The sequence below is a fragment of the Ictidomys tridecemlineatus genome, assembly GCF_052094955.1.
Source record: "Ictidomys tridecemlineatus isolate mIctTri1 chromosome 12 unlocalized genomic scaffold, mIctTri1.hap1 SUPER_12_unloc_4, whole genome shotgun sequence".
Lineage (NCBI taxonomy): Eukaryota > Metazoa > Chordata > Mammalia > Rodentia > Sciuridae > Ictidomys > Ictidomys tridecemlineatus.
Genome location: NW_027520962.1, coordinates 330,251 through 445,406, shown reverse-complemented (window position 1 = coordinate 445,406; position 115,156 = coordinate 330,251). Strand labels below are relative to the sequence as shown.

General features: G+C 43.4%; 1 protein-coding gene, 3 long non-coding RNA genes and 1 pseudogene across 6 annotated transcripts; 3 read left to right on the top strand and 2 right to left on the bottom strand.

Annotated features, from left to right (window-relative positions):
- Positions 1-10,360: 10,360 nt before the first annotated feature.
- LOC144372320 (uncharacterized) lies at positions 10,361-16,282 on the bottom strand. The gene is made up of 2 exons (XR_013432332.1): positions 15,591-16,282; positions 10,361-10,562 (listed from the first exon to the last, which is right to left on the bottom strand). It is a non-coding gene; the product is annotated as an uncharacterized LOC144372320 (long non-coding RNA).
- A 61-nt stretch (positions 16,283-16,343) lies between these two features.
- LOC144372319 (uncharacterized) lies at positions 16,344-21,342 on the top strand. Its single transcript, XR_013432331.1, has 4 exons — positions 16,344-16,502; positions 20,004-20,063; positions 20,167-20,305; positions 21,241-21,342. It is a non-coding gene; the product is annotated as an uncharacterized LOC144372319 (long non-coding RNA).
- A 656-nt stretch (positions 21,343-21,998) lies between these two features.
- On the top strand, positions 21,999-63,740 carry LOC144372318 (mitotic checkpoint serine/threonine-protein kinase BUB1-like; annotated as a pseudogene). Its single transcript, XR_013432330.1, has 19 exons — positions 21,999-22,049; positions 22,140-22,324; positions 23,512-23,663; positions 31,729-31,883; positions 33,281-33,354; positions 34,603-34,731; positions 34,825-34,935; positions 35,691-35,787; positions 36,690-36,771; positions 40,754-40,928; positions 42,014-42,101; positions 44,749-44,987; positions 45,924-46,067; positions 54,945-55,060; positions 55,307-55,468; positions 55,644-55,801; positions 55,897-56,071; positions 61,987-62,081; positions 63,421-63,740. The product of XR_013432330.1 is annotated as a mitotic checkpoint serine/threonine-protein kinase BUB1-like (transcript).
- A 10,861-nt stretch (positions 63,741-74,601) lies between these two features.
- LOC144372317 (ral guanine nucleotide dissociation stimulator-like) lies at positions 74,602-86,623 on the top strand. The gene is made up of 9 exons (XM_078035697.1): positions 74,602-77,134; positions 78,102-78,310; positions 78,547-79,939; positions 81,237-81,352; positions 81,519-81,749; positions 82,558-82,672; positions 82,867-82,964; positions 83,129-84,334; positions 86,256-86,623. The coding sequence occupies exons 5-8, from the start codon at positions 81,630-81,632 to the stop codon at positions 83,354-83,356; spliced, it is 561 nt and encodes a 186-aa protein (XP_077891823.1). The 5' UTR covers positions 74,602-77,134; positions 78,102-78,310; positions 78,547-79,939; positions 81,237-81,352; positions 81,519-81,629; the 3' UTR covers positions 83,357-84,334; positions 86,256-86,623.
- An 8,881-nt stretch (positions 86,624-95,504) lies between these two features.
- On the bottom strand, positions 95,505-104,956 carry LOC144372316 (uncharacterized). 2 transcript variants are annotated; one of them, XR_013432329.1, is made up of 3 exons: positions 104,293-104,956; positions 96,817-96,898; positions 95,505-95,666 (listed from the first exon to the last, which is right to left on the bottom strand). It is a non-coding gene; the product is annotated as an uncharacterized LOC144372316 (long non-coding RNA). The 2 variants fall into 2 exon arrangements; XR_013432328.1 differs by having other exon boundaries at positions 104,341-104,949.
- Positions 104,957-115,156: the final 10,200 nt, after the last annotated feature.

The following is a 115,156-nucleotide window of genomic DNA, read 5'->3' as shown; positions in this document are numbered from 1 at the left end:
GTGGATGGGAGAACAGTCACAGCAGCACTGCCCCTGAAGAATAGAGAGGGGCTTTCCCCTGAGTGAGGCATGTGGCCCAGGCATGAGGGCAGTGTTGTTGACAGGGAGGCAGAGATGGCATGTGCCTGGCATGTGCAGCTGTGCTTGTCTTGAGCCAGCTGCACCTGGTTCAAGCTAGAGATGCAGGAAAGTGCCAAAGGAGCTTCAGAGTGGACCTGTCCTGTACCACTGCCATCACTGTCCTGTACCACTCAACCTCAGGAGATTCCTTTGGAGTCTGGGTTCTTCTTTGCCTTTCCACTCATTTAACTCTCCCCAAAAGGCAAGCAGTGGGTAGAAAGCTCAGCTTTGCTACCACGAAGGAATCTGTAATATTGGTAATGAACAGCTGGCGTAAGTTGTTTGATGCCTGGGAAATTCAATGGCTAAACCTACGCATGTGCATAGATGACTCCATTTCAGTGTTCTTGGTCTTGAGGAATATTTGTTTAGTCATATTTGTACACTCTTCCTCTACGGCACTCATAAATTCTGCACAATCGTGAACTTACTTAAAGCAAGCACCCAACCTTCTATTTGTATGGTAACATCTCATAAGGAAAATGCTAATACAGTAAGGCCCCTTTCACGCACTCCTAGTTTTTCTCTGAGGATGTCTGGAGTCAAGATCTAAGAGGTAACCCTTGGAATATTCACAAGCTACATTATCCTGTGTGCCCAGAGCACTAAGGCAAGGTGTAGTAGATAATCAGGATCATTTTTAGTTAACATGGCCTTTATTTTATGCACCCACTGCCTGGTTTGAGGTCTATGGCATGGGTCACAGAGCAGATATGTACCAGGGATATGTCCAGGTGATCAGCTTTGTTTAAGAACTCAAGTAAGCTTCCCTGGGAAGAGACATTTTTAATGTGTCTTTGTCATTTCAAATCTGGAAAAAAAAAAAGTATGTCTGTATAACCTGTGCAGAGGGAAGAAAGCCTTTGCCTGAGTTCTTCAGTCTTCACCCATGACTATGTTTTATCTACCATTCTGGCACTGAATCCTTTGCAATACACTTTGCTGTAAGTATAATTTTATAATTATATAATTTTATAAGTGAGTCATGTGACTTCTTCTAATGAATTACTAAACCAGTGAATAGATATGGAACCCCGGAACACACCTAATTTTAACAATAAAATTTCTAATTACTTGGAGTTGAGCAAAATCCTAGATATGAGCTATTGAATAGCTTGAATACCTCACTCTAGCTTTGCTGATCTGAGAAAACCATCATAGAAACCTTTAACTCTCTGAGTCTATTAATTCTCTTTCCAATTCTTTGCCTCTTAATAACAATGACATATATGCTGATGCTGATCACTGATGTTTTGGAGACATCCAAAAAGGAAAACAACCTAATTACACTTCCTCCCAGAGAAGTAAAATAAGAGGAGACAGAAATACATAGGAGCAATATTTTTGGTATATTATTGAGAATAAGTTGGCATTGGTTTGAGCTAAATTGTTCTAAATGATGCTAACTAGCTGGGAGTGGTGGAGCACATCTGCTACTCAGGAGGCTGAAGTTGGAGGATCATTTGAGCCTCTGAGTTCAAGACCAGCTTGGGCAACATAGAAAGTCCTTGTCTCAAAAAGAAATTAATGAGTAAAATTAAATTCAAAATTTTTGATTATGTTAATTATAATCATCAGAGGAAAAGAGAAGGCAATCAAAATGGTGTCCAAGAAAACAACTAACACAAAAGAAGGGAGTAATGGAGGAATTGAGGAATAAAATGATACAAGACACTTATAAAAAATGCAGAATTATTAGTAACTGCATTAAATGTAAATAGATTAAACTCTCCAATTAAAGACAGATATTGGCAGAATAGATAAACATCCCCCAGTCAGGTACTATCTATAAAAGACTCACTTTAGTTTTAAAGTCACAAATAAATTGAAATTAGAGAGATGGAAAAAGATATTCCCTGAAACATTTACCCAAAGAGAATGAGTGGCTACTAACGTCAGACAAAACAGACTATAAGACAAAAATCGTTACAACGCATAGGGAGGACATTATACATTCACAACAGGATCAATTCATGAAGAATATATGATGTATGTACCTGGTAACAGAGATCCAAAATATATGAAGGAATACTAACAGATTGAGGCTTCTGCCATGCTCTTTTGGATCCCTCACTCTGGGGAAAGCTACCTGCCATGAGGATATGCAAGAGTCCTGGGGCAGTGGTCCATGTGGGGAGGAACTGAGGCCTCCAGCCCACAGCCGGGACAGCTCAACAAGAATAGTTGGGAAATTCAATGCTCTGCTGTCAATAATGGATGGCACAACTCAATAAAAGACAAACAAGGGGGCTGGGGTTATGGCTCAGCGGTAGAGCGCTCACCTAACATGTGCAAGGCCCTGGGTTCGATTCTCAGTACCACATAAAAATAAGTAAACAAAATAAAGGTATTGTATCCAACTACAACTAAAAAATAAATATTTTTTTTAAAAAGACAAACAAGGATGTAGAAACTTGAAGAACCCTTGAAACTAGACTTAATAGACATATGTAGAACATTATACCAAACAGCAGCCAAATCAATGTTGTTTTTAAGTGGCTCATGAAAAATTCTCCAGGATAGACCACACAGGTGGTCCACAAAATGAGCCTCAGTGGGGCTGGGGATGTGGCTCAGTGGTAGAGCACTCACCTAACATGCATGAGGCACTGGGTTAGATCCTCAGCACCACATAAAAATAAAATAAAGATACTGTGTCCACCTAAAGATAAAAAATAAATATTTAAAAAATAAGCCTCAGTAAAGTAAAACAAATGAAATTATGCCAGGTGTATTCTCCAAAACAATGTAATAAAGTTAGAAATCAGTAACACAGGAATTTTAGAAAATTCACAAGTATGTAGAAATTAAAAAGCACACTCTTAAACAACTAATGGGTAAAAAAGAAATAATAAGAAAAATTAGATGATACTTTGAGAAATAAAACAACACACCAAAAACCGTGAACTGCAGCGAAAACATCGGGCGGAGGAAAATGCACTGTAACTGCCTACGTAAAAGAAAGATCTCACATCAGTGACCAGCCTCCAATTTCAAGGGACTAGAAAAAGAAAGCAACTAAACCCAAAGCAGGCAGAAGGGCAAACAGACTAGAGCAGAGGACAGAAAAACAGTAGAGAGAATCAGTAAAATCAAAAGGTAAATCTTTGAAAAGCTCAAAAAAAGAGACAAACTTTTAACAAGTCTGAAAAAGTGGGTGCAGGGAATCAGGAATGAAAGTGGAGGTGTTACTACCATCTCTAGTGAAATTAGAAGGATCATAAGAGAGCTCTCTGAACAACTATACACCAACACGATCGGTCACATGGATAAAATGGACAAATGCCTAGAAACCAACTAGCAAGGCTGACTCAAGAAAAAAAATAAACAATCTGAATAAACTTACAAGTAAAAGGATTCAATCAATAATTTTTAAAAACTTTTCAACAAAGAAATACCCAAGACTAGATTGCTTCACAGCAGAATTCTACCAAACATTTAAAGAAGAATTATGCCAATCCTTAAACTCTCCGACATTCAGAAAAGAGTACTTCCCAACTCATTCTATGATGCCAGTATTCCCTGATACCAAAGCCAGATAAACACATCACAAAAATAAAAACTACCAACCAATAGCTCTAGAGAATATACAGACAAAAATCTTCAACAAAATACCAGAAAACTGAACTGAGCCTCATAGTAAAAGGACTATACACCATCACTAACTGAAATTATCCCATGAATGCAAGAGAGAGTGAATGAATACACAACAGCAGCTCATGCAATACATTGTTTTAATAGAATGCGGAAGAAACACATGATTATCCCAATCCATACAGAAAGAGAACTTACCTTTCATGATAAAAACCAAAACAAAATACTAAGCAAACTAGGAAATTTTCTCAATCCAATAAAGGGATATCTATCATCACACTTAATAATGAAAGACTGAAAGCTTTTCTCCTAAAATTAGGAACAAGACAAAGAGTCTGCTCTCACTACTGCTATTTAAAACTGCACTGGAATTTCTATTCAGAGCAATTAGACAAGAAAAAGAAATGAAAGGCACCCAACTTGGAACAGAAGTAGTAAAACTTACTATTTTTAGATGACATGACCTCACATATAGGAAACATTGACGAGTCAACCACAAAACTATTAAGAGCTGATAAATTCAGTCAAGTTTCAGGTTACATGATCAATATATAAAAATCAATTGTATTTCTACACACTAGCAATGACTGATCAAGAAATGAAATTAAGAATGCAATTCCATTTACAATAGCATCAAAAAGAATATGATCCTTAGAAATAAATATAGCTAAGTAACAAGACTTGTTTACTGAAAACTATAAAATATTATTGAAAGAAATTAAAGACCTGAATATAGATACTCTGTGTTCTTGTTTGGAGACCAGTATTGATAAGATGGGAATATTCCTCAACTTGTTGTATATATTCAATGCAGTCACCATCAAAACAATTACTTTGTTTGTTTGTTTGGAGAAGTGGACAAGCTGATCCAAAATTCATGTGGTATTAGAGGAGAAGCAAAATAGCCAAAGCAACCTTGAAAAAGAACAAAGTTGGAGGACTCACACCCTGATCTCAAAATCTACTCCAAAGCTACAGTAACTAAAACAGTGTGGTATTGGCATAAAGATAGACATGTAGATCATGGAATGAGAGTCCAGAAATAAGCCTACATATTTGTGGTTAACTGATTTTCAAAAGGGAAATTAAATTGAGAAAGATGAGTCTTTCAACAAATGGTGCTGGGGTTTGACTCTATTCCCTAGAAAATAACCCCATTTGTGGGACTGGTGTCAGAAGCTCAGACTAGCAGGTGCACCAAGGCCCAGCATGAGGAATCCAGGGAAGAGTACCTGTAAAGTGTGGCAGCTGCAAGTTCACCTGCAGGGACTAGAATAGAATCCTGGGCTCAGAAAGGTAGGCTTCTAAGAGCAAGAAAGGGTTCCATGCTTATGCTGAAATATGCCATGAAGACCAAAGCAGGAGTCCAGTGGGGAATTTCAAATTGCATATAGTACAGGTGGCTCCAGTTCAGATGAGCAACAGGAAACACTCACTCTGAGAGCAGAAGCACTTGGGAAATTATGTGCAGGAACCACTTAGGTTGCATGGAAATACATGTTTCTCCATGTGAGCTGTGCATCTCTAAGGTGACCTAACACACCCTCTGGCCAGGGCACCATTGAGCTGTGAGCCCTATTCTGTTAATGGGGCTCAGCAGGACCTTCTCATCTTGATTCCCAAATCACTTGCTTCAGGTCACGTTTTGCCTCTTTGCTGGCTCCTGGTTCCATCCTGTCTTGCACAATTGAAGCTTTGTCCCTTACTTCATAGTCTCAGCTCCTTGGCAAGTTCTTTGACTTGGACCCTCTCCTCCAGCTCAGCTTGTATCATGCATTTCCTGAAGTAAGTAAAGGCAGAGGCATGGGGGACATCAACAGGCCCAGACATAGGGGTGGGTGGGGAGGCAGAGGGTAGGAGTCTCTTCCATAACCCAGCCCCTCTTCTAGCTTAGGGGTTCCCAGCTGTATTTAGGAAGAGGGAAACACTGAAGGGAGGCAAGGTTTCAAAAACTATAACAGCGTAAAACCAGAGAAACATCCCACCATTTCTGAGTTTTCTTGATGATATGGGCTGCTCCACAAATTTCAGTGCAGCCAAGCATAATGAACACAATGAGTGGGCTCTGGTGCATCATTTCCACTTCTTCCCGGGGATGCTGATGCTAAGGTAGTTCAAGGAGTTATTCTGGGGGACCTTCTCTTGCTTGCTTTTGGGAACTTTATTACTGCTGCCTTTATTACTCTCCACCCCCACCCGTACTTGTTTTGCTCTTCCTCTGGCTTCTTTCTAATGCTGCACTTACTCAGAAAGTTTAGTAAGTGTTGAAAATTTCCATTTTCCCCTCCCTATTTCTATTTCCTTCTTTACACACCTCTGTCCTTTTTCTAGTAAACCAACTATTTATAAAACTAATAACAATATCCTTTCTTATCTGTACCTCTGTTATATAATCATGTGGAAATATGCATTTTTCACCTTTGTTTTACAATATTGGAATTATTTTCCTGCCTCTGCCTCTTGCTTTTTGGGCAGAACTGAGCATAAGATCATCGCTGCAAACCAGACTTGATCCTTCTAGTGTGTGTAAGATTCCAGGTTGACTGCTTTACAGCTCACACTGCCGTCCCGTGTCTGAGCACACGCCTCACTCCAGCTTTGGGCTGCTGGGCACTAGGCACTGGGTGTCCTATACACACCCCTTATCCCCAACTGTGCTTTACTCCATGGCTTCTCTTCCTGGGAGTGAGCTGGGTAGGCTTGTCATTGATAGATATTGATAGCACTTCCCAAAAGAACTGTAATCATTGTCAATTCCACTGGCAAGGGATGACTTGAGAGGGCCATTTTCCCCATGGGGGACCCTAGTTTTGCAGCACTCAGGCTGATGGGGCCTGATAAAAATGGATAAAAATGCTAGCCCATTAGGAGCTCACATAAAACCCTAAAAAGCATCAAGAATGATATTTAAACCAACACATACAAAAGTTACCTTGGGAATAAGGGTTATTTACAAGAGCTCATCCCTGACCTCTTATGTTTGTAGACAAGAGGATTATGTTTATTCTATTCTTGTAGGCAGCTGACTAAACTCAAAAACTTAAAAGTTAAAACGAAACTCTAATTATAAAGAGTTTTAAAAAAATTTATCACAATTATAAATCTAAAATGGATCCCTCCTCCTATACTACATTCTATATTAAGAAAATTCAACCTAGGACTGGGGTTGGGGCTCAGTGGCAGAGCGCTTGCCTGGCACACATCAGGCACTGGGTTCAATCCTCTGCACCATATAAAAATAAATAAAATAAAGGTATTGTGTCTGTCTACAACTAAATATTTAAAAAAAAATTCCACCTGAAACAAAGGGAAAAATTCAATAATAAAATCAGTACAAAAGTTATTAATTTAATGATAGTAAAAACATGTTAGTGTTGTATAATGGCATTAAACTGTATAAAATGACCTGGTTGGGTGGGGTAGAGTAGGGCGGAGGTACCCCAATGACTCAGGTGTATATAAAACAAAGTCAGAATGGTTCTGAAACTCTTGTCTATCAAAGACAACTAGAAAGCATGTTAGGTTTATTAGTTCATTGCCACAAGGGAGACAGTTTGCTAAGGGGAACATATCTCCTAAAGAAAGTGTCAGAAGAATTTACAAGATCTGGTCTTGTGTTTGGTGATTATGTGGGCAGGGATGTGGGGTTCAAGGATTGGGTGCTGCCAAGAGCAGGTACAATCCAGTGAGTGTTCTGCTGTGAACATTCAGTGCAGTTGCTCATGTTCAGCACAACAGCTCAGGTCAGCGGCTGGTGCCAGGCCAACTCTGGCTTGCCAGGAGCTGCTTTCTCTTCCTCCTGCTGAAGGTGATTTGACAGCTGTTAACTTCCATCAGATGTCCTACCTGTCAGACCTCACCCCCTACCTCTGCTGGTTCAACTGGCATTTAGAGGGAAGGGAAACAGGCCAGATTGGGACATACGCTGGAGGTCAGTATTAGTTTGCTGGAGCAAACTACCCTAACAAAGAACCCTAGCCTGGGTGGCTTAAACAATAGTAATTTATTTTCTTATAGCTCTGGAGGCTCGAAGTCCAAGACCAAGGTATTAGCAGGGTTGGTTCCTTCCAGGGACCACTAAGGATCTGTTCCAGGTCTCTGTCCCAGGCTGGCATATGACCACCTTCTCCCTGCTTCTCCATACTGTCCTCCCTTTCAGGTGTCCGTGTTCAAATTTTCCCTTCTTATAAGATAGCATATTAAAAGAGGTACATTTTGAGGTGCTAGGGCTAGAACTTCTATATTTCAGTTTCAGAGGAGGGACACAATTTTCTCTAAAAGAGGGTCTACAAGAAAAGCTAATCCAAATAGAACAGGGCATTGTGTTTTCTGAAATCTCTTTTTCTTTTCCAAATGCCATGGAAGTCCAGAGAACACGGGACAGGTGGACACCATCTTCCAGCCCCCCAGCTTGCCCTCTACTGGGCTTGTAAGCAGGCCCTGTGGTTTTTGGCACCTCATTAGCAATGTGACGGTCTCATAGCAATGTGATGGTCAAGGCTGTCTTCGGAAGAAAATGAAGAGCAGTCACCCACTAATGACCAAAGCAACTGTGGGTCAGTAGTTTGCAGTTAGCCAGAGTTACCCATTTATTTCCAGTGGTTTTAAAATTTCTTCTTCATCGTGACACAGTGTCAAGATCCATCTTTGGTCTATATGTGGACAATGGGCACCACAGCCAGTGAGGAGCATCACAGCCCAGTGAGGGGACAGGTCTGGAACTGGGAACTTCCCATGGCACCTCCACAGGTAGAGACCTCCTGATGCAGGTGAACTTCAGCTCTGCCCAAGGTCCCACTCAGCACCAGAGATGGGGTGCCCTGCTATAGCTGCACAGCCCTCTGAAATGGGTGGGACCTGCCAAGATGCCAATCAAGCTGCTGACTACAAGACATCACATCACAAGGCAAGACTCCATCCCTGAAACCTTATCCCTGCCTTTGATGTGCCCCTTAAATAAACCACAGGAGCCACCTTCTAGCTGTCTAGCTCCAGCTCCTGTGTGGACTGGACCTATCAAGGCTCCATCTTTTTGAAACTGTCTTTCCAACTTTGTCTTTTGTTCTTCAATAATTACTCTAGACTTCTATTTCTTAGATAGTGGATACCCTCCTTGGCAGGAAGAAGGGCACCCTAACAAGGCACGGGCCACCTCCCTATAAAGGAGAACTGTGATTATAAGGAGACTGCTGTATACCTGAAAGGGCCTCCCCAGCACAAGTTTCCCATTTCAGTTCCCAAAGCCCCAGATTTTCCGAGGGCATATAACTATTTCTGAGGAGGCTTCATGGGAAGGAAAGTAATCTAACTAGTTAGGAGTGACATTTGGGGCATTTGGGACTGTGCAGTAAGTAGTTTTTGTTTTGCTTCCACGAAGAAAGTCAGCCTGAGGACAAAACCAATACAGAGGAAATAGAACTGAGAAAACTAAAGAGAAAGGGAGTTAAGAGTCCTGATCAAACTACCTGAAGCCCACCCACCAGTCAGAATTATTGTGTTATTAAGTAAGTTTATTGTGTTATTAAGTAAGTTTACTTTATGGTGAATAAATTATCTCAAGCTAGGTTTCTTGTTCCTTGCAACTAAAATATCTGGAAAGATTTATCAGTCTTTGAAATGCCACTGGTGTTCTTCCAAATATGTACCAATTACTGTATCATGACATAAATTAATGAAAAAGTTGAGGGATACTGATAAAAATGCACCGTAGATTTTAGAAAAACCAAAGAGGCTAACAAAATGGGGAAAACTGATCTCTGTGGGTTCTCAGTGATTTCAAATTTTAATATCATCCAAACCTTCACCAAGCCAACTGGGTCCGAATAGGAAAATGTTTATTCAGTGATATACATGCAGCTAGACTGAGAAAATAATGATAAGAGCAGAACAGAATGAAAGCTTGAAGTTTTTAAGAGGATACCACAGGAAAACTTAATGCAAATACAAGAAATGATCATAAAGGGGGTCTACTACTTCTTGGAGAATTGATTTTTCCATCTCTTATTTCTTTTGGCCCTAGTCAGCTTTCCATTGCTATAATGAACTGCCTGAGATTATAAACTCATAAAGAGAAGAGGTTTATTTTGGCTCACAGATTTGAAGGTTCCAGTCCATGATCTATTGGCCCCATTGCTTTAGGCCTGTGGTGAAGCAGTACATCATAGTAGGAGCATCTTGTGGTGTAAAACTGAAGGGGAGGAAGGGACTGGGGTTTTACAGCCCCCCTAAGGATCTTCCACTCGACCCTGACTCTTAACAGTTCTAATGCCATCACTCTGAGGACCAAGAGTTTAATATGTGGACCTTTGGGGGATACCTACCCCAAACATAGCAGCCTCCAAGTGTCTCACATTTGGGTTCACCCAAATAAAAAGGCCAAATTATTATTTTCAATACTTACTCTGATTATGCTTCCAATGATCAGAAAGCCTCTCAGCAAGTCTCATCTCAAAGTTTCCTACCACCTCCCAATAACCCTGAGCTGGGGATACTTGAACCTTTGCAGACATTCCAGATCCAAACTATAGCAACTCAGTTTTAAGGGGCCTAGTTGAGGGGGGGGACTGAGTGATACGAATTCAGGAAAATGCCCTTACGGAGGGAAAGTTTCAAGTATGTGTTTTGTTTCTAAGAATGAACAGGACAGTTTGCCCCAGAAACTATATTAGTATAACATGTACAACAAGGGGAGGATCCAACCCAGTGTTCAGAAGCAGCCGCTAAAGGAGGAGCTCCATGCTGACAAGGGAGAGGCCTTCTGAAGAAGCAGAGTCAAGTAGCCAGTGTGGAGGGAAGATGAGCAGCCACGTGTCAGGGGTGCAAGAGAGCGCTTAGGAGGAACAAGCCACCTGCAACGAGAAAGAAGAGGGACTAAAAGGGAAACAACTTGGTATTCACTTGAGTACTTCACACAAATATGAGCATGAATGCTGGACTGCACATTCTACCAAAGATTCCTTTCAAGGTTGGTTGGGGACAGGAAGCTGGGATTCAGTCCCCTGCTCCTGCCGACTCTGTTCTTGTTCCCAGGCTGCTGTGACAGAGAAGATACTGGGCCTTAATCTCATAGACATCTTTCAAAGTCATAACACATCTCAGGTGGGAAAAAAATTCCAAGATGGAGCTATCTCTTTTTTTTTTTTTTTAATCTTAGTATTTGGTAGTCGCTTAAGTTACTCTTTAGCTTTCTATAACTACTCCAATCTTCTTATTTATTTATTTATTTTTAAAAATTATAGGTGGATACAGTATCTTTATTTTTATTTGGTGCTGAGGATTGAAACCAGTACCTCACACATGCTAGGCAAGTGCTCTATCTCTGAGTCACAACCCCAGCCCTACAACTACTCCAATCTTCTATAATGTTTCAAGCACAATGCACTCACCATACATCTAATGCTGCTACTCTAAATGGCTCTGTTTCTCAAGGAAAGAAAGGCATAGGTATATCTGTGGTTATTTGCTTAGGCCACATCCGCAGAACCTAGAGAAAAGTCATCATTATCCTTCTCTAAACACTGCACTTTGACATCATGTGACTTCCCAAGACAAATCAGGGATTAAGTGGAAAATCTTATGAGATTAAAGGACACAGAAAGTCGAAGAAACATGATGAAAAGGATATAGGTTTCATTTTTCACTTGCAGATGAGCAAACTGTCACACAGATTGTGAGTTTAGGTCATTTGCTTACTTGCTGTGTCTTGGGAAAATCAAGGGTGAGGCTTATTACCCTGTGACCTGAGTTTTCTTTTCCAAAAAGTTTGGAAATTATGTAGAATGCAAAGTCACCAAAAGTCCACATACAAATAAAAATGATTTCCTTATTGGCCTCCCTAAGAAAATTAGACAAATCTAAGAGATATTTTAGATGGACGGAATTTTAATATTAAAATCAGCTTGTAAGGTGAATAGAGTTTGAAAGGAAGAGCTAGCATTTCCACATCTGACTCAGGAAAGGCATGGATTAGACACAGCAGATCTGTGCTCTCACACAGTTCAAACAAAACCTCTCCTCTCCCCTCAAGGGTGGGTTTGGGGACATAAGGTGACAAACACTGAAGCAATGGCAATGCCAAAAATAACACAAAGGGTGGATTAATGAAATGAGGATTATTATTTAACAGACTCAATATACCACAAGAATTGTTGCACTCTCACCTCAGGCTTGAGAAAAAAGAGCAGAGGGAGATTAAAGACAATTGTTAGATGAGATGGATGTTGAAGTCCTGTCCATGACACAAGGTTCCAAGTAGAGATTTTTTTTTTTTTTAAAGTGAGCAGCACATTTACTAGTTCTTTGGTATTTTTTTCTTGCATTCATTTTTGTAAAATGTTAGTATTTAAGAGTATTTAAGATTTTTTTCGTTGAAGTATTAAAGCTATTCTTAGGTTCTTCATTTATTCCTGGTTTGTAGAGATAAGACTCTTAGGCAAAATATATATATATATATATATATATATATATATATATATATATATATATATTCTAGCTTCAGAAAGCAGCATGTGAAACTCCTTTCAATAAGCTCCAGAAGGCAGTGAACCATGTCTGTCTCTTTCTTCTACTGTATATTTTATAGAAGGAAAAATGCTTGGTGATCCTGTATCAACCAGCATTCTCCAGAAGAATGGAGAATGGAAGGTATATGTAATTACAAGGACATCTATCAGGCTGGATTACACAGTCAGAGGCTGGATAGGTCAGAGAGCCCCACAAAGGCTGTCTACAGTCTTGAGAGCTGGGAAGATCAGCAGTTGCTCAGTCCAGGAAGCTAGAAGCTGGGCAGGGTTGTAGCTCAGTGGCAGAGCACTTGCCTAGTCTATGTGAGGCAGAGTTCGATCCTCAGCACCACATACAAGTAAATAAATAAAACAAAGGTATTGTGTCCATCTACAACTTAAAAGAAGAAGAAGAAGAAGAAGAAGAAGAAGAAGAAGCAGCAGCTGCTGCTGCTACTAGAAGCCTTAGAACCAGAAGGACCAATAATGCAACCCCAGTCCAAGGCTGAAGACATGAAGTCCTCTGGAGATTCCAAGTCCACATTCAGAAGCTAAAGAATCTGGTCTAATATTTGCAGGTGATGGCAGTACCCATTCAAGAAGACTCAAATAGGTGCATGTGCAAACTTTCCACTTCTGCTTTTTGTTCCATGCGGATCCCCAGCATATTGGACAATATGGCCCACATTCAGGCAGGTCTTTCCCCTCTTGCAGATCCTTGTACCAACTGTCTCTGCAAACACCCTCACAGACACACTAGAGGTGTGCTTTACCAGTTCTTTAGGTATTGCTCAATCCAGTCAGGTCGACAACCAGGATTAACCTCACATCCATCCTATTCAACACATCTCCAATCAAAGTTACAGCTTTCTCTGGATCCAATAGACTGTTTCCGTCAATTCTTCTAGGCCCCCCAAATGACTTTTTATTCTTTTCTCTTTTTAGTTATCAAAACCATCATTGTGTTCTCAGAACTCTACTTTCATAAAATCTGATTCCCCTCTTTACATTCCATTAGTCTCAATACCAATTTAAAATCTGAAAATTAGCTGGTCACAATAGTACATGCCTATAATTCCTGTGGCTTGGGAGGCTGAGGCAGGAGGATCACAAGTTCAAAGCTAGTCTCAGCAATTTAGAAAAGCCCTACACAACTTGGTAAGACCCTGTCTTAAAATAAAAAATAAAAAGGGATGAGGATGTTAAGTGCCCCTGAGTTAATCCTTGGTACCAAAAAAAAAAAAAATCTGCAAACCACTCTCTTCTGCCTATACTTCCCATTCTTCCCATTATCCCCCCAAAATCCCAGACACCACAGGGTTAATTAACCTAGGGGGATATTGAGATGAACACACTGTGAGGAGAATAATTTTCATTCTTCCTCAGAATAATGGCAGAGGGCAACTTCCCTAGGTATGGACAAAAGGAAGAGACCAAGTAAGCCAAGATGTCACTCATAGAAAAAAAATGTCAGTTTCTAATCACCACTGACAACCCTCATATTTTATTACTATTACTTGTAGATACACTCATGAAAATTGGCATTATGGATGAACAGATAAAGAAAATGTGGTATATATACACAATAGAATATTACTCAGCATTAAGAGAAAAAAATCATGGCATTTGCAGGTAAATGGATGGAGTTGGAGAATATAATGCTAAGTGAAGGAAGCCAATCCCAAAACCAAATGCCGAATGTTTTCTCTGATATAAGGATGCTGATTCACAATGGGAAGGTGGGGGGGGGGTGGAGCATGGGAAGAATGGAGGAACTTTAGATAGGGCAAAAGGGAGGGAGAGGAAGACAGGGAGTTGGGGTTAGAAAAGACGGTGGAATGAGATGGACATCATTACCCTAAGTACATGTATGAAGACACAAATGGTGTGACTCTACTTTGTGTACAACCAGAGACATGAAAAATTGTGCTATATATGTGTACTATGAATTGAATTGCATTCTGCTGTTGTACATAACAAATTAGAATAAATAAAACACAAAAAGAGAGTCAATGTGCCTTCATAAAGGGTAGTGTGGAAGCATATGCAGAATACCTTACCCATGCACAAGCTTAGTGTAAGAGGAACTCCTGGTAGCAGAAGAAAAGGAGGGCAGACAATCTCCACGGTTTGCAGAAAACAGGTAGAGCTAACTATAACTAATCATAAGGCCCTTAACAACCACAACACATGTTGTTCCAGAAAGACCTGTTACTAATGTGATCAAATATGAACTCCTTATTCTAGCACTCGACTTGACATCAAAATATCAAACCAGTCCCCTGAGATAGGACTTCTTACTCATTAACATGAGTCCTCAAGGGTGATCTCCCTCTAATCCAGATTTACACCTGGAATTACCTCTCCTGGACTCTCTCCTACCTACCTATATCCAAGGCCCATTTAAGCCCTACCTCCCAGGTGAAGACTTACATGAATGAAGGTCTCATTACCTCCCCACTTCTCTGACCTCCCCGGGCAGATACGGTCTGAATTCTCACCTGGCTCTTAATATACACATACTCCACTTTTAGACATTTTCTTTGTATCTTCATGTCCCAGATAAAAATCACTAGTTCCTTAATTTCAAGTTCTAAGGTTGTAATTAGGTATAAGTCTAATGGCACCTACTTCACGACAGATGGTGAATATCAGCATTTCCTGATTACTGAGCCACTATCAGATGCTTGAGTTGGTAGAATGAAAAATGTCTCAGTTCTAGTGATGATTAGTAGAAACTAGCACTTGTTTAAAGACTTCAAAGTGAGCATTCTCTGAGTAATAAACTCCGTCAGTCAGACACTTTATAGCTCCAAAGTAATGGGTCTGCTGGAAGAAATTCCAGACTCAGTACCTGGATTTCCAGAAGCTGCCATATATATATTTTTTGTTTTTGGAATTTAACTTGAGAAGCCTAAGGGAGCTAGAACATTCACAAGACCTCTTTCTTAAAGAAAGGTAATCACATGAACAGTACTTTATATTCCACTTACATTGTCAAGTAGTCTTTGAACAACCTTGAGAGGTAGAGTGGTAAGTTATTAAAGACCAAGGGGCAGAGAAGATTAACTTTTTTCCACTCACTCTCAATTAAGGAACATCACATATTTTCTATTTCTTCTTGGATACCTGGACACTGATCATAGGATTTTATAATACCTGAGAACTCGGTCTCCAGAATGCCTAGACCTAACCAAAAAAAAAAAAAAAAAAAAAGCTGAAAACTTCCTCCCTGGCATTCTGTAACCTCTCCAAAGCCCTCGTTCTCTCCTGGGCACCCAGTCTTTTACATCAGCCAAGTCCAGAGGTCTCAAGGGTCCCAAACCACCACCTTCACATGCCATGCATAATTAACGCTGCCAACCAGAAAATTACCTAAAAGCATGCGTGCCTTTATGCTACAGTTAGTAAACCAAGACCACTCAGGTTTTTCCAGTGCACAGCACTTTAGGATCCGCGAGGAGGCCTTCATTGGCTGGGTCATTTGGTGCTTTCCTGACAGCCCGGGACGCGGGATGGAAAGTCGCCCCTACGAGGGGAGGCCTCCACCACGACGGCTTCCTTTCCTCCTTCCTAATCCTCAGGCGGGCGTTTCCCCGCGCAGCGGCCTGGAGCGGGTGGAACCGCTTTTCCTCGCTCCACGTACCGGGCACAAGGACTGCAGTTTAAGCAAAGGGGACAGGGAGGCGTGGCTCTCAGGACTCCAGGGCTGCGTAGTGTTTCCTCTCAGGGACCTGCAGTCCTGCGAGGTCTTCCTTCGAAAGATGTCTTCGTCGTGACATTACGTAAACCAGTTCCAACTTGGAAAGTTAGCAAGAAAGAAGAGAGGGAGAGAGGAGAGAGGAGAGAGGAGAGAGAGAGAGAGAGAAAAGAGAGAAAGAAAGAAGGAAAGAAAGAAGGAAGGAGGGAGGGAGGGATGGAGGAAGGAAAGAAGAAAAGAAAAGAAAAGAAAGAAAAGAAAAAAGAAAAAGAAATCCCTACACGGGAGCCACACCGGCTTTCCCTGGCCGCCCAGCGGCCGCACACTCTCTTCTCGCTTCAGCCGGCCGGAAGTGGGAAGGGGCCGCCGGCGCGCAGGGGGCGAAACTTGGTCTCCCGGCAACGGCCTCGGCGATTGGCCAGACCGTCTGCTGCCACAGCCAATGGCCAGGCGCTTTGCCAACGCTCGGCACCGCGACTGCGGCTGCGCGGGAGATTCAAATCGGCGGTGCTACTAGCTTTCGTTGTCTGTGGTCCTGCAGCCGGCCTGCGTCCTCTCGCCATGGATAACCCTGAAAATGTCTTTCAGTGAGTGTCCGGCTAGTGGGGTGTGGGCGCCGCGAGCTCATGATCCCCGACTCTGCGCCCCTGAGGGGGCTGGGACAGTTAGGGGTATGGCCCTCCGCCCCTGGGCCCTCGGCACGGACCTGCCTGTGTTCCTGGTCTGGGCCCCCCTCGCCTTAAGGCTGCGAGCCACTTCCGAGTCACCGAGTAGAGGGTGGTCCCACTGAGACCCTGGCGACTCGAGATCTGCGGCCATGCCGACCGTTTAGGGGCATTGCGGCAGCTTGGGAGGCCCTTGGAGGTCTTGCTGTTCCTTAAGGAAACCTATCCGTGGGCTTGGGGCGCCGCTGTGGGAGGAGAGTGTCCAGTCCACCAAAACCCCGCCCTGCGTGTCTTAAGTCACTCATTTAAAAATTATACGACAGAGGGAGAGAATATACAATAGCTCTCTTACTCATAATCCTACTGCTCTTTTAAAAAGTCTTTAGTACACAGCACTTAAACTGATCTATTCCGTCCCGCCAACGGTTGACAAGTTCCCATGGCCTGTGTGACTTGCCCAGCCGGTGATTAAAAAAAATTTTTTTGATACGGTTAAATCATATGTGGCAGAAGTAAAACGGGGTTAGTTTTACCAGATATTTGGGGATCACAAGACCGAGGTTGTCAATATACTCAAAACAAAAATCTTTTAAGACTTTTTCTTTGGAAGTCCTATTCCTCTACCCCCATTTTTAAAGGGAAATCTGTATTTCAGCCCTTATTTTGACTTTCTAAAGACTAATTTGCTCTAATGAACGGGTTGATTTATTATTAGTGTATTTAAGCCATTTTCCTGGAGAATGTGGTTGGTGTGAACATGAATTACTTTGGGCAAAGGTTATGTTTATTACACATTTTGGAGGAAGAGTCCTGGCATTATAGGGATTTGTTCCTCTGTTATGAGGCATGAGAAAGATTCAAATTTACAAATAATCATTTTTAAGGTTTAAAAATAGATAATATATTTGTATGGTTTTAGAAAGATTTGGAAAGTATTCACTGACAATTCCTGTACCTGTCTACTCTCACCCTATCATATGTATCCTTTGTTTATTTATTTATTAGTTTTTTTTCAAGCGATTCTTCTTAGACATATAAATACTTAACGTTATTAAAGTGTATATATATGTATGTATATGTATGTGTCTGTATGTGTACATTTCCTGCCTTCATCTCACATGAAATGTAGCAGAGCAATTCCATTCTTTTTTTGCCTAAGATATCCTTGGAGATTTCTATCAATACATAGCACTCGTTTTTTAAAAATTTTTTAGACAACTGTTTAATATTGCATATACCATAATTGATCCAAAAATCCTCAGTGACAGACACTTGGGTTGTTGACAATATCTTGCTGTTACAAACAGTGTTGTAGTTAAAAAAAAATGTACATATGGCAATGGTATTTTGCATATACCCAGATGTATCAGTTTTCTAGATTCCTGAAAGTGTTTTTCCTGGATGAAGAGCAAATCCATCTGAGATATTGGTAAGATACCTACAAGCAAGATTTGAGTGTGCCTGCTTCCATTTCTTACCTGTATACTTTTGTTGTGTTTAAAATTTTTGTTTTGCAAAATCTATTGATTAAGTTGTATCTTATTGACAGTGAATTTCTCTTATGAGAGAGGTTTAACATCTTTTCAAGTTTAAGAGCCATTTGTATTTCTTTGTGAAATGCTTTTTAATCCCTTTGCTCATTTAAAAAATTGGGTTTATAACTTTGCTTCTCAATTTTTAGAAGTCCTTTTGTTTTTCCAGTTTATCATTTCTCTTTTGACTTGGAAAGTTTTAAAAAATTTTGTTTATTTGAGATGTAGAAGCATTTCATTACTATATAGTTGAACTTTTCTGGCTTTTCCTATCATGGCTTCTGGATTTTTAGTCTTAAGACACAATGATTTCATTTGTCTGTGGAGGTGATAGCTAGAATAAAGTATAGTTTAAGATTCTCTACTTTCTGAGGGTCCTTAATTGAGTGTGTGGAATAAATTGACAATAAATAGATTAATAAGGGGAAAGGTATACAGATTTTATCCTGTGCAAGACCCTGGGAGCATCAAAATAAAAAACAGAAGGGAAATGAGGAGTTAAGGTGGACTTAGAGAAAATCAATCTGTTTACCTTGCTAATATGAATTCATGCAAGTTTTTCTTAGAATAGTTTTTCAGAGCCATTTCTGCCTGCAATTCTCTGAATATCCACCTTGAAATATGCCAAAGAAGTATTTTGAGGTGGGTGTTCTTGTCTCTTACCAAAGTATTGCTTTAAAATCCCTTTTTTTTAAAAAAATCTAATGATTTCTCAAATAGCAAACCTAGGAGACCTTCTCATCTTGACTCATACCCAGAACACAGCCCCATCAGGAAGTCCTTTCCTCGCCCTAAGAGAGGTGCCAGATTCCCCACATGTAGTCCAACTAACCACCAGTCACCAGGGTGTTTCAGTAGCTTCCTATCCCTACCATCTTCTCATGGAGGAAGGAAGACTTTTAAAATGCAAATTAGAACTTCCCCAGCTTATCACACTAAAGCCACACTGGCTCACTTTCTGTTCCTGGAAGAGGCTGGTTCCTGAAGTTCTCTCAGCCTTGACGGTTTTCTCCCAAGATAGCTCTGTGGCTTTCTGGTGGTATCCCGTCAGTGCCCTCAGAGGCAGGCCTTCCCCGTCCACCCTTCCTGAAAATAGTAACTCTTACCCCTTCTATTTGGTTTGTTTTTTCTTCTTGGTACTTAATGTAACCTGACACTATTTGATTTCTTTTTGCTTGTTTGCCCCACGAGCACCTGAACTGCCACAAGAGTTTTGCTTTGCTTGGTTGATTTTTTTTTTTTTTTAAAGATGTGTTTGGGTATTTGGAAGTCAGGGAAACAGTTCTATGGGAATTCTAGTGACTGATTCATGAAAACTGCCAATCACCTTTTCTTCCTCAGGAACTTTGTGTTACATTGGGGCCCAGGAAATGAACTCTATCTAGAGTGTCCAGTTGTGGAATCTTGTTTATCCACCTGCTGGCAAGCCCTTATTGGATCTTATTCCAACTCAGTCTCCGCTGTACTCCTGGAAAGCAAGAGAAGGGATCTGAGCAGGGTCTAGCTTATATCCCACTGTTAGGAGAAGGGGCAGCAAGTTTCCAGGCACTGACCCTCAGGGTGGTTAACACCCCTGAGGACCAGGGACAGAAGCAGGAGACCCTGGGATAGAGCTAGGGATAAACTTTCCTCTGGAAAAATACTGACTGTTTTGAGTTTTTTGGCCACCTCTGAGAGCTCTTTTAAATTTTATATAGCTTTTAGGTTGGTATTTAAGGTTTCTATTTTAAGGTATATAAATCACATATATATTATATTATATAATACAATATATAGATATATGATAAGTATTTAATATAAACATAATATATGATATAAATCATATATAATTAAATATTTTGCTCTTATAAATTATCCATAATTTTCATGTGCATTCTTTTATTTGTTCTAGAATGTTTGAAGCCCATATGCAGAGCTACAAAGGAAATGACCCACTTGGTGAATGGGAAAGGTTAGCATTTGGATTTGAGGGGTAGGGGCATTGTTTTTGTTTTTTCCTTTAAACCAACTATATGTTGTACTATGGAAAATTAACATTATCCATATTTTTCTAGCTATATGCAGTGGGTAGAAGAGAATTTTCCTGATAATAAAGACTACTTGATAATGCTACTAGAACATTTAATGAAGGAATTTTTAGTTACGAAGAGATACCACAATGACCCAAGATTCATCAATTATTGTTTAAAATTTGTGAGTATACTTTCATATCGATAATCAAATCTGTAATCATGTTGAGCTTTTGTTTTTTTGACCTATATTTTAAGATCTTTTAGACTGCCTTTTATTTTAATTTCTTGTTTCCAGTCATAACTTTTTAAAAGAGATGTGTATAGCCTTGGCTCTGTATAGTGAATCATTGATTCAGTTTTTAAATTCTCCTTTATTTCAAGTTTGTACATGTTCCAACATGGAATAGAAACCAAAAAAGTAAAAGAGGGTTTGTTGGGTAGAAAACGTGATGAGCAGGAAACTCCCAGGTGCCAGGAGAGCTCCAGGGAGTAAACAGTGGGGAGCATTCTGGCTCTCAGAAACTACACTTAGTACTAAGGGGAGAATGAAGGCTCAGGCCTGAAGATTGCATCTCTTCGACCTGGAAGAGTAAAAAGCAAATCCTTCTAGTATTTAATGAAAACCAAACTATACTGTCTCAGGTAATGGGGAAGACACTTTGGTAATAATGCACTTTAAAGGAGACAAATCTACTTGATGACTTCACTCTATTTTGGGGATTTAAAAAACAAAATCAAAAAGAGATACTCTGAACTCCATCTGTTCTGAATTGAATCAAATGTATTTGATGGCAATTTTAGGAAACATGGCAGGGCTTTATTTCCCTTAGAAATAAATACCACATTTCAGCAATTTGCATTGACTATCCTATCCTGATTAAATAACCAGTTTTACAGTTATTTGGGGTACTTCTTGAACATTTTGATTTGGTCAGAAATTATCTCTAAAATACTTACTTACAAAATATTTTAGTTCCATTTTCTGAGGCAGTGTGATTGAATTGATTTATTTCTTGTGCTGCTTACTGAAAGATCAAGGGGATGTATTGTGTGATAATTTTGGTTACTGTGATTTTTCTCTTATTTCTCCTTATTTTATCCTGTTTTCCCTTATAGCTAGGCCCTCAGAACCTCTGCATAATGCTTCAATTTTAAACCAAATGGTACCATCAAAATCAAGTCAAGGAAAGAACTCAGCCTCTATCTTTAAGAATCAGGTAATGATGACTATTATAGGTTGTACAGAAACTAGGAGTGGTATTGAACGGTCCTCCTGGCTCCTTTCTGTATCCACCTTGGCATCTCTTTTCTTTAACCTTGTTTCCTGTGACTTAACATCCATGTCAGCTGCCCGTTCCCATGTCAGCTTTCTGGGCCCGTGGCCATCTAACCTAAATTTATACTCAACTCACAAATATAACTTGTTATGGGACCTAAGGGCCCCCTCCATAAACCTCTCCTGTTCACTTCCTCCCCAGCAGTTTTTCTCCTACCAAGATCCTCTTCCTCCTTGTTCTGCTTCCCTCTTTCATAGGCCCAGGATCCCTACCTTGATTCATACCCAACTGGAGCCAGTTTAAAAACCCAGAGCTTCAGCTGTTGGCATCCACAACCTCAGTAATACCAGAAGAAATTTTTAATGGATTTTTTTTTAAAGGTTTATGGGCTCTTTTTGTTGCAAAAATTATACTACCAATGATGATGCAAACTAAAGCTTTAGCCATTAACTGAAATTTTACCAAGAACATGTAGAAATCTACTGGAGATTAAGAAGCCTTTCTACTCATATATTGTCATATTGATTTATGAGGTAATTTGTGTGAAGTTTTCTTTTCAGTAAGTTAATGCTTCTGTTTGTTTTCTGTATTTTAGGGTTCAGAAGTGTCTGGAGCAATACCTTCAGCTTGTGATAAAGAGTCAAATATGCAAGTACAATCATTGCATAGTTCTATTACTTAGTTTCTTTCCAGAATTATTTCCATACACTGTTGTAAGTGATGTGTTTTCCCCTGTAGGGAACAAAGGGTGATCGTGATTTCTAAATCAGAGTGCTCTGTGCCCTCATCTTCAGCAGCCAGAGCTGATGTTCAACAGGTCGTTATGTATTGGAAGGAAAAGCTTATTCATGGAGAATCAGAATTTTCCTTTGAAGAACTGAGAGCCCAGAAATACAATCAACGGAGGAAGCATGAACAATGGGGTATTTGGTCTTATAGTCTTATATTTTGAGTTGTTTTTATGTCAGTTAAAATAATGAGTAATTACATTTTTGGTCAAATAATTGACTATGCTGAAAGACTTCAAAAAATGTCTCTAGCTCGTCCTGTCAGAAGCCTAGCGGTCTCTGTTAAACACCAGCATAGCAGCTATGTTTGTTCAAGACTTGTATTCACGTATTGACAGCCGAGCCCATGGCTGAACCAGCCCTGAGCTAGATATTCATGCCAGTGTCACCTTAGCCTTAGTGAAATAGTATTTTAAATGTTTTCAATATTATCTGTATGGAGTTGAACTTCTGTATACAGTTATTCTAAAGCTGTAAGTCATTTGTACTGTGAAAGGAACTGAAGTTCAGAAGAGATTTTCCAAGTTCTGCACCTACTACAAACAAAACATGCTGAAGGAGACCCCTGATCAAAGTGTTGTCTTAGGGGTTAGGGTTAGGGTTTGTCATAGAGACTGCAGAGTAGACTGAGATTTGCTCCCTACAGGGAACAGGGTGTGCCTTAATACCAGCATTTGCACTTGGCTCTTGCTATAACCATGTGGAAGATGGACCCTTGCTCCACTTGGGACTTTTATACTGTCTATAGTGTTGGACCATATGCACTCCGTGAGCCTTTTTTTTTTTTGCTCATTATTTTTCATATTTGGTCAACAACAAAAAGTCAGTCAGTATTCTTGGAGGATCCATTTTGAGTTATGCCTGGATAATTTTTTCCTTCACATGCCACAGCCTGAAAGTGTCCAGCCAGAGTCTACTTTGTCTCATGAGCCAGTTTTGGGCTGTGTGACTGACAGCATGCTTGATGCCCCAGCTCTTTTACTTTTACTTCCTAGAGAATCGTATCTTTTTTAAAAACTGAAATGATCAATTATTTTCAAATGATTAGCACAACCCCAATTGTTTTATGAGAAGCATTTAATAAGATACTGTGCTAGACCAGGTAGACTTGATCATCATAAATTTTTGTAACTTATACTCTGAATTTAATAGTTACTGTGCTAAGGGCATATAAAGATTGTAAATATGGAAAAGACTAAAAAATGTTGCCATCTTAAAATAGGACTTGCCATCTTAAAATTGGACTTTATCCATTTGTTATGTATTCCTCTGATGAACTGAATTTAAGCTTTGCATATAAACCTTTTTTTTTTTCCCTTAAGTAAATGAAGACAGACATTATATGAAAAAGAAAGAAGCAAATGCTTTTGAAGAGCAGCTATTAAAGCAGAAAATGGATGAGCTTCATAAGAAGTTGCATCAAGTGGTGGAGCTGTCCCAGGAGGACCTGCCCAGTGTCCAGGAAAAGCCTAAGGTACAGACATGCTCTTACCTGGGCGTCCTGTGCCCAGCGGTGAGGATTGTTGGCTCTCTAGGCCCTGTTTTAGAGTTAATTCTAGCTAGTAACTTTCCAAAATTTAAAATTGTGTGATTCAGAAAGACATTCAAATGAAGAATGAACAAAGGAATTTAGAGAATAAAGGGCTGATGTTTCATGTATGTGTGTGTCCATGCTTATATATTCACACATTAGCACTTAGTGTCCTTTTTCTGGCTTTCATACAATGACTATAGACTTCCAATAATGTGTCATCTAGACATATTTCTGTTTGCCATTGTCTTGTGTGGGAAGAAGAAATAGGGATGAATATTACAGCCACATATTTTCTTGAAATTATTTATGAATGGGAGAGATTGGGAATAATTTAAGCTATATTACATTTGCTTAATCTTCCACATTGTATATGTCTGTCTATGACATAGGATACTTTAAAGGTATAGCTTATTTAAATGCATGTTTTTAAAATGATAGAAAATTCATGACTGCAATGATTTTTTTTTAATATTGAATGAAAGTTGGGTGTGTGTGTGTTTATATATATATATATATATATATATATATATATATATATATATATATATATATATATATATACAAAATCTATGCCAGAACATTCACTAGATATAAGTATGTATACCCAATTAATTATGGGGAGCCACTCTGAATGATTTGCACCTTCCATCCTGGAGCCGAGAGGCTTTGACCAGTCACTACATCTTATAGTGACGTGGACATTGCCCCTGTCCAGGAAGTTGAGGGCGTGCCTTCAGATGTAGGTGTGTTGCTCCATGGCCCCTTGGGTTGAATTACACTCATCTGTCCCTTGTAACCCTGCCCCTTCTGGCCTTTTTTGGATGGAACTTTCTAAGAATAAGGGTCCCCCCCAATAAAAGCCCACTTCCGAATGTGCTTGCTCTCTCTCGACAGCCTCTCATGACTTTCTCTTGCTCCCCCATTTGGGGAGCCTGAGGCCGAGAGCAGAAAAGCCGTGTCCTGAAGCTTGTTTAAAGGTAAAGTGTGTGTCTGTGTTTTATTTGATGTCCCTGGAAATTCACACAAGTGACCTTAATTTCAGCTGCCCACACGGGTCGGGGGAAGACTCAAACATACATGAATATCCACAAATGTTCTTATTCAATGCTAATTGCTGAAGTTTATCTTTTTTCCAGATATATGCTATGCATGAGCACACATAAAAATGAACACAGTTGAATTTTCCATATAAATAAGACTTATTTTCTGCTTTTTCTACAAACATATCTTATAGATCTTTCAATATTACTGCACAGAGACCCAGTTTACCCACTGCAGCATGGTCTTCTGTCATACTTACAGCAGGGCAGGTACCAACATCATACAGAGACTGTTACAAACATGATACAAGATTGTTTCTCTAGAAAAGATGGAAGTACAACTGTTGCCTTTGAAGTTTGTGCACCTAAAATACTGTCCTCTAAAAAATTTCATTTTACCTCATATCAATAGTATATAAAATTAGTTGTTTCTCACATACACTTTGATAATGTTAGTTATCCTAAGTATTTTCAACCACCTGTTTCTTTAATTACAAGTGGTACTGGACATTTTTAATTGATTTAGTGGCTTTTTGTCTTCTTTTTTCTTTAAATTGACCATAAAACCAGGTGTGGTGGTACACATCTAAAATCCCAGTGATTCCAGAGACAGAGACAGGAGGATCACAAGTTCAAGGCTGACCTCAGCAACTTAGGGAGACTCTGTCTCAAAATAAAAAGGGCCGGGGGTATGACTCAGTGGTTAAGCACCCATGGGTTCAATCCCTGGTACCAATCAAATAAATTGACTTTGATGGATTTGTCTATTTTTCTATTGGGTTTTTTCATTTTTAATGTTTATTTCAATTTTTATATAATTTGTGTTTTCCCTTGATAGATATAAGCAATTGTTAAAATAATTGTCACATTGTTTTGTTTTTATGTATTTTCTTGCTACTTATCAGTCATCTATCCCCCAAATTCTGAAGAAACTTAAAATATTCATCAATCACATCCAATACATCAGATGCACTCCCATTCCCTTTTCTTGGCCAGATGTCTCCCAGAGCCTCTGAGGAGTGGTTCTTCCTGCTTCTCTCTGGTGGTATATCCCTGATTCACATGCCATTGCTTTTCCTTAAGGTCCCCATTTTAAAGGTACACAATCTCTCATAGCTTTTTTAAAAAGCATGTATGAGGGGTTAAGTTTTTGAGATCTCTTGCTTGTCTAATGGTGTCTTTGTTCTACCCTCACACTGGTTGATGATTTGACTAGAACTGTTCTAGGAAGGAAATCATTTTCCCTCAAGTCATTTTGGATTTTATGCAGTACTAGAGATTGAACCCAGGGTTACTTTACCACTGAGCTATACTCTCAGTGCATTTTCTGTTGGTTTGCTTTTGATCTTGGAACAGGGTCTGTTAAGTTGTCCAGGCTGGCCTTGACCTGGCAATCCTCTTGCCTCAGCCTCCCTTAGAGTTTTCAAAGGCATTGCCCGTTGCCTTTTGGCTTCTACCATTGGTATTGGAAAGTCCTGGATCATTCTGACTCTGGGTTTTACAAATGTAATCCCTGTTGTTCTTGGGAAGCGTGTTGTAACAAAACAAATGTGATGCACAGCTCTGTCCCTCCATCATACTCAGTACTCTAAGGGTCTGGTCCTCCAGGTCCCTTTATAGGATTTTCCTGTGTAGAGGTGGCATGAAGATGTACTTTCCAAAATGAATTGCCAGTTGTCCATAAATCATTTATTGACTAGCTCGGCCCGTTTATTCGAAATATCTTTATCACATACTAAGTTTTTATATTACAAAATCCATTTCTAATATTTGTTTTAGTCACTATCTCTCTTCTTTATACATATGTATATATTTTTTTACTCTTTTATTGATTTTTTTTAAATACATGACTGCGGAATGCATTACAATTCTTATTACACATATAGAATACAATTTTTCTTATCTTTGTATATAGAGTATGTTCACGCCAATTCATGCCTTTATATATGTACCTTTTTTGCATTACAGTTCTTATTGCACATATATACCACAATTTTTCATAAATGTTTATATATAAAGTATGTTGACACCCAATTCGTGTCTTCATACATGTACTTTGGATAATGATGTCCATCATATTCCACCTCCCTTGCTAATCCCCTGCCCCCTCCCTTTCTCCAATTGCCAAAAAATCAAATGAGGAGGCTGACTTATAGTGGGGTAGGGAAGGGGAGCATGGGAGGATTAGGTGAATTCTGGATAGAGAAGAGGAGTGAGAGTATATCTCTTCTTGATCTTTCCATATTGTATATATGCTATAGCTTTCCTATTTTGCTATCTGGTAGAGAAAGTCTCTGATTATTCTTTTTAAAATATTTCCTTCAGAACTGAATATTGGTCAAGCATCTCTGGAATCTGGAAAGCTCCCAAATCTGAAACTTTTTTAGTGTCATGTCCCATTCTCAGAAAGTTGTGGATCTGAGAGCATTTCAGATTGCAAATTTTTGAATAAGGGATACATGCTTAACTAGTCTATGAAAATATTCCCAAAATCTGAAAAATTTTGAAACCTGACACACTTCTAATTCCAAGCATATTATATAAGCAATATGTATGTAAACCTGTATTACAATTATTTTTTTCTGTTCTTCTATTTATTTTTTATTTTTATTTTTTATTATTAGTTGTTCAAAACATTACATAGTTCGTGACATATCATATTTCGTACATTTGATTCAAGTGGGTTATGAACTCCCATTTTTACCCTGTATACAGATTGCAGAATCTCATTGGTTAGACGTCCACGTTTTTATATATTGCCATACTAGTGTCTGTTGTATTCTGTTGCCTTTCCTATCCTCTACTATCCTCCCTCCCCTCCCATCTTCTCTCTCTACCCCATCTACTGTAATTCATTTCTCTCCCTTGTTTTTTTTTACCCTTTCCCCTCACTTCCTCTTATATGTAATTTTGTATAACAATGAGGGTCTCCTTCCATTTCCATGCAATTTATCTTCTCTATCCCTTTCCCTCCTACCTCTCATCCCTGTTTAATGTTAATCTTCTTCTCATGCTCTTCCTCCCTGCTCTGTTCTTAGTTGCTCTCCTTTTATCAAAGAAGACATTTGGCATTTGTTTTTTAGGGATTGGCTAGCTTCACTTAGCATAATCTGCGCTAATGCCATCCATTTCCCTGCAAATGCCATGCTTTTATCATTTTTTAGTGCAGAGTAATACTCCATTGTGTATAAATGCCACATTTTTTTTAATCCATTCATCTATTGAAGGACATCTAGGTTGGTTCCACAGTCTAGCTATTGTGAATTGTGCTGCTATGAACATTGATGTAGCAGTATCCCTATAATGTGCTCTTTTAAGGTCTTTAGGGAATATGTAGATTGGAGCTTACTTTTTCTTCTATCAGACACAGAGTCTCTGATTTGATATCAAGCTCCTTGATCCCTTTTGAGTTAACTTTTGTGCATGGCGAGAGAAAAGGATTCAGTTTCATTTTGTTGCATATGGATTTCCAATTTTCCCAGCATTTGTTGAAGATGCTATCCTTCCTCCATTACATGCTTCTAGCCCCTTTGTCAAATATAAGATAGTTGTAATTTTGTGGATTGGTCTCTGTGTCCTCTATTCTGTACCATTGGTCCACCCGCCTGTTTTGGTACCAGTACCATGCTGTTTTTGTTACTATTGCTCTGTAGTATAGTTTGAAGTCTTGTATCGCTATACCGCCTGATTCACTCTTCCTGCTTAGAATTGCTTTTGCTGTTCTGGGTCTTTTATTTTTCCATATGAATTTCATGATTACTTTGTCTATTTCTACAAGAAATGCTGTTGGGATTTTGATTGGCATTGCATTAAACCTATAGAGAACTTTGGGTAATATCACCATTTTGATGATGTTATTTCTGCTTATCCATGAACAGGATATATTTTTTCATCTTCTAAGATCTTCTTCTGATTCTCTATTTAGGGTTCTGTAGTTTTCATTGTATAAATCTTTCACCTCTTTTGTTAGGTTGATTCCCAAGTATTTTATTTTTTTTTTGAGGATATTGTGAATGGGGTGGTTGTCCTCTTTTCCATTTCAGAAGATTTGTCGCTGATATACAGGAATACCTTTGATTTATGTGTGTTGATTTTATATCCTGCCAGTTTGCTGAATTCATTTATTAACTCTAGTAGTTTCTTTGTAGACCCTTTTGGGTCTGCTAGGTATAGAATCATGTCAACCGCAAATAGTGATAATTTAAGTTCTTCTTTTCCTATTTTTATGCCTTTAATTTCTTTCGTCTGTCTAATTGCTCTGGCCAGTATTTTGAGAACTATGTTGAACAGAAGTGGTGAGAGAGGGCATCCCTATCTTGTTCCAGATTTTAGAGAATGCCTTCAATTTTTCTCTGATCAGAATGATGCTAGCCTGAGGCTTAGCATACATAGATAGCTTTTATAATATTGAAGTATGTTCCTCTTATCCCTAGTTTTTCTAGTGTTTTGAACATAAAGGGATGCTGTACTTTATTGAATGCTTTTTCTGCATCTATTGAGATGATCATATGGTTTTTATCTTTAAGTCTGTTGATGTGGTGAAAAACATTTATTGATTTCCATATATTGAACCAGCCTTGCATCCCAGGGATCAATCTTACTTGATCATGATGCATGATCTTTTTGATATGTTTTTGCATCCGATTTGCCATAATTTTATTGAGGATTTTTGCATCTAGGTTCATTAGATATTGGTCTGTAGTTTTCTTTCTTTGAAGTGTCTTTATCTGGTTTAGGAATCAGGGTGATGTTGGCCTTGTAGAATGAATTTGGAAGTTCTCCCTCTTTTTCTATTTCCTGAAATAGCTTGAAAAGTATTGGTATTAGTTCTTCTTTAAAGGTTTTGTAAAACTCTGCTGTATATTCATCTGGTTCTGGGCTTTTCTTAGTTGGTAGTCTTTTGATGGCTTCTTGAACAGAAGTGGTGAGAGAGGGCATCCCTGTTTTCCTCAAATGATATTGGTCTGTTTAGGTTGTGTATATCCCCCGGACCCAATCTGGGCAGATCATATGACTTAAGAAATTTATCGATGCCTTCACTATCTTCTATTTTATTGGAGTATAAGGATTCAAAATAATTTCTAATTATCTTCTGTATTTCTGTAGTGTCTGTTATGATATTGCCTTTTTCATCCTGTATGCTAGTAATATGAGTTCTCTCTCTTCTTCTCTTCGTTAGCATGGCTAAGGGTCTGTCGATCTGATTTATTTTTTCAAAGAACCAACTTTTAGTTTTATCAATTTTTTCAATTGTTTCTTTTGTTTCAGTTTCATTGATTTCAGCTCTGATTTTAATTATTTCTTGCCTTCTACTACTTTTGCTGTTGTTTTGCTCTTCTTTTTCTAGGGTTTTGAGATGAAGTGCGAGATCATTTATTTGTTGTTTTTTTCTTTTTTTAAGGAATGAACTCCAAGCAATGAATTTTCCTCTTAGAACTGCTTTCATTGTGTCCCATAGATTATGTTGTGTCTGTTGGGATAGAGGGAGTAAGAAGGAGAGAAACAAATAACAAGGAAAGAAAGAGAAAAAAGAGAGAGGGAAAAAGAAAATAAGAGAAAAAAAATAAAAGGGGGGAGGGAGGTGGGGCATATGGAATTCCTCTATATTATATTATTCTGGTGACTCAGTTGTTAAAGACCTTTTTCATGCACAATTCTTGGTTTCACATATGTTGAGGTTTTGAGGACCAGAGTGGGAAGGGTAGAGGAGACTGGATGAATGGATGAAAAGAGAGAGAGAAGATAAAAAAAGAAAGAAAAAAAAATGCCTCTCAGAACTCTGTTTTCTTTTCTTTCAGTTGGTGGCATTGTCAGTTCCTAGCTGGAGTCTCTGGGTTCAGGGTGGTGGTGGTAGTCAGTATGAGAGGACTTGAACTTCCACCTGTGGCCTCTCTACTCTTATTCTCTGAGATGTAAACCAGGTGCCTGATCCGCTGAAGAACCAAACTGGTAGCCATGCCCACCGGTTGTTGGGTTTTAAGGGTTGGTGGGATTTTCCAAGATGAGTTCCATCAGTTTTTCTCATAAGGTGTTTGATGAGGTAGGGGGTGTTGGGGAGACCTATGTTTTTCCAGAGCTCGGTCAGGTGACTGTATGGGCAGGCTGCTGGGCCCCTCCTCCAGTTGGGGTGGTCTGTCTACCTCGCTGGTGGGCGGCTGGGCCCCCTCTCCGGGCCTCGTGGTCTGCCTACTGTGCGGGTGGGAGGCTGGGCTCCTCCTCCCGTTGGGGTGTACAATTATTTTTGATCTGTACTAATTTAGTAGGTAAGGAAATGGTGTAAGTCGTTTTAAGTTATATTCTTTGATAACTAGTGTTATTGTTTAAAACAATATTCTAGACATTTGATGTTTTTCCTAACAATTTGTAAGGATACTTTTTGGGCAAGGAATTAACCCTTCTGTCTTTTAAGTTGGTAACATTAGTTCTAATCTATGTACTTGTGAGTAGAAAAACAAAGACCTTTAGTCTAATCCTTCCCACCATGAACCCTGTTTCTGAGGCAGTTCATATATACAGGAAGAGGACGCTGCCTATCAAGGGTAGTTTAAGAGAACACCATTGTGAGCGTTTGGTAACATTGATTTATTGTTTTTTTTTCCCTCAGTTTAATAAAGAGAAACAAGACACTTCTTAAATACTGATATGACTGCAGAGGCTGGTTATTTTTCAATGGTTAGAAGTGTGAGTGGCACTCACAGCCAGGGTTGGAAGCAACAAAGCATTCGTTATGTTTTAGAGTGGTCTTTTTTCGTCACTGTTGAAAATTTCCAGGTGTTTTAAAGCACCTGGAAGGATAAGGGTCACATGCTTTGAAAGCTCTAATACTTGATAATAATATTCTGGTCTTTGTGGTTTATTTTTGTTCCTTTGTTTGTCTGGCATGAAAGGTGAATTCAGCATGTGTGGGGCTAGGCACAGGTGCTCAGTGGGAACTTGGTGCTCGATGTCTTCCGTCACTCAATCAGCAAACCCCAAAGAACTTGGGCGAGAAGCCCGGAGAGGTGCCTCCTGTTGTTCCTCCTGCGGCAGATGCTGTTCCTCCTGCTTTGGTGTCCCCAGCAGTGTGCCAGAGCATAGCTCCTCCTACTCCTCTGACAGCCCAGCCAGTGACAGAGTCCAGGTAAGTCAAAGCCAGACCTGGAGATGAGAGTGGTAAATGGCATCTGTCAGCTTCTTTTTTATGACCTGCAGTATCAAGAGCATTATGTAAGAGATGGGGTATCTCTATTAAAAAATGTTTTTCTTGCAGTACTGGAAATTGAACCTGAGGGTGCTTTATCGCTGAGCAACATCCTCATCTCTTTTTTGGTTTTGTTGTTCCTGAGAGTATGTACTAAGCTGCTGAGGCTGGCCTCAAACTTGGGCTTCTCTTGGCTCAGCCTCTTGAATAGCTGGGTTTACAGGTGTGTGCCACCATACCCAGCTAAAATGATTTACATGAATATGTTGTTGAAAAAAATTATCAAAACATTGAGCCCAAAATTTTCAAACATGTATATTTTATACTTCTTTAGAGGGATCTATCCTTCTTCTAGATTTTAGATTTGTTTGTCTTCATACTTTTCTTCTGAATTATAAATTAAAATTTCCTGAAACTCAAGTCGCTCTGTATTTGAAGAATAAACACCTATAGTTGGAATTGCCTTTTGCCTCCTGGCTGTGGCCAAGGCCTGCAGGGGACATTACTCCAGGCAGTGGCTGGCATGCCCTCTTACTCCTTTTGTCCTCCCACGGAGCAGTATGGGATTGACTTTTGTGACTCCATGTCACAAGCCACCTCCACACTATTGTGAAAGTTTTTTCCCCAATTTTGAGAGTTTTCTGGGCTTCAGATATTAGAATTAATGTCACATCACTTGTTGTGTTTGTTTTTATCTTCAGTCACTTTGACTGTCTTGCAACTTGTGATTTGATATGATATTGTTTAATTAAAAGTGCTTTGTGCTTTTTACTTCACATTTTAATGACATTCCTTAAGGGAATCCTGGGCCAATATGAGGCCAGGCCTCTGCCCCTAGTGTACTTAACCACAGCTTTAATGCAAGTGGTTTGCATAGCTTTCTTATCTTTGTTGGTAGCTATTGTTTTAAAATCTGGATGTTAGCCTGAGGCTGTGGGCTCATCAGAAAGGTATTCGCTCAGCTGAAGCACATTGGTGCCTCCACCTTGTTGGGCATCAGTGCCCAGTCAGCCCCTTATGCTGTACAGCAAATGAGCCCATTGGAACTAGGAAGCCATTGTCCTGTCCTGCCACAAGGAGGGCTGGTTGTTGTGGTGCCGAGACACAGAAGTGACACGACATACTAGTGTTCCATGCCTGGCCTTTATCTGTAAGAGTGTTTTCCTCAAAAAGAACTGAAGAGAAAAAACATTTCATTTATTTACACCGTGGATCTAAGCAGCTCCATCTGTGTTTCAGCAACAGGCTGTGATTGTTGACCAGCTTCTTTTACTATTATTTCTTGAGAGTTAATGAGAAACTCTCTTGTAAGACATGTTGATTCTTGTGTGTCTCAGGGTTTTCTCTTCCAGATGTATGAGTCAGAGTGCTCATGGATTCCAGCCACAGAGTGGAGCAGAGACCAAAGAAGGTGAGCTTCATGGGGGTTTCTTCATTCTGGCCTGCTGGGGCACATTCCTTGGGCTGTACTGGGGCTATGGGACAGGAAGCTTTCTGACCTTATTAAACCTAAGCATTAGGAATCCTCTTCTTAGAATCCAGGGGTTATTTCAGCCCCAGACTATTGAAAACAATGGTATTAATTGTAAATATCTTATCAGTTCAGAGTTCCTTGAAAGATTAATTTATGCAAGTATTTCTATTAACTGTCTCAGTACATTAATCTAAAATGAGTCATGTTAGTTGGGTCGAGTAAGAAAGGTGATTCAAAGTTTAACTACGAATACTGTTCTCCTGTCTGGCACCACACTGGAAGTGTGTGCATAGTTTATTAAATTACTTGGGACAGTGTGGGTGTTCCCTTCCCCCTGCAGGTGGATGTGGCATTCTTTCCATTGACTATTAATGAGGGTGGGCCCTCTGAAACAGCTGGAGACTCATTCTATTCAACTGAGACTTGGTGCCTGCTTGCTGGATGCTGGGCACCAACCATTCTACATCGTTAGAGATGGAATCTTGACAAAACAATGAAAATCCCCCCAGGAATGAAAGGGCTAATATTGAAGTAAGGGGTTAGATTTCAGAGAAGGTGAACAGGGAAGATGCTGGTGAGGTTAATGCCTGCATAGAGGAATAGGGAGGGAGCTACTCATGCACCCACCTCGGAGAACCAGTTTTCAAGCAGAGGAACTGCAGATGCAGAGCCCCCAGGCAGGACTATCCCTGGTGTTCTAAGCACAGTAAAGAGGCCAGAGCTTCAGGGCGAGCAGGGCAAAGAGGAATACACTGAAACCTGGGCAAGCAGGGCCCAGGCTGTGCAGGCCTTGTACACCACTGGCTCAAGCTGAGTGGGAAGGAAAGTGGTCTAGGACTGACAGTGGGGGGTGGGGGTTACACTCTGACCACAAGCAGACAGTACTTGAGACATGGTGGAGCTCAGGATGCTACCTGTGACAAAACTCTAATTGGTTTGATCTCAGGCCAAACATCCGGTGTCTTTGAGCCTTCGCTTTATTTTGTGTGAAACTATGATTCTTGCCTCACCTACTTTATGTATTCTTACAAAGATAAGTATGTGGGTCTGGAGTGATGATTATTGACAATTACGGTTACCACGGTAACCTGGTCTAAATGTAGTAAGTTATTGAAGCAGTTGTGTGCCTTCTAACACGTTTTAAATGACCTGATGATCCTGCTCTTGGTCCTGTTCCTTTGCTAGTGTATGAAACGCACATGGTGGCCAGCGCAAGTTCTTTCCATGCGACTCCAAACACGTCACTGGGAGTGGTTTAGGCAACACCCTCCAGAGCCCAGCCCTTGCCCACGGTGCACACCAAGGAAGCACTGGGTAAACCCTTTTGTTTGAATGTGTAGCACCTTAAACTATAAAAAATGTAAACTCTTTTGCAATCTGTTGATGGATATTCTTTCTGGTTTTTAGGTTTCATCATGAATATGTTCCAGGCTCCTATACTTCCTGATGTTTCTGATGACAAAGATGAATGGCCATCTCTAGACCAAAATGAAGACACATTTGAAGACCAGTTTCAAAGTAATAATTTATTTTAAAGCTAATTGGTGCATTGTACTGTGGGCGGAGCCCAGGCATTGTCAGGGATTACCTAAGATGTGGCCCTGCCTTGCTCATCACAGAAAGTGCATGAAATAGAAGTGTGGCAGAGTTGGACAAGGTTTCGATGTGTGTGGTAGAGTTGGGGTTTGCTGTTTGTTGGGTTGGGTTAGGTGGGTTGGGTTGCTATAACAGTGATATCTAAAGGAGGATAAAATCCCCATGGGGAGGTACATCAGGAAGAGCTGAGTAGTCCAGGAGTGATTTGAGGCCTTCTTGGTAGAAAAGTGGCCAGGTTGTGGTTGGAGGCCAGCAACTAGCCCTCTTACCTAGGGCCAGGGGATTCATGCTGGGAGCCAGAGATTGTAATAAAGATCAGTAGGATCCATTTGGAGTTGGGAGAAGAGATTTTTCTTAAAGCAAATGAAAACTAAAACCACTGAGAGCTTTTATTGAATGAGTCAGGTGATAATAGAAGTGTCATAGGAGAATGATGAGCTGTGTTCTTGATGTGTGGCAGTAATTTGGGACTTGAGGCTGCCCAGTGATTATAGTTAAATCACTTCATCCCACTACAAAGTGATTTGCCTTACCACCTAGTATTTAAAAACTGATGCCAGTTCTTTTCTATAAGCTTCTCCCCTCTACCTCCCACTTCATTTGTAGTTGAAGTTTTAGTGTAAAGGGTCATGTTTTTCCTAGAACAGTCATGAAATACATTTTTTATTCTCTTGCAGAAAATGCAAATTCTTCTGGGGCTTGGGGAGTCAATAAAGTTGTTGCTTTGACATCTGCTTTTCCTATTTTTGAAGATGGAAACAAAGAAAATTATGGGTAAAGAAACATCAAGTTAATATATCACTGGGGGGACGCATGTCATAGTGCCACAGGATGCCTGGAGGTGCCTGCAGGACTCAAGATGGTGAGGCAGCAGGGAGGGAATTTGGACTGTCTGCCAGGATGGTCTGGTTCTGGCCCAGCTCTGCACTGATAAGCCTTTCCACCAACAGCTGGGAGCTTGTTGCCAGTGTTCTGCAGAGCCACAGTGCTGTGCATGAGTTCCAGGAGGGCAGAGCTCCAAGTGAAAGCACAGTAGAAAAAGGAAAGCATTAGAATTTGTCAAAGAACAGGATTCTCTGGTTTGAAATTGTTTCAGAATGTAGAGGAATCAGTGCAGGTGTCCGTACTGTGCTGTTTACATTTGCAGGATTAATAAGTGGGAAAGGACCCGGCTTACACTGGGTAACGATGCAGAGAGAATGTTTTAAGGCAGAGTCACATGATACTAGAGAGTGGTTAATAGTTTACACTATGGAAAAAGAGATATCTGGGTGAATTACAAGTGTCTTGGTATGGAGGAAATTCACACCCAGGCAGAATGGAGAAAGCATGACCAGCATGCAGAGAGAAGTTCCCTATCTCAGCCAGGCACTGGGAAAAGAGCTAAGGTGTTTCAAGGCATCCAAGGTATTTTATTGGCCATGCTCCTAATTGTTCTTTTGTTCCTAAAAAAAATTGTAACAATTTAAAAACTAACAAAAATTGCATTTTCTACCCTCTCTTTGGTAACTGTTAGTCAACTTATATTTACATAGTCAATTCACTTTTTCTGGAAGTGCAATAGTAAGAAACCCCTTAATAAATGAGGGGAGAATCTTTCTAACATTAGATCAAGTGGTAGCATTTATTTCATCACCATATTTTACTGTTTTTAATTTCATAAATCTTTTCCTTAGGTTACCACAGCCTAAAAATAAGCCCACAGGAGCCAGGACCTTTGGAGAACGCTCTAGCAGCAGACGTCCTCCAAAACCAAATGTAAGCCACTCTCTATTTCATCTGACACAGATCTGCCAAGTGATTATGCCACTCAAATGGTGTGATGTATATAAAACCACAATATATTGTGCGAAGTAGAAGATTGTTATTCTACTTGTTAGAATACTTGTTATTGTTCTAATATTGCTAGAATATTGTTCAACATTTATTTGAATACCTGTGATGTGCCAGATATCTAATATGTATAGGAAATAAAAATGTATTTGATATGATCCTTGCCCTCAAAGAGCCTTCCCTCTAGTAAGAACAAGCCACCTGGGGATATTTGTTTTTCCTTGACGGAGGAAGTGAGGCCTACAGTGGAATATCAGTGAGAAACCCAGCAAATCTGAATCCAGCTGAGATGGACCATCCTCAGCACAGCTCAGCAGGCACCCTTCACTGCCCAGTAGCCCACTGCATTCCACTACGGTGGCCTTTGTGTCCGTCCTCATTGACTTCCACCCTGGCCCTAAGTGTACCCCACAGTGTGCTCGATCCCCATCCCCTGGCTGACCCCATGGCAGTGAGGCACCATTGAGAGCCACTGGCTCACCAAGCACCTCACTAAGACACCAAGCCCTGGCTCCTATTTGTAGTCCCTTGGGGGGTTGTTTGGACGAACTATTGCCTGGCTCCCTAATCCCTCTGATGATCTATTGAGCTTTAAATTTTCACAAATAATGAAGTAAATTGCAGACATAGTGCCATCACTTTAAAGGTACGTTTTGCTGAACTATTACTTTTACCAAACCCACAATGCATTTTCCATATATCCTGATGCTAAACATAAGCCAGTACTTTATCTTATATCATCTGAAGAAACAATCTGCCAGTTTCGCCTCCATTGGAAGAGATGGTGGATTTTATGAAGACAATGCAGAAGATATAAAAATTATGTGTGAGAACCAAACCCACATAAGTACAGTTATCTCATACTAGATAAAGGCACCATAAGCATACATTGAAGAAAAGATAGCCTCTTAACAAATGGTGCTGGGTAAACTGGAAATCCATCTATAGCAGAATGAAATTGAACTCATATCTACTAGAAGAAAATGTAGGCCCAACTCTTCATCATGTTCACTTAGGAACCAACTAAAATGCATGAAGCAAAATCAAGAATCAATAAATGAGATGGTGCCAAACTAAGAAGTTTAGCAAAGGAAACAATTGAAAACATGGAGAGAGGGAGAATTCTCTCTTCTACAGAATGAGAGAAAATATTCTTCACCTGCCACTCAGGTAGAGCATTTCTCCAGCATATGCAAAGAAACCCCCAAAAACATAACACCAAAAAATGAAATAACCCAATCAGTAAATAGGTAAAGGAACACAACAGGCACTTCACTGAAGAAGAAATACGAAAGGTCAAATCATATATGGAAAAACGCTCAACATCTGCAGCAATTAGAGAAATGCAAATTAAAACTACACTGAGATTCCATCTCACTTTAGTCAGAATAGCAATTATCAAGAATACAAGTAACAATAAATGTTGACAAGGATGTGAGGGAAAAGGTCTACATCCATTCCTTATGGGACTGCAAATTGGTGCAACCACTCTGGAAAGCAATGTGGAGATCCCTTAGAAAACTTTGAATTAAACTACCATTTGGCCCAGTTATCCCATTCCTTAGTTTATACCCAAAGGACTTAAAAACAGTACTACAGTGACACAGCCACATCAGTTCACAATAGCTAGGCTATGGAACCAACCTAAGTGCCCTTCAACGGGTGAATGGATAAAGAAAATGTGGTATATTTACACAATGGAACATTACTCAGGTATAAAGAAGAATGAAATTATGGCATTTGCTGGTAAATGGATGGAACTAGAAGCTATCATGTTAAGTGAAATAAGCCGATCCCAAAAAAACAAGGCCAAATATTCTCTCTGATATTGAAAGGTTAATAAAAAAGGTACTTGTCATTCCGTTTCTCTATATGCTTAACAAAACACTGTTGAAATTTTAAGGACTGTTTGCTAATCTTGTTCTCAGAATGTGCTGTCTCTAACTGTGGACTGTCTGCTAATCTTGTTCCCAGAATGGCTGTCCCCAACTGCCAAACTACAAAATGTAACTTCTCTCGCTGCCCTCTCCAAGGAAAGTATATAAGCTCTGCTCAAGCTGTTCTCAGGGCTCTATCTCTCTTTGCTATAGAGAGAGCCCTAGCATGCTGGTCTCCAAATAAACCCACCCTTCTGCTTTTGAATAAGACAGTCTCTTGCGGTCTCTTACTCCGACGTTTCGCCGGACCCTTACAATATGTGGATGCTAATACACAATAAAGGTGGGGTGCAAACAGAAGTTCATTGGATTGAAGGAAAGGGATGTAATGAAGGGAAGGGATGGAAGTAGAGAAGACAATAGAATGAATCCGATATAACTTTTCTGTGTTCATATATGAATACACAACCAGTATAACTCCACATCATGAACAACCACAGGAATAGAATCCTACGTTATACACCATGTATGTATAATATGTCAAAATACGGTCTACTGTCATGCGTATCTAAACAAATTAAAAAAATAAAAACCATGGGTGGCATTGTAAGGGCAACCAAAGGGGGTCATGAGCTATGGACCTGACTCAGCAATTTGTCTTTCCCTACAGACTCTAAAAAACTTGACCCGTAATTCTGTTCTTGGAGAAGTGCCTGATTCTAGGGGCTGGGGCAAGAAAAATACAAGATAAGTCTGGAGCATATTGTGCTAGAAAATTAAGGAAGGATTTGGGGTTTTGTTTTTTCCTATAAGAAAACCAAGAAAGATGTGGCATATCAAAAGAATATAGATGCCAACCTGAATGAGCCAATGGCTAAACCTAGAAAAATTTGAACAATAAGTAGAATAAAGTAATATTGAATTATCACCCAAGAAATAAAACAGATATTGATATAAATAAAAGGGAGCAAAGGATGATTCTTCCTTAGAGAAGAATTCCAAGTGATGTGGAAGGCATCATTAGAGTCCCAATAAAATAAATGCTATAGGCAAGATCCACTAAGGAATTGATGAGTAAAACTTCAGGAAGAAACAGGTACTTCTGGAGCCTCCAAATATCTCACCACTGTTGATTCTGCGGTGGTTTAACATTTGTCCACAAATGCTTTAATGACATTCTAGAAGGTGGAGTTTAATTTACCTCCCTTGAGTTTGGGTAAGACAAATAGAGAATGGGAAAAATGGTTTCCCGTGAGGAAACCTCACAAATGCCTTCTCAGTGATTGGGTTTAACCTCACCAGGAACAAGCCTTGTGGCTAGCTAGCATGCATCCCCACTGTATAATGAGAAGGTCCTTTACCCCAAGTTTTCCCCAAAACCTATAATTCTAGTCTACGTGTGAGAAAACGAGCCCAAATTAGGGGGACATTCTGCACAGTTCCTGACTAGTGTTCACAAATTTCAGTGCAAGGAAAGAGTAGGAAGGACTGATAGATAGTCATAAACTAGAGGAGACAAAGTCAACAGACAGTGGCACACACATGCCATCCTGGACTGGATCCAGGACAGCCAAGGGATATTGGAGGGGACTTGTGAAATCCAGATAAGGACTGATAGCTACAAGTGGTGTTTAACTTTTTGAAATGTGCCAGGATCTAGAAGAAATTGACACTAGTGGGAGCTTAATAAAGGTTATATGAGACTGTGCTACCTTTGTAATCTTTCTATAAACCTGGAATTTTTTTTTTCAAATTTAAAGAAAAATGTAGAATTAAAATAAAAAATGTGACCCTTGTGTTGTAGTTCCACTGAGATGTATTAAAGATGAGGGGTAAAATGTTTTTTGGGGACAAAATCTCGCTGTGGTGCTCAGACTGGTCTCAAACTTCACGTGATCCTCTCACTTCAGCCTCCTGAATGGCAGGCATACATTCTGTACCACCGCACCCAGCTTGAAGTCTTAATGTCTTAAATTTCACAGACAAAACAAGAAGATGGCGATTATTTTTCAGCTCCTCCTTTGTTGTAGGAAGTGCCTCATTCTGAAGAGTTTTTGGATGATTCAACCGTCTGGGGTATTCGCTGCAACAGAACCCTGGCACCCAGTCCTAAGAGCACAGGGGACTTCACCTCTGCTGCCCAGCTTGCATCTACCCCCTTCCACAAGCTTCCAGCAGACGCAGTGAACAATCTGGAAGATAAAGGTATGCGACATACTTTTTCAGTGTCTGTCTTCTATAAACATTAGTATTAGTCGGTTCATCAGTATTATAGTGTTCTTGAAAATTCTAAGGAGGACGTTCGAAAACCATAAAGGGGCTTGGAATCCATTAATTGTTTTTTTCTTTGGCATACTAACTTCATAAAGTCCACATATTTTGAAAATTTAATAACAGATCATAGGTAGAAATGGGGGAAACTTATAGAAGCATATAAAGGCAAATATACAAAGTCCAAACCATTTGTACAGGAGTATGATTATGTTTTTCAAAAGTCAAGAGGGGAGCACTGCAGATAATTATTTGAATGCTAAAAATACTAAACATGGTTTTTAATGAATAAAAAAATAGCCAATTTTGGTCCTTGATACATTTCTATAAATTTTTATTATTTCAGACATGCAGCCAAGGATACATTACACATAAAATAATTTTGTTTTTTAGTGTTTTGCTTCAAGGGAATAATGACAAAACTCACAAATAGTCTTTTATTTCTATTGCATCCCAAATATAGCACCCTATATAAAAGATATATATATCTCTGAATTGAACCCTGATATGTGGCATTACATTGAGCACAGATAATTATTAGTTTTTTATTACCAACCTACAGTATAAATACTATGAGATCTGGGACTTCGGTACCATTTCAGTGACTACCAATTTACCAGCCAAACTCTGTCACTGCTGGTACTTCTTAAAAGCAATAATGAAATAACTGCCAAGGAATTTCACTTCACTAATCTCCTGAACCTGGCTGTGACCTGTCACCCATGCCAGTGACCCACCTGTGTGGTCATCCTGTCTGGAGTGGACCTGCTGCTCTCTGGACTCTTTGTTCTTGAAGGATCATTATAGATCAGATGTCAAAACTGAAGTGCTCCCCTGTACGAGAGTGTTGAGTGATTTTGATTTTTCGCATCTTATCACACTTTGCCATGGAACACTATTTTGAAATTATAATGAAAGTCATCATATAAAGGAATTCTAGAATTGTAACCATGTCAAATTGTATGCGCGTGCATATACATGCATGTAATGTTTGTGTCTCTCGTTTTTGTGTATTTCAGAAAACATGATAGCAACGCAGTGTACCCATGTGCCGTTGAGTTCTTGTGTTGAGAATGTGGTGGAGCCCTTGAGAGACAGAAAGTTCAGGTAACTTGCAGTTGTGCCCTTCTCTGCATTTCCACTTGAGCTTTCCTTGAGCTTTCCTTTTCCAGATGTAAGAGAATGCCTAATCCCATCCTAAACAACTCATAAAGTGCTTAACAATTGGCAGCTTGTAGTCAGAAGGTCCTCTAAGCCCAGTAATGAGCCCCCCTCTTGGTATCAGGACAGTGAGAGAAGCAGCTAGGGTGACAGAGTCTGCAACTGACTTGTACTCATTTGGGGATTAGAACTGGAAAGCCTTTTACCAAAAAGAGACCCTGCCATGTGAAGACTGTTGCAGAACTGGGCAAACAGAACTGCTTTTCATATCCAGTAAAATTGAGAAAATTGATGACTTCCTTTTAAGAGAAGAGAGGGTACTTAAGCCTCCTAAGGAATAAGCAGTAAAGGCAGACTCGGCACCGTAAACCCCACCATGTCTGCGCAGGCTGTAAACCTCAGAGATCCTAACCAAGGCTGCCATCTTCTGGGTAACTATTTTATTCTAGACACAGTACTTACGCTTTTCCTGGACTCTGTCTTTCAGTTAGTCCTTATAATAACTGAGTTGTGGGGACTATTCTTTCTTTTTCCGTTATAGATAAGGAAATTGAGTCTCAGATAAATTATTGACTTAAAGTCATAAGGCTGCAAATTTACAGAATTGGAGTGTGAACCTGTATTTGTCTGAGTGCTGACCCCTTCTTCTCACTGCCTCTTATTAGAAACCCACAAGGCACAAGTTCAATTAAAAAGCAAAAATATATTGAATTTGCATTAATTTTATTATTGATGTTAATCACTTCTATATGTTTAGGTTCATTTATTTTTTTTTTCTTAAGTAATTTCTGTTCACATCTTTTATCTAATCATTTGTTTATTTGGGTCACAGTTGAATGAGGTTTTTGATAACAAGAGCCATCAGGAGTGGCTAAGCCCAGCCAGACCATTGACTCACAAGAATGCCATAAGCCATCCTTGATGTAAGATTAACTTAGAAGTACATAGGGCAGAAATCCCAGTTGCTGGCTGGGTGCATCCTACCCAAGGAACTGTTGTCTTTGGCCCCGTGTGACAGTTCAGTTGCAAGGAAGCAAGGCTCACATGAACCAAGTGCAGGATCCTCACTTAAGAGCCTTATGCAACACCTCCATCAGGTCCCAGGGTGCCCATGAGAAAACCCACTGGGCACAATTTCAATTAAAAACCAAAATTTATTGAATTTGCATTATTTTATTATTGGTGAGTTAACCATTTTCTACATGCTTATGCTAATTCATTTTTTTTCTGAAAAATGAATAACTGAAACTATGGGTTCCTAGCAGATATTTGTAATTCTACTCCAGATACAGTTAACCAGTGAGGGTTATTTTTAACCATAACCAATGGTGACAGAGTAAGTTTTTAAGGGAAAAGAGCTAACAGTTAACAGACTCAGATTCTTATGGACAAGAGAGAAAGATTTTGTTAATCATTTATGCATTGACAGTAATTTGGATACCCATGTTACTAGTATCGGTAGTATGAGGTATGGAAACAATTTTTCAATGTACAGGTAAGGTACCCCTAGTGTCTATTTGAGAAGCCAAATAGTGGCCAGTACTATTTGAACTATCATGGTCTTGGGAAACTAGGGAACACTAGGAAATATTTGCAGTTGAGAAAGGGACATATTTATTTGTGATGTATATGTATAGATGTAAGGGTTAAATGTGGGTGTAGAGATATACACGATTGATTCTCATTGTTCCTTGTAGTGTATACTGGACACTTGTCTAGGGGAAATACATGTTTATCCTGTGGGCCTCTGTTGCCATGTTTGTTTAAAGTCACCTTATTTAACACATATTACTCATGACTTACATTGCACTTGTGCCTGCATGAGGCTTACCTGTTTTCCCTGTAAGGCATCTCAGAGCCTTCTATGCTTAGGAACAATAGACACACTTCAGCAAAACACCTGAAATCCCAACAAAAAGCACAGAAATGCAAAAACCATGGCATTAGACTCCAAGCAGGGCAGTGAGGAGCATAAGCTGTAGGCTTCACCTTGCTCCACCTGGCCTGGGAACACGCACCCAGATTTTTCATTTCTCTAAAGTCTGCAAATGACTGAGAATTATATGAATGTTGATCTGGATGTTTAAGTAAATTTTAACACATAGGTGCATTCACAAATCTGAAATCTATGAATGGGAATCAGCTGTGTATGCATGTATATACACACACCCATATATATGGAAATGTGTAGGATTTTGTTAGATTGTGGTTGACATTTTTTTGTTGTCTGAATGTTATAAAAGAAGTCATTTTTAGAAAGAAGTTAGATATCCAGTCTTGATCATAGCAGTGCTGCTGAGATACCCTTTCTCCCGACATTCCCTGCTAAATAATAGCAAGTGTATCACCACCCCCATTTATCTAGTATATCATCATGTCTTTGATTTTTATTTCTATTAATATTGGACTAGCTTTGTATTTGCCTATAGTTGTGTAAGAAAATGATTTAATCAACTCAGGCTGTGCAGCATATTTGAAGTGACATTCCTAGAATGAAAAGGAAACTCTGTTGCAGAACTTTTGTGTGATCAAGTCCATTAGGCTTCTAATAATAGGGTGTTTTGATTTTCTCTGTAATTTTCTCCACATCCAGTTCAATTCAAGAGAAGAGCCCAGAAGGCACATGCCCCAGAGACCTCTCTTTGGCATCCTTGCACCATTTCAGCCAGCCTGCCCCGGGTGCTGCACTCACCCAGGAAGCTGTACGGGGCCTTGAAGCTTGTAAACTCACAGACACTGACCGAGCCGTTGTGGAGGACCCATCCGATGCCAGTGCCAGGCCCCAAGAAGACCGGATGCAGATGGGTCCCCATGGGGATGTCAGTGCTCCAGGTGTGCACAGAGGCTCAGGCTTAGTCATGCCATTAGGACCGCAGCATAGGAAGAGCTGTTCTGTGGAAGAACTCAGAGGGGGACCGGTGTGCCACTGAGTAGAACCTACAGTCAGACACTGTACTGAAGTGCAGTCCAGCAGGAATGTACTTGAAGGGCAAATCGATCCATTTTAATTTTAGATTTCAAGTTAAGTACTGTTGGAAGAGGGAATTGGAATTTGAGGGCCTACTGTGTGTCAGGCATTTAATCTAATGCTGTTTTCCCCACTTTACAGAAAAGTCAACAGAGGGTCAAGATTAAAGAGATCCCTCCTACCACCCCTTGTCACCCAGACAGTCTCACCTACTGGTAGAGAATATGGACCAGAGATGGAGTGGCTAGGGGACAAGGCTAGGTTCTACCCTAGCAGTCCTTTCATAATTGCCACTAATAAGAATACGTTATTATTCTAAGTTGGAGAGAAACCTTCATCTTCCCTTTAGAAATTGTTTTCTATCTTGGACCAAAGTACAACTCATGTGCAAATTGTGTTTTGTGGGTGTAAATGGGAAAGCAGTTAAAGACAGTGTATCTGTCTGAGCACATTTGAGGTCACTAACCAACTCCATGTGTGCCTTAAATGTGCAGCCATCACTGCTAAAGGCAGGACCTAGCATTTTAGGTGAGCGGAGTGAGATGCAGATGATATCCCTTTGTCACCCTGAATGTTGATTTAAACTTTCAAATCCAAAATGGCAGATGGTCAACTGCACAACTCCCAGTTCTGACTTTTGGAAACAATTCTCTATTACTTGAATCAATGCTCTATAAAGGATGAGACTTTTGAAAGCTTAATTAATGAATGAATGTCTCCACTTGCTTTATCTAAAATTTATTAAGTAAAATCTTTGAATACTGAACTCATGTTTCTTTTCTTATTCCTGTTCCCTTAAGACTTCACTATTGAGAATCCGTGGGATGATAAGTTGATTCTCAAACTTCTGTCTGGGCTTCCTAAACCAGTGAGTTCCTATCCAAATACTTTTGAGTGGCAGTGTAAACTTCCGTCCATCAAGCCCAAGACTGAATTTCAATTGGGTAAGAACTTTATGGGTGATATAGCTTTGAATTCTTGTTCATCCATGGAACGTTGATGGTGATTCATGTGTATGTGAGATTCTCCTCCTGTCCCCCAGCCCCAGTAAAGAGTTACAGCTACAGTATTGAGAAATTTTGTTAATCCATGGCTATAGAACCATGAGTGCTGTTGGACTGGAACACATTTAACTCAGAGATCTCTATCAAAGTAATGCACGTGCTTAGGCTGGGGAAGCTCAGCAGCAGAGCACTAACCTGGCATGTGTGAGGCTGCGGGTTTGATCTCCAGAACTGCAAAATTTTAAAAATGCAGTTAGACTATTTAAGAATTTTTTACAGATTTTATAGTCAAAAACAGGCATTGATAACAAAATAAGGATTTTTTTTCCCATTCTGACCACTTTTCAATATACTGAGGCACTAAGGACGTTGATAACAAGCACATGTGCAACTGTCACCACCATCTTATTATAAGTTTTTATCATCCAAATGGAAACTTGGTTATTTATTTATTTTTTTTTTAGTACTGGTGCTTGAACCCAGGACCTCACACGTGCTATGCAAGGACTACTACTGAGCTACATCTTTGGCCTTTTTTATTTTATCTTGAGACAACATCTCCCTACATTGCTCAATCCAGTGTCAAACTTGTGATCCCCCTGCCTCAGCCTCCTAAGTAGCTGGGATTACAACATGCACCACCACACCTGGCAGAATGGAAACTAATTCTGTATGGAGAGTGTGTGTTACATGTTTCTTAAGAAGAGGGATAGTATTATATACTCATTTGATAGTATTTCTGGAAAACTCTTGAAGAATACTCAAAACTAAAATGGTTGGCTCAGTGGGAGTGGGAAAGTGGGTGGTTGTGGATAAGGCGAGAGCAAGGCTTTTCACACATAGAGCCGCCGTAGGCCTTCAGAACAATTGAGGGGCCATCAGAGTTCCCCATGCCTACCTCCCTGCCCCTCACCCAGATCCTCTGTTAGCGTCTTGAATAAGTGTGCCTGCTGATTGTGACAGTGATGAGCCAGTACCGGTATGTGGCCAAAGTCCACGATTTCCTTCGAGGTTCCCTGTACTGTGCGTTCTGGGGTTTGGAACGCTTGGCAGATCTCCTCGCTGCAGGGCACTTCAGAATAATTGGCCTGCCTTGAGTCTCCTGTGCTTTCCCCTTCTCCCCTTCCTCTGCACCCCAGAAGCCCTGGCAGACACTGACTGGGCCCTTTATTCCACAGTTGGCCTTTTCTAGAATGTCATGTGTTTGAAATTACAGTTTGTAGCCCATCGGGCCATTTCCTGACACTTAGCAACAGAATTTAAGGCTCCTCTTTGCCTTTTCATGGCTTGCTACCTTTTTTTGAATCACTGAATAGTCCCCACCATCTGGATGGCCCTGTACCCCACAGCTCATCTACCTACTAAAGGCCACCTCGTTGCTTCCAACTTTTGGCAATGATGAATAAAGTTGCTTTAAACATTGTATGTAGGTTTTTCTATGGACGTATTTTTAACCCATTCAAGTAAATACCAAGGAGTGTGATTGTTGGATTTCGATGAATATACACTCATCCCTCAGGTCTGCACAGGCTAGCTCTAGGAACCCAGTGGGTGCCAAAGTCCATGATGCTCAAGTTTCTCATATAAAATGGGTAGCCGTGCATATAACTTAACATATACTTTAAATAATTTTGAGATTACTTACAATACTTTGTACAGAGTCAGTAGTTGGTATGCTCTATTATTTAAGGAATAATGATTTAAAAATATTTGTACATATTCAATCTATAGTTGGTTAAGTTTATAGATTTGGGGGCTGGGGATGTGGCTCAAGCGGTAGCGCGCTCGCCTGGCATGCCTGCGGCCTGGGTTCAATCCTCAGCACCGCATATAAACAAAGATGTTGTGTCTGCCGAAAACTAAAAAAATAAATATTAAAAAAATTCTCTCTCTCTCTCTCTTTAAAAAAAAAAAAGTTTATAGATTTGGATCCTCATATACAGAGGGCTGAGTGTTTGCTTATATGAGAAAGTGCCAAGCTCTGCTAGTGTGGCCATACCATCTGTGTCTTTATCAGCAGTGAGCAAGAACTCCCTGCTACACCCTCGCGGCTTTTGCTGTTGTTTTTACCCTTCTGGTAGGTGTGCAATAGTATCACTATTTCAGGGTGACAACAGTGATGTTCACTAGTGAGAGTGAACATTTTTTCATGTGTTTACTTGCTGTCTGCATACTTTTAATGAGCTATGTGTTCAGATCTTTTGCCCATTTTTTAATTGTCATATTGTTAAATATCAAGAATTTCTCAAATAGTTTAGATAGCAGTTCTTTATTAGATACTTGTTTTGCAAAGATTTTCTCCCAGTCTGGTTTGTCTTTCTATTTTTTTTTTTTAAATTGTGTCTTTTAAAGCACAGAAGTTTTAATATTAATGAAGTCCAGTTTATCAGGTTTTTTTTTTCCCTACAGGTCATGCTTTTGGTGTTACATCGAAAAACTCATTGCACCAGTAGTCTTCTGTATTCTTTTCTAGAAGTTTTATAGTTTTATTTTTTCCGTTTCGGTCTATGCTCCATTTTGAGTTAACCTTTGTGCAAGGTATAAGGTTTGTGTCTAGGTTCATTGTCACTTGTGCATGTCTGAATGCTTGGCACCACTTACTGAAGAGACTGTTTCTCATGTTTGATCCTTTGCCCAAGAGCAGTTCTAAGTCTGTGTGGTTCTGTTCTGGACTCAGCTCTTTCCCATGGGTTTGCTTGTCTCTTGCCAGCACCACAGGGTTATGGTCAGTCTCAGAGTGGGATGAAGTCAGCCCTTTTCTTCCTTCTTCCATCTCAATATTGTGTTGACTTTCTGGGTCTTTTGCCTTTCCATATAAACTTTAGAATCAGTTTGTTGGTGTTCACAAAATAACTTCTAGATTTTTATTGAGATTGCATTTAGTCAAGTTGGGAAGAGATGACATCTTGACAAAATTGAATCTTATCCCTGTACATGGAAATCTCTCCAATTAAATTTCCTTTGATCTTTCATCAGAGTTTAGGTTTTCTCATATAGATCTGTTACATAATATATATTATTACCTAAGTATTCTTTGTTTTTTAATTTCTCATTCTAATTGTGTATTTCAGGAACATAGGGAAGTAATTGTATTTTATATATATGCTTTGTGTCCTATAAGCTTTCTGTATCCACTAATAGTTCCAGGAGATTTTGTTACTGTTGATTCTTTAGATAGTCCTGTCATCTATAAAGAAAGATAGTTTTATTTCTTCCTTTTCCAATATGTATACTTATTTTTTTTAAATGTCTTATTGCTGGGCTGGGGATGTGGCTCAAGCGGTAGCGTGCTCACCTGGCATGCGTGCGACCCGGGTTCAATCCTCAACACCACATACAAACAAAGATGTTGTGTCCACCGAAAAACTAAAATAAATAAATAAATATTAAAAATTCTCTCTCTGTCTCTCACTTTCACACTCTTTCTTTTTAAAAAAAAAAAATTAAATAAATAAATGTCTTATTGCACTAGGTGGGAATTCTAGTACAGTGCTGAATAGAAATGATAAGAGACATCCTCACCTCATTCCTGACCTTGGGGCTGCATCTATGTAGTGTATCACCATCAGGTCTGATGCTGGCTATAGGTTTTGTACATGTTCTTTATCAAGTTGAAGTTTCTCTGTTGCTAGTTTGCTCAGAATTGTTATGAACGGATGTTGGATTTTATCAAATGTTTTTCCTGCATATGTTAATATGATCATGTGATTATATTATGTGATTATTCTTAGCCTGTTGGTATGATGGGTCAGGTTAACTGATTTTCAGATGTTAAACTATCCTTGTTTCTTGGATTATTGCTATGGTTTGAATGTCCCCTTCAGATGTCATGTTTAAATTTAATTGCCATTGTCACAGTTTAAGAGGTGGGATCTTTAAGAGTTGATTAAGCCATGAAGGCATACCCTTACGATTGAAGTGAGGCCATTGTTGCTGGGTGGGTTAGTTGTATTGGGGGTTCTGGCAGGCCATCTCCCGCCTCACCCTCACCATGTGATGCTCCTACCATCTTAGGATGGACCATGAAGATCCTCCCCAGTTCTAGCCCCTCAATCTTGGACTTGTCAGCTTTTGGAACTATGAGCCAAATAAATCTCTTTTTTTATAATTTATCCAGTTCATAATATTCTGTTATAGCAGCAGAAATCAGACTAAGACAGTCGTGGTATATAACTTACTGTATACATTGTTGGATTTTACTTGCTAATGTTTTGTTAAGATTTTTACATTCATGAGAAGTATTTGTCTTTAGTGTTTCTTATAATATCTCCATCTGGTTTTGGTAACCTGGAAATGCTGACCTTATAGAATGAATGAGGAAGTATACTCTACCATTATTTTCTGGTAGAGATTATAGAGAATTTCTATAATTTCTTCCTTACAGATTTGATAGAATCTGTCAGTGAGTGCATCTGAACCTGGTGCTTTTGGCTTTAGAAGGTTATTAGTTATTAATGCAATTTCCTTAATAGATGCAGAACTATTCCAATTATCTAGTTCTCTTTATGAGCTTTGATAGATTTTGTCTTTCAAGGAATTGGTTCATTTCATCTAAGTTTTTCTCATTTGTGAACATTATATTCTGAATACTCTCTTATTATGTCTTTAGCGTCCATGAGCCTTTCATTTCTCATTATTTGTGTCTTTTTTTTTTCTTAGCTTACCTGACTTGATGTTTATCAATTTTATTAATCTTCTCAAAAACACAATTTTGGGGGTTTTCTTATTTTTCTCTATTGATTTCTTTCATAATATTTTCTTTTGTTAACATTTAATTAGTTCTTTTTTCTTAAGTTCCTAAGGTGGAACCTTAAATCATTAATTTTATATCTTTTCTTTTTGTTATTTTTATTTTTACTTTTTTGTAAACAATTCTTTTTTAAAATGTGTTATTTTTAGTTATATACTCTTTCTTCTTTTCTAAGTCCTTCATGAGACTTCTTCAATCCATGTGTTATTCAGAAGTGTGTTTAATCTCCCAAGATGTAGGGGCTTTCCAGCTGTCTGCGTTAATGGATCCCCAGTTTAATTCCACTGTGGTCTGAGAGCAGACATTATATGATTTCTATTATTTTAAATTTGTGAGGGTGTATATTACAGCACACAATGTGGTCTGTCTTGGTGAATGTTCCAAGTCAGTGTGAGAATGTCATATATTCTGTAAATGTCATTCAGATCCAATTTTCTGTTTAATGGTCCATTTCTCTTTTTTTTAATGTTTATTTTTTAGTTTTAGGTGGACAATATATTTATATTTTACACAATATATTTATTTTTTAATTTTTATGTGGTGCTGAGGATTGAACCCAGTGCCTCACGCATGCCAGGCGAGCCCTCTACCAGTTGAGCCACATCCTGAGCCCCTTAATGGTCCATTTCTGATGGAAGGATATAGGAATCTCCAAGTGTAATAGTGAAGTCACCCATTTTGCTTGCATTTCTATCAATGCATGCCTCATATATTTTCACATTCTTTTCATTAGATGTATACACAGCATGTCCTGTTGTAGAATTAACCCCTTTTTCATTCTGTAATGCCCCTTTTATGCCTGTTAATTTTCCTTGATCTGAAATCTGCTGTATGGAATTAATACAGCTATTTCTGTTTTCTTGAGATAACTGTTAGCATCCTATATCTTATTAACTGTTAATCTGCATTTGTCATTATACTTTCAATGTGTGTGTTTTCATTGGTGGGTGAAGATCATTGGTGTTCTGAGTGATTATTGATATAGCTGGACTCATATTTCATTTGTTAGTTTTGTAGTCATTACACTTGTTCTTTGTGGGTTTTTTTCCCCCACTCTCTGCCTTCTTTGGCTTTGAATTATTTCATATTCTGTTGCGTCTCCTCTCTCAGCATATCAATAATATTATCTTTGTCACATTTGCAAGTGGATTCTGCAGAGTGTGCAGTATATATACACTCAGAGCCAGTCCAAGTCCACTTTCCGATAGCACGTCACCCCCTCACAGCAGGGCCCACACCATGCGACAGGAGTGTCATTCCCTCCCTCCTGCCCACCTCTTCTGTCATTGCTGCCATTGGTTTCACTTATCCACTGGTATGCCACCACTAGGTGGACACTATTGTTTTGAACAAATGGGTTTTTGTTAGATAATTTAGAATAAGAAACATCAAGTATTTTACTTAACACTCTTTGAGTCTAAGTTTCTGGCCTATATTATCTTCCTTCAGTGCACGTTTACCAGTGACAGATTCCCTCCATTTTTGTGTAAGAAAGTCTTTAACCTTCACTTTTGAAGGATAGTTTCATGAAGTAGAGCATTCTAGCTGTTGGTTTTTCTCTTTCAGCCCTTTAAATGTTGTACTGCACACTCTTGCTTGTGTGGTTTCTAAGGAGAAATCTGATGTACTTATCCTTGTTCTTCCGGAAGTAAGCTCTTTTTATAGCTATTTCTATTTTGTAGCATTTTTCAAATTTTTCTTTGTCTTTGATTTTCTGCATTTTCTTTGTGATGTGCCTAGGTGTAGGTTTTTCTATCTGTCCTGCCTGGTATTCTCTAAGATTCCAGGATCTGTGGTTTGGTGTTGGTCTTGAATTTTTGAAAACTCACACTTTTTTCTTTTCAATTTACATTTCAGTTTTCCTCTTAGGGTGTCCTGGAGCTCACTGATTCTTTCCCTGGCCGTGTACAGTCTACTAAAAGACATTCTTGGTTTCTGGCACAGAGTGGGTTTTTTATTTCTAGCATTTCTTTTTGCTTCTTTCTGCTTATTTGACCTATTTGTTCTTGAAAATTGTCTCCTTTTTCTGTTAGAATCCTTAGCACATTCATAACAATTTTAAAAACTATCCTGGTCTGATAATGCTGAAATCTCTGCCCATTTCCAGTGCTTGCTCTGCCTCCTCAAGCTGTGTTTTGTCTTTTAATATGCCTTGTCAATTTTGTTGCTGGCCAGACCTGATGGACTGTGTAAGTGGAACTGAGATAGTTAGGCTTTGGTGTAACCTTTATCTGGCTAGAAGTTAAGCTGTGTTGTCTTCCCTGTTGCCTTTAAGGTTCCCTAGAGACTTTCTTTTTATACTAAGGATTAAACTCAGGGGCATTTTATCACTGAGCACATCCCAGTCCTTTTAATTTTTTATTTTGAGACAGGGTCTCACTAAGTTGCCTCCTTAGTCGCTGAGATTGCAGGCGTGCACCAAACAACCGAGAGTCATCTTCTTAGATAATCTGAGGGGTACTGTCCTTCCCATTGCTAATTCCAGCGTGGTGTCTGCTGTGAATCTCTATGTCTTCCTCTCCATCTCCCCACTTTGGGTGCAGCAGTTTTCCCTCTGATCTCAGTTTTTTAATAGTTCAAGAAGAGCTGTTGAATTTCAGTTGTCCAGTTACTTTCTTGCCATAAAAGTGGAGTGACAGCTTTCAAGCTGCTTATGTGCTAGACTGGAAATCACAGATCTTTTTTTTTTTTTTTAAATATATATTTGATTTTGAATGGGAGGATTATTTTTAGAATTTTTAAGAATCAAATGCAACATCACCATGGTCTTTTTCTCCAAAATCAATAACCCCAGTGTAACCACAAGGAAAATATAAACAAGCCCAATTTGAAGGACATCTGACTAGTACTCTTTGGAACTATCAAGGTCAGTTAAAAAAAAAAAAAAGACAAGAAAAGTCTGAGACATGTCACAGGCTAGGAGTAGCCATGGAGATAGAATGACTAAATATAATGTATCCTGAAACACAGAAAAACTAGTGAGTCTGGGAGTGTGGATTTCAGTCAGCAGCAGCACTCCTCGGTTGGTTCCTTGTCTGTGACATAAGAGCCATGTGGGCTAGGGGATGCAGAAACTCTGCTTTCTTGGCCACTTTTCTATCAATCAAAAACTATGTAAAATTAAAAGTTGAATTAAGTTTTTTAAATTGTCTATTACAAATGTTGCTATAGTTTTATTTTGTCCTTTTTATTTTAATTTTTTTGTTTTGTTTTAATAAAGTTTTATTTTTCCAAATGCACAGTTGCTTGGACCTGCTAGTGCATCTGTACAGCAACAGGGGCATCTCCATCTCAGTATTTCTGGTGTAAATTACTTGAGCTCTGTGCTTTGACACCAGTTTGAAAAGTCCTTTACTGAGGAGCTCCTGAAGGGCTGCCCTGGCCAAGGAACCACAAGTCCTTATCCCTGGAAGACCCCAGCTGTGCTTAGAAGCTCGGAGTTGGGAACGTCCTTACAGAGTTTGTCATAAGTAGCTTTGTCAGACAAGACTAGATGTTGAGCTTGCCCTGATCTTTGCCTTCGGACCACTTCTTTTCAGCGTTGCCCCAGATTTGTTCACTGGGCCCTTGCCTTTCTTCACTGACCTTCCGGCATCTCTATTCTTCTTGTCACCCTTGAGCAGCGTTGCAAAGCCTGGAGAGCAGCACCAGCTATTGGAGCCTGGTCAAGATGTCTTTTTTATTTTTATCCTATTGTAAAACGTGTTTATTTCAAAAAGCTTTATGTATCACTTCAGGGAGGATTTCTCCTGTCATCTGCCTGCAAGATGGGCAGCACAGGTACTGCTCATTTTAAAATGCGAGAACCTTGATGGGGAGGCACTAAGTGCCCAAACCCACGCACCTTAGTGACCCCCACAGGCTGCCCTGAACTTGGTAAGGGGGCTCTTGTTGCAGGTATTTACTTCCTTTCATCTGAGCCTGTAAAACATTTCCCAAGCAACTGTGGCCATTTTTATTTATGAAAGCAATTCAAGTACAAAGAAAATTTTACAAATTCTTCATTTGGATAAAGTCCTTAATATTTTGAGCCCTTTTGTCATTTTGACACATTTATCTCTTCCCAGGTTCTTCACTGGTCTACGTCAATCACCTTGTTGGAGAAGGGGCCTTCGCCCAAGTCTATGAAGCTACCCAGGGAGATGTGAATGAGACCAAAAATAAACAGAAATGTGTCTTAAAGGTAAATGGTGCAAATACATTTTTGAACTGTAGAGAAATGATTTTCAGCCTCTTTTTTTTTTTTTTTTCTTTAAGACAGTGATGTTTTTATTGAGCAATTAAGAAATACAACAATACTATGAGGATCTGGAATTGCTTTCTGCAGAACAAATCATAATGTCATTGCTTTCTCATGTCCCTTATTAGGATACTATTTTCCAGAATGTGACTCTGGATATAAATAACACATACCTGGTTTTGCTTGTAGGTCCAGAAGTCTGCCAACCTCTGGGAATTCTACATTGCTACCCAGCTGATGGAGAGACTAAAGCCAGCTGTGCACCACATGTTTATCAAATTCTATTCTGCCCACTTATTCCAGAATGGGAGCATCTTGGTAGGAGATCTCTACAGCTATGGGACACTATTAGTAAGTGTTCTGTTTTTATAATATGGATATGAATTTAAGTGCATTTCTGGTTTTTGCCTTACCCATATATTTTCTGGTTAGAGCTTTAGTTGGGGTGCTAAACAGGGGCAAAGTCCTTGACTTGAAATTTCATTAATCCTCATCCAACTCAGGATACCATTTGCATTGTTTCTAGAATGCCATTAACCTCTACAAAAATACCCCCAAAAAAGTGATGCCCCAGGCTCTCGTCATCTCTTTCGCTATCAGGATGCTCTACATGATTGAACACGTCCACAGCTGTGAGATCATTCACGGAGACATTAAGCCAGACAATTTCATACTGGGAAACAGGCAAGTGTGGACCTCTGAACAGGGTTCTTTCCTGAACATCTAGCAGCCCTTTGTCATTTGTGCTCATTTTCTGTCCTGAATTGTATTTAATCTAGGTTTTTGGAACAGAACGATGAAGATGGCGATTTGTCTACTGGTTTGGCACTTGTTGACCTGGGTCAGAGTATAGATATAAAACTTTTTCCAAAAGGAACTGCCTTTACAGCAAAATGTCAAACATCTGGCTTCCAGTGTACTGAGATGCTCAGTAACAAACCATGGAACTACCAGGTACGGACCTAAAGTAAGAGGTTTGGAAAATTTTCCTCTGTTGTACCTACCATATTTTCCAATGAATTTGGAATCTCGTTAGTTTGAACTGGTCTCTTGGACACAGTTGAAGAAGAGATGGGGGCCAGGAACGTGGCTTAGAAGTAGGGCACTTGCCCAGTAAGCATGAGGTCCTGGGTTGACTCTGTAGCATTCAAAGAGAGAGAAGGTAGTAAAGGAGAGATGGGACTTAAGGCTCAGGGGAAGGGAGGGATGAAACTCTGTTCCTGAAGAGTACACTTTTCTTATTATTCACAAGAAGGAAAGCAGATATGTTCTGAGTTTGACCCTAGGAAAGGTATTTAATGATCTGTGAACCCTTCAGAACGAAAGTCTGCCACATGGAGCCAGCTTGGATTGGGAGATAAAAACAGAGCAAATGGTTTTCTTTATGGCCATGGTTAATAGAGAGACCCACCCCACTGCCCCCAGGGGAATCAGCCGCATGTCTTGCAAGTGGGCAGGTGGTTCTGACAGTGAGAGTGGCACAGAAACTCAGGTGCAGGACCTGATTCAAACAGTGTTAGAAATGGATCATTATTATCCTAAAAGGCTTCAGAAATTTCACCAAATTAGGATACAGATGACAAATATAAAGAATACTTAATAGGATAAATGTAAAGTTTTGAACCTGGATTAATAAAATCAGATACCTGGTTACCAAGTGAGGACTGTGGCTTCCAGAAGCCCATGATAGAGGGGAAAGGTCGGGAGTCAGGTCTAGTATATCAGACCACATGCTGTTCTGGCATCTCCTGGAGTGCAGGGGAAGGGGAGAGTTCAGTCTGTTCTTTTCAGCCATCCAAAGGTCTTACAGTATATTCAGAGAGTAGCCACGGACTCCCCATGGAAGGATTAGCACTTTTCTTTCCTTGATGTGTCTTTATCTGATTTTGGTATGAATGTGATACTGGCTTTATAGAATGAATTTGGAAACGTTCTGTCCCTTTCTGTTTCATAGAATAATTTGAGGAGCATTGGCATTAGTTCTTTAAAGGTCTGGTAGAATTGAGCTGAGAATCTGTCTGGTCCTGGACTTTTATTTGTTGAAAGACTTTATTACTGCTCTTTGTCATCACAAGTTATTGGCGGGTTTAGGTTTTCTATATTCTCTTGATTCAGTTTTAGCAGATCATATTTGTCTAGAAATGTATCCATTTCTTCTAGGTTTTACAATTTATTGGAGTAGAAGAAGTTTTCAAAATAGTCCCTAATGATCCACTGGATTTCTTGACATGTGTGGTGATTTCTCTTTTTTTATCTTTAATTTTGTGAATTTGTGTCCTCTCTCTTTTTTCTTTTGGTTCATTTGGCTAAGGGCTTATCAATTTTGTTTATCTTTTCAAAGGACCAAGTTTTTGTTTCATGGATCCTTTCTAATTTTTTTTTTTTTAATTCTCAAGTTAATTGATTTGGCTCTGATTTTAATTGTTTTCTCCTACACATTTTGGAATTGGTTCATTCTTATTTTTCAAGGGCTTTAAGATATATCATTAGGCTGGTTTTAAATTTTTCTCTTAGAACTGCCTTCATAGTATTCCACAGGTTGTTGTTTTATCACTATTCTTATTTAAGAATTTTTATTTTTTTTTTTTTGGTATTTTCTAAGAGGTGCTTTGTGACCTAAAATATGATCTACTTTGGAGGAGGTTCCATGAACCATGGTCAAAAATATTCATCTGATGTTGGATGAAATACTCTATAGATCTCTGTTCAGTCCATTTGATTTATAATCTTTCAGGTCCTAAGAGTCTATACTGAGTCTATGTCTTGATGACCTATCTAATGGTGAGAGAATTGTGTTGAGATCACCCAGTGTTACTGTACTGGGGTCTTACTAAGGCTTTGAGTAGTATCTCTTTATGTAATTAGTTGCACCCAATTTGGAGCATAAATATTTGTTACTGTTATATCTTCTTGATGAATTGTCCCTTTACCAATATGAACCTTCTTTGTCTCTTCTGATTAATTTTGGTTTGAAGTCTGCTTTGTCAGATATAGAGTAGCTACTCCTATTTATTTTCAGGCTCCATGCACATGGTATATCAATTTCGTTGTTTACTTTCAGCCTGTCTTTGCCTATAAGGTGTGTCTCTTCCAAACAACATATAATTGAGTCTTGCTTTTTAATTCATTCTGCCAGCTATGTCTTTTTTTTTTTTATTGGTTGTTTACAACATTACAAAGCTCTTGACATATCATACTTCGAACAATAGTTTCAAGTGAGTTATGAACTCCCATTTTTACCCCAAATACAGATTGCAGAATCACATAGGTTACACATTCACATTTTTACATAATGCCATACTAGTGACTGATGTATTCTGCTACCTTTCCTATCCTCTACCCTGAACGCGCCCGATCTCGTCTGATCTCGGAAGCTAAGCAGGGTCGGGCCTGGTTAGTACTTGGATGGGAGACCAGCTATGTCTTTTAATTGAAGAGTTAAAACCATTTACATTCAATATTATTATAAAGAGATGTTTATTAATTCCTGCCATTTTGATTTGTTTATAATGTTTAATTTGATCCTGTTTCTCATTTGCTTAGAGCTACCCTTCCAATGAGATTTGTTTAATTGTGAGCTCTGGGGTTTGGTTATTCTGTGGAGTATTTGTATTACCGGTTTAGTAGTATTGAATTCTTCTAGTTTCTGCTTATCTTGGAAGGTTTTCATTTCTCTTTCAATTTTGAGGGATAGTATTGCTGGTTCTAGCAATCTTGTTGACATTTAATTTCTTTCAGAACTTAGACCACATCATTCCAAGACCTTATGGCTTTTAGAGTTCGTTAAAAAATTAGAAGTGATTCTGATTGGCTTACCTCTAAATGTGACCTGATTTTTTTTTTTCTTGAGACTTTTACAATTTTATCCTTGTTCTCTGTGTTAGTCATTTTAATTATATTATGGCATGGATAGGTTCTTTTTCAGTCATGTCTATTTGGGTTCTGAATGCCTCCTATATCTGGATGTCCATCTCATTCTCAAGGTTTGGAAATTTTTCTGTTATAATAATTTCCAAATTATTATATTAATAATAATATAATGATTTCCCTGAAAAGATTATCCATCCTATTAGCCTGATTCTCACAACCCTCTTCAATTCCAGTGATTCTTAAATTTGGTCTCTTAATGTTGTCTATTCTGAATGTCAGTATGTATTTTCTTTAACACTATCTGAATGTTCAAGACTAGCCACTTTGTCTTCCAGCTCTAAGAGTCTATCCTTAGAATTTTCTACTCTGTTAGAGAGATTTTTAGCTGGACAGTTTATTTGATTTATTATGTCTTTATTTCTAAGATTTCTGTTTAATTCTTTTTTATTATCTCTCTTTGTTGAATTTCTCATTCATATCCTGTACTGATTTCCTTAATTCATTCTGTTTTTTCTGTGTTCTCTTGGAAGTCATTGGTCATTTTTATAATCATTCTTTTGAATTCTTTATCTGATATTTCATCCACTTCAGTATTTTTGGAGTAAGTTGCTGGTGAATTATGAACTTTAGGATGTATCATGTTATCTTGTTTTCTTCATTTTTCTTGTATTCCTAAGTTGGGTTTTTTACATCTGTTGGGGTGGATTTCTCTGCCACTCTTACATGTAGGCCTTTTTAGGGCTTAGTCTTTACTTGCCAAAGTGTCCTCAAGTTATCTAGACTGAGACACCCTTGTAGATGTGGTATCCACAGACTCTGTGTTAATTCTCTTTTTTGGTATAACAGTGGATGTCTGTAGTGGGACCTGAAGGACAACCCCTAGCCATTTCTATTCGGAGCCTGATCATTAGTTTGAGTTTTTATATCTTCTATTCTTTGTGTTAAAGTATAGCTGATGTTTGTCATGTGCATGGAGCAAGATGTGCTGTCTTGTCGCCGAGTTGAGTTCAGCAGCAGAATCTCCACCCTGTGAACTTGTAGTGCCTTGTAGATTCCCAGCATCTCTCAGAATAGGGTAAAACAAACAATAGTAACAACTGATGCAAACAACAGACAGCATTAAAGTAGATATCTGTTTCTGTTAAAATAAATATCTACTATGACATTTAATGTCAATTACCACAAAAAACAATGGTGTGGTCTATTGCCAAACAAATAAGTAGCCATGAACTATATCTGGCAATAAAGCAAACAACAGGTGCCAATTATGTCATCCACAGCAGTAATCATTACAACAGCATTAATGGTGGGAAAGGAGTTATATAACCAATTAGTGCTAAATTTGGTAAAATACAGTTAATTAAGAGAAAAGAAAACATGATAGGAAGGTCAAAGTGTTTATAATTCAAAAAAGTGAACATAGGAAGAAGATGAGATGTAGCAGGTGATGGTTTTAAGGAAGGAAGAGAAAGAAAACAAGAGAATTTGACTGTCAGCAGAAGAGAGAAAGAAACCAATGAAAAGAAAACAAAACCAAAATATACGAACCCCAAGCCCTAATCCTCAAAAGGCAAGGAAAAATAACATTAAAAACATGCTAAAAATGAGAAGAAAACAGAAAGAAAGAAATATGTGTGTATGTCCATGAACCAATCAGAACTCTCTCACATCAAGAACTCCCCAAAAAGAGAAAAGATTCTTAATTAAAAAAAAAAAAAGAAGAAGAAGAAGAAGGAATCATCTCCACTGAGGTGATCAAAATAGTCAACAAGAATGTGTGGTCACTGCTGTGCCCACCCGTGTTTGTTTCTTCTTGGGCTATGACACAGGGGGCCAGCAGCACCTGGGATTGTTAAATCCTTATACTTTTGGTGTTGCTCCTGAGTGGCTGGTTGGAGTGGCCTAGACTAAAGCTGGCTGAAGCCGTTCTCAGCTCCCTTCTCCCCAGCTGGAGTCTGTCTGCACAGGCCCGGCACTCCAGGGGTGCTGCCGCAGAGTTCTATGAGGGGCCCAGTGGCCTAGATCTAACAGGGCCTCGGGGACTTTGTTTGGTAGTATTTGCTAATGCATGGCAGTTGCCCAGCTCTGTCAAGGGATCTGAATCTCAGGAGCCTCACAAAAATCCTACTCTTGAGGAAGGGGAGCCACCCCTCCTTCACACACACACACCCCACATACAGACCCCCCCACACACACATTCTCTCTCTCTCTCTCTCTCTCTCTCTCTCTCTCTCTCTCTCTCTCTCTCTCTCTCTCGCCCGTGAACGTGCCTGCCCAGGCTTAATCCCTAGGCGTCTTCACATACATCCATTCTGAGTCCCGACCCTCCTCAGCTGGTCATGTGAGCACCAGATGCACAGAGAAGATGAGTTCAGCTCTCCTTCGCTTTTCTGATGTGGATCCCCCTGGGTACAATCCTGGTGTCCATTTCCCTCACGTTCTGCTAGGAAGACCCTAGGCCTAGACCCTAGGTGGGCGCTCACCTGAGAGCGTGGCAGTGTTGGCACTGCTCTCCCTGTTCAGCAGCGGGAACTGCCGCTGGAGGCTCAAGGCTCCCCGCCTCAGCTCCCCGTGGCTGTTTGAGAAACACAGAGCACTTTCCATCACCTCCGCATCAGCTCAGTGCAGGCTGCTTTTCTGATTTCAGGTTTTCTCACAGCACACCTCCCTGTTGTATTTCTCTGTGTTCTCCCTCCATCTGGTGAACCATCACCACTGCTGCAACCAGCTCAGCTCCAGTGCTGTCTCTGTTCGGTGTACCTGAATTTCTGAGTCTCTTAGTCACTAGGACTGTCTGGCATTGAATTTTAGTGAAATCCCTCTTGCTCACCTCACTGAGAAGCAACATTCCTGCTGCTTGAATCCTCATCCACCAGAAATCAACTTCCAGAATTCTTCAAAGATAAACTCCTGTGACTTAGCTTGCTGCCTATGTTAGCATATGGTGATGGGATCACGTGTGCATCGCCATGAGTCATGGGACCTCACTTTCTTGCCAGGTGGATTACTTTGGAGTGTACTGCATTCTGCTGGGGACCTACATGAGGGTGAAGAACGAGGGAGGAGTCTGGAAGCCTGAAGGTCTTTTCAGAAGGTAGGTATCGACATCGGGCTACAGCGGGAAGAGAATAACTAGGGCAGTAACAGGTTCCATCTGGCAGAAGGGGATCCTTTAGGCAGTGTGAGCACAGCACAAGGCTGGACCAGGGCAGGGAGTGGTCACAGGGCTTCCCACTTAGCCAGTAGCTCACAGAACCCCTGGGAGCTCCTGGGTGGTGACAGGCATCCCGCCCAGGCAGGTGTCCCAGAGCCTCAGGGCTGTGCTTGCTTGTTTTCTTGTGTGTGGAGATGCAAATAATACTCATCCTGCCTTCCTCAGATCTTTCCTGTAAGAAGCCAAGGAAATGCGTAGGAAGTATTGGTTACATGCTTGTTCCTTGTCCAGTTACACTTTCTTCTCTTAACTTTTTTGAGATATATTTAAAACATACAGAAAAGTGAACTCATTTTCTGTGCGCAGCCAAATGGAATCTTCTGTGCATATATACCTTCTGGGAATAATTTCAACTGCGATTCCCCTGGCCTTCCCTACTCACTTCCAAAGCAGAAAAAGAAAATTGGCAGTAATTTTATAAAATGCCTGTGCCATACATAGTGAAGCTTAGGTTCAGTCCCTGGAGAAAACTTGGTAACTGTTATGTCTTATTCTGCATAATGAGCCATTATATCTGACAAGTGTTTTATGCTTCCTCTTGCTCATAATGGAAGGACCAGATGGTCATCTAGAAGGTCTCCACCTCTGGCCGCTTGTGTAAAGGAAAGCCTGAAGCCAGCCCTCTGCATGGCCCTGCTGCCATCTTTCTGTGCTCTGTAGCTCCTCTAGATGACTTTAACCACTAGAGTAGCCGGAGCTCTTCAGTCAGCTCTCTCCTGAGTAGGACGGCCTGTCCACCTGGTCCTGGCACATGTGCAGTTGGGCTCCTTAGAACTACGTGTCCAGATCACAAGATGCTGACAGTATGGTAGACACAGGAGCCAAAAGCAAATGGATCTTTTTTTTAATGAGGAGAGGTAGCACTATGTTACCCAGACCACCCTCTAACTCATGATCCTCTTGCTTTAGGCTTCCCAGCCCCTGGGGTTCCATGCACTCACAACACCCAGCACAGATAGATTTCCTTTAAAAACTAAAATAGATTTTTTTTCACTGAAGAGTTATTGCTAAGACTGCTTATCTTAAATCCTGTTTTGGGAGCCAGGTGTGTTGAGACAATTAATTGGAACTTTAATTTCTCTAATGTGGGATAGATTGGATGTGTCCACTCCTGATGGCCAAGTGCTCTTAGGTGAGAGTTCTGTTTCACTACCCACCTGCGGCAGTCAGGGCCAGAGCAGGCTGCGTTGCATCCGTGGCCGGTACTTTCTCTCTGCAGGCTTCCTCATCTGGACGTGTGGGGTGAGTTTTTTCACACCATGTTGAATATCCCAGACTGCCATCACCTTCCACCTTTGGATTTGCTAAGGCAAAAGCTGAAGAGTCTGTTTCAACAGCACTATTCCAACAAAATCAAGACCCTGCGAAACAGGCTCATTGTGCTGCTCTTGGAATATAAGCGTTTGAGAAAATAAAATTAATTGTGGACACTTTCCCAGAAATCATTTTGTAAATACTATTCTCTTTCTTTGAACCTGATGTTCTTCCAGATGTATTGTTGATATAAGTGTTTGTTAAAAATAAAGTTCACAAAATGCATCCATGTGACTTAATTTTTATTAAATTATCCAGCAGAATAGACAAAGTGGCAAGCCCTATGGGGCAGACCTGCCGGCCCCCTTGGCAGACAGACATTCATGTCCTTTATGGTGCATTTTTGTTTGCTATCTATGAATTATGCATTCTAATCCTATTACTTCAAAGTACCATCAATGGAAAAAAATCTCAGATCTTGAAAAGAATTCTCATGAGCTGTATAGACCACTGGACCAACTTAGCCTTTCCTAGCCAGGACCTGGGAGGGCCTGTAACCCCGCTGGGCTTCCTCCACCCTCCCTTTGTGTCCTTAGCACCATGAAAAACAAATCTGAGGTGACACCATCCAGGAGCACAGGGGAATTGCTTCCTCCCACCCTTCTCAGCTCCCATGTCCCTGACTCCGGAGGCAACCATGGCCCATTTTTTGTATGTGTGAATCTCTAAAATTGGTTCTAAAAACTGCATTTTTTTAATAGAACTAGCATCATTTTGCTTTTTTTCACTTAATATCTGATCAGGAATGTAACTGTAGAATGGCCTCATACTTTTTAGTGGCTGTGTGATATTTGATTGTGGCATATCTGTAGTATGGATTCCTAGAAGCAAAATTGCTGGGTCAAAGGTGACTGCACTTAAAATTTTGAATCTGTGTTTGCTGGTAGCCCCCCAGGGTTTTCCCCAGACTGTGAATGTCCTTTTCCCACCTTCCCTGACAGCACAGATGGGGCTCTGGCCTTTGCCAGTTGGCAGACGAGAGACCATCCCTGCTGGCACTCTCCTTGGCATTTCTCTGATGGGTACACCAAGTGCATGTACATGTGTTATAGCACATGTGTGCTCTTCTGTGTTCTCTGTCCTCCACCCACTTTGCGTTCCACTTGTTCGTTTATCTGAGTCCTTTGTATATGAGGCACACATATTTGTCCCAATGTGTCATCTCTCTGGACTAGTAAATATTTCTCCTGCTGTGAAGAAGTTTTTAAAAAGTTTTGCTTTATACTCAGACTCATAGTCTTAAATGGCTTTTGACTTTGTCTTAAATGTTGTACTCAACTGAAAAACACAAAAATGCTCCTTTTTTTTTTTTTTTAATTAGTACTAATTTGAGCATTTGGGACTAAACTTTTGTGGTTACTATTTAAGTCATATCATTTTCCCCCTATTTTTTCCAATTGGTAATTTGAATATATGAAGCCTACTGATTTCTACAAACAGGATTTTCAATTAATTCTTTTGAAGTTTTCAAATAATCATCCTTATGAAAACAATTCTTATTTTATATTGTTCTAATTTTTGTTTGTGGTTTCCCTTGTCATTGATGATACCTTGAGAAAGAGGTCACTGGTGACACATACATCCTTGTCCCCTGTTCTAAAGGCAGCTTTTTCAGTGCATATCCATTCACTTCATGATACTGGCTTGAGGTAAGATGCTTTTGAGGTGCTGGGTATCTATCTGTTCTTTTTATAAGCAAATATGAAGTATATCATTACTTCACAGTTTTGCCCATTTCCATCTATATTGACCCAGCTATACCTCATTCCCCTGCTGGAACGGGTTGTTATGTATTTAACCAATCTCCAATTTAGAGACACTTAGTTGGTTTCACAGTTTTTTACTACAAAACAGTGAGTGTGAGTGCCACTATATCTGTAGGATAAATTGCTAGGTTAGGGATCCCAAAATGCAATTATATTTTGAAAATAAAGATTGTAACCTACATGACCAGTTACACACATACACATACCAAACTTGGAAACTGAAAATGATCCAGGGTCAGACCTCAGCAGGGAAACCAATACCAAACTTCCTCTTGAAGTGTCTAAACAACTGGGAATCCATAAAGCCATATTGACAGGATTTTGTTCCTTTTGAAAATGGCTGTTTTCAAAGTAAACCAAGACTGAACAGCTAGAAACTGCACGTGTTTATCTGTGGGAGACAGCTGCAGGGGCCTTAGGCCCTGGGTGGCATGGCCAGTGTCATTGCCAGCCCATATTCTATTCCTGGCTCTTTAACTTGGATCACACTCAGAAACATCCCCATGTGACACCAACAGCGTGTCTGCTGTTGCCTGTCTGGTCTGTGATCTAATCCAAGGGCTTCCTTTAAATTAAACTTCTCAATCTGATTTCCTAGCAACGGCTTGTCCCCAGGGTGGGACAAATCTCAACAGAGCTAGTTATTTTAATCATTTCAGTTAGTAGGTATTGTTTTGCTTTTTGTACATATGCCTGGTACAACAAAAAACCTTCCTTTAGTTGTAATCAGTGGTCTGGATTTTATGTAGCTAATCAGCACCAGGGAAGAAGCCCTGAGTCCAGAGGGCACCTGAGAGGAAAGTGACAGGTCCGTGCAGGGAGGGCACAGAGTTCTGGCTCACTCCACTGCAGGTATCCCTGCAGGACAGAGCTGGCTGGGGTGCGTTCACCTGAGTCTCAGCCCCAACTCCTCCTGAGTGTGCAAACCTTGGCTGGACCCAGCTCCTGGTCCAGAGTGAGACCTTTCTCGGGCCCAGGTATTTCCTAGTCATTCTTGAGCCCTGCTCCACATTCGAGTTCCAGCTAAGAAACTAGACTCTTTACTCAGGGGATACAGAGACTCCTGCTTGAGCACCTTCCTGGCTGGCTTTAATCTGATCTAAGGCAATGGTCCTAACATTCATTCTCCCTAAAGAAAAGCCCAAGGGTGGCCTGTGACTCTCGAAAGTAGAGCTGCTGGATAGCCAGGCATGGTTACTCGACACGGCAAACCTGGAAAGCCTCCGTGCAACCTTCTCTGCACTGATCCAAGGAGCCTGCGTCCTTGGTCCTCCTCTCCCGTCCTTCAAGTCCGTGTATCTCTCCCATTTGTTTCATTCTGGAATGTTCAGACTAACCCATCTCTGGGTTAGTTAGGCTATGGCAGGCTAAGCTGCTGTAACACAGGAAACCCTGTGGGGACACTCAACTTGATGATGAGGATGACCACCACGACATGGAACAGGATGCAGTACAGTTTCACCACCTGATGTGTCACCAGAGCAAAGCCGCCTGCAATGAGCGGGCAGCTAAGGAAGCAGCGCTCGAAAACTGCGGGTGCCCGAGCTCAGGGTGCCCTCCTGTACCCCAAGGTCACTAAGCAGGACACACCGCCCCGGGGTCAGGCGCCCAGACCACCAGCTCCCAAAAAAGGCAATCATGCCACTGGTTCACCACCATGAGCTCCTCCAGCAGCATGGAGGAAGCGGCCAGATCACTGAAGCTGTTCTTGCAGTGCCTGTCCCAGCCAATGCCACAAGGGCAGGTCGCCACACACCAATGCATCAGTGAAACTTGGGTCAAAGGACCGGATTCTGTCACAGAACAATTCCGTCCTGATGACAGCAAACGCATAGTAGACCACCTAGGGTGGGAGGCGCCGGACACCAGGGGTGACCCAAAGTCGCAGAAGCAAGGGGCATGGAGCGCTAGATGCACCCAAGTTCCCACAGAAGGGCAGCAGTGTTCACAAGGATTGTGGCCTCTCCAGCCCAGAGCCACGCAGCTTAGGGGAGTGAGTGGGAAGGGATCGCTGCTCGGCCGGTCCCTCAGAGAAGCTTGGGTAGTTGGTGGAGAGATTAAGGCACAGCTAGGTGGACCCCCCTGGACCTCCCAGGACATTTACCAAGTCAGAAACTAAGCTGCTGGCAAGGCAGCAGGGGGATAAATACCCACTAACAGAGGTTAGTCCCCTAGTGAAGGAGAACTGAAGTTGGATCTTTACCTGTTCTTTACGCCAAAATTAACTGCAAAGGTACCAAAACAAACAAAAACCAACCCATAAAGGTAACAGGGTGGAAAGTGGGGCAGGAAAAGGGCTTCCTAAGCATGCTGTGAAACCTAGAAACTATAAAAAGATCAACAAGTCTGACTATATAATCAATTTAAACTTGTGTATAGCCGCACACCGCCTCCCCCCAAAAAAAGACTGTGGAGAGAGGGGAAAGTGACAGATAAGGAAAAGTCATTGTCTTATGCATAGATTACCACAGACCTGTCTCCTTAATAGGCCAAAGAGTCCTACAAATCATATCAAAAGTAAAAGTACCAGCTGGGCCTGCGGGCACACGACTAAAATCCCAGAAGCTCAGGAGGCTGAAGCAGGAGGATTCCAAGTTCAAAGCCAGTCTCAGCAATTTAGCGAGGCCTGAGCAACTTAGCAAGACCCCGTCTCAAAATAAAATATGAAAAGGCTGAGGATGTGACTTCATTATTAAGCACCCCTGGGATCGCTGGTACCAAAAACAATAACGCTAATAATAAAAGTGAAGGTAATAGAGAAATAGAACCACTGATGTTACTGGAAATATGCATAAATGGCCAAAATCACATGGAAAAGATGCTCAGTCTCATGAGCAACTAAAGCAATGCATGTCAAGACCGCATGGTGCTATTTTCTCATCTATCAGATCTAGGGAGAATGGAAACAGTGAATAAATCCATCTCTGAGCAGAGAAACATACATCACACATGTCATTTGGAATCCATGCTAGAGCATGTTTGTGAAAGCAAGTTGTCACTATCAATCCAAATCATGAACCCATTTACCTTTGCTCATCTCTAAAAGAGCACCCAACACTCACACTCGTGTGAGGACACAAAGATGCATGCCCAAGGATGGCCTTACCACATGGTCTGTGAAGGCGAAAGGCAAGCCCACCCACTGGTCAGTGGTGTTCTAGAGTCTTCTATTTTGGGGACAATGAATTGGGGGTGTGCACCACACACCAGCACACGTGGAAGGGTTTAGGAAGAACGACAAGAGCTTTGACGGCTGCCTCTGGGAAGCGGCATCCCAGAGCTGGGAATGGGGGACCTACAGCTGACTTTCCATTCTCCTAGGCTAATAGACCTGCCGTTAGACAGAAAAAGAAAAGCAAATGCCCTTCTTCTGCAGTGTGCACCCCTTCAGGATCCCTCAACAGCTCTAAACAAGAGGCCCCCAGTCCCAAATGGCCTCTTATGACCTTGTTCTCACCAGCACCAAACAAGAGAAGTAGGATGGGGCTGGGGATGTGGCTCAAGCGGTAGCGTGCTCACCTGGCATGTGCGAGGCACTGGGTTCAATCCTCAGCACCACATAAAATTGAAATAAAAGATGTGTCTGCCGAAAACTAAAAAAATAAGTATTAAAAAATTCTCTCTCTCTCTCAAAAAAAAAAAAAAGAAAGAAAGAGAAGTACGGGGCTCCCTCCACAAGCAGAACACAGGGTCTCAGCCTGGGGCGGGGGCAGAGCCATGATCTGGAAGGACCCCATGTCCCTGTGAGCCCTCTGCTGGCTAAGAATATCCCCCTGGGCCTAAGAATATCCCCTGGGCCAGGGATGAGGAAGACATTGCCTGGGTCAGCCCGATGGACGGCTGGCATTCCACATAGCAGCCAGGAAGTGCGCCCAGTGCTTCTAGAAACTTGGTTTTCTGTAAGACTGGCCGCTGGAGACCCATACCACTCACTGACTTATTCTTCCTACTGGAGTCTAATACTCCTATGCCTTGAGGCTTAGAGTGATTTCACATCGAATAGCAAAGGAGGGCATGAAGGCAAGTCCACCAAATGTGATCATCGTGGGCCAGCGCTGATCAGAGTGGTCACCATCACCTGGAAACTAGGAGCAAACCGAGTTCCTGGCAGGAGGCAAAGGAGAAGGAGGAGAACAAAACTGATGCCAGGCCAGCCCGTTTTCTGTAAAGCCCCTCCCTAGTCCTGCAGCTGTCCACACGGTGGCCCTGGCCAGTAGCAGAAGCCAGCCTCACAGAATGGGTGTCATGAGCAGCTTCCCGCAGCAATAATAACCTAGAACTCCAGTGAGACTCAGGTGGACGAGGAATAGAGAGCTGCTTGGCCTCATCTGCTTTTCTCCACCAAAGTTGACCCCATTTAAAGCTGTCCTGGAGGAGCAGGCCAGTCCTGGACGGAGGTGGCTGCCAGGCATCCCTGGAAGGGCAGCTGCCCTAAATCAAAAAGTGTGGCTGGGCCAGGTGTGCTGGTGCAGGCCTGGAATCCCAGCTACTCAGGAGGCTGAGGCAGGAGGATCACAAGTTTGAGGCCAGCCTGGGCAATTTAGAAAGCCCCTTACTGAAATGTTATTAAAAATCGCATTTTAGGGCTGGGGTTGGGGCTCAGTGGTAGAGTGCTTGCCTAGCACACATGAGGCACTGGGTTCGTTCCCAGAACCTGATAAAAAATACTAAATACTAAATATTGTCCTTCTACAAGTAAGAAAAAGGTTTTAAAAATAGCATTTTTAAAAAGGGGGTGTGGATGTAACTCAGTCTAACATGTGTAGGGCTCTGGGTTCCACCCCCAGTATAAAAAATAATAATAATAACTGAGGTTGGGGTTTATCTAGGGCTTTGGGGTCCAACTCCTGGGTATGCACCTTGGTTGTGCATCACTGGAAGAGTGACTTAACTTCTCTATGCTTCAACTCACCACCTATAAAGTAGGGATAGAGAAAGTTCCTACATCAAGGATTGTGGGTGGGATTTAATAAGGAATGGTTAACACACTTGGGTTAGCATTAGCCACCAGCAGGACGACTCTCACGCTGTCACATGCAGGGCGAGGCTCAGGGATGAAAGTGGCTCACTCGTCCCCAGGGAGCTGACGGCCAAGTGCTCTTAACCCAGCCTCTGGCTCCTGCTGTGGGGAGGACCTGGGTGGGAGGCCAAGGCAGGCAGGAGATGGAAGGGTAGAGGGCAGCCCCGAGTCACGGCCCAGTGTTGGAGAGATGACCAGGTAAGAATCTGGTGTAATGGACTCCTACACGCGAAAACCCTAAAATACTGCATGGCTAGACACACACAAAGGCACCATCTCTCTCAAGAGCATTGGATATAAGTGTGTGTGTGTGTGTGTGTGTGTGTGTGTGTGTGTGTGTGTGTGTACACATAGAGACATATATTTCCTCCCAGTGTTGGGGATTGAACCCAGGGCTCCACACACCAGATTATTGCTCTATCAGTGAACCACATCTCCAACCTGAATACGGAACACTTTTAATAATTTTCTGGTGTCCCCCTTCCTGGCCCCCAAATCTCCACAGTGCAGGGTGGATTTTCAACAGAGAACTGAGTAAGCACCTGATCCTCTGTGAAGCCTAGAGCTGGAGGCACTGACCTGACTGAATGGTGGCATCAGCCACCGTGGCCATCAGGCTGCGATTATGATCAGCGTGTCAAACCTAATGGCAAAAGCAAAGTCCATTAAGAATCAAGTGAGAGGCATGTCAAACTCAGGCTCTGATGGATCCCCAGAAAACTGAACCAACAGCTTATGTGAGATAACTAGCCAGTGCTAAAATTCATTTCTGGAACTTTTAGGTCACTACATGGGAAGCAAGAAACACTAGGCTTGAACCATCCCATGATCATCCATTGGCTGCTCTGAGTCACCTGCAGAGATGCAGGAATCACTAACCCACATCACTTCGCCTTCCACAAAAATCTATACTCGTGAAGAACATTTTTATTTTTCTATTTTTGGGCACCAGAAATTGAACCAGGGGGTGCTTTACCACTGAGCCACATCCTCAGCCTCTTTTTTTTCTCCATATTTTCTTTAGAGACAGGGTCTCGCTGAGTTTCTTAGGGCCTTGCTAAGTTGCTGAAGTTGGCTTTGAATTCACCATCCTCCTGCCTCGGCTTCCCAAGACACTGGGACCACAGGCGTGCACCACTGTGCCCATCCGGTGAAGAATACTTGCAGAATGCACAGTAGGTCTTTCCTGGTATTAATTTTACTATGTGCATTACGACTTAATGGAAGTAGAATTCATCGTGCCATGACTTTCCTGTCAGTGGTGCTAAAGGAGAAGAAAACACCGACCAGGTCCCCCCCCCAGCCACGTGCACTTCGGGAGAAGTTTCCTGGCACTAAGAGCAGTGGTCACTGGAGTCAGACCCCGCCTAGCTGTGCACCACCAAAGTCAGCCTGCGGCTTGCATCTCTGTGCCCTGCAGAGCTCAACACACAGCAGCTCAAGACGCACCGGCTGGCACACAGCACCAGGGCCGAGGGTGGAGACCAGCGGCCTGGAGAAGGGAAGGCTCGTGGGAGACATGTCCACCGCTCAGGGGAGGGCTGGCCAACAGCCCGCTGGCCAGCCACACAGGCTGAGTTTCTGACAGTGAGGTTAGGGAGCGGGCCAAGGAAGCTGCCAAAGGAAATGCCTCCTTGGCCATGATGTTCTAGGATGCCTGGCCTTCATCCCTAGTCTCATGACCTGAACGCCTAAGAGCCCTGTCTCTCCAGTGATAAGTGACAGAGGTGGAAGGAGCATCCTTTGCTATTCATCACAAGCCCTTTTTCAACCCCACCTGAGCTTAATGAGGTCGCCCTGGGAAAGCCCCTCAGGATGGGGATGTGAATCCACAGGGGAACCTACCAGGGGATCAGAGAGCTAGAACTTCCAGCCCCACCCTCATCCTTGCCCCCTACCTCTGGGGAGGGCAGAGGGGCTGAAGATTTGGTCGATGACCAATGGCCAATGTGTAATCCGTCATGCACACATAACGAAGCCTCCACAATAAAAACAATAGTGTTGGGGGAGCTTCTGGGTTACTGAGGGGCATGGAAGGGCGCACCTGGAGAGGGTATGGGAGCTGCGCACCCCTTTTCCTGCACCCTGTACCTCTCAGTCTGGCTGACCTGAGCTGTACCCTTGTACAACAACCAGAAATCTAGTAACCGAAGTGTTTTTCTGGTCACCTCTGATTTATAGGCGATCAGTCAGCAGCACAGGTGTTAATGTGGACATGCAGTTGGTGTCTGGAGAGAGGACAGTCTTGGGGACTGTCCTCAGTCTTGGCTCAGCCCTCAACCTGTGGTATTTGATGCTAACTGTGGACAAATTGTGTCCAAATTTGATTGAATTGCAGGACACAAAATTGACGACCAGAGAGTTGGACAGTTGGTAGGTGTGAGAAAAAATAACACATACTTGTTGTCAGAAGTATTGTGAGTGACCATAGGTGGGATAGGGGTGGATCACCAGGTTGGACAGGGCAGAGTGGGGGGAAGGGAGGGGCTGGAAATGGGAAAGACAGTAGAAGGAATCGGACGTAACTTTCCTAAGTTCATATATGCATACATGACCAGTGGAACTCCATACCACCAAGTTCAACCACAAGAATGGGAGATTATACTCCATGTATGTATAGGTCCAAATACACTGTACTGTCATTTATAACTAAAAAGAACAAAATTTTTTTTAAAAAAAAGAAGTATTGTGAGAAAGTAGAGAAAAACATTGGGCTTCCTTCTTTTAAAGATCCTTCCCAACTCCAGGATGTCAAGGTCTGTGGTTCTCATTTTAATTAGACAGTTCAAATTGACTTTGGGAAGTTCGGCCTTTACCCACACAGAGGGTTCCCCTCCAAGAGCTCATTATAAGATGCCTCTACACAGGTGGAGCTTGGAGACCTGCAGCCATGTCTCTGAACTGTGACAGGAAGTCCCCTGTCCCCTCCCTAGGACACACACTCACCAGTTCCAGAACTGCTTCCTTTCAAAATAGGCTCTGGGCTCATGCGTGTAGAACTTCAGGAGGATCTCAAGAACTACAGAGAAAGGAAAAGCCACTCGGCTAGGAGATGAAGGGGTTCTTCTCATCCAGGGCAATTAACATGGCGTTGATTAGAATGACGACATCATAAACCCAGACAAAGATCCTGCCTTGGGGGGAGAGAGAGACCCTGTCACCCGCATTTCAGCGAAACGAGTACGATCCTCTTTAGGGCCCTACCGGAGAGACTTTATTTCTCAGCATCCCCAACACACACCACTCCTCACCCAGGAAGGTTCTAGCAGAGCTGAAATTCATCTGCCTCTGCTACCCTGATGCAGCCTTCCTTTCCCAAGAGGAACCAAGGAGGGAGAGAGGTGCAGCTTCCCCAGGCTCCCCTAGGGGGCAGCACCTGGGTCAGATGAAAGCTGAGGCAGAATCAGGGGGCAGGGAGGTGGTTAGGGTTCGGTCCAGGATGTCCCCAGGAAAAATCGCAGCCTTTAATAAGAGAGCTTCAGAAAACCTACTCCCCATGCACACCTTCCAGGTCTAGCTTCCTAAGTTTGGAGACAAAGTGGGTGAACAAGCCAGCCTGCCAGCCCCGCTTCAGCTCCCCCTCCCAGCTCCTGCACAGCTGCCCCAGGTGTTCAGGTGCCCCAGGGAGCCTGCCATACACACAGGTAGGGGACAGCATGGAGAGGCCACCCTAGTGTCCTCCCCTGTGAGGAGCACTTCTGTGATTCAAGATTGGAATTGACAGAAAAGGGTCTCCGTGTAAAGATCTTTGATAAATTCCAAATGCAGGCAGCTAACAGGGACATTCACCTGTCTCAGGGGCTTCGGAGCCATTTGCTTTTATGAAACATTAAATGTAAAGAAAACAAGAGGCCACTATGGCTGAGAATAGGCCGCACACGTTAAAAGGAAGGCCTTAAACCAGGATAAATGGCTCTTTCCAGAGGCCATCGGCTAGAAAATTAAGGGATACACAGTCCTCCTTTAGCAGTTATCCCAACAAAGCTGACTCATCAGTCCTGACCATAATTCACAGAATCAAAGTGCCAGGTTTGTGTCAACTTCGTGTTTATGCTGGTGGGGCCAGGACCTCCTGAATTCAGAGAGGGATCAGCTTCCCTGGCTCAGGGGAAGGTTGTGGTTGCATGTTGCCTAATGCAAGTTATTGAGTTGAAGTTGCATTTGATAATTCTAAAATATGGAAGGAAGTATGGTTTTTGGTCCACTTGAGGATTCACTCAATAGAGTATCAGACTTTGTTTCTTTTTTGTGGCACTGTGGAAATGTGAATGAGAACAAGTTGGTGACATCTTTCAGGTGGAAACATTGTCCGAGGACACATCTTGAGGACTCATCAAGTTGGCCAAGAAGCCATTTTGTGAAGCCCCTGTTGTCTCAAGGCTTTTGACGATGAATTCATGTGTGGAGACGGTAATTCTTCATGGACCTTTGAATTTGGTGAGTCACGGAACGTATCTGAGTAGATCATCATTTACCAACATGTCCACAATAATCTCACATATTATGCATAACAGGTCATGGCTGGGTAAATATTACCATTTCCTTATTTGCTTTTAAGAAAAGTAATAATGACATTATATTTTCTCCTTTTTTTGCCTTGAAGTATGTCAGTGTCTTAACCAAGCATGATTGTTGGTAGGTAGGCTAGCAAGAACTTGAACTCAGGGATTTTACTGTCATGTAAATCTATTGTTTTTCATTGATTTCTATTAATATATCCAGGTTGGCATCCATTACCTTTTAAGCATTTCACTTTCCCAATTGTGGGCACCCTGACAGCCCTCAACCTTCTGTAAGCACAGACAACTCTATAAGGAACCTGAGGATAAATTTCCCTGTGCATGTCCCCTTGTGAAACTGCTTAAGCACCACCTGGTTTACACACAGGTGGCATTTCTAGATCAAAGTGTGCATGTTTACTTCTTTGACTAAGCACTGCCAGGTGGCTCTTCTGAATAGCTCTACCTGTGGGCAGGATTGTATTATCTAGCTTTCTAACTTTTGCATGTGGAGTAGATACATAGTGGGAGCACACTGTTTTTGTTGGTATTTTTCTTGGTATCTATTCTGATGCTTTTCACTGGGGGATTTTCTCCTGTGAAAATGGGCTTCCTCTGGATGCCTCTGCCCGTTCCTCTACTTGACCTTATTTTCTTCTTCTTTTTAAAAATTTTTCAATGTGACTTTTTAATTTTAGTTTTATTAAAGACATTGTCCTTTGCTTGCATAGTCTATACCTAAACACTAATCCTTGCTCCAAGGCCCAGCTTGCTCTCAGCTGCCCTGGGAGGGGAACGGTCTTTGGTGATAGCCAAGAGACACCCCTGTAGAGGGCACAAGTGCTCTGGTTCTCTGGTGTCTTGTCAGCAGTGCTTCCCATGCTCACAGAGGGTTTCAGACATTATAAAATTGAATGAGTTCATTCAGAAATTAGAAGTTCTATTGAAAGATATTTGCATGAGCCAAATAAAACCTATTTCTAGGCATCCTGGTGAAGACAAGGTTTTATCTTTATGTCTATGTTTTTTTCTATGTTTTGTTGTTGTTGTTAGAATGAAATTCATATGTTGCCAGACCATTCTAGCAGATGTGTAACTAGATGCCATTTAAATTACCCACTTTTAAATGGTAGACATTTTTTTTAATGAACACTGCCCGTCTGCACCTTTTTTAAAAACAGGACTGGGCTGAGAAGCCCAAATACCAATGGTTAGCTGGAACATATTTTTCATTTGGCCTGTCAGTATTCCCTGAGGTCCTCTGTGCAATCAGCTTCGTTACTCCTGCTCCCTCACTGGATTTCATAGAAACCATATGCTATGTATGAATCAGAGACACCAATCCCTGATTAGATGCTACCCTACTTTCCAGAAAAGACTGGGCACACCATGAGTTGCACAATGATGGGACCAGGGTCCAAAGGCTGCTGAGAGGGAAGGACTGGTTATGAATGCATTTTTGAAGGCTCCAAGCTGGAACTCTAGAGGCACCAAGCAGGGCAGATGCTGGTGGGGGTATATGGGTACTTGTTGGTGAACACATGCACACCTGAGATGGGTAGGCATGGAGGAGAAATCAGCAGCCCATAGGGCTTTTGAAAGTGATCTTATGTGAAAAGAGGCTCAGGTATGGGCACAGGAAATGACATCATTGCCTTGACAATGGATCAAACAGAACATGGAACCCTGGTATCCAGGCACCCACTTAACTGACCGAGCTCATTTGGTTGGAGAAACTGGAGTGAGAAGGATGTTCCCCTGTCCTTGCAAACAATGCCGAGCCTCAGGCTCCCAGGAATCTCAGGGGGGCCAACTAGCCCTTTTGTGGATGCACTGGATGAGGCTTCAACTTAGACGCCAGATCCTCTGGCAATTGTCGCAGAGGAGCTCAAGAGTAACAGTGAGTAGCACAGGGCAGTTGAGCCCAGCAGGCCCTCTAGTCTGATCCCTGATGAATGGCCCAGGACTCCTATTCTGACTGTGTGTGTGTGTGTGTGTGTGTGTGTGTGTGTGTGTGTGTGTGGTGTGTGTGTTTGTACTGATGGGAACTGTCCCATTGTGCTTTGACTCTAGTGTATTGGCACAAGTCATTTTTCTGTTTGTCACCATTTCCATTTTGAACCCACCATTCTTGGTCCCAACCCAGGGTGAAAATGATGAGAACACGGAGGAGCCCTTCAGGGTACAGAGCCTTGAACCTTACAGGCAGGACCAGCTTAGGAATGAGCTCCTGCCTGTAATTTGTGGGAGGAACCTACATTTCAGCAGCAACATGGGGTTAATCTCCTGGGATTCCATCCCCACCCAGCAGGTGCTGGATCTTTTGTTCCCAAGGTAAGCACCAGACCACCAAGCCCAAGTGTGTAGCCCCCTCATGCCTGGGTCTTGGGGCTGCCATGTACCTCTCAGGGACCCAAAGGTTTGTGATACCTAATGAGATAGAGGACCACACTCATAGTGGAATTTCAGCCCTGAATGGGACGAGTCCTGGAGGTGCCTGCCACAGCCTTGCAAGGGGAGTGAACTTTCCCTCTTAGGCAGAGAAACCATCCTGACTCCAGCTGATCCACAGAGGTCTGTGGAGCAGTCCCCACACACCTGGCACCACAGCTCAATGGTGTGAACTGAGCTCATTCCCAGGTGGACTCAGCGAGGCCAGGTGGTCTTTCTGGTGTGATATTGGCTTCTTGAAGAACGTAGATCTGTGCCAGAGGCGTCTCAAAACTCGGGCCTTGGGAAAAGCACTTTTGGGTTAATAAAGACATGTTAGTATACATAGTGGGACAGAGCGTCCTAGCTGGGACATAGCTGGACAGGGGCTTTGGACATGGCAGCTCCCACACCCAGAGAGATGTGGGAATCAGCAGTTTGGGCTCATTCACTGATGAACATGGAGAAAGCACCCACTGTGTGAAAACATGTTTCCAGTCACATTTCATAATTCAGTGAAAAATGGAGTGCAAATGACCGCCATTGTGTCCCTTTTCATGGGGGTCAGCCTAAAACCACAGGTGCCATGAGTACATATCCTACATGTGACTGCATCCCTGACTCCATGAGGCATAACTGCACGTTGTCCTCTTCAGTGACTATGGTGGACCCCTGGACCAACTTCAACATAGAATGGGCTTGGGGTCAAGAGGGTGGGCTCCTGTTTCCAGAATAGGGACCTGCAAGGTGATTTGACTTGGGAAGGCTGAGGAAAGACTGCTCTCCCCAGTGTAGGGTCAGAGGTTTTCTCTGGAGGCCGTGGCAAAGGCAAAGCCAGGGTTTTGCTGACTCCACACCTTTCTCCCCACAGTGCCTCACCTTCCTTCCTGGGGACCTGGATTAACTTCTACACCGAGGCTTTCCATCAGCCTCCAGGCTCTCTGAGTCTGCAGCAGCTGCTGCCATATATGGGGCTCTTGCTGGTTGGTTTGTACCTGGAGCATCAAACATACCACCTCCTGGCCACAACTGAAGATGGCATATCAAGCCAGGCAGCGCCTGAGAGCCAGGCGGACCGGGGTGAGTACCTAAGGGTATATGAGGAGAGGTCCGACTCTTGTCCCACTGCAGGGAGTCTGTATGCCTGGTGTTGGGCTGGAAATTAGGATAAGCCTTTGTCCATTCAGGAAGTGACCCCAGTCTGCAAAGAGGTCCTGTGTGGGCTAAGGGCCTGAGTTCTTCCTGGCAGTAGGGGTATTGTCTGTCTGTGGGAAGGTCAGGGCAAGGCAGTCATGTTGGCATCTTTTCTCCTCTAGCTACAAGCTCAGTTCCTGTATCGGCTCCTCAGCCAACCCCAGAGCCAGAGCCTTCTCCCAGGGAAGGGGCAGAGCCGGAGTCCAGGACATCAGGGGTCTCCACTCGGTACTCCCCACGGCCCCAGTACAACAGGCGGGTGAGAGGCAGGTGCCTCATTCACGTGTACCTGGAAAATGAAATGGCAACACAGTATAGGAGCATCCTGGTGAGTCTTCGAGCAGGGGAGTCTCCTGGGAGCCCACAGTGGGGAAGACCGAGTCCACAGCAAACACCTTGGACTAGGCCTGTCTTCTTGAACTAGAGCTTCTGGAAGGTCAGGAAAAAGAGCATAAAATGAGGAAGAGGGAGGCGGGAGAGCAGCAGCATGCCAGGTCTGGGTGCGAGTGGGCCTGCGTGTTTTGGGGTGTGCAGGTTAGAAGTGCAGGAGTGAGTGCTGGGTTCAGAGGAGGTCAGAGAAATATCGAGGGTACAGGCCATCCTCTACTGACCTTGGTATTGAGGAGGAGTATATTGAACCATGGAGGTTGAAGCAGAGAAGTTGGCAGTCATTTTCTTGTGTGTGGGAGGGGATATGTTGCTGGTTGAAGGGAAGGGAGCCATTGTAGAATGATTAGGGTGGATAGGTGTGGGTCACAGACAACTGGGGGCCTTGGAGGGGCCTATTAGTGTCCTAGTTTGCATGTATGTGAATAGAGATTTAGCGGCTCTCTCTGCAGAATTTTTCTGGGTGTGGAGTATCCATCATGAGACTCTGGTGTCCACCTGCAGGGGAGCCATGTTGAACCACAGCACCTGCTGAGTCCAAACCTCCTGACACCCCAGCAAGCACTGACACTCTCGAGCCCAGCAGCTTCCATGCCTATCATTAAAGAGTCCTAGTGTGTGTTGTGCCCTGGCTGTCAGGACCAAAACACCTAGTGTTTGTGCCTGGTCCACACAAAAATGCAGCTGCATCCCAGACCAGAGCAGGGATATGGAAGTCCACTGGACCATTCCTCCCATCTTGATGGGAGTAGAGTGTGTCTGTACAAAGCCTTTTGGTTCTTATACCCTTGTCCCTGTAGGGCATAGCAGGTTGAAGCAAACTCTTGTACCAAGATTGGACTAGAGGCTCATAGGAAGACCCCACATGATCACATGAAGGCCTCAGGTAGCAGGGTAACAAGATGGTGCCCTTGTGTTGAGAGCTCTCTTGTCTCTGATTGTCCTTGAGCACTGTCCTCTGGGTAGCTACTCCCAAATTCCCTCTCTGATGAGCCTTCTCCAACCCTGCTCAGGTGACCTGCCAGGACAGCACTCAAGTCATCATCCGCAGGGCCTTAGATGCACACTTGCTCCAGCAGGAGGATCCAGAAAACTACGAACTTCTGCAAATTGTCTCGAACCATCAGAGTAAGTGGAACCATCAGAGGGTAGGGAGCAGTGAGTCACAGTGGGCTCACGATAACTGGGAGCCAAAACACAGTGTGCATTGACCCAATGCCCAGGAAGAGTATGGTGGGACTTGTGCACAAAACAAAGTGTAATGATGGGGCATAAATCTGCAGGTTCTTCATGTTCTCCAGGGGCTGTGGACCTGCCTATCATGTGTTCTTTCCTTGGCCTGAGGAGGCATTGCAAAGCTATTATCCACAAGGGGCCAAGAACACAGGCTTCTTTGTCTTGTGTTAAAGAAGACAGACAACCACAGGATGCCTACTTTGGCAGCCTTTCCTGACCTAGACGAGTACATGAGAAAAGCAGTTCAATGAACAATCATTTCTGGCTTCCAATCTTTCTATTCCTTGCAAACTGAGTCCACTTAGGACCAGAGGCCATTTCTAGAGAGAAGTGTGTGGTAGAATAGAACCCTTCACAGCTTGTAAACCCTTCTTGGAGAGAGAGAGGGGGGGGAGGGAGGGAGGAAAGAAGAAGGAGGAGGAGGAGGATGAGGAGGGGGAGGAAGAAGAGGACGAGGAGGAGGAGAAGGAGGAATAGTAAAATGAAAATAAGTTTAAGGAAGAGACCATGAATAAGAAGGTCAAGATGACTATTAGAAGAAGCATAAGGAGAAGATGAAGAAGAACAAGAACAAGAAGGAGAAACACAAGCCGAACAAGAAGTATAACAATAAATTGATTAAAAATGTGAATGAGAATTATACTCATGAGGAGGAAATGCAGAAGTGGGGAACTCAAGAGAAATATATTGCTCTGGATGGCACAGCCCTGCTGTGGACATCCTCCACCCACGCTCAACACACCTGCAAACCACACCCTCAAATTAGTGTAGCTTTGTATGAATGGATGAATCCACTGGCAAGGTGGAGGCACCCACCATCAAGTGCTTTTCCCCAAACCCACCTGTGATCATTGCTGCAGTGGGGAGAAAACCTTGAACACATGAGTCTTTGGGGACCAATCCAGATACAAAGTGTAGCTGTTTGTCTTTAGTGGGTCCAACATGAACTAAGAGGGTCTGGGGTACAAGGGGCTATTTCCTTGAAAGGTGTTCCTGTACTGGACCTCCTGTGCATAGAGGGTCCTCAGGGAGGAATCAGTGGGGAGTCTTTGGTGGAACAGTAGCTGGATTCGGGGGCTCTCAGGTCTGTGTGTGAGACGTGAGCTGGCAGAGGTTCTCAGTTGTGGGAAAGGTTGGGTAGTATATTCCTTGATTGTCACCTACCACGCCTCTGCCCCTGCCTCTCCAGAGCTGAGGATCCCTGCTGATGGGAAAGTATATTACGACCTGGATGGAGGAGTGGATTATAACTTTATTCTTCGGGAAACAGCTGCCAGCAAGTCGTTGACGGTCAAGCCAAATGAGGTAAACAGCCACCTTCTTCAGTCTTTATTCCTGGTGCCACTCCACATCCTCCAAGGGGACAAGAACCTCAGGTTCTGGATGGATGTTGTAGAATGCCCACAGAACCAACTGCCAGGCTGGGTGGGGTGCAGTTGCTGGGCTTTGCTGATGTTGTCATCCCCCACAGTTCTTGGAGCCTTCTGTGGCAGTGGCATCCAGGACCCCAGCAGCTGTGAGCAGCAGCTCTACAGTGGCTGCAGGACCATTGCCCCAGGCCACCCAAAGCAATGAGTGCTGCATGAGAAAAGTCACCAGTAGCAGCTCCTCACTGCTTCACTCCAGCGAGCAGGTGGAAGACAGCCACTTTGTTCACGTCCTCCTAGAGGGACAGAGCCTGAGGGAGACAAAGTGCATCCTGGTAAGCGCGACAGCAGGGCTGCCTCTGGGTGTCCACACAGCGGAAGGCAGGAGACACAGCCAACCCTGGGGCTATGGTGGGAAATAAAGAAGAGAGAGGTCTGTCTTAAGGGCTTGACCTGAGGAGGGAGAGCCTCAGCATGCCCAGCTCCAGTGGTGAGTGGGCCTGTGTATTGTGGGTTTTGCATTTGCAGGCCAGAAGTGCAGACGGAAGTGCTGTGGACAGATGAAGGCAGAGATATGTCTAGGGTGTAGGCTGCAGTTCCTAGAACTTGGTATTCTCAATGAGTGAGGTTGGAGCAGAGGAGGTGGCAGTGATTTGTCACATGTGTAGGAGGGGATGTGTTCCTGGTGGCAGGGAAGAGAACCTCCTTAGCATGACTAGGTGTAGGAATTTGGGGTCGGGATCACCTGGGGGGTCATGCCAAAGCTTCGGAATGTTAGCCTTTGCATGTATGTAAATTCGGAGCTAAAGGGGTTCTTGGCAGAATTTCTATGGATGTGCAGTAGACACACTAATGCTGTAGGTGTCCAGCTGCAGAGGAGACATGTTCAGTGACTGCCAGTGCTGAGTCCAGTACATCATTACAACCAGACCCGCACCGAGCTTCCAGAGGCCAGGGCCTCTCAAAGCTGTCATGAAGCACTCAAGTGCACACTCTTGTATCTGAGTCTGTTTTGTGTAGTGGCAGTCAGGACCAAAATTTTCAAAGCATCTGCCTCTTTTTCTCCTGAATGTTTGACCACAGTCTTCTGGGTAGCTCCTCTAAAAGCCATTCTCTGATGACATTTGTCCCACCCTGATCCAGGTGACCTGTCAGGAGACGGTGACAAGCCTCATCCACAGGGCCTTGGACCAAAATTTGTTGCAGCATGAGGATGTGAACAACTTTGAGCTGCTGAGTATGATGTCTGAGGATGAGAGTAAGTAGGACAATCAGACAGTGGGGAGACATGATCCACAGTGGGCTCAGGATAACTCACAGCCAAGAGAAAGTGGGCCTTGTCCCCAAAATACCAAAGTGTGGTGGGCCTGGCAGAGACTCTCAGGGGTTGTGGGTGTTTTGTGGTATAATCCTTGAGTGCCACCTAACAATTCTCTCCACTTCGCTCTGCAGAAATCAAGGTCTCTGACCACTCACTGGTGTGTCTGTCCATGAATCCGGGAATAAAATATTTTATCGTGAGGAAATGCCCCCAGGTCAAGGGAAAGGAGGTACACCTACCTTATTCAAGCTGTACTTGTGCTGCCATTCCACTCCCACCTGGGGAAATAAGAAGCCTGAGCACCTGGACATATGTGCTAGAAGCCCATAGAGCCAACTGACAGGCTGGGGTGGCTTTCTGTTTCTGGGTTTGCTGATGTTCCATCCCCCACAGTTCTCAGAATCAACCTGCAAGTCCTCCAGGCCGCTTTCCCACAAGCAGGTGGGAGACACCTGCTTAATTCGTGTCCACTTAGAAACACAAAGTCCAAAGATGGCCAAGACTGTTTTGGTAAGCCTGGGAGCAGGGGTGTCCCCTGGTGCTTACACCTGGGTGGGGAACAGACACTGGTCCAATACCATGGACTACTCATGCCCTCTTGAATTTGGAGCTTCTGGATGATCAGGAGGATAGAGGGGAATCAAGAAGGGAGAGGTCAGTGTGAAGGGCTGGAGCTGAGATGAGGGAGAGCAGCAGCTTGTCCACTGCCATATCTGAGGGAGTCTGTGTGTCAGGTGGCAGCATGCAGTCCAGAAGGGCAGGGGCAGGTATGGGTGACAGATGAGAATAGGATAGGACCTAGGTTGCAGGTTCCCTTGTATGGGATGCTGACATCTATGGAGGAGGACAGCAGTGTGAGGTTCTGCATGTTCCTTGAACAAGGAGCTGAGAGAGTCTCTCTGCAGAGTCGATATGGATGTGGAGCAAGCACACTAAATGTCCAGGTAACCCAATGACCACCCTTGCCGGATGAGGTGCCCTCCTACATCCCAGCCAGCACTGAGCCTCTGGAGGCCAGGAGCTCTTGTGGCTATGTTTCAGCACTCCTGTGTGTGGTCATGTTCCTGGGTCTGTTTTTGGCCCTGGCAATCCAGACCAAAGCCTCTAGGTTTTGTGCCTAGGCCATTCCCAATGCCGCCTGCATCCTCGGGCAGACCTGAGATCTTGGAGGCTATTGTCCCATTCCTCCCAACTTGTGGGATGAGATTGCATCTGTATGCAAGTAGTTGAGTCCTTTCACTTCAAGAGGAGTGCAGCTCCACAAAGAGCAATGGCAAGCCCAGGAAGTCCTATGTACAAGGATTGGGCTAGTAGCCTATGGGAAGAGCCTACACGATGCGCAGGAGGTCACCCTCAGGTAGTAGGGTCATGGATGTTGCCCTTGTATTTAGAGTGGAGGTGCCTCCAGAATGCCCCTGCCCACTGCCCCTGAGTAGTCACTTCAAGGCCCATTTCCTGAAGGCCTGTCTCCCATGCTGCTCCAGGTGACCTGCCAGGATAGGGCTCCTGTCGTCATCCGCAGCGCCCTCGACCTACACTTGCTTACTCAGGAGAAACCGGAGGATTATGAGCTGGGCCAAATCATCTCTCACCGTCAGAGTAAGTGAGACAATCAGATGGCAGAGAGCAAGGGTCAGGATGTGGAATCAGGTCAACTCTTAGCACCAAAGAGTAGTCTCTGACCCCCAAGAACACTCCAACAGGGTGTGTGGGGTTCTTGCACAAAGACAACTGCACTTCTGCTGGTGGAAGTTCTTGAGGTCTAATAGTGTACCCCAGTGGATATTGCGGCTCCCCACCAGGTGACCTGCCCAGGACATGAACAGGCATACAAAGCTGACATCATTGAGGAGTGAGGAGGAAAGCCTCTTTCCAGGAGCAGTATGCTTTCATGGTCTGGGATAGGAGAGGTTTCAAAGAAACGTGGGAATGCATGGGCTAACGATGGAACTGGCATTTGGTGGACTGAAGCAGTACTATTGAAAGCCTTCTGTGTGACCAGAAATCCACTGCCTGGGCAGAGCATTGCCAGGATTCTAGCAAGCAGTAACAGGATAAAATTGGGAAGAAAACACAGCCTGGGAGACAGCCTGAATCATTTGTTTTTGCATAAATTCCATGGTCTTCCGCACCTGAGTCCACTTGCCAAGGAGTGATCACAATAGCCGGGTTGTGATCCCTAACTAAAGTCAGATGAGGGCTTCCTGAGCACGTAGCCACAGAGCTCATCTGATAATAATGCCAGTGCTTTTTCGTTGGTTGGTTGGTTGGTTTTTGTGAGCCAAACACCACAGCATCCATTATCCCAGCCTATGTACACTGAAGACCACCATCCCAATGAGTTCTAGGATCACTTGTCTCCTATCTTAACCTTCTGTTAGGTTAGTAGAGTCTATGGAAGAGGAAGTCTGTGTGGGGCCTTGGTAGCCTAAGAAATTCATGGCAGAGATCCCCACATCCAACCCAGAAGGGATGGAGAACAGGCTATAGGTTAGAGGAGGGTGACAGGAAACAGGTGTTCAGAGAAAGGAGAAGCGGGCTGTTGTATTCCCCCACTCGGGGTCATGGCACCACTGGGCCATACACCATGTTGGAGGGAAGCAGTCCCTTTGCTGGTCTTTGGAACCATTGTTCTCAGTAGGGCAGCATTTGGAATGTGGCCTCCATTCTCAGAAGCCTGGTTCACATGGAGGCAGGCTCCACCAACACAGAAGCATGGCTCTAATGTGGTATCCGTGCTGGTCAGCCTGTCCTCACTGTGGCCATACTTGAGGAAAATAACTCAGAGGAGGAATCCTAGGCCTTTTCTCTGGGTTTCATAGCTTTCTCTTTGGGTGTGCACTGAGGCTGTCCATAAAGCTCTAGTGTGTGGCAGTGGAGAGCTCCTCAGCCCTTGCCACACAGGCATAGACTGGGAGAGAGAAAACGAGGGTGGCAGAGAGGGAGAGAGAGAAAGATGGAGAGGAGGAGGAGGACCTATACTTGGAGAATGAGGATTCAGTGGAGCCAACAGGAACAAGGTACTGTTGCCCAGGGCGCAACCCTGTTTAGGTCTTCCTCCAACCATGCTCAACCTTTCTTCCAGTCCCTCCCACCTCCCAGTAATGTATTCATCTTGAATGAGAATTTCATGTTGACATCAGAGCACTCACCATCCAATGCTTCCCTCCAAACCCACCTATGAAGATGGCTCATGTGGGGACTGAATCTTTGGCACAGGAGCCTTTTGTGGGAGATTTCAGATGTAAATCTAGTGGTGTGCTTTGGCAGATGCAAGAGGACCTGAGATGTTCTGGATTCCAAAGCCTTTGGTATGACAGACATTAGGAGTGTTGAAGTGCTCTGCCTAGTTATTCCTCAGGGAGGACTGTGGAGGCTGTCTTGTTGGTATTGGTGCTGAATTGGAGAGCTCTCAGGTGTGTGGCTCTGGCCTTTTCTGGGACAGGCTCTCAGATGTTGGGGTGTCCTAGGGAGCACCTCCTGAGTGCCACCTTCTTTTTGTACACCCCTCTCTCCCCAGAGCTGAGGATTCCAGCGCAGGCCAACGTATTTTATGCCAAAAATCCTCACAAAAAATCCAACTTCGTGCTGAGGAAAAGGAGCCTCTCCCAAAAGAATGATGAGTGGATCCAGCCTCAACCTCCCTCTCGTCCTGCAAAGAAGGCTCCAGCCCTCCTGAGGATGCTTGCAAAAATCTGCTGCTGTGTGCCTGGGCGGGGCTGAGGCAGCCCAGGAATATTTACATTGATTACTATTTGCTTCAAAGTTTGAATCTATAGTTTGCCATTGTCTTTGACCTTGTTAGTAACACAGTTGTTACTCTATCCTGTATTTTTTGTTTCCATTAATATATTATTATTTTAAAATATATATGTTTTTGTTACCTGATCTACTCTGATGATTTGAGTATACTAAATGTAGCAGTGTTTCCTAACGGACACATCCAAACCAACAGGAAGGAATGTTTCATTCTATCAGCAAGAACTTCGGTATTTAGGAGTTTGGCAGATGGCATTATCTGAGTCAGTTTTCCAATGGGGGCAATGAAGTATCAGCTATCATGGTACAAACACAAACAAAGACACACAAACACACACAAGAGCGCACACACTCACTGAGAGATAGATAGACAGATGGAGTTGGTCCCTGCTGAAATACTTTGGAGACGTGGTTCTGATTTCTCCCATTTTGGGGTATTTTCAATTGCACAAGGTATCTTGCAAATGAACCCATGTCTGAGGAAGACATACATGTGTACTTCACATGCCACTTTTCACATAGCAGGAAGGTCATGTCATGTAATATTTTTCATGCAGCTGTGTTTTGACTGTGAACCATCCCATGAGGTCAGCTGTGGAATTTTCCAGTGGTAGCATCACAATGGGGATCCACTCTTTGGATTTGGGGATATTTCCGATTTTCTTGATTCAGATTGGGATGATATATATATAGTTTTTGATGAAAATTCTGCATTTGATGGTAATGAATGCCATGCATCTAGGAATCTGTAGACTGCAGACAATGAATGGATGCCTACTATTGCCTGGACTGGTCTGAAAAGTCCTGTAGCATCTGAGCATGTGTGAGGGCTGTACAGGTCTTGCAAAATGTCCAGGTCAGATGATCCTGCACAAAGCTGAACTCCTAGTGGTCTCCACAACAGTGTAAGGGCCAAGGAGAAACACACTTCCACACAGAAGATGGGAAGCTACCTTATGAAGGTGATCATAGGTAAGGGATCCTCTTGGTAGGACCCATTTTCTATGGGGCCAGAACTGTGCTCTGAATGTTGTTGCTGAGAACTTGGAATTTTCTAACTGAAGCAGTTCGTGCAAGCTGCTTCCACTTGCAGGAACAAAGTGTGTTCTCGTTGAGCACTTTAGGCTGTCCCTGGTTGAACTAGAGTGTCAGAAGCACTTGTAATGATTGGCATTCACAGTTTCACATTGAATCCTCTGTGCCATCTGTCAACCACTGATGGCTGCAAGTGGGGAATGGAAGCCATTTGCTGCAAGCAGTTTCAACTTGCAGGACTAACTTTGTTGTAAGTGGGCACATGGTGTTTTTCCTGTGTGAGCTAGAAAAAAGCAAAACTGCTTCTTACAGGTGACAGGCATGCTTTCACATTGAAGCTTTTGTGCCATTGATCCAAAACAGTTCACTCATGTGGGCACCTGAACTTCAACTGTATGTGGTAAACAAGTGTGACAAATGGATGTTAGTGAGACTTTGGAGAACGGACCTTCTCAGCTGGTCCTCTTTCCTCCTGCAAGTTGGTGATCTCTTTCTGTCACACTTTGTGTTTCATGCCTGAACTGTGCCCTGAATGTGCTTGATGAGAACAGTTTAGAAGTGCAGAAGTGAAGCTGTTTGCAGAAGCAGCTTCAAGTAGCACAAGCTAACTTGTTCTCAGTGAGCACATGGAGATTTTTCCCTGGTTGAAGCAGTGTGAATGAGAATGGCATCTCAGAGCTGGTAGGCATGTTTGCATTTGGCAAACATTGCCATCTATCACCAAGAGTTCCTTGCATGCAGAAACCTTTTTTTTAAGTGTTCTCAGAAAGGTCTGATGAGTGGATTTCCATGGAATTCCGTGGAATTGATCTTTTCAGCAGTCCTCATTGGCTTCTCAAAATTGGTGATCCTGGGCGCAAGGACTCTCTTGCTAGCCAACATTGTATTTTGGGCCTGATCTCCACTCTGAATGTGCTTGCTGAGAGTAGTTTGGGAGTGCAAAAGTAAAGCAGTCTCTCAGCAGCTTCAACATTCAGGAGCTCATTTTGTTCTCAGTGAGCACATTGGGGTTTGTCACTACTTAAACTAGCATGAAGAACCACCGCTTCTCAGAGGTGGCAGTTTCCCTCTGAACCATCTGTACAGTTGGTCAATGCGAGTTCAATGCAGGCAGGCGCTTGGATTTCAAGTGAATTCTGTGACAAACAATTGAGCAATGGATTTCAATCAACCTTGGGCAATTGCTCTTCCCAGTGGGCCCACAGTTCTCCTCCAGTTGCTGAACCTAGGTCCAAGGGCTCTCTTGCTAGCACTCTTTGCATATGGGCTGAAACTGTGCTCTGAGTGTGCTTCCTGAAAATATTTTGTAAGTGCAAAACAGAAAAATTTTGGCAAGCAGCTTTCATATTAGGAAATGACTTTTTTCTCTTCGTGCCCATTGAGCTTTGTATCTGGCTGGAGTAGCCTTAAATCCAATGGCTTCTGAGAGCTGGCAGGCCCAGTTTCCATTGGAAGCAACTGTGCTCTTGGTCAATGGCAAGTTGGTTACTGTCAGGTACCTGCAGTTTCAATGAGTTTTTAGAAGAAGGAGACCAAGGGGATAAGATGAAACTTGTGCAATTCATTTCCTAATCAATGTTGGTGATGCTAGACCAGAGTGGACTTTTGCAATGATACTTTCTCATGTTTTTTGCAGGAAATGTGTTCTGAATGTGCATCCTGAGATGCATTTGTAGGGGGCAAACAGAAAAAGTTTGTGCACAAAGTAGATTTGTTCTCAGTAAACACGTGGCGGGTTTTCCTTGGTTGAACATGCAGGAAGCAGAACCTCTTGTCAGAGCTGATGGCACCATTTCACTTGGAACCATCTATGCACTCAATATTAAGCAGAGGTCATTGCAGACAGGCTCATGCAACTTCAAGATAGTTTTCAGAATCCGTTTGAGGAATGGATTCCAAAGAATCTTTGAGGTATTGACCCACCCATCAGTCCTATCACTTCCTCTCTGAGCAAGTGCTCCAAGGTACAAGGGCTCTCCTGCTAGCACACTTTGGATATTGAGCCTGAACTGTTCTCTGAATGTGCTCAATGAGAAGAGTGTGAAGTGCAGAAGAGAAGCAGGGTATACAAACAGCTTCAATTGCAGGATGTAAATGTGTTTCTAGAGAGCATATTGGGATTTGGGCTTGGTTGAACTAGTAGGAATTGGAATCCTTCTTAGAGCCAGCAGTTATGGGCTTTACTTAGAAGTTTCTGTGTCTTGTATAAAGCAGAGTTTGTTGCTCATGGGTACCTTCGTTTCCAGTGAGTTTTCAAAAAATTTGAGAAAAATATTTCAATGAAACTCTGGGCCATTAATCTTGTCAACCGTCCAATGTTCCACGTGAATATTGGTGATGTCCCAAGGGATCTCTGGGTAGCACAATTTGCACTTTCACGTTGTCTGAACGTTCTGGCTGAGAAAAGCTTGGAAGTGCAGAACAGAAGCATTTTGTGCAGGCAGCTTCCAATTGAAGGAACGGTCTTGTTCCCTGTAAGCACATTGAGGTTTGTTTCTGGTTGAAGCTGCATGAAGTGGAACCGCTTCTCAGAGCCAGCACTCTCAGTTTCTCTCTGAAGCATCTGTTCCATTGGAAATGTAGATTCCCTTCAATAGGGCCTCATCTAGGGAGCCTGCCCATGTGCTTCCCACTTGATTCAAATTTCTCCAGTGCACTTGTTGTCAAAGCAGGGACTCCAAGGAGAGAGGGGCTCTCCATTCTCCACACTGAAATCTCTCAGCAGGGAGGACTCCTCCATGCTTGGATGGCAGGGCTGTGATCACCTGGAAGGTGGAAATAGAAGGCTTCCAGGGGGCTGGTTGTGTGCCTAGCCAGGGTGCTGGTCACTGCAGTGCATTTAATCTATGGATCTCAAGGAGACTTATGCTGCAGATTTGTGTAATTCTGCATCTGTTTGCACACAGTTCTTCATGTGGGGAAAAAGCAGTGTTCTCAAAGTTTGCTTTACATTATACTCAACTGGTAATTTACAAACCCCAGTGTCCCATCTTAGCCCAGAGCCATTCCATCAGCCCAGGGTCAGTGGGTAGTCCAGCGATCAGTACTATGCACAGCTCCCAGGTGGCTCCAGTGTGTAGCTGAATTTGACAGCCAGTGTACTGTAGGATTTGCCCTTGAGGTTAGAATTCATTGACTTCCTCTTATGTCATTTGACTAGTCAGGATGTCTCATTAACTATCTGTGAAATCTTCAAGTTAGAAATCTCTGGTCATTTCTACCCTCTGAGGCACTGGTTCAACAGTTGGTCATGGTCATGGGTAGTCCTGGGTCACAATGAGGGAGAAGAAGACAATAATGTAGATTGGTGGTGTAGAGAGTCAGGGTGGGGCCAGAGCCCACACTGTGGTTAGGGTAGGGAAGGGATCTGAAGAGACTACCTTGAAAGTGAGCTCTGGCTGCAGTTAACCAGGAATCAGGGCCTGGAACTGGAAGCCATGACAGGGCTTCTGACTAGAAAGGACACATCCTTCTGGGCTGAGTTGGAGGTCCATCCAGGCAGAGGCAAACAGAGAGGATGCAGGAGAGGGGGATGGTCTAGATCACAGAGCAGCTCCATCATCATATAACACAGAGTGAATTTTTTTCTTCCAGTTGTTGGTAAATGCTGATTTATTCACGTGATACATTCACATCTACCTTGTCCATTGGAAAGGCCGCTCAACCACCACAGGCGATGATATCTTGCTGGATGTGTGCATTCTAAAAGGAGGTGAGGTTGGCGCCAATAGAGTGTGTGGGCGCTCAGGCATTGGCAAGATTGCTTTGGAGAGTGAATCCTCTAAATGTTATTGGGCTGGCTTTTGAGAGCTCCTGTGGTTTGGCTAGACGTAGAATTCTTTCACACAATTTAGCATGGTGTATATTTTAGAGAGCATGATCACTGAGGGGCAGCTTGCCGGTTTGAAGCCCTGAGCATTAACATCTATCAAGTTTCTCACCTGGAGTTGGCTACCTACAACTGGTGACAGTGTTTTACTACTGCTGAGCAATACTGAACAAGTCTCTGGGCCAGTAATCCATTGCTGAACTACATCACCAACAAAAAGACACTGAGTGAAGGTGAGGACCAGAAGAGCCCGGGAACCACCAGACAGCAGCCTTGAAGTCCTGAGCTCTGGCACATCATATGCCAACTCAACTGGGTATCAACCTCTTCCTGGGCTCATTAGAACTGTGTGCTTCAACTTTCAGAAGCAAATGCAGAATGATAGAATCTTCTCTGAGGACACTTTTCTAAGTCTTGTTTGCAGTACATCTTCTAAGTCTTATTTGCAGCATGTCTTCACTGGAATGAGTAGGAATTCGGCATTCTGTTGTACTTAAAATTCATTCTACCCCTACTTGATAGGTTGTGTGAAAGTGACTCGGCCTGAATGCATTTTACATGCCAAAATATGGCTTGTGTTTTCTCCTAAACTTATCAGGGCAGTCAGAGAAGCCAAGGAGTACTATAAATTCAGGCACAAAATGGCCAGATAGACTTGGATCACTGTACATCTTTCTAGAACCTTCTTTCATGCTCTGGCTTCCCTGAGTGTGGGGACTTTGTGATCCAGATTTTTTAGCAAGTAGTTTCTTGGAAGGCGATGCTAGAAAACTCCAGGTGAGAACAGGAAGTTATTAGGAACTGGAAGACAGGGTGTACCAGCCAGTTGTTGTCACTAAGTGAGTAAACACAGTTCTGATAAGGAGTGCTGGAGGTTCATGTAAATCATGTTATTAATAGAACCCTTCCTACAGGTGAGAGAGCTAGGGGTTCTCCAACCACTCCTGCCAGCCATGGCAGGATTCTGCTGCTGGCCTTCACTGTAGGCAAATGGGCCATGGTGCTGGGGGCTCTAGGTCAGCTGGGGTGTGAAGAAATGGCATAGTGATGGACAATGTCATCCAGCTTTGAATCCCCAGACTGGGATCTTCAGTAGGGCAAGGTCAGAGACTGTACTCAATGCAGCATCTACTTCTCAGCATAGTGCAAGGCACACAGCAGAACTTCATCAATACCCGTGGAATGCACTGGCTCGCCCCAGCCCTGCTCCAGGCCTCTCTCAGCTGAGCTATTTCTGCTGATCCTGTCTGTTCTAGTATATTCAGCTCTTGCTTCTTTGTATTTCACTTTCCTGAATTATGTCCTCTTTTTCCACACTCCTGTGGTCACTCTTTCTCCACACTCCTCTGGTTCCAAATGGCTGTCTGGCGGGGCTGTGGCAGAGAGATCTCATTACTACCAGAGATGGAGTTTTTAAACCAAATAAGACATGTGCTCTGCTGCTTAGGATTGTCTTCAGCATAACGTGAGGTAGAAGGTTTGAAATTAGGATTGTCCTCCCAATCTTAAGGCATGTCATCCCTGCGTGCACACCAGGAAGTACCCTGGGAAGAAAGGCAGGTGTGGGTTTGGAATCAGAGACCAGCATGAGAAGAACACTTTCACTGCTTACTAGACAATGAGCTTGGGCTTGTTCTGTAACCTCTTGGGACCTCAGTGTTTGCATATCTGAAATGGGGATAGTTGTATGCCTGACTTCAGGAGGTGGGTAGAGAGAATCCTAGAAGTAGAGGAAGAAAACACACAGCATCTGTGAAGCACCCCGCCCCCATCTTTAGTCTTTCCATGATTTTCTAAGCGTATGTTGATTGACTGTTGTTTACAACAGCCTGCAGATCTACCTGAGGTCCCATCTAATCCACATGGATGGAGAAGCTCACCTTTGCTCTGTTGCCACATTTGGAAGGACACCTTCTAATAGAATCGGATCTAGAAAGCTGGGGTCCCTTTCCAGAACATACAGGATCCACAGCAAAGTTCAAGCCCCTGAGACAGAGGGCTTCTGCTGGTGTCCTCATGTCCTCATGGGCACTGCAATGCCTTTCTCCACCGATGTTCATTGAGAGCCTGGTCCAGGCCAGGCAGGACTTCCTGCTGAGGATGTGGCAGAGAATGAAGCACATGCCTGGCTGGCTTGTAGGGGAACAGTCGGGGGCAAGACAGGCCAGTGATGGTGAAGACAAGACCAGTTAGTTTACTTGTCCGAAGGTCTTGGAGCCAAGCACTCTTCTAAGCACCTTATCATAAAAGCTTCCTCATCCCTCAATAGTTGCAAGAGGAACAGTGCTTTGGTTGTCCCCATTTTCCATAGGTGACAACTGAGGCACTGAAAGATCAGGTCACTTGGCCAAGGTCATGGAGATAGCACAGGGGGAAGTGTTGGCTGCAAACCCTCCCAGGTCGCTACTGCTTTGGGCTCTTTATCACCCGCAGCCTGCAACCTCTTGGTCATGCTGTGGCCCCTGTGACTGGTCTGTCACCAAATAGTGATTCACTGCAGGGCCTTTCCCGAGTCCTCTTCCATCTCAGAGTGCCTGTGTCTCACAGAGAGTTAACCAATTTCCTGGGCCCCACTGGAGTTCCTGGTTTTGCCAATCTGGTGCGGAGTCTGAGAATGTGTGTTTGTAACAAGGTCTCAGGTGACCCTGAAGATGATGGGTCTCAACACAGGTGACTTTCCCCCTCCCCTTGGGTCATTTGACAATGCCTGGAGACCTTTTATGTTATCACAAGTCAGGGGTGCTGGTGCAAAACTCAGGTAGAGGCCATGGGTGTTGCTGAATGTCTACACTGCATGAGGAAGACCTCTACAGACTAAGAAGGATATGGCCTGATGGGCCAAGGGCGCCCAGGTGAGGAACCCAGTGTGGAATACAAGCACATGAACTTGGGTGTGTGAAGGTATGGCCTTGGGGCTTGTATCAAAGGTGGCTTCTATCAGTGCAAAACTCCAGCACCTCTGAGTGGCAGCGTTTCTGACAACCTCTGAGCGGGAATGCTGGTGCTGCTGACCAAGCCACCCCACTTTGAGTAGCCAAAGTGAAGTGGAGTTCTTAGGACACCATGAACTTCTAAGAAATGCAAAGTGGACATCTCCTGTGTTAGATCAGAAGAAAAGAAACTCTGAGTTGGAATAAACCCTTTCAACTCACCTAGTTGCAAGTTTGCCCCTAAAGCAGCGCTGAGACAGCGGGGCCAGGTGGGGGACAGAGCTCCACTCCTCTCCTAGCCGCAGGCAGAGGCCTGCTAAAAATGAGGAGGGTGCAGAGGTGGGTGAGAACTGCCTTGCTTCAGTCCCCAAGCATCCAGTCAAGTCTATTGTCACCTGGAGTGGTGGCTTCTTCTCCAGGGCCCACACTAGCATTGGGGTTTGCATCTGCCTGACTTTCAGTTCTGTGAATGGAAGGTGAGAACTGGCTGCTTGAGACATGGTTGCTATCTTGGGAGAGGGTATGGGAGAAATGACAGGACGCCCAGCCCTCCAGAGCCCGCACCCCTGCCCCTGTGATAAATGGCAGCATTAACAAGGTTTGGTTGAGAGGGTCCCCCAGATTTGTGACTTCCCATGTCCGCCAGCAGATGTCACTATGGCTGGCAGAACAGAAGGCCTTTCAAGAGTGAGCTGGGAGGAGCAGAGAGGAAAAAATATCATCAAATAGAAGGCAGAAGTCAAAAGTACCCTTGGCCTAGCGGGATATGGTCCATACTATCATTTTAGGAATCGGGGACATTCTGCAATAAACCCACTATCAGATCATGTCATTGAGGTTTAGCTTCTGAGATTTAGGCAGAAACTCTCCAATGAAACACAAAGTTCCTGGCTTCTCTCAACTGAGAAAGTCTCCAGGTTTTGGCTCCTGGCCTATATGTATCAGGAAACATTTTCTTGAAGGAAACAAACACGTTGCACTGAATAAACATATATTTGTTGTAGCTTACCCTGAGACATCATATTGACGGGATTCAAAAATTGATTCATTTTACAAATTCAGCAGCTTATTCTGAAGTTCCATTGCCCTCAAAATCCCTTATGATTGGCACATTAGCCAACAAGCAGAATTCTCTGAAGCCCCAGCAAGAAAAAAATAAAGTCAAATTCCTATTTGTTGACATTTGAGGAAAACAAGGGAGAAGCAAGGGGCCCCACTCACTGGTGACAAGGTCTGGTTGAACATCTTTTATCTAATGCTTACCAAGAATGGTAGCAGAAACAGCACCGGTTCCTCAAACAGGGCAAGAGAGAGGTTGACACAGATGAAGAAGTACGTGGCCATCCGCATGGCCCAGTGATTATAAAAATGGTAAAGTCTGGAGAGGAAAAACAGTAAAGGTGGTCATAACCACTGAGCAGGAGTTATATAACACTCAAACTTCTGTGCTAAGATGAACAGGGGCCGGGGCTGGGACAGCAGCTCAGTGGTAGACCAGTACCAAGCACGCACCAGGTCCTGGGTTCCAGCCCCAGCACTGCCAAATAAACGGGTAAATAAACAAATAAATAAATAAGACTCGTGATGGGTCACATGCCCTTTAGGTTCTCAGGAGCAGGGGTGATATCACTTTAGCTCAAACTATAAAACACTAACAGAAAACATCAAGACGATGATCATATCTCAAAGCACACTTGGTGGACAGCCAGCTTTAGCACCTTCATTACCGAGTTGTTGTGACAGTAATAAGAGAACACTCTGAACCAGAGACTGACAAGGTGAACCCTCAGTTACAGTGACCTAATGCCATGTGGGCGTGGCTGAGTCCAATGTGAAAATGTGCACAGCCTGTCTCAATGCGGTATACTCAGGACAGATGTGGCTGCCACACACCAGATCCCTGCAGGGTGGGACAGTCCCCCACTCCTGCTTGGCAGTCTGGGCACATGAGGTATTTGTTGCTTTTGGAGACCCTGACACCAAGCGCTGATGTAAGAGAGGGTTTTTCCTTACTCTAGCCAAGGGCTTGGTCTTAGTTAAAACTTTAGGGGGAGATAGAAAAGGCTGGATTCCCAGGAAAGGAGTGAATGTGTGGGTAGCATTAGGATGTGACAGAAGGGAAAAGAGAAGCCCTCTTTTGCAGTCCAGGTAACGCTGGCTAGGAAGAAAGGTGGCCATGTGCGTTCAGCTTGGGCACTCCATCTCCTGGCCCTGGTGGTGTCCATTACCCCCGATCTGCTCTTAACTGACCAGATGCTTCCTGCATGTGGGACACTGTGCTCTTAGAACTTAACCCAAACCACCAGGCTCAGGGGCTGGGCTGCAGTCCATGGTGGAGCGCTTGCCTAGCACAGGCCCGTCTCTGGGTCGACTCCCAGCACCACAGAACAAAACACTCTTGGGTTTTACCCAAATTATGTGCCGTACCTAGACCCCTCTGAAAAGTTTCTGTAGAAAGAATGCCTCCAGGTTTGTCTCAACCTCTAGAACTTAAGGTGGACAAGTGGACAGCTAGATGATTAAATTACCTGATAGCCTGAGGGGAAGTTTGGAATGGAACGTTCCTGTTGTACTGGGCATCAGAAATATAGGCAGCTCCAAGAGAAGGTTCTGGAAGAAAGAAAACATCAGCACAGGAACTAAACTGCTTTTTCCTTGTGGGAATGCATCAGGCATGGAGGGGAGCCCTGCCCCTCCACCTCCAGCCCGGCTCCCTAGAGGTTGCCACCATCAGCAGAGCCATAGGTGCCTTTCCTGGTGGGTCCCCTGGGACCAAGGATCCTGCAGCAGAGCTGGCCACGTGCACACTGCATTTTCTAGAACTCAAATACAGGTTCTCATTTGAGGAAGGATAATAAGAAAGCACTGAACAGAATATGTACATGGCTTAAGTGGCATATTTACACATAAATAAAGGTTCCGTCTGTCCAAATATACATATGAGTATATGCACACAAACCCAAGTATAAAAACCCCAAATTATATTTAAGCCACTTGGTGGGTGATTGAAGGGATTTTTGAGGCAAAATCTGACAAGTGAATTATCCATGTCTTCCAAATCTACTTAAGGTAGATCTCTATACATACATGGAACTGAAAACCAGTCACAAGGCTTTCATGTAACTCATGGTGGACACATTTCAGCTAATATATTCTGGACTTTACCCCCTGTCAGGACACAGAGTTGTATTCTTCTTAACAAGCAATTTATCATTCTGATAGTACTCATTTTTTTTTCTATTCAAACATAGTTGCATTACATATTCTTATGGAGGTGGGTACGATGGAACAAAGGGAGCTTAACCACTTTGCAACATCCCCAGTCCCCCCTCCTTCCACCCCCACCCCCCGCCTTGAAACAGGGGCTTGCTAAGTTGCTGAGGCTGGCTTTGAACTTGCAATCCTCCTACCCCAGCCTCCAAGTGCTGGGATTACAGGCGTGTGCCAATGTGCTCAGCTCAACATTCTTTTGTATATTATACACACACACACACAAGAATATCACACGTGCACACATAAATATCTTGGAGCCCTATGAGTGTTTTTGTAGGATTAAAAAAGTGCATTACTTCTTGATGAAAGAAGACATAGATATCCCACAGGCTTCCAAATGGTATGGGAAAGAAGACTTGTGCAGGTAAGCATGCGCGCGCGCCCAAACACATACACACGTGCGTGCACGTTCTCCTGCTTGTCACTAAGGGTGATGTGATTTTAAACAGTGTCTAACACCGACCAGCCAAAGGGGCTTCTAGAGACTTTGTTTGCCTTTCCTTAGGACCAGGACTGCTGCCTCTCTGTGTGATGATTCACATTCTGATTCTGCATCGATGAGATAAGAACATACACACACTGACCAGCTATTTAGCCCTTTCCATAGACTTCAGAAAGAAAAATAGTCTGATAAGCTAATTGACTGCCTGAGCTATCCACTGTAAACACAAGCCATCTTCCTGCCTGTTTTGAATGGGTGTCTCTTACTGGTCAGGCAAGTTAATCTTAAAAATGCATCAGGTATTCATAGGGTCAAAAGATTCCCAACTGTATGCAGATGGTCAATCATAGTTCTATAAAGCTGTTAAAAATTATCCAAACAGAAAAGAAATGCTTGAATTAAAAGTTGATGCAGAACCATATCCTTAGAGATGGATTCACTGCTGTAAGAATGGATCACTTTTGGAGTCTCACGCATTCCAGGGCAGGAGGACACTTCACCAGGGCACATTACCAAAACCTCAGATGCACTATATATGTTTTTGACACATTATACATTTTTCTTTAACGTATCTAATAAAATATTAATAGAAAAACTATTAATATCAATTATTTTTCCATCAAGCATCTTTAATATTGAGCAATAAATAGTTTCCCAGTATACTCTTAGAATTCTGTTTTAGGTAAAAACATCTTGTATCAATAAGAGTTGATTTGTTTCTAGCTTTTTCAGTGCATGCACATCAACTTTAAGAAAATTCTTTACCTTATATAAATGTTAAAATAGATTCTACTGTCTTTTATGCCTAAAGAAGAAAAAGAAAAAAATAAATATATGTTTAAAAAAATAAAGTCCTATTAAACCTCAGAAAGGTCATACTGGGGCAGCAAAGAATTCTGACTTTTTAAAAAAGTATTTACAGCAATATCTTTTTAAAGTTGCTGCTGTTCCTGGTTTGAGAAGACGATGCAGGGTTTGGTGTAGAGTGTATGCTCAGCGTGTACAAAGCCTGGATTTGATTGACACCCAGGAAAAGAAATTTAAAAAATGAAGCTATTAACATCCTTATGACTGGACCCTGAGACAGGAGCCCTTTGACACTCACAAGCTTGAGGTAGACCATTCACAGGCCCTCCAGAGGGAGGATGGGAAAACCACTCCCCCCATCCCTGGGAGCCAGGCCAGGGGGTTATCTCCCTGAGACATCACCCAGACACAGACCTTAATGAGACCAGCACAGGTTTCCCTCCAGTGCCCCTGGCCATGCGGACACCCCTGGTTGTCAAGATCTGCTCAGGCTCTGTAACACCAAGCCTGCTCCAGGACAGCCCACAGAAGTGCTCCCGAGGCTTTCCCTGCCTCAAGAGGAGGCACATTTCTGACATCTGTCTCCACTTTCAATCTCCTCTACTCTGCCTTCTGGGCCTACTTCCCTCCTTCCCGTTACTGTGCAACTTCTTTCTCCTGCCCATTTCACTTGGGAGATGTTGTTCTCAGCAGATGAACTGTAGTAAGCATGGTTACTTGTACTAAAGCCATTTGTGTCTTCCCAGAAAACAAATTCTTTTCATCCAACCCAAAAATGTGACCTATCTTAGATACCCCATTCCAACACTTTATACTTTTCAAGTTCATATGGTGTATGAGTTGGCTTTCTGCCACTGTAAGACCTGAGGTTGCTCATTCATAAAGAGAAAAAGTTTATTTGGCTCACAGTTTCCATATCCAGTTCACATTTGATTGACCCTGTTGCTTTAGACCTGTAGTGAGGCAGCACAGTATGGCAGGCAGTGCATGGCAGAGCTACCCACTCACCTCACGGCAGCTGGGAAGTAGAAAGAGAAAGCCAGGAAGGGACCAGGGTCCCAACATGCCCTTCAGAGGCACACCCTTAATGACCTAAGATCCCCCACTGGACCCCACCTCTTAGACATTCCACTACCTCCCAAGAGAGTCACAGGCTGAGGATGGAGCCTTTAATATATGGCACTTTGGGGAACATTCTAGATCCAAATGATACCCTTTGGGAACCACTGTCAGTCTCTACCATGAAAATGGCAACCACCAAATACAGATGCTCCCCTGGAGGCACCTCATACAGGCAGGACCAGCCCACAGAGGGCCCTGGTGGACACAGGGGTTCTCAGTCTCCACGGCAGGGGTCCACTCCCTGGGGAGCTTTCAAAGACCCTGGTGCCAAGAACACCCCACACCAGCCATGTCAGAACCCACAGGAGGCGGGACCTGAGATCCGCTTTTTAAAGTTCAAATGTGACTTGACGGTCCAGTGACAGTGGGAAGCAGGGTCTACACTGGCCTTTTCCTGCAGCTTCCCTCCTGAGGTCGGTTCTCACTGCACCGTGAGGGATGCACCTCCCCGACTCCCTTGTCTCCTCTTCTCATAGCTGTGACGTTTCCTCTTCTCCTCGAGATTGAAAACTGGATTTTAAACAGTTGTGTTTCCTCCCTCCCCTCCTGACCCAACTTTGTAAGCCTTAGAAGGGAGGGGAGAGCACAGAAAGGAGGCACAGATGATTCCAGAGGTTCTCAGGGGAGAGCAAGGACGTTCCTTCCAAACGCCCAGAAGACACCCTCTTCCGTCCCCCTGCCCTAGGAGTGACCACCGCGAGCCCCAGATTCCGTCAGGCAGGCAGGTGACAGAGCCGGGAATCTGAAGCTGCTGATGGAAGTGCTTTGAAAACACACCAACATGTCTTGATGATATAGATAAGAAAATCAGCAAAACTAGCCCTATCTCAAGGTCAAGAGAAGTCCCCACACGTCTTAACTTACATTCTTCCACTCGGGTTTTTCCTCCCAATGCCAACACTCCGTCTGTCACTACAAACAGTCTTGCCCCCGTCTTGCCTGACTCCACTCCTGCCATAAACTCATCCTGCACGTGGATAAACAGAGCAGGCCCCAGTTTCCCAGGGCCCCCTGTGCAAAAGCTGCCAGTGACTTCTCTTCCCGTAGAGCTACTCTCCTTTGCCCAGATAACCAAGTGGGAAATCCTTGGCTTGGCCTTTAGGGGCCCCACAATCCCCTCTCTCCAACGTTCTCTCCCTGGCTTTCCCTCCAGGAACAACATTCTCTGGAAAAAACAGATGGGATTCCTTGTCCACTGCCCTCCACGGGCTCCCCCTCCACACCTGATCTCATGCTCAGGTGCTACCCTCGCACTGTCCTTCCTTGGACTCCATCTCACACTGCAGTCTCTCCAGGAGGATGAGCGATCCCACCTTTCCACATGGAAAGACCACCCGGAGAAGCTGGGGCAGTGCCCGTACAGTGCGCATCCCGTACAGACAGCAGCCACAGGTGGAGGGCACCGGCCACTCTGGCAAGAAGGGTGAGTGAGTGAGTGACTGCAAACAGGCATTAGGACAAACACCTCGTGTCCCTCAGCATAGCCACTTGCAAACCAACAACCCACAGGCCAAGTGCAGTCTAAAGGTATGTTTTGTTTGGCCTGTAGAATGTGTTTAGGATGTTGGCTACTAATTCAATTTTTTTCAAAACTGGAACTTACACAAAAATTTGAAATTATGATTTCTCTTTAAAAGATGGATAACATCTGGCAAGGTGGGGCTGGTTAGTTATTGCTGTTCGCCCCAATACTTCATCAACTGAACTTCATATTTTCCCGTGTTCTGCGGGTCAGCTGGGCAGTCCTTTTGGAGTCTACTTAGCTGATCCTGAAAGTCATGAGCACTGGGTGTTCTAGGAGGATTTTGCTCACATCTCTTGGCCATGTGCGTCCAGAGCATTGAGAGAGCAAGCACCAACACTCATGGGCTTCGCACACCTCTGCTTGTGGACATCTGCTAATGTCCCATTGGCTAAAGCAAGTCCCATGGCCAACTGCAGGTTCAAGGGCTGGAGAAATGGACCCTAACTGTATGGAAAGGAATTGCAAAGTCACCTTGCAAAGGGGCCTGCACTCAAGGATCAGAAGACTTGGTGAGCATTTTTGCAATCTATGATCAACCCCATGACACAGCTGGAGGTGGGTGACTGTGCTTTTCTTAGGGCAAGGGACATGCCCTCCTGATCATCACAAGCCCTGTGCCCTCTATCACTGAATCATTCCCACCTAGCTGGCTGGTTTTATGTTGCTCTTGAGGGCACTGCAGATTAAACCCATACTGCTCTCTGGTGAGCCCAGGGAGCCCTGGCCAGCCCTCTGCAGGCTTCTGGTAACTGCCATCTTCCCCTGACACAAACTTTTCTGCAAATGGCTATAAGGTAACACCAGGGACCCAAGAGCTTGAAGCCAGAGTAATCACAGACCTGCATGAAAAAGTTGAAGAGTGAGAACATTCAAATAGAAGCACACAAAATATCAAGAGGTGACCACAGAGGACAGTTGACAAGAAACAGCATGGGGCACAGGCTCTCAGCCCTGGCTGCACCTCTGAATCCCCCAGTAGCCTTGAAGTTACTGGTGGCATGAGCCACATCCTGACCAGTAAAATCAGAATCTCAGGGGCAAAGCTGAACAAAGTACCTTCCTAAAAACTTCCCAATGAGTCTGACCAACAGTGAGATTGGAAATCCCTAGCATTGGGATATTTCTATTTCAACTCTGAAAGTGAGGGATGCTGATGCATTTTTCAGGGACTATGCAGTTTCCTGTTCTGTGACCCAAAGCTAACTTACAAAAGATTAACCCAGTCAACTGGCCACCCACCTCCTCAGATCTAGATTTTCTGCTGCCTCAGAAAATATGGAGCTCTGCTGAGGACTGTCTTTTGGTACCAGGTGCATTACCCTTAGTGCCTGCTGCCTGGAGGAGGTCTCTGAAAGACCTGGAGTCGCAAAATCTCTGGCTTCTGTAGACATGCATTAAACAAAACGGCTCACACTGGAATCAGCCAGGACTCTGACTTATTTTCTGTTCTTGTATTTGCTAAGTTGCTGAGGCTGGCTTTGAACTTGAGATTCTCCTGCCTCAGCCTCCCCAGCCACTGCGATTTCAGGCCAGTGCCACCATGCCCAGCTGTATTTCTTGATCTCTCAAAGTATTAGTCATTTGCATGCGTCTCTTATTTAGACAAAGAAATATGAAACACACAGAGGGAGGGCATCGAGCATCTCTGGCTAAAATGATTTTCTCTCCACTGAAGTCTCTCATGATCACAATGAAGCCTGTCATTTTGTAGATGCTGGGACTAAGGGCAAGACTTAGAACCAAGTAACCATCTCCTCCTCCTATCATTTGCCTGCTCACTCATTCATTCACCCACTCACTCACAGAGAGGACTTAGTAGAATCCACCTGTTGGAAGGAGCCTGACTTCTGTGGGAGAACAGCAGGCCAGATGGGAAGCCCAATGTTCCACCCCACACATAAGGGCCCTGTGGACTCTCTCCAGCAGGCTACTAGCCCACTGGGAAGCAAGGGAGCAGGGGATGCCATTCAGCCCAGAGTTGAATGACAGGGCCAGCCCAGGAAAGATGGGAAGCAGGACTAAAACACTCTGACCTCCTACACACTTGCATGGCCTGAAGGAAATGACCAGCGTCACTGTGTGCCAGACACTGGGCTGGACCCAACCTGCGTGGTCATCCCACAAGGTGACTGCGATTTACCAATCCCACCTTACAGAGGCTCAAGGAGGAGACCAGCCCATGATCTGGAAACTGCTCCATCAGAACAGGGGTTCTTGCCTCTCTCTCCACCCTCTGTTTCTTATCCCTCCAAAGGACACAGCCTAAGAGCAGCTGCTTGGAAGCTCCAAGTCATCCAGAGGAGCCTGTCTGTCACAGCAAACACACAGAGCCCACCCTGGAGCTGGGTCCCACAGGCCCAGGAAGAGCTAGGGCTGCAAACCCCATCCTGCGCTGGGACTCTTGGTTGTTTTCCTGCAGGTACAGAGCGCAGTGCGTGGCTCCGGAGCCAGGCCAGCAAGACCTGAAATCAAGTCTCCATGCAATCCAGCTCAGTCCCAGCGGATGGGAGGCCTCTCCTGTGGCACAGGCTTGACAGCTCCAAGTGACCCCCAACTCGCAGGGCTGCCCTCCAGCCCACGGTTTGCTTTCCGGCTTCGCAGCTCTCCAGAGCAGCCTGTGCTCTCAGGGCGCAGAGGACAGAGAAAGCGCCCCGAGCGGAGGGGCTCCCTGCCCCACGTCCCCACAGGGGCCCTCGTTCGCAGCAGCCGGTGCTGGCTTTTAGCCGGTTTGTTTTCTCCCGGGGGCTTTTCTCTGGGAAGGCGTCTGGCGCGGGGAGGGCGACCAGACGCGCTGCGATCCGGGCGCCCTCGAACACCGGGGATGGCGTCCCTTACCCTTTGGGCGAGAGGCTCATCGCGGGGCTCCAGATGTAAGTGACTCACCCAGGCAGCTGGGCCGTCCCGGGCATCCCGGCTGCGGCGCACCAGAAAGGGATGCTCCAGCGTCGGGGCCGCGCCAGCGGACTCTGCCCTCAGCAGGCTGGCGGAAGGCCCCCGTTGCTCTGGGCTGTCCAGGTGACACAGCGGATCGACCCGGGGGCGAAGGACCTGCTCTGGCCAGCGGAGAGAGCTCCGGAGGCCCCTTCCAGGACGCGCTGGCAGGGGCGGGGCGGGGTGGACCGCGTGCGGGGCTGCGGGGACCCCCGCGGGTGGCCTGGTCAGCAGCCCTTGGCCAAGCCTGTGCGCCCCAGCGCGACACTGTGTGTGCCCTGCTTTCGAATCAGCGGATAGGAAGGGAACCTTCCTCCAGAGCTTCTTTGCAGAATTAAATGATTTAATATATGCGCAGGGGCTGCTGCTGCTGGGCGCTGGTAAATATTGGTTCCCTCCTACACTGGTGGAGTCCCCCAGAGACGGGGTGTGGACTTTAACTCGGCCTCCTGTGGAGGATGCCCCCAGGGAAAGAGATGTGGGTCCTTCTTTCTTCTCCTGGGGCTTCCCAGTACCAGCCTGACCTGGAACTCTGGGTTGCCAGAAATGCTAAATTTTCAAGAGAAAATGGAAATGTGAATTCATTTATTTATTTATTTTGTGTACTAGGGATTGACCTCAGGGGCACTCAGCCACTGAGCCACATCCCCAGCCCTGTTTTGTATTTTATTTAGAGACAGGGTCTCACTGAGTTGCTTTGAACTTGCGATTCTCCTACCTCAACCTTCGGAGCTGCTGGGATTATAGGCATGTGCCACCAAGACCAGCGGAAATCTAAATTTTCATGATCCTGTTCCTGAGTTTTTTTTCTTCTAATGTTGGCTATGAATTTAAAATAATGATAAATCCTTCCATGCCACCAAGGGCCAGCAAGGGCAAGTGTTGCTGGATACCCGTACCAACCAAATCCCTGGTCACCTACAACAGAAAGGCGAGGCCTGGAGAGGCTGTGACTGGCTCTGTCACATGTAGGCACCTACTGTCCTTCTGGATGGTTCAGCAGGAATGTGCTAGGTAGGTCCTGATGGCTGGCAAGGTCAAGGTCAGAGAGAGAAAGATGGGCAGAATTACAGCTCCGAGGGGTAATCTATTGTTAAGTCTGTTTTATAATGAAGTGTCAGGTATGTCACATAATTTATTGAATACTGTACAGAAAATGAAAAGCAGAGTGGCTGTGTGGGTATACACTCACATCATCCCACAGTCAAAAGATTGTTAGCCTAGAGTGGTGACATGCCTGTAATTCCAGCAGCTACGGAGGCCGAGGCAGGAGGATTGCAAAGTCAAGGCCAGCCAGACTCAGCAACTTAATGAGGCCCTAAGCAACTTAATGAGACCCTGTCTCAAAATTAAACATTTTTTTTAAAGGGCTGGGTGTATTGCTCAGTGGTTAAGCTGAGAAAAAAAATTGTTAATTCACAGCATCATTAAGTCAGGGACCCACTGTACACAAATGAGCCTGGGACATCTTGTCATGCCAGAGAGCAAGGGGACTGACCGGAGAGGACTGGTCATGTATGGAAGGATTCAGGGACCAGCTTCACTGGCCAGAGATGACATCGTTGGAACACCAACAAGGGCAATCATAGCCACAGGCTGAAACATGAAGTAAGCTGAACTCTGTGAGCTCCCAATGACATAAAGAGTTCAGCCAGAGGGGGCCCGGAAACCAATTCATTATTTGGAGAACTGGTAAATGAGGAGAAGACCCAACATCTACCCCAACTTTAATCTCATTTAATCAAACTGTATTCAGGATACCCCCGGGTGGATGGCAGGAAGTTTCTCCTTCCTGCCGTATTCCAGGTGAGAAGTGAAGAAGAATGAAGCAGTAGAGCATGACCACGTGCAGTCCCTGCTGAGCTCAGGGTGAGGGCCAGGGCCACCGCGACTCCTGACATCATTGGGAAGAAAAAACCACGTGCCTCTGCCTCCCCGTAGCACCTATGATGTACCCAGGCCGAAAGTGAACTTGACAAGGTCTCTACACCTAAACAATCACTGTGAACAAGAAAGAAAGAAAAAAAGAAAGTGAGGGAGGGAGGGAAGGAGATGGAGTGAGAGAAGGAAGGAAAAGTGGGAAGGAGGGAAACAGAAGAAAAGGAAGAGGGAAGCCAGGTGCAGTGGCACAGACCTGTAACCTCAGCAGCTTGGGAGGCTGAGGCAGGAGGATTTCGAGTTCAAAGCCAGCCTCAGCTACAGTAGGGCGCTAAGCAACTCCATGAGACCCTGTCTCTAAATAAAATACAAAATAGGGCTGGGGATGTGGCTCAAGGGTCGAGTGCCCCTGAGTTCAATCCCCAGTAATAAAACAAAAAAGGCGTGAAAAATTCCTCTAGGCATGGATTTTATTATTACATGCAAGTGTGTGGAGTGGTGATCATACACACGTGATTAGCATCGCCCTCCTCTTAAACATTCACCATTTCTTGCTGTCAGGAAGCTCTAATCTCCTCTCTTCTAGTTCCTTATAAATTTGTGATACGCTGTTGTGAACCACGATCGCCCCACTGAGATCTAACTGCACTTGAAATCATTATTTTCCCCAGAATGTAGATTTAAAGAAGAGTTTTGATTCTCAAAAAGTCAGAGTACTGTTGATGCTTGGTATTCTTGTCCTAAAGTCCCTGACCACTGAATTAGCCATGTTGACTGCTGCCCCTCAGGGTAGGTTCCTATGGGCTATGATCACATTTTCATCCATGGTCAGGCTGCAGCCCTGTTCAATGTGCACTTCTGTTTCCCTCACTTAACTCACAGCTGACAGCACTGTATCTCCTGCCCCAGTGAAGCTTACCTAGCATATTTTCCCCACAGGTAAGTCCCAGATCTTGCTCTTAGGAACACTACACACCACTTCAGTGCTTGCTTGGGGCCACTTGAAACAGCAAAATCTCCAAGAAAAAAATGCAAATATGCAATAAAAAAATCGTGGACTCAATAGAAAAGGACACTTGTTTGTAGCAAGTGAGAACTGAAGCAAAAAGTCAGAGTACCACTTTGAATGACCTCAGCTGGGGGTGTGCATGTGAAAGGACCCAAGGCTTGGCAGTTCTGCAGATGTCTGCAAATTCCTGCAAAAGCGCTATGAGAATTGAGTACTGCGGGTATTGGGTTTGGAGTTGCACATACGTTTTAGCAGGTTGTCAAATTCACAGAATCTGGAGGAATGAGGAGTAATTGTATTTCATAGATCCAGGATTGTAGCTAGGTGAACGGACTTGCTCCAGGTAGGCCGTTTTTGAAAGAGCCATGGTGGTTTTCCAGTGATAAAGACCTTTGATGCAGTCATAAGAAGTTTGTGCAAGCTTCTCTGCCCACCCAAGAATCTTCCTCCACGGTGTGGAACAACCCCCGCCCCAGTGCTGTCTCTGGACAGCGGATGGTCCTGTAGCCATCGGGTTAGTGCTGCCCACCTGGTCCACAGGTCCCACTCAGTACCCATATCCATCTATACCTGGTGCCTTACTCTTTCCCAGCCACTTACTTGTCTGTCAGTCTCCTGGATGTGCCTTGGGTGCTCAGAAAAGGTGTGTCAACTGACAGACACCAGGCTCTAAGCTGGACCGCTGAACTCGAAGTGAAATACAGGAGAAAGACCAGGTGTTTGGGGATGGAGGTGGAAGGATGTGTCACTCTGGGCTGGTAGGGGAAAAGTAAACAATTAAACTAGGAGGATCTGAGGCGGGTTTAATTAAAGGATGACTTATAAAAGGACAGGGGCTCTAGAATAATCTTTAGGGCTTGCCAGGCTGATCTGGCACCCTCCGCAGCCCCCTCCCCAGGCCAAAGGGAGAGGGAGATGCAGCTGCTTCCGCCAGGAGGAGCAGGGAGGATGGAGACATGTCTGCCTTCAGAGGGGCCAGAGCAGAGTAAGAGGGCAAAGCCCTCTGTCCAGAAGGCACGGTCACTGAGAGGTATTACAGTGTCTTCAGGGGGTCCTCCTCCTCCCCTCTTCCTCTCTCGTGTTTTCCGTTCTCCTTCTCTCTCTCTGTCATGTTGCTTTTCATTGACTATTTGGAGTCCCACTCCCTCCAGAGAGGTTACAGACCCTCGCAGGCATCTGCTCTGGATCTTAGCAGAGCCTTCCTCCCCACTGCAGGGTTCTGCTGCCTCCAGCCACAGGACTGGGTGGATGTGTCACGCCCCAGCAGGAGGCGAGCAAGTGGAGCCAGGCATCCTCCATTCCCAAGAGCTGCCACCCCAGCCAACATGGCAAGAAAAGCAACCCCCCAGGAATTAAAACCTTCACCCCAGGATGCACCAGGCACCCGCAGGAGCTGGGGAAAAGGCTCAACCCTTCAAGAGGTGCCTATGGAAATGGCCAGGGTGCTGCCGACTTGTGGGATGGTGGAGGACGGCCACAGCCATGCCCCAGGTGTGGGCACCCTACCCTAACCCCCCATGCACCCACACCTTACCTGGGGGGTAGCATGGCAGCAGTTGCTGCACCAGGGAAGAAGGGAAGGCCATGTGAGGCCAGGGCACTCAGTGGGAAAGCAGGTGGCTGAGAGCCCACCTTGGGAGATGGGCCTCTCCTGAGGCAAGGCTCCAGGTCCTGGCACATGCTCTGCTATCCCGATGGAACTTCCCTTTAAAATGCAAACTCAGAGCAAATTATTAAGAATTTCAAGATGGGCACTGCAGAGCCAGGGCCATTCTGAATGTGGGACCCTGTGTAGCTGTGCCAGTCCTACACCTATGAAGCCATCCCTGAGAGGAGAGGGACAAGAGCAGCTGGAGATGACATCCTAGAAGGGCAGTCAGGGAATAAGACCCCACCCTCGCTTTCCTCCCCATTTCTGGGTGGGTCTCTTCAATGGGAGAACCCAGATGCCAGCCAGAAGGCAAGATTGCCAGTGGAACAGAATCCACAGAGGTCAGCCTCCTGGGGCCGATGGAAGGACGAAAGAGGTGGAGAGTCTAATCCCACCCAGTCTACATCTTCGCCCCTCAATATTCACTCTTTAATATGGGTGGGAAAGAGCTACCATATCACTGGAAGCTAATGTCAGCTTGGTCATTGGTATGGTCTGAATGATTGTGTCCCCCAGATTCATGTGTGGATCCCTAACCCCCCATATGATGGTCTTAAGAGGTGAAGCCTCAGCGACATGAGGGTGGGGCTTTCAGGAATGCAACTTGTGTCCTTATAAATTTCCATTGTTTATAAGCTACCCTACCTATTTGTTACAGTCACACTCCCACCTGAAACAGAAAGGGAGCCACCAGCGACATCCTCTATATAAAGTAGTGGGACTGCAGGCAACAATGAAGTAACAGCAGCATGACTGCAGAAACCCTGCTTCTGTAGCTGGTCCCAGGACCTACGGGGTAATGACATTCCTTCACCTGCTCCATGATCCCCTCAGCCTTTGCTAAACAGGGATCTTTAGCTGGCAGAGTGATCCCACCTTCCTCTCCTACGGGAACTCCACTGGCAGTCCCGTCTTACTTGGGTTGCTATAGTTTTTTCCATAAACTTGTACAGTGGGACATGGAAATATAATAAGAGATGTCCAATGCACCTCCAAGACTCCAGACCTGGCTCTCCCTGCCCCACTGTAGAGCAGATCTTCCCTTGGCCATTGGGACTACTAGCATAGGCAACATAGCACCTCTCCCTGTGCATGTGGTTTGGCAGCACGAGGACCCCAGAATAGGCAGGGATATTCCACTTGCAGTGCTTTGGTACCTGGTAGAGAGAGTCTCCCTTAAGTTCCAATACTGCTTTGGTTTGGAAGAGTGTATCCCTCAGGTCCATGAGTTGGAAGCTGGGTCTGCAGGGTGATGCTATGGGGAGGTCCTACAGGCCTTTAGGAAGTAGGGCCTAGGTCACTGAGGGAGCACCCCAAGGTACATTCTGGGACCTCATGCCCATCCTCTCTTTTTCTTTGCTTCCTAGCTCATGATGTCAGCAGTTTGTTCCATTGTGCACTCCAAAGCCCCAAAGTAGTGGGGGAGTCACAGGTCTAGGGATGGATCCCCCAGAATCATGAGCCCAAATAAACCTTTGGGCTATTATTACCTTCTATCCCTGGCTAAATGACCACCTTGCACATGAACCTATTTTGAGCAAGGGCCAGGGAGGCAAGGGAATGGACTTCTGGCACCCACAGGAAGGGCCATCTTGCTAGCTGGCTTGTTGAGCACCTTCTCTGTGTCAGGTGTCCCCTGGTGGTCATCCAAAACAGGTCCACTCATGAACCAGGAACGGGATGTTTCCAGAAAATTCTCCCCGTCCTCCTGAGCATGCAAGTGCAGGCTGAGAGAGGCAGGGAGCTGGAGGAGAGGCCAAGGGAATTTTGAGCTGGTTGCTCACACAGTCTCCCTGGGTCCTTGAACAGGCCCAGGCCCAGTCTCCCACTTATTATTTCTCTTAAAAATGAGGCACTGCTGTATATACCCAGTTATCAGCCATCAGAAATATTCCTTTCACAACAGTCCACTCAGGCTCCAGAGTCTTTGAGATCCCACAGGCAGGAGTGTAGCTTCTACTTGGGTTGACCAGCAACATAGGAAGTGCTGTACTAAGAGCATTTGCCACAGAGGAAGACGGGAGGTCTCCCTTGCAGTGCTCTACGTGGGGCTCAGCAGAAGCTCCACACCTCATCCTCGTCACTGCCACGGATACTCCCAGTGCCAGAGCTGGCTCCATGATAACAACCAGGGGCAGAGCAGCTCGCCAGTCAGTCTCATGAGCTGCCTGGCTGGAGCAGCACCCCAACCCCCAGACCCAAAGAGACCAGCCACTAGATGTATTGCCAAGCGCAGCTACTTTCAGTTCACTTTTAGAAGGAATATCCTGACCTGCCCAGACCACTGGACACCTGGACACTCACCCTGCAGCTTGACCCTGAACTTAGCTGTCTCTATGACCTTCCGACTTGTACCTGTCCTACAAAGACACCCACAGTTCCTACTATTTCCTGTTACCAGCCCATTGCCATGAATGGACCAGCATGCTATTTTGCAGGATTTCAAGATTGTCAAGGTTCCTCTGAACAAATGGACAGAACCCTGAAGCAAGACAGTGAAAATATAAGGCTGTCCCTGCACTAGAAATGCAAATTGCTTTTGACTTCTCTTCTGACAGGAATGGGAAAGAGAGCCTTTACCAGGTCAATCAAACAGTATGGTGAACGCCAAAAATCCATGTGCAGAGCTGCAAACTTCAGACTTCAAACTACAGTCCGACCACTCCAACATTACTGTAGCATTGTCTAACTTGAAGACATATATATTTTACTATATAAATATATTTTGCCATTTGTCTATGCTTAGTAACAAATTTGCATTTTTTTAATTTGATATAACAAATGCTTTGATGTAATTTCTCTTAGATTTTGCATTTTTCATTATTATTATGCTTAACCTCAAACATATTGATTCTTATATAATTGTATTAATATTATGAACGATCACATGAAATGTTGTGTATATAATTATAGGGCTTTTTTTTCATTTAGTATGAGCCTTTCCATCAGTGTGGAAAACGAAGAAAATTTCTTCCCGCTGTATAATCTGGGATTTGTAGCTTAAAGTTTGTTTTTCTGTGAATAAAATGTACTCAATAAATGCTTATATAATTATATCAAAATGGATTCTGCTGTCATGTATGACTAAAAAGAACCAATAAATTAAAAATATATTCAAAAATGCAAATAAAAAGATGAAAAAAAACCTATGGTGTTTAGAAATGAAATATTTGGGAGATGATTAGGATTAAATAAATTCACCCCAGTGAAGTCCCCATGATTGGATACAGGTGACTTTATAAAGGGAGGGGAGTGGAGATTTCGGAGGATACCCATCCTTACACTTGTGGTTCTCGCCATGTGAAGCTCTGCCCTGGCTCGGGACTCTGCAGCAAGAAGACCATCCTCAGCTGCTGCCCTTGCCCCTGATGTAGACCTAGGAAACAAACCTCTCCTCTTTATACTCCTCCACTCTGGTGCTGTGTTATTAGCGACAGGGACTGGATTAATAGAATGGGAATGCTCTGTTTTAATCAGATCACAGATTCATCTTTTGTGGGCACATTCAAGTATAAAGTGACCACTTTACTGCTCAGGGCCTGGGAGTTGCAGAGGAAGGTAACGTCATTTATATACTTTAAATGAATTTACATAAGCAGCAAAGGTTCAGTATGGTACTTGATAATGTCTTTTCCCTTGGTAAGTGCTTCAAACAGCAAACTCAACAGCAGCAATTAATGTATCCTTCAGAAGACACTCTGTAATCAATTAACTCATGACATTTGACTATTCAGCCTATTATTAATCCAAATTTAATATTCACCTCAAAACCAGTTTGCCATTATCAAATCCACTAAAATGTCCTACTGAAACAATTTTCCAAGGTGAAAAAAATACAAAGATTCAAGCTGGGGACATGTTGGCTTCTTAAGAGGGATTTTAAGATTGTAGATCTTTGTCTCTTCCCAGCAGCTCTCTGAATATGACCCCAGTTTCCTCATGTTAAAATAAGGGCCTTGCATAGTCTGGCTGGCTCTGCAGGTCTAAGGCTCCCGTGTCCAGGATCTGCCTATTTTTAGCCCAAGGCATCTTAGAAATGAGGCCAGAATTCCAAATGAGGTTCAAATTTGCAAAAACACTACTGGCCCAGGTACACAGTCTCAGAAAAAGACTCCAAAATGACTTAAAATTAACACATCATACCAAACTTTTTGTTTTATAAGTGAGAAAACTTAATTAAGGAGAAATTTCATGTTTTCTTCTGATTAACCTACTTATCTTTCAAAATTCAGTTCTGAGCTGGAGGTACACAGCTCAGTGGCAGAATGCATGCCTAGTCAATGGGAGGTCCTGGGTTCCATGCCCATCACTGCAGAGAGGAAGAAGAGGAAGAGGAAGAGGGAAGGAAGAGGAGGACGGGGGGGGGCGGGGAAAGAGAGAGGACCTGAGAGGAGAGACTGATTTAATTTAGCCATTCACCCAAAAGATACAGCTGACCACTCCCTACTGTCATCAACACCAAATATTCACTGTGTGTCAGTTATCTGCCAGTCCCTGTTCTAAGCACTTAGGATTCATGGTGCACAGTGGAGATGAAAATCCTTGCTCTCAAGTGGCTTATATTCTAGGTGGGGGGGGAGGGCTGGGGGCACTGCACTGTAAATGTAATAAGTAAATCCTGCTGTATGTGGCAGGGAGCCAGGACTAGAGGGAGACAGAAAAGGACCATGGGGATCAGGAACACCAAGAGTGGGAATGGCTGAGTTTGTGAGTGACTTATTTAGTTAGTTAGTTAGTTAGTTAGTTTTGAGTTTGAGATTTTTACCTAGTCTGATAGCTTCATAAAGAGGTGAAAGTTGATTAAAAAAAAAAAAAACTTATAGGAGATGGGGAAACGAGCCAGGGAGTATCTAGAAGAAGAAGAACGGCAGGGTCCCACCCTGTGAACATTCTCCACCAGTTCAGGTCACAGTGAGCAGGCTCTTGAGAGCTAAGGCTAGGGAAGCTGGTCACACAGAGCCCTTGGGGCTACCACAGAGGCTTCTACACTCCAGGGTTTGAGTAGAGCAGTGACATGATCCAACTTCTTCCCTGCAGGCCCACCTGCTCTGGTTGCTGTGTGGGGAATAGAACATGGAGGACAGGAAGAGAAGCTCTGAAAGCCGGTGGGGGCTGTTGCAGCCCCTCAGGTAAGAGGCCAGGACTGCTTGGACCCAGGGCGGTAGCGGAGGTCAGCTCTGTCCTGAAAACACAACAGGGTGAGCTAAGAGATGAGATGACACTAATGGGAAACATGAGTAAAGTGTTTCCTTGAGTTTTGTGAGCAAACAAATCAAACCCCACGACAGGGTTGTGGGAACTCCTGATTTATATCTGTCGGAAGTATAAGTGACAACCTACCACTTGAAACTGGCAATTTGAAGGGGGCGGGGTGTGGTCAGAGTCTTGTGATTCTGAGCTCTCAACTTGTAGTATCTGACACTATTTCCAGATAGAATTGGAGGACATTCAACTGCTGGTGTTCACTGCAGAACTGGTTGGTGTGTGGGGCTTCTCCCACATCTGATGTCTGAAGTACTGAGCGTCTGCATAAGAGGTAGTTGGTACTGAAAACCAGAGTGGGAAAGTGTTTTCGCCACACTGTGTAACACATTGCTGCAAACTTTGCAACTTAAAACAAATACACCCTTATTCTCTCACACTTTCCATGGGCCAGGAGTCTTTAGCTAGGTCGTCTGTTAAAAGTTTCACAAGGCTGCAACTAAGGTGCCAGGCTGTGTTTTCATCTGGAGGCCCCAGTGAGGAAAATCTGCTTCCAAGCTCATTCAGGATGCAGACAGCTGGTTTATTTGTGGTTGTAGGATAAAGGATCTAGCTGTTAGCTTGGAGCACCCTGCCATTCCCAGGGGTCACTCACAGTTCTTTGATGTCAACTCCTTCAACACTTCCACCCTCTTCATCAAGCTGTAAGGAAAGTCTTCAATGTAACATAAAGCAATCACAGGTGACACCGTATCACCTTTGCTTTATTCTATTAGTTAGAAGCAAGTCTCTGGATCTGCACACTTAAGTGCCTGAACACCAGGAAGTGGGACACATGCGGGATCACAGTGACCTGTATCATTAGAAGTGTGTGTGCCCCTCATCTCAAAAATTCTGTCTCCTGTTAGCTCTGGCATAGCATGGCTAGTGTGACAAAAGAACTTCATTTTCTTTTTAAATTTTTTTTTTAGTTGTTGACAGACCTTTATTTTATTTATTTTTTTATGCAGTGCTTAGAATCAAACCCT

Coding starts and splice junctions, on each gene's coding strand:
- LOC144372317 (XM_078035697.1), top strand. CDS start 81,630: ATGAGAAAAGTCACCAGTAGCAGCTCCTCACTGCTTCACTCCAGCGAG. Junction 82,673..82,866: donor TATGATGTCTGAGGATGAGA/GTAAGTAGGACA, acceptor TTCGCTCTGCAG/AAATCAAGGTCTCTGACCAC. Junction 82,965..83,128: donor CCCAGGTCAAGGGAAAGGAG/GTACACCTACCT, acceptor CATCCCCCACAG/TTCTCAGAATCAACCTGCAA.